The following is a 142,793-nucleotide window of genomic DNA, read 5'->3' as shown; positions in this document are numbered from 1 at the left end:
TGCTCAGCTTTGGCCTACGGTGGTGCTGGGTGGGAACTGAACCTGGGACCTAAGAGCTTCAGACATGAAAGTCTTTTGCAGAACCATTATGCTATCTCCTCACCCCTTTTTATTTCCAAATTCTATTTATTATTTATTTTTAATAAAGACAGAGAAATTAAGAGGGGGGGTTAGAGGGGGAGAGAGAAAGAGCGACACCTGAAACCCTGTTTCTCCCTTCATAAAGCTCCCTCTTCCCCTGCAGAGAACTGGAGACTTGAACCTGTGCCCTTGTGCACTATAAAGTATTTTTGCTACTAGGTGCAGCACTTCCTGCTTCCCCCCCACATGCACTTCATCTCTGAACCTGTCCCGTGTGCCAGCTGCCTCCTAACTTGGGTGGAGAAGCAAAAGCAGGGAAGGACCCAGACCCTAACCTGCAAGGGGCTTGCAGCCAAGTGGGGGTGGACTCATGCAGCGCTAACAAGGGAGTCTGGGGGTGATCACATCTGACCTGTGGGTCAGGACGTGTTGCCTCAGGGCTCTACCTGTTGTAGCTTACATAGCCTCTCTGCTCTGTGTTGCAAGTGTCCCTGTTGACAATGGGGAAACTGAGGCACAGGGCATGCAGGGGCTTCCTGAGATCACACTGCAGGTGCACAGTGGGAGCAGGGTTCCAGCCCAGGAAGCTGGGTCTAGAATGTGAGCTTCTCAGCTTGTGGCCATGAGAGCACGTGCATAACCATTATGCTATCTCTCTCACCCTATTTCTCTCTCTCTTTTTTTATTTAAGAAAGGAGACATTAACAAAATCATAGGATGGGGGGGGTACAACTCCACACAATTCCTGCCACCCAATCTCTATATCCCATCCCCTCCCCACTATCTTTCCCATTCTCTATCCCTCTGGGAGCATGGACCCAGGGTCGTTGTGGGTTGCAGAAGGTGGAAAGTCTGGCTTCTGTAATTGCTTCCCCACTGAACATGGGCGTTGACTGGTTGGTCCATACTCCCAGCCTGCCTCTCTCTTTCCCTAGTAGGGTGGGTCTCTGGGGAAGCGGAGCTTCAGGACGCACTGGTGGGGTCTTCAGTCCAGGGAAGCTGGCTGGCATCCTGATGGCATCTGGAACCTGGTGGCTGAAAAGAAAGTTAACATACAAAGCCAAACAAATTGTTGAAGAATCATGGACCTATTTCTCTTTTCTTATTGATCTTTGGGAAAGAGGGAGAGCAAGGATTGTGAGTCTCTAATTCAGGGGTGGGTCCTGGCTCTGCCATGAGCACAGACAAGTAGTGTCTGAGGGACAGAAGGGAACAGAGTCGCTTGACTAGATAGATCCAGGAGAAGCAGAGCTCATCTGCTGAGACCCCAGTCAAGTTCCCAAGTAGGACAGGGCTCTGACGATGACGAGTAACAGGAGACAGGACAGGCCCCCACCTTGGAGATGAAGGCCAGCCTTTCAGTCTTGGCTGAGCTGAGTCCTGGCATCAGGAGGAGAGGGGGAGGTGGTGGCCTGTGTGGCAAATGGGGAGTCTGTCTTGGTGGGAGAAAACAGCCCCTGGAAGGTAAGGACTCAAGTACAGATCCTCTGGAGAAGCGGGGTGCTTCAGGCTTTTCTGGATCAGCCAGCGAAGTTCTGCTGTGCTTTCTCCTTCCTGCAGTTAGAAGACGTTGGGGAAATCATTGAAAAAATTCGGATTGGCCATGACAACACGGGCATCAACCCAGGGTGGCACTGCTCCCATGTGGACATCCGAAGGCTCCTCCCTGACAAAGATGTGAGTTTCTTTTATTATTACTTTTTCCTCCAGGATTCTTCCTGGAGCTCAGTGCTGGCACTGTTGTATGCTTTACATTGGTTTGGTCTAGTTCTCCCTGCCGCCAGAAAAATTGGTTTGGCCCCTGCTAGTTTTGCGGGCCGCTTGTCCCCGCCCCAAGGGAACCCCTACAGAGTTCCAGAGTTCTTGTCACCACTGTGTGAGGAGAAGGATGCAGGAGAGTTCTGTGTGGTGGTTAGTTTAAGGGTCTCTCTCTGCCGCCAGAGGAGAAAGACAGGAGAGCACATGTTTGCCTGCTCGTGAATAAAGATATACAGCTTCCCAGCCCAGCCGTGTGTCCCCGAGTCTGTCTCTGTCTACCACCACGATGCTAGCCTGGCCTGCTGGAGCCTCCGAAAAATTAACAACACTGGCACCATGAATCCACTGCTCCTGGTGGCTTCTTCTTCTTCTTCTTCTTCTTCTTCTTCTTCTTCTTCTTCTTCTTCTCCTTCTCCTTCTCCTTCTCCTTCTCCTTCTCCTTCTCCTTCTCCTTCTCCTTCTCCTTCTCCTTCTCCTTCTCCTTCTCCTTCTCCTTCTTCCCCTTCCCCTTCCCCTTCCCCTTCTCCTTCTCCTTCTCCTTCTCTTTCCCCTTCTCCTCCTCCTCCTCCTCCTTCTCCTTCTTCTTCTTCTTCTTTTTTTCATTTTATTGTATAAGACAAGAGAAAAATTGAGAGAGGAGGGGGAAATAGAAAGGAAGAGAGAATGGCACCTGCTTCTCCGATTGTGAAGAGTCCCTTGTGCAGGTGGGAGCAGGGGCTTGAACCCGGGTCCTTGTACTTTGTACTATGTACATTTAACAAGGTGTTCTACCACCCAGCCCAAGATGTGTTTCTTATTTGTTTCTTACCAGAGCACTACTCAGTTTATAGTGCTGCTAGGGGTTGAATCTGAGGCCTTTGGTGCCTCGGGCATGGAAGTCTTTTTTGCATAATCATGATGCTGTCTCCCTAGCCCTAAGGATGTGGCTTCTGACTGGTCTGTATGGCTGACTCCTTTGTTCCCTTCCAGAAGAGATTCAAGTCAGAATTCTTTTTGCTGCTGTTATATTGTTAGTAATTCAGTGTGTTTCACCCAGTTCTGGGATTGTAGGGGCATAGTTCACACTCACAAGGTTGTGTAAGCACTGCATTCCCAACAAAGTCCCATGTTCCACCACTTCATCCCTGCAGCTCCCAGAGAGTCTGAGAGACATTTCAATCCATTTGCTTTGGTTCCCTAACACCACATGTGAGCAAAAGCATCTGTAGCTATCCATCTCATCACTGATCGCTTCACCAAGTCCAATCACTTCTAGTTTCATCCATTTTCACTCAAACAATACAATCTCATCTTTTTCACTGCAGAATACTATTCCATTGACTGTGTTCCTATAATTTCATTATCTAGTCACCCAAGGCAGAGTTTTGTTGTTGTTGTTGTTGTTATCACAGTGCCTTCACTGCCCCAGGCTGACTTATTTTTCAGAAAGAAAGAGACAAAAAGACAAAGAGAGAGGAGAAAAGATAGCACAGCACTGACACTTCCTTGGATGCAGTAGGGTCAGGCTTGAACCTGGGTTGTGCATTTGACAAGCAAGCACACTATCCAGGTAGGCTATTTTTCAGGCCCAAAGGGAAAAGAATCTTATAAGCCTGTAGCCCCATTAGACTGAGATACAATCTCCTGAGGAAACCTACCCAGGTCACTCACAGTGCAGTGTGCTACTCAGGCTCAAGGCAGAATCTACTGGAGCCTGGTTTGGCTGTCAGGGAGGGTATCTGGCCAGATGCATTTCTGCCCCCACCACCTAGGTCACACTATCAGTGGGTGATGAAGTCACACTCTTAGTGAGTGGTAAGGTCACATTGCCAGTGGATGGTGAGGTCACACTACCCGTGGGTGGTAAGGTCACACTGCCAGAGAGGGTGGGGAGGTCATACTCCCACTGGGTGATGAGGTCACACTGCCAGTGGGCAGTGAGGTCAAACTCCCAGTGGGTGGTGAGGCCACACTGCCAGTGGGTGATGAGGTCACACTCCCACTGAGTGGTGAATAGTGTTCTTGCTACTAGAAGTCAGATCACTGCAAGAACTGCACCACCAGTAGCTTGGAAGATGTTCTGAAGCCACAGACCCCCCCCATACCTGTGAGCACCAGTGCACCTTAAGCTTACTCAGTATTGTATGTCAATTAAATACAGCCTGCACAGAAGCCAGATGGAGGCATACTGGGTAGCTGTGGAATATACATTTTCCCATGTGCAAAGACCCAGGTTCAAGCCGCTGTTCCCATCTGCAGAGGGGAAGCTTCATGAGTAGTAGAGTAGTGCTGCAGGAGTGTCTCTCCCCCCCATATTTTCTCTTTCTCTGTAAGAAAATAAAGGAGACTGTGGCAACTGGGAGCAGTGGAGTGGTCAGACAGGCTCTGAGTCCCAGGATAACCCTGGCAGCAAGAAAGAAATCTTGCATAAACAAACAAACTTACAAAAAAAAACTAAGTGTTGGACTTTAATCATGGCAGTGGCATGGGGGCAGTTAAAAGACAGAAAGCCAGGATGGGATGATCTCACTCATGGACAGAAGTGGAGAAATAAGAACAGAAGGGGAAAGACAAAGCAGAACTTGGACTGGGTTTGGTGTATTGCACAAAGTAAAGGACTCTAGGGTGGGGGGGCATGTTCGAGTCCTGGAACAAGATGGCAGAGGAGGACCTAGGTTGGGGGTTAGAGTGTTATATGGAAAACTGGGAAACATTACATATGCACCAATGACTGTATTTACTGTCACCTGTAAACCACTAACCCCCCTCCAAATAAAAAATAAAATAAACAAAGCCAGGGCCCGGGGGGGTGTGCCACTGGTAACGTGCACAAGGACCTGGGTTCAAGCTCCTGGTCCCAACCTGCAGGAGAAGCAGGGCTGCAGATGTCTCTCTGTCTTTTTCCCCCTCTCTTGCCCTATTTCTCTCTGTCTCTGTAAGATAATATGTATGTTTGTCTGTATATCCATATATCTACATGTCCACACATCTGCATGTCCACATGTGCACATGTCCACAAGCCCACGTGTCCACATATTCATATGTCCACATATCCATATGTCTACATGTCCACATATGCACAAGTCCATATGTCCATGAAGCAACTCCATGGTAGAGCAGATGCCTCCTGTGTGAGTCCTCAGGTTCAATCCTCAGCGCCACATACACAATAATTTTCAAGAACACACGTACTTCTTCCAAGGGTACAGATTACTAATTCAAGGGTACATAATTCAGGAGAATGATGTTAATGTTCTCTTTTAAAAGGAAGACGTGGGGGTCGGGCAGTGGCGCAGCGGGTTAAGCGCACGTGGCGCAAAGCGCAAGGACTAGCATAAGGATCCTGGTTTGAGCCCCCGGCTCCCCAACTGCAGGGGAGTCGCTTCACAGGTGGCGAAGCAGGTCTGCAGGTGTCTGTCTTTATCTCCCCCTCTCTGTCTTCCCCTCCTCTCTCCATTTCTCTCTGTCCTATCCAACAATGAACAACATCAACAATGGCAATAATAATAACCACAACGAGGCTACAACAACAGGGGCAACAAAAGGGGGAAAAAATGGCTTCCAGGAGCGGTGGATTCATGGTGCAGGCACTGAGCCCAGCAATAACCCTGGGGGGGGGGGGGAAGGAAGACGTGCCTTAGTATGTGACCAGGAAACTGGCTCAGTGGATAGAGCACAGGACTTGCATGCCTGTCACGCCCACATTTGTGTAAAGTAAATCTTTACTGACAGAACTCTTCCCCTCACCCCCTGGATAGGAACTGGTGGGGAGGAATCCTGGTACATTTGGTTCATGGCCTACAGTACAGTTGTTGGCATGTGGGTACAGTTTCCCATCTCGCCATGACGGGCATCTGCAAGACACTCTCCCCCCACCTAGGTCCTTTTCCACCATCCTGCACCAGGACCTGAGAGTACCCTCACCCCCAGCCCTCAGCTTGTCCTCCTTTCCCAGAGTCCTTTGCTTTGGGGAAGACCCATATTTCTAAGCTCCCTAGGGAATCTTTAGGATTAAGTCTGGGGGCTCCAAACCTGTCAACTCTTTTCTGATGAACTGTCACTCTGCCCTGACTTTGGGAGTCTGATTCAGCCCTGGCTGTGGTTGTGGAAGTTGGTAAGGCTGGGCCAGCTGGCCTTGGTGCAGGACTGGACTGGGGCTCTCTGTGGCTTTCACCTTAGCCATGGGATCCTGACCTTTGTCTCTGTCCCAGGACTGTTGAATGCCAATGACAGTGACAGATCCCACAGGAGGCACTAACTGTTCTCTCTCCTCTTCACCTCAGGGCACAGAGACGTTGACGTTCCCCTGTGATCGATGGCTTGCCACCTCGGAGGATGACAAAAAGACCATCCGGGAGCTGGTGCCCTATGACATCTTCACTGAGAAATATATGAAAGATGGGTCCTTGAGGCAGGTCTATAAGGAAGTGGAGGAGCCCCTGGACAGTGAGTCTGGCACCTGCCCTGTGCCCCTCAGAGCCTCCACACCCAGGAGGCAGGTCTGTCACCTCTGTGCTGGAGGGAGGGCAACTGACTCTCCCATGGCTCCAGATCCCTTTGACTTACTCAGAGGAAGGGACTGAGGGGTGGGGGGTGGGCAGACAGCGGTGGCGCCTCCTCCCTTGCATAGTACCTCCCGTGTGATGTTGGGGCTCGAACTTGTGTTGCAAGTATGGCAGCACAGATGCCCCACCGGGTGAGCTCACTCTCTCTGGCCTTCTTCAAGAACTGCCACATCTGACCACACATGTGCCACTCTCTGCCTTTGCTCTGAAGGCACAAGTTCCTGGTTCTTGTCCTACTTCTCCCTCCCCAGCCCACTGAATGCCAGTTGACATTTACAGCTCAGGACTCAGGACTCCACCTTGTCTCTGTATTGAGTGTCTGAATATTTGAGCACATGTGTGCACATGCTTACACACGAACTCATACTCACACACTTTCACACACACTCACACAGGCACATTCTTCCTGAGCTGATGAACAGACTCACAGCTAATTTTGTTTTTACCATTTTATTAGGAGGCTCATGGTTTACAGCACAATTGTCTACATGTAGGCTCCATTTCCCAGCTCTGTATCACAGGTGTCTGCAGCATACTCTCATCCCCAACCTAGGGCCCAGAGCCCTGCAACTCCTCCTTTCCCATCCCTTCCCCCTCCTCACTTTCATGGTGTAATGTCCCACTCCCACTCCAAGCTTCACTCCATTTCTCCCTTTCTGAGTCTGTCTCCAGGGTTCTACCTGCAAGCAGTCACCCTGCATTCCTCCTTCCTGACTCTTCCCACCAACTCCTTTCCTTCAGCTTCCAACCACGACAAGGTAAAAATGGGGTCTTAGAGTTTCTGGAGCTCTGTTTTAACCAGTGGTGCCATGGACCATAGTGATCCCATGTTGCTCACCGCTTGGGCAGTTCCAAATATGCTTGAGTTACAACACAAACCAAACACGTGGAAAAAAAACAGACTCCCCACTCCCACCCCCACCCCCAGTGACATACTAAGGACAGCCACTGGCCTCTCTCTGGGGGGAACATGAACACGTCAGGGGTCCACCCAGAGCTGGAGAACCTCACTAGTTTGGTACACTGCTTCCTTGGAAGTAAACCTGAGTGAACCTCAAGATTTCACACCCCACAAGGAATGGGGAGAAGTAGACCAGCTGTAGGCTCTAACACCCCCATCAACCTGTCAGTCTTGGTTTTGTGCCTTAAAGAACATTCATGAAACTGATCTTTCTCCAAAGTGGCCCTCCACACAGCTATTTTTATACAAGGAATGTGAGAACTGCTACCCTTTTCAAACCATCTTCTGAAGTGAGACAAGTTCTCAGTTAATGGGGGTTTTTTGCTCTTCCTGCCTCCTTCTGCATAGTCAGAACCAGCTGTGAGTCATCACCTTGTGGTCAGGAAGAGAAGGAAATCAGAGTTTGCCAGCAGATTCTAGACATTTACATCCATGAAAAACTAAAACACATTTTCTAACAAAGCAGGGCTGAAGACTGGAAAAGGTGGCTCCCTTGAGGGACATCTGCATAGCTGAGAGTGCTCTGCCCATCCAGTTGCCCTACGTACAGCCCATGAGAAGCTCCAGTCCTGTCTCTCTGTGTTTCTCTCCTCCTGCATGCACAGCCAACACAGAGGAATGGAACCACAGTGATGAAAAATAAATCAAAATTTTAAAAGTACAAAGCCAGTTTTTGGCCTAACATTCCTTCCATCTGCGCTGCTGCCTCTTTGGAGACAGAGCCATGTTGCCTCATAACGTGTCTTTTCCTATGACTCTTTCTCTGGGTTTTTGTTGCTATTAAATCAGGAGGGGGGGGTGTCTTCCCTGCTCTCCTGCATCCCAGGGGGCCATGGAAGCTTCCCCAGGGGTGCCCTTGGGCTGGGTTGTGGTAATAACACCCCACAAACCCTCTCTGTGCCTGGAAGTGTTTCTAGGGAAACATCTTTGCTGGGTGGGGTGGGGAGAGGGAGGAGGCTCCAGAAATAGCTGGGTTGACGGCACAGCCACATTGCTCAGCACCCAGAGGCCCACTCTCTTCCCAAAGGGCCAAGGGGAGCAGTGGGGTGGCCTGGGGGTGGGGTGGCTCTTGGTGACGAAGCACCCAGTTCTCAGACAGGGGCTCCTGGAGGAGGTGCTACCCAGGCGGCTGGGAGCACAACTGGGAGGGTGTGGGGTGGGAGGGAAGTAGATAGACAAGGCGCTGCATCAGAACTGTGACAAGATTCCTGATGTGACTTGTCAGCTCTAGCCACAGACCTGGGCAGTACTGGCCTTTCAAGCAGGAAGAGAAAACTATATTTATTAAGGCAAAGCATGAGCATGTAGGGTGGTGGTGTGGGGACATGCATGAGGAGTCATGGTCCCTCCAGGCCAGGGCTCACTGCACCCCAAGACCCTCGCAGAGCAGAGCAGAGCTGGTAGGGCTGCAACACTGGGCGGAGGTTTAAGGACGGGAGCTGGGATGTGTGGGGTCTGGAAAGATGTGGTGTAGCCAAGGTGGGCATGGCCTGTAGGTCAGTGGGGTACAGATCTGAAGCAGGAGGGTGGGGTAGAGGGTAGGTGCTGGGAACTCTGGGTGACAAGCACAAGAGCCTCAGGGTGAGCTGAGGAAATGGATGGGAGTGGGAAATGCTGATGTTTGCAGGGTGGGCAATGGATAAAGGATGCTGGGAACAACTCAGGAGTGTCCAGGGCTGAGAGAGAGAGAGAGAGAGAGAGAAAGAGAGAGAGAGAGAGAGAGAGAGAGCTTAGCAGGTTTGGAATCAGGCACTTGGTGCCATATGGGAGGTGCAGGGGCATGGGGGAAGCCTTGGTGCTGATCTCTCTCTCTCTCTCTCTCTCTCTCTCTCTCTCTCTCTCTCTCTCTCCTTTCTCTCTCCCTCTCTCTCCCTCTCCCTCTCTCTCCTCTTTCTCCTTTCTCTCTTTCTCTCTCTTTTTCTCTCTCTTTCTATCCCTCTCTCTCCCTCTCTTCCTCTCTCCCTCTCACTCTTAGTAAAACAGTGGAGTGAATTGCAAGTACTACCAAAAATCAAATAGTAATAATTATAAATAAAATCACACACACACACATATATATAATTTAAAAAAACAACAGAGCACAGCTCATCTCTGGCTAATGGTGGTGCTAGGGATTGAACTTGGAACCTTTGGTGCCTCAGGCATAAAAAGCTCTTTGCATCACCATTATGTTATCTCACCATCCGTACAAAAAATTTTTTTGAGAGAGCTCCCAGAAAGGCAGAGAGCAAGACGATGACACAGAAGAATCTAAGAGGAACATCTTGGGAGCCCTGCTGTGGGTAGAAAGTGTTCCCAGGCTCTGGGTGTGAGCAGCTCACCCCACCTTACTTTTCTAAATTTAATCAGCTAGATTAAACAAATCCTGTTCTTTCTGAGCCAAAGAAGGGAGGAGACACCACTTGGTCCCATACTTTTTTTTTAAGATGTGTTTATCTAGGGGGCTAGGAGTGGTGCACCTGGTTGAGTGCATGCATTACAGTGAGCAAGAACACAGGTTCAAGCCCCTATTCCCCATCTGCAGGGGGGAAGCTTCATGAGTGGTGGAGCAGGGCTGCAGGTATCTCTCTGTCTCTCTCCATCTCTATCACCCCTCCTCTCTCAATTTCTATGTCTCTATACAAAATAAATAAATGGATAAACAAGTAACTAAATGTTTTTTAAAAGATGTATATTCCATGAGAAAAAGAGAGATAATTGTATGATGCACTGGGGATTGAACCCAGGGCCTCACACACTGAAGGCATAACACTCTGCACCTCCATGCCACAGGGGACAGAGATTCTTTTCCTTTCATGAAAGTAAAAGACTCCACATTCCCTAGAGCATAGAGGTTGAAAAGAAGAACTGTTTTCTGGGAAGAACTCACAGTCACAACACCAGAGCGAGATAGCATCCATGTTTATTTCCCTAATAATCCCTAATGGCTGTGAGCCCAGCTCTGCTGAGCCCTTCTCATACCATGGGCAATGAGAGGGAGGGTGGCAGGCTCTGTGGCTTTGGTGACTGGTCCCCCCCCCCCCGAGTGCTGGGCACAGATGAGAATAAACACAAATAGCGAGGGGGACGCAGAGGGGAAGTGAGTCTTCCCAAAGTCCTCGATTATTTTCCGGGAAAGTCACCTGTTCCCCTTGGGGGCGTGTGTGCTTATGCCAGCATGCATGGAGGGTACTGGGGACACTGTGCCCCTGTGGCAGGCCATATCTGTAGGGTGCCTGCTGGACTCCATAGGAGACAAGATGAGCAAGTGGTCTGTGGGTGCTGGGAGAACCACCCACCACTTGGCTCTTGCAGAACCTGCTGCGGCCAGACCGGATGTGTTGCTTCCTGATGCTGAACTCCAGTACACTGGCAGTGAGAGGGGTGGGGGAGCTCATGCAAGGAAGCACTGGTCCCCCAAGCCCCAGCCTAGTGTGACACCCTCCAAACCAGCTCCCTCTGCCTAACACGATCCCCTCTGCTCTTCCGTCCTTCTGTCTGTCTGTGTCTGTTTACTGTCATGCCCAGTTGTGCTGTACTCGGTGCAGATCTTCACCGGAAACGTTCCCGGGGCTGGCACGGATGCCAAGGTCTACATCACCATCTACGGAGACCTGGGGGACACCGGGGAGCGGTACCTCGGCAAGTCAGAGAACCGCACCAACAAGTTTGAGAAGGGAACGGTATGAGCGACACAGGCCTGGGTACCTAGGGGCCAGCTCTCAGGTACCCAGGGCTCTCTGGGGCCTCAGGGTGCCACTCACCCTCGTGGGGGTGCATTTCTCTGTGCTTTCCTCTGAGGAGTTCCAACACCCCACCCCATTGCCACCTGCTCAGCCAGGGCAGGGGTCATGAGTCCTGAAACAGGTTCAAGGTGGAGCAGAGGGGAGGGCCGTGTAGGAGACCTGCTTGAGCTACTGCTGTAGAGCAGGTTGTCTTCAGAAAAGATCTCTCCTGAGGCCAGGTGGTAGTGCACTAGGCTGAATGCATGTTACCATGTCTAAGGACCCGGGTTCAAGCCCCCAGTTCCTACCTCTGGGGGGAAGTTTCATGAGTGGTGAAGCAGGTCTGCAGGTATCTCTCTGTCTCTCTTGCTCTCCCTTTATACCTCCCTTCCCCCCCTTAATTTCTTCTGTCCTGTCTAATAAAAAAATAAACAATAAATTAAAGAAGAAAAAATATTTTTAAAAAGATAACAACAAACACCACTTTGTCATGAATCATTCCACACATTCTTGAAGGTGTCCCCCCAGGACAGGTGCAGAGAATTAATGCTGGTCAGAGTGTGCCCACTTGTGCTTTAGGGGTGCATTGCCCTGTCTGTGCCCCAAGGTGAGCAGGGCCACACCAGCCATCAGCCAGGCATCTGCAGTGTTATTGTGAAGATCGGCCTTGGTTATCTAGAAAGCCCAGCTTCCCATCTTCAGCTCAGCTCTGCCTCCTGGACAGTGTAGCTAGCCCTGGCCTCATCCAGGCACAGGGGACTGTCCCCTCCTGGGCTTTCAGGACCCTTTTCATCCTCCCCTCCTGCTCTGGCTGTGAGCATCCAGGGAGAGGTGAGGGGCAGGGGGCAGCCAGTTCTGGTCACAGCTCAGGTCCCAGAACTCAGCAGTGACTCTGCACATGTTCTAGCAGGAATGTGGGTGTCATTACACACACACACACACACACACACACACACACACACACACTTCTGCTCAGTGCATCCTCCCCAAGCTTCCAAACTAAACATGTCACTCAGCAATTCCAAACATCAAAGTGCTCAAGTGCCTCATGTCACCTCTCTGAGGGCATAGCAGTGACACAGCGGAGGACATCAGGTCACACCCCGCACATTCCTGCTAAACCCACACCAGTTGGTGCCCCTCTGCCTCACCTCTACAGGGCCTCCCTCACTGGGCTCAGATAGCTTTTCAGCTTCCTCCAGGAACTGGAGATTTTTCCACAATTGACAACACCTGCTTTTTCCCATCCACCATCCACCCGCCCAGCCTCTGCAAGGGCTCACGCCAACACTCGGCTTACCTAGACGGCCAGTTAGCAGCCCTGGGCTGAACACCCTCTGGTGTCCCACGCCAACTCACAGGACTCCATCAGCACCCTCACACACACACGCAGGGCTCACCCAAGAGGAGCTAGGCTGTGACACGGGGCCATGTACAGTAAGGCTTCGGGATGCCAAAGGCTCCCTGTTAGGTACTGGTGTCCCCAGGGCCTGTGCACCCCAGCAGGTGAAGGGGCTGGAAGGTAGATTGAAGTGGAAGTGTAGAGGGTCAAAATGAGGCTCACCTTGCTCCCCAAGGCCCCACATCTTCAGGTGTCAGGAAAAGCAAACAGAAATGGAGCCAGCTCACTCGGTGTGACAGCTGCTCACATTCTGCTCCACATGGAGTGTCGTCATAGTGCTCAGGATGTTGCCAAGTGTAGGAGAACCAGGCAGCTCCCAGTTCTCCAGGTGAAAATTACCCTGTAATGGGTAGCTTCATGCACGTGCCAAGGTGCCTCTCCAGCACAGGTGTGTAGACTCCGACCTACCAAGTCACGTTGTGTGCCCTTGTGTCCCAGGCTGAGTCACACTGTGTCTTGCTGAGTCTCTGTGCCCATTTCACCCCAGGCCGACACTTTCATCATTGAGGCGGCCGACCTGGGCGTCATCTACAAGATCAAACTCCGCCATGACAACTCCAAGTGGTGTGCAGACTGGTACGTGGAGAAGGTGGAGATCTGGAATGACACCAACGAGGACGAGTTCCTCTTCCTGTGTGGTCGCTGGCTGTCCCTCAAGAAGGAGGACGGGAGGCTGGAGAGACTCTTCTATGAGAAGGTGTGTGCAAGGTGGGGGTGCAGATCCCTGCCCAGCCTGCCACCACCCCATGGAGGCCCCTGGGGAGGAAGATTCCAGAGTCACGATGTGCCGGGGGTCCTCTTACCAACAGGAGTACTCTGGGGACCGGAGCAGCAACTGCAGCAGCCCCGCCGACTTCTGGGAGATCACCCTGAGCTCCAAGATGGCTGACATTGACATCGCCACGGTGACAGGGCCCATGGTTGACTATGTCCAGGAGGGCCCGGGTATGCCAAACTGAGGGCTCCTCAGAGGAGGCATGGGCAGTGGAGATGACCTTGTGGTTGGCTACACGTCAGCTCCACTGTCTCCTGACTTAGAGCTGACATCCTGTGGGTTACACAGGGCTTCACCTCTGACATTAAATTCATCCCACAACACATCCCCGGGAGGCAGCGAGAGCACAGTGGTTAGTGCCCCGTGCAGTGAGACAAGGACCAAGAGAGCTCAGAGGCACTGAGAGTACAGTGGTTAGCTCCCATGCAGTGAGACAAGGACCAAGAGAGCTCAGGGGCAGTGAGAGTACAGTGGTTAGTGCCCCATGCAGTGAGACAAGGACCAGGAGAGCTCAGGGTAATGATGTCCTCAAGCCCCTGCTCTACACGGAGGGTCTTGTCTGTTCCACTTTCATCCAGATTCCTGCAATGCAGGCTTAGCCCAGAGGACATAGCACACTTTTTGCTGGATGGAGACCCCAGCAGCAGTCACAGTACCCTGTGCATCATAGAGAAGACAAGGGCACACTTGACGCCTGATATGTTCAGTGTGAGCTGAAGAGAGGGGAGTCCTGAGTTATTATTATTATTATTATTATTTACCAGAGTACTGCTCAGCTTTGGTTTATGGTGGTGCAGGGGATTGAACCTGGGCCTCTGGAATCTCAGGCATGAGAGTCTCTTTGCATAACCATTATGCCATCTGCCCCCACCCCCTTTTTAAATATAGTTTTATTTCTGGTTCTCACAATAAAACATAGTGCCTGGGGCCAGTTATTCTTGGCTTTGATACTTTTCTCCCTACAATGATATTGTAACCTCCTAGCAAATACATTTTCTAACCAAATTTTTGAGAAAAGGAAGTTGGACATCATTAAAATGCATTTCCTTTCCATTCAGTTCTCTTACAGGGGACAACCACTGTATTCCTCTCTGGGAGACCCTGGGTAGTCCTGTGGGTCTGGGCAGAGAGAGCCAGTCATTTTAATCTCTGCGTTTTTGTTGAGTGAATGAATGATGGGACCCATGGGGACACATTCTCCTAGAGCACCACTGTGACCCATGGAAGGCTTTCTTGCAGAGAAATTATCATATAATTCCAGGTCAGAAAGCAACACAGGTAGCTTCATCCAGGAAAATTCAGTTTGGAAAATTTTCAGAGATACAGATTGCATAACCTAAGACCCATTAGCCCAGGACAGTTTCCTCCCAAGCTATTAAGAAAGATGCAGGGCAGGGTAGTGATACACTTGGTAGAGAGTGCATACTACCATGCACGAGGACCCAGGTTCAAGCCCCAGATGCCCACCCGCAGGGGGAAGCTTCACAAATGGTAGAGCAGGTTTGCAGGTGTCTCTTTGTCTTTCTCCCTCTCTATTCCCCCTTCCCTCTAAATTTCTCTTTCCTATCAAACAAAATAAAGTTTAAAAGAAAAATTTTAAAAAAACAAATCTTTTTCTTTCACGTTGGTGAGTAGTTGAGACAGATAGGACCCCTCAAGAAGTCAGAGCCTTAGGGATCCCTGAGGGTGACCTCCATCCTAACTGTATCCTGTGATTCAGGGTGACTGTGGCAGCCTCACAGTCGCCCACACTTCTCCACAGGATGAACTGAAGGGCGAAGGGGAGGAGGATTGTCCTCCCAGCTGAATCAGATGCTTCAGAGGAAACTTCCCCAGAAACTTCCCAATGTCTGTTTCCATGTGATGATATAGAAATGTCATATTGGTGGTTACATCAATATATGTCTGTAACCATAGCTACTGAAAGGATGGATGGTGGATGCAGTCAGAACTCCATGCCCCACTACCTGAGCAAGATTTTATGGTGACAATCTAGTTTTAGAAATGAATACTTTCTAGAGCTTTTCTATCTGTCTGTCTGTCTATTGTGTATTTATCTATCATGTATCTATCTGTCCATCTACCATCTACCTATCTGTCATGTATCTATCTATCTGTCCATCTATCATCTATCATCTGTCTATCTAATCACTCTACCGTCTACTTATCTATATCCATCTCACACTGTCTCATGGTTTTTCCCCAAATTCATGCTTGTTGTGAGACTTTGCTTTTGCAGAGTCATGATAAGCCTTCTGTACACCTGGTCTCTGTACTTGGTGAGAAGCTATTGTTCATTTACTTCTCATGGGACAGCAGTACAAACTGGTCCAGGACATGGTACAGTGGATAAAGTGTTGGACTTCATGAGCATGAGGTCGTGAGTTTGATCCTGAGTAGAGGATGTTCCAAAGTGAAGTCTGGTTCTCTTTCTTTCTCTTTCCTCCTATCTCATTAGTAAATAAGTAAAACCTTAAAATAAAATTTTACAAAGACAGCTGGTGTGTAGCTCTTGTGGGAATGGTAACGGCTGCTCTCCTCAGTTTGCACTGGAGTCACTATCTCTCTGCTCCTGGCAGAGCAGACCTGGTCACAGACAACTCTCCACTCTGGACAGTCCTGCCTCTCTGGGGGTGAGGGGGCTGAGACCAGTGGCTGTGGAGGTCTTCTCCAGGCCCACCAGATGTCCTGGTCTGCCTAGCCCATTATGCAGCTGAGCCTGAACCCTGTCACCTCTCACAGTCATCCCCTACTATGTGTCAGTCACCACCGGGAAGCACAGGGACGCGGCCACTGACAGCCGGGCCTTCGTGGTGCTCATCGGAGAGGACGAGGAGTGCAGCAACCGCATCTGGCTGGACTACCCCGGGGGGAAGAGGGGCTTTGCCTGTGGCTCCGTGGAGGAGTTCTATGTGGCAGGCCTGGACGTGGGCATCGTCAAGAAGATAGAGGTGCTGCTCTGGGCTCGGGAACTTGCGGGGTGGGGCAGGGGAACTGACAGCACAGGAGTGGGAGGGGCAGTGGAGGCACAGACACCACCTTAGAACGGGCAGCAGGGGCCACTTCCTGGACACTGCCATCTACTATCTGGCTGACCCTGAAGAAGCCCAGTGTCACACATGCCCATGGGAAGCCTGGTTTGTCAGTAACAATGAGCACAAAGTCCCTTCAAACCACCTCACTGTATTATCCTGCAGTGTCTTGGTCAAAAGCCAGACACAAGTCAGCTGGGTTCTTCCAGGGCCTCCTGGCATCAAGCTGGTTTTGGGGCGCAGTACTATTAGGCCTTCTAGCTGCAGACTGATTTGGGGGTGCAGTCCATCAGGCCTCCCTCTTGGCTGGCAGCAAATTTTTTGGGGGGTACAGCCCCATCAGGCCTCCTGGCAGCAGATAGATTTGGGGGTGCAGTCCCATCTGAGGCTCCTCAGCTGAGTTCCCTGTCAGGTTCCTCGGTCACTTCTGGGATCTGCTTCTTGTGGCTGCAGAGTCAAGTTCTCTTACATCCAGGGGCTGCTGTCTGCCACCCTCCCCACCACAGCTTCTTCAGGGTCAGCAAGATAAACTTTTCTCTGCTTCAGATCTTCTGGACCTTTTCTCTCTCTGATATCAGACCACTTTCAAAGAGCTCATCTGATTACACCAGAACAATCTTTATTTTTATTTTTTCCTGTTAATAATCCACTGTTCCCAGAGGCCATTTCCAACCCCCACCCCACCCCCTGCTTCATTTATTTATTTATTAATAAAAAAAAAGGTAAGAGGAGAGAAAGAGAAAGAACCAGACATCACTCTGGTACATATGCTACTGGAGATTGAACTCAGGGCTTCATGACTGATAGACCACTTCCTCTTTTTTTTTTTTAATTAAGACAAAGAGAAATTGAGAAAGGGGAGATAGAGGTAGACAGAGAAACACTGTAGAATCGCTCTACTTATTATGAAGCTTTCCCCCCTGCAGGGGAGGACTAGGGGCTTGAACCCAGGTCCTCACACATAGTGATGTGTGTGTTCTACTGTGTGTGCCACCAACTGGCTCCCACCAGAACAGTCTTCAGCCTAATTTAAAGTCACCTGGTCAGAGATCTTTATTTTACCTGCAAAATCTCTCTACCTTCATAGGAGGGACTGGGGTTACATGAAAGAGAAGGACACAGGGGCCAAGTGGTGGTGCATCCTATTTAGCACACACGTCACCACACATAAGCATCTGGGTTCAAGCCCTTGGCCCCCACCTGCAGGGGAGGAAGCTTCATGAGCAGTGAAGCAGGGCTGTAGGCATCTCTCTCCCCCTCTTCATCTCCCTCTCTTCTTTCAGTTTTTTCTTTTCTGATAAAATAAAAACTAAAAGCCACTAGGAAAAAAAGAGAGAAAGAGAGAGATGGGGCCAAGTGGTGGCACACCTGGTTGAGCACACATGTTACAGGGCTCAAGGACCTGGGTTCAAGCCCCTGGTCCCCACCTGCAGGGGGAAAGAAAGCTTTATAAGTGGTGAAGCAGGTCTGCAGGTGTCTCTCTTTCTCTCTCCATCTCTATCTCCCACTTCCCTCTCAATTTCTCATTGTCTCTATCCAATAATTAATTAATTAATTAGTTAATTAATTTAAAAAAGAGGAGGACATAGAGTCTATACTGGGGGGAGGAAGGTGCAGGACAGAGAGAGGGAGATGGTGAGCAGATTCCCATGAGACCATGTGTCCCCTGCCAGCTGGGCCATGACGGGGCCTCCCCTGAGAGCTGCTGGCTTGTGGAGGAGCTGTGCCTGGCTGTGCCCACCCAGGGCACCAAGTACACCCTGCGCTGCAACTGCTGGCTGGCCAAGGACCGGGGCGACGGTGTGACCTCCCGAGTCTTCGACCTCCTGGATGCCATGGTGGTGAACATTGGGGTGAAGGTATGGGTTGGGGGGAGCCTGCACATGGGGCGAGTGCAGTACAGTTGGGCTGGGAGTGGCAGGGGAGAGGGGAGGCAGGAAGCAGGAGACTGGTCCCTGGACCTTGCAGGGGCTGCAAGCAGACCTGCTTTGCTGGGAGCCAGAGGGCACAGGCTTGTCCGGTCTGCTGCTGCTGTGTGACAGGGAACAGGCCCCTGGATGCCCTGGGCCTCTGTGTTTCCCCACAGCCCTGCTCCCTGTAAGAACCGGTGAGAGGGGCCCTCCAGAAACTGCTTCAGCACCAGCAGCAGGACAGTGGTGGGGACAGATGGCCTTTGGGACACTGTGCAGTGTCTGCATGAGGCACCATAGCTGGTAAAGCCTGGAAGGTGGGTGACCTCCACGGCCCCCAGTGGATGGCCACTGGCCTGGGATGAGCTGCACAGACTCACATGGCAGAGCTGGGCAGGACTCTCGGGTGTCAGAACCCAGAAGTGCATGGTGGTCAGTGGCCTGGGTGTCTCTGGTTCCTATGTTGTCTCAGGCTTCTTCCTCTCAGGAGAATTGGGAGGATTCACAGAAGTTTCCAGGTCTCATCTCTTCCTGAATCTAATTCACTTGGCTATTCACTTGGCTTGACTCAGGTCAGGATCAGTCAAGAAGAAATCAGCGTGGGGGGGCAGGGGAGGCAGCCAGTGACACACCTGCTTGAGCACACACATACCATGTGCAAGGAATTGAGTTCGGGCCTCTGCTCCCACCTGCAGGAGGAAAGCTTCATGAGTAGTGGAGCTGGTCTGCAGGTGTCTCTGTCTCTCTCAGTCTCTATCTTCTCCTCTCTCTCAACTTCTGTCTCTATACTAAATAAATCAATAAAAAGATTAAGAAAAAAAAAGATTTCCAAAGCCCAGACAACCTCTCACTACTAGAATGCATGAATACAACTGGGATTTGTTTGATTTAATTTTTATTTTAAATTATTTTTATTGATCAATATTTATTTGACAGGAACAGAGAGAAGTCCAAAGGGAAAGGAAAGATAGAGGCGAGAGAGAGACATCTACAGTTCTGCTTCACCACTTGTGAAGGTGAAGGTGGGGACTGGAGTTTGAATCCAAGTCCTTGGACATTGTAGCATGTGTGCTCAATCAGGTGGACCACCTAGCCCCCAATGAAAAATTTTTTATTTAATTTTTTGTTATTATTTATACCAAATCCCTGCTTAGCTCTGGCTTATAATGGTGCTGCGATTGAACCTGGGGTCTTTGGAGCCTCAAGCAAGAGAATCTACTTTTGCAGAACCATTATGCTGTCTCCCCAGGCCTAGGGACTCAATTTTCTTCCTTTCTTTCTTTCTTTTGAAAAGCTGACATATTTATTTTATATTAGGGGAGATTAATGATTTACAGTAAATACAGCTGTTGGTACATGTGTAAAATTTCTCAGTTTTCTTCAAAACACTCTCATCTTCAGCCCAAATGGACCGGAAAGATCCCCCCCCAAGTGTCGTTTACTGTGATGCAATACACCAAGCCCAAACACAAGTTCTGCTTCATATTTCCCTTTCCATTCTTATTTCCCAACTTCTTTTTTTCAGGACTAAAATATTTATTTATTATTTACTTATTTTAATTTTTGAAGTCAATTTATTTTTTAATTTTTATTTATAAAATGGAAACGCTGACAAGACCATAGGATAAGAGGGGTACAACTCCACACAGTTCCCACCACCAGAACTCCATATTCCATCCCCTCCCCTGATAGCTTTTATATTCTTTAACCTATGATGGACCCAGGGTCATCATGGGGTGCAGAACATGGAAGGTCTGGCTTCTGTAATTGTTTCCCTGATAAACATGGGCATTGACAGGTCGATCCATACTCCCAGCCTGTCTCTCTCTCCCTTGTGGGGTGGGGCTCTGGGGAAGCGGGGCTCCAGGACACATTGGTGGTGTTGTCTGCCCAGGAGGATCTCAATTTTCTAAAAGATGCGTTTCTATATGTTTTTGTTTGTTATGAGAGATAGTGACATTGCAGGTGAACCGAGTGCATCAAACCTCAGGGCCCTGTATTCTACTTCCTAGCTGAGCCTCTTGTCAACCTGGGGTTTTTATTTTTATTTTTTAATGTCTTGAAGAGACCAGACCAGAATACTACTCCATTATTTATATTATTTTATGTGTTTTTGTTTACTTCTTACACTTTAAGCACCTCACTGCTCAACTCTGATTTATGGCAGTGCTGGGACTTTGGAGCCTCAGGCATGAAAGCCTTTTTGCAGAACCACTATACTGTCTCCCCAGCCCCTCCTCTTTCTCTCCTTTAATCTGGTTTCAGGGACTGGACAAGAGGAAGTGTGTTTCCTACTGCTGAATCATCTTCCCAGTCCTTTCCTAATTTCAGTGTACCAAGAAATCTGTGAATGCTGGGTCTTTCAGCACATTTCTGTTTTTCCATCACTATCAGAGTTACTACTGGGGCTGTGCCTGCATGATAAATCCACTGATCCTGGTGGCCAGTTTTTTCTCCCTCTCCCTCTACTTTTCCCTCTTCTTCCTCCTCCCCTTCCTCCTCCTCATCCATCTTCTGATAGGACAGAGAGAAATTGAGAGGGGAAGGGGAGATAGAGAAGGAGAGAGACAGAGAGACATCTGCAGCCCTGCTTCACCCCCCTGCAGGTTGGGAGAAAGGGGGTTGAACCTGGGTCCTTGCATGTATTACCAGGTGCATCTAAATAGGTGCAGCACGGCCCAGCCCCTCTGCCATATTTCTGTTGCACATGTGTCCTCTGTCAGAAATGGAACTTTCTTCCAATAATGAGCCAGACGGGGACAAAGAGAGGGACAGGCCTGACTCTTGCTGGTGGTGGGGGGAGGGATATTCATGTCTGTTAGGGGGGAGGCCTCTTTTCAAGGAGCATGAAGAATGTGTCTTCTCGCCCCAGTGAGGGAGGGGCAGACTGGGGCTCAACACCCCCCTCCTCTCTCGGCAGGTCCTGTACGAGATGACGGTGTGGACCGGCGATGTGGTTGGGGGCGGCACTGACTCTGGCATCTTCATGACACTCTATGGCATCAATGGCAGCACAGAGGAAATGCAGCTGGACAAAAAGAAGGCCAGGTACCCACAGGGGCCTCTGCCCACTCCTGATCACCCAGCCTTGCACCCTCTCTTTTTTTTAAAAAAAATATATATTATCTTTATTTATTTATTGGGTAGAGAGAGAACCAGAAATCTAGAGGCAAGAGAAGGCAGAGAGACAGAGAGACAGAGAGACACCTGCAGCCCTGCTTCACCACTCACAAAACTTTCCCTCTTCAGGTGGGAACTGAGGGCTTGAACCCAGGTCCTTGGGTTCAACCAGGTTCGCCACCACCCAGACCCATCTCTCACCCTCTCTCTCTTTTGCAACCTCTGCCATACTGCTCCAGCCCCTCATTCAACCCGATTGCTCCTCTGACGTTTGCTTGGTCCAGAGTTTGTCTCTTCTATATGACTGCTCTCTCACAGGCTGACCTGCTCCCCTGTGCCCAAGAAAAGCTCTGCTAAGGCTCAGTTTTCCTTGGTCAGTGTAGCCTGTGACCCATCCATCTTCCTCTTTCAGTCCTATCTACCTCTGTGCTGTTGCCTTCTCTCCTCCAGCCATTACTGAGGGCTGCTCACCATGAGTCCGTGGGCTGGCAGCAGCGTTTGTCAACGTGAGGTCCTGGTTCTGTTTACTGCACGGGGCTAGTCTAGGAGTAGAGAAGGTCGGGGAAGCTGAGTAGAAGGTGTACAGGACTGTCATGCTACTTTTGGGATTCTGTGAAAGTCTAGAAATAGTTTCACATTAAAAGAAGAAGGAGAAGCTGGGAGGATTTCTTGAATGTCAAAGATGATTAGGAGTTTAGCATAGGTTGGATGCCAGCTCAGACGTAGGAAAGAGAGAGCAGCCAGGAAAGAAAAAAGCCATTCTCAGGCACCTAGTGCCCATGGGAGCCAGGACTCCATGATGAGGTGCATTTTGTGCCAGGCTTTCCCATAAACCCTTGCATTATGGGCCCTCATGTCCTCCCTACAGCTCTGTGAGGACCAGTATCTTCCATACTCATTTTCAGGTGACTAGACAAAGGCACAGAAGGCAAAGTCAATGTACTCATATCCCAGAGCTTCTAAGTGATGGTACTAAGAACTGTACCATGGCTCAGCTCCTGCTGCCTCCTAAGGTAGTTAGTAGGAAGGAAGGCGCAGGACTTGCATGCCTGAGGCCCCAGTTTTGATCCTCAGCACTGCATAGGTCAGAGCTGAAGGGTGTAGTGGTCTTCCTCTCTCTCAATTTTGCTGTATCACAGTTTTTGTTGTGTGTGTTTTTTATACCAGAGCATGTCTCAGCTCTGGCTTATGGTGGTGTAGGGGATTTGGGACCCTCAGGCACGAGAGTTAGATTGCATAACCATTATGCTCTCTACCCATGTGCCCCTTCAATCATAAAGTTTATATATATATATATATATATATATATATATATATATATATATATATATCCACCACCAGGTATTGCTGAGACTCAGTGTCCACATGCCTCCACAAATCTCAACTGCCTTTTCTCTTTTTTTCCCTTCCTCTCCTCTAGATAAAGGTTGAAAAACAGTGAGAGATAGAGAGGGAGAGAGTGGCAGAGAGAAAAGAAGATGCACAGAAACAATGATCCACCATTTGTGAAGCCCTAGGGCTCAACATGATGTCTTCGTGAATGATATGTGCTCTCTGATGGGTAAGGCACCTGCCAGTCCCATTAAGTTTTTTTTTTAAGAGAGGCATTAGCAGTGGCAGTAGAGACAGACTACCTGTGTTGATTTTCTGTGTCCAGCCATTGTTTCCAGACCATCTCCTAGCTCCCAGTCTCTTAAGGTTGAGGGGGGATACCCAGAGTCCAAGCCTAGGATTTCTAAAACTTACCTCCAGACACCTGCTCCTGAACCCACACTGCCACCTCCCCAGGCTGGAAGGCAGGATTCAGGAGCTTCAGTTTTGAACAACTATAAATACTGTGAGAACAATAATTTCCTCTCCTGTCATCCCCCCCCCCAAAAAAAAAACACCCTCCCCTATTCAGGCACTGTGAATGCTACTCTATAACATACTAGCTCCGTGCAAGACACAGAAGTGTAGTAAGTAGACTGTTCAAAGTCCCACAGCAATAAGTAGGGGAGCTGAGAATTGAACTCAGGCAGTTGCAGATATAACCATAAACAAAAGGAGAACAAAGGCTGTTTGTTTAGAACTTTCAGTAGCAAGGATATTAACCACACCATTCCTTGGCTGGGCAGAGGCCACCATTAGGGGTGTGGGAAATCTTGCACCGGAGCATGATTTAGGGTCTTCTACACCCCACTGGAATCAGGATGCTTTAGATCATTGGCATCAGAGTTCTATGATAGATAAATGTATTAATGTATTAGAATGTAAAATGTATTAGAGTTCTCTGATTGGTTGGAGAATTATTAGAATTCTCTGATTGGTGGGAGAATGTATCAGATTTCTGATTGGCCTGGATAGTGTATTAGAGTTCTCTGAGTGGTCTGGATTCTCTGATTGGTCTGGAGAATGTTTTATATATATAGGGTTGGTCTTGCGTTGGGAGCTGAGGCAGAACAGGGAAACTTGTTGTCACCAACCAAGTCCCTACCCTTGAGGAGCCACTGCTGGTGTGGCTGTGGCTTGGCTTCCTAGGACACTTGCTGCACAAGTAGTTGACCAGAACTCTGTTATCACATATCTTGCTGTTTGCATTTTCTTTCTCTTCCCCAATCAAAAACTCCCTGGCTTTCCACAGATTAATTACCCGTTGTCTACATTCCACCTCATTTCACAGATGCGCAGGCATAATTGCTGGTGGGAGAGATAGTCAGTTCCTTTCTAGGAGTATCTGAATTCCAGCACTGACTTGAAAGTCACATTATAAACACAACCATATTGTAAATGACTGAGGCATCTTGTTAGTTAAAAGGATGTTTCTTTTTTGGAGAAGAACTATCATTTTCTAGCCACTCTGGTTTACAAACTCTTAATCCAGGACCATTTTGTTTTATATCCTTTTTAAGGGCCCCCATGTCTAACCTGTGCCTTGGGTCCTTCTCATAAATATCGGAATCTTGACTCAGGATTTGGACGGTCAGATCTGTGGTGTGTGCTGTGTGCACAGCTTGGCATTGCTCAAGTATGTGTGAACTGACTAAAGGTAGAAATGTCTGCCCACAGAAAGCGCTGCGTGGCCTTGCATGCCATCAGCGGCATTACTCAGAGGCCAGATCTGAGCAAGGTAGATGGTAACTCACTCTACTCTGCTTCCTGGATGCAGTTCCCAACTTCTCATCTTGCCACTTGGGGCAAAATTGTTTTGGTGCGCTAGATCACACTATATGAATGCATAGAGCGTTCACAAAAGATGATGCCTCCAAAGGCTCTGTTAAAACCCAAGAGACGAATCTTTGTGGAATTTGAGGCTCTAGAAGGCCAGCGAGTGTACCAGCTATTTTATGTTTTTTATTTATTTTTGCCGTTGATATCAAAAGATATTTTTATTGGGGCATTAATGGTCTACAGTCAACAGTAGAATACAGAGTTTACACATGTATCACATTTCTCAGTTTTCCACATAACACTCTGACCCCTCCCCACCTCTGCTGCCATCAGGTTCCAGGACCTGATCTCTCCCCCACCCCAGAGTCTTTTACTTTGGTGCAATACACATGCCGGCTATTTTAGACAAAGGGATATGGTCTCACTTTAGAGGAGTAAATGTCTTTATAAGAGATCTTTCTTGTGATCTGAGAGGTTAGGCAGTAGCTACAGCTTGGACTTGGATCCATGAGGAACTGAGTTTGATTCCATCATGGGATGTGTCAGTGTGGTATTCTAGTTTTCACCCCCTTTCGCTGTCTCTCTGCCTCTATCTCTTTATCTCTCTCCCTCTCATAAATAAATAAATAAATAAATCTTTCTCTAAAAAGAAATCTTGGGTGAGGAGACATGGTTAAAAAGACTTTTCATGCCTGAGGCACCAAAAGTCCCAGGTTCAGTCCCCAGCACCACCAGACCTGAGCAGTGCTTTAGCAATAAATAAATAAATAATAACTTTTACACGTGAACTTGAAAAAACATATAATATATAGCTAACCCATAACTATGATCTTGGGAGAACTATGGTGGTTACCACTGAGAGGAAAGGAGTACAGCACAGAACTCTGATGGTGGGAGTGGTGTGGACTATGCCCCTCTTATCTAATAATTTTATAAATCACTAATAAAAATAAAAACAAACCAACTAGGAAAAAGATACCTTTCTTCAGTCCAGTGGAGACCATGAGCTAGAAGAGTCCTTGGTCTGGAAGCAAAGATTTTTAGAGTTCTGTTGGTTTGCCGATCAAGATGGGACTGTGGTTTTTGCTCACCCTCAGTGCAGAAATGAGAGAAGGTGTGAAGCAGGCAGAGGGCCAAGGCACACGGCTGCCAGATGCCAGGGTCATGATGAGCACGGGAATTTTGAAAACTTTTTATTTATGAAATGTAAATATTCACAAGATCATAGGATCAGAGGGGGACAATTTCATACAATTACCACCAACAGAACTCTGTATCTCATCCCCTCCCTTGAAAGATTTCCTATTCTTTTTTATTTAAAATATTTATTTATTCCCTTTTGTTGTCCTTGTTTATTGTTGTAGTTATTGATGTCATTGTTTTTGGATAGGACAGAGACAAATGGAGGAGGGGAAGACAGGGGGTGCGGAGAAAGATAGACACCTGCAGACCTGCTTCACCGCTTGTGATGCGACCCCCTGCAGGTGGGGAGCCGGGGGTTCAAACTGGGATCCTTACACCGGTCTTTGTGCTTTGTGGCTACCTGCATTTAACCTGCTGCGCTACCGCCCGACTCCCAGCTTTCCTATTCTTTATCCCTCTGGGAGTATGGACCCAGGATCATTATGAGGTGCAGAAAGCAGAAGGTCTGGCTTCTATAATTGCTTCCCCGCTGAACATGGGCATTGACAGGTCGATCCATATGCCTAGCCTGTCTCTCTCTTTCCCTAGTGGGGCTGGGTTCTGGAGAGGTGGAGCTCCAGGACACATTGGTAGGGTCGTCTGCCCAGGGAAGTCAAGTTAGCATCATGAGAGCATCTGGAACCTGGTGGCTGAAAAAGAATTAAGATATAAAGCAGAACCTAAGATATAATCATGAACCTAAAGGCAATAATATTGCAGATGAAGATTTGGGGTCTCCATTTTGGAAAAAGCCAGTGGGTCTATTTTACGCGTATTCCAAGGGGCCCATGACCCTACTAGTTTCTGCCTGAGCCTGACATTTAATATGCAGGTGGGCCCAAGTTGTTGTCTGGGGAGATGGTGTTATAATTGGAAAAAAACTAGAAAGCTGGATCAGGGAAGAAAGCAGCTCCCACATATGGGAAAAGTATATAAATATTGTTACCTGTAAACCCCATCAATTTGATCTGGGGTCCATATTTAGCCCAAGAGCCTGTGTAAGTTCTGCATCCCTGTAGGTCTGAGCTCACGTTCTGTGGTCACGGCTAGGAACATTCCAGGCTGCACTAATTTCAGGACCCATCTTCCTTAAGTAGTAGGTAGAGTATGTTATCCAACCTCCTTTCAGAGAATGGAACAGTCCCTACCATTATTATTCCATGTTGAGGGCAAGGTCCTATAGGGACCCACAGAGGGGTCCATTATGTTGTTCCTGATAGAGATGACCAGTTACCATGGAGAGAGATATCTGTTAGAGGTGTAGGCCCATCATGTCTGTGTGGGAATCCCAGGACTCCCTGACTAGGGCCCCAGGTGATGGGGTGGCCTGATAGTGACTAAGGGTTATCATTAAAATAAACCAGTCCCTTGCCCTTATTCAGCTTTTGTAGTCCTTAGTCTGACAAGGTCAGCTTTGGAGTGGTTGAGGGATGTGTAGTAGGAGGTAGGTAAGGAGGGAATCTAGATCTAAATAGAAAATATTTAACTAGGTACATTATGATGTATTTTTAGGTCTTTCTACTTGCTTGCTGCATTTATTGACTCACTTCAAACTATTACTTTTACTTTAAAGTATATATTTTCCCCTAGCTTGTGAATACATATACAAATGCCCTATCTCATGGGCCCTGGTCTATATCTAGGTTTTGAAGTTTGCTAAGAAGTATACCACCAAAAATGGAATTAAGGAGTCCTATGAATTAAGGAGGTCTCACCAGAGCAATGAAGCTGAAGGGTTGACATTCCATGCCTGATGTCTCTGGACACAGTCTGAAGTGAAACATGCCAAGGTGGTACTGGTTGCACTGATTGAGTTGTGATCAGCAGATACTGTATCAGTTGGTATGAACTGAGAGAACATGTAGGAAAGTGAGCCCCACCCTAGAGGTTCCAGGCCTGGGAGAAATATGGGCCTTATAGAGAAAGGGGAAGTTTCCTGCTATCTTAGGATTTAAGAAGGCAATAGATAGTTATTGCTATAACCAAATTATTTGGTAATTGGGTTAAGTTTGAAAATCCCATTGTTAGGATTTGCTGTAGCACACAAGACCTCACCATAATTTAAGTTCTTTTATGCTATTTACATATAGCTGCATCTTATAAAGTGATACCACCAGTGAGCATGGGAATTTTGACTCTTCCTCCTTCCCCTCCTCCTCCTTTTCCTCCTTCTACTCTTCCTCCTCCTGCCTGTCCTCCTCCTCTTTCCCCTTCTCTTCCTCCTCTCCTTCCCCCCTCTCCCTCTGCCTCCTCTTCTTGCCCCTCTCCCTCCTCTCCTCTCCATCCCTTTTCTCCCCTTCTCCTCCTCTTCCCCTTTCTCCTCTTCCTCCCCTTTTTCTTCCCCCTTCTCCTCCCCTTTTCCTTTTCTTCTTTTTTCCCTGGGAAAAAACATTCAGCTCTGATTTATAGTGATGTGAGGGACTGAACTCAGATCCTTGGAACCTCAAGCAGAGAAGTCCTTTGCATAGCCATCATGTTATCTCCCCTGCCCAATTTTTCACTTTTTATTATCACAAAAGGCAAAAAGCCACAAGGCTTCTGTCTCATTACCATTGTGATGACTGAGCACAATCTGTTCTCAGCTTATAGCACTGGGACCCCAGCTCCTACTGTCTGTGGCCTGTTTGTAACACAAGTCTTGTCTCAGGGAAGTCTGACAATAGCCCTAGGGGCTTAGCCGCTGCAGCATCAGAACCCAGCCAGCCCTCTGCTACCATAATGTTGGGATTATAGCATCTCTGTGAGCAGCGCAGTGAGGGCTGAGACCAAGCCACCTGAGATCATGAGGTCACTCCTCAGAGACAAAGCAGTGGCAACAAAAGCAGGCTGGTCTCTCATTGATATGCCAGTGTGCCATGAATGGCGGTGTGGACCAGGCTGGCATCACCGTGCACTGGGAGTAGGGATTGTGCAGCACACATCCTGCCCCACCATTTGTGGTGGCTCCATTCATTATCAAATCCCCTGTAAGTTTGCATCCAGGGAAGTCTCTCTACCTTTTTTTTTTTTTCTTTTTGCTACCAGGGTTACTTCTGAGGCTCAATATGCATAGTAAGCCAACTGCTTCCAGCAGTCCTTTTTCTTTCTTTTATTTGATAGAAAGAGCGAGAGAGAGAGAGAGAGAGAGAGAGAGAGAGAGAGACCCGCAGCACTGCTACACCACTCATGAAGTTTCTTTCCTGGTGGGGACCTAGGGCTTGAACCCGCATTCTCACACATGGTAGTGTGTACTCTACTGGGTATGCCACCACCCAGCACCTCTTTTTTAAAATTTTCATGAGAATGAAATTTTATTTCTATTTTGAAAAGGATGCAATATTAATAAGAAAGAGAGAGAGGGAGAAAAAGACAGAGAGAGAGAATCACTGACATATGCCAGGGAACGAACTCAGGGCCTCATGCCTGAAGGTCTAATGTCCTTTTACATTGTAAGCTGATTTCACGTTCAGGTGGTCCTGATACCATCTGGAGAGTCTGCAGGTGTCACTCCTCTAGTCTGGGAAGGAAACCGCTTCCTGGATTGGAGCTGGGAGTGATCCAGGTTATGAGGAAACTAGAATGCAGAGCCTGAGGTTCAGGGCCACCTGGACTAGCCAAGCTCACACACCTGGTCTTGGAGAACTCATCCAGGGTGCAAGAGTCAGACTACTGGGGGGACCAAGTGAGACTGCTCTCAGCACTTTGAAGCCTGTGACTGGTAGCACCTGGACCTTTCGAGACGTCAGCCACCTTCCTCATGCCTCTTCTCCCTCCCACACCCCAGGTTCGAGCGAGAGCAGAGTGACACCTTCATCATGGAGATCCTGGACATCGCCCCATTCACCAAGATGCGCATCCGCATTGACGGCCTGGGCTGCAGGCCTGAGTGGTTCCTGGAGAGGGTAAAGCATGTGCTCACCCCTGCTCCCTGCCCTCCTTCTCTGGGGGGTCAGTGGCCATATCCAAGGGCAGATGTGGCCTGAGAGAGCTATTACAAGAACCCAGGTCATATAAGATCAATCGACCCTTTGACTTGAATTCACCAGACAATAGCCTCATTTCTTCTTGTCTTGTCCAAATCAAATCACCCACCAGAAGACATAGTGTGAGTTGTCATTGTTACACGGGCAGGCAAGGTGTGGCTTCCTGGAGGACATGTACCGGGGAGGACTGAGAGAGGAGTAGCAAGAAGTGGGAGCATAGAGATCATGGTGGTGGGACCTCCAGGCAAGAGGGCAAAGAAGCCCTTGGTGCCTTGTGCCCACATCTTTGGGTGGCGGCCCCTCTCTCTCTCTCAGGCCCTTGCTCTCCTGAGTGAGGACACACACTCCACTCAGCCAAAGCCACGCTTTGAGCCTGCTCGCATTCTAGCTACCTAGCACCACCAGCAGGTTTTCTTTGGCTCGGCAATATGGTACCCAAGCCAGGGACATGGTGTCCATGCCAGGACAACCTGACCAACCTCAGTTCTGTCCCCGGGGGCTTGCGCTGGCTGGTCCCTTCTGTCATCCACCCAGTAGACATTTCTTGTGTGCAGTGGGAAGCATCTTCCAAAACAGGATTCCATCAATGATCCCTTCCAAACACCCACCCCTGGGTTATCACCATGGGGACTTCAGAGCCTGTGTGAGGGACACAGGGCAGAACCCCTGTCCTGGGGAGGGCCCTGCCCACACTCCTTCAGTCTGAGTCAGAAGACCTCTCTGATCTGAGATCATAATGTCTTGGGTTCAGACAAGGAGGCAGGATTAGCAAGTGGGGGAGCAAGAGTTTCTTCACACTGGTTCCCCCATCTAGATCCTCCTGAAAAACATGAACACAGGAGACTTGACCATGTTCTACTACAGTGACTGGCTGTCCCAGAGGAAGGGTAAGAAGACGCTGGTGTGTGAGATGTGCGCTGTCATTGATGGAGAGGAGATGATGGAGTGGACTTCCTATACTGTCTCTGTGAAGACCAGTGACATCCTGGGTGAGTCAGGCCTCCCACCCCACCACTCACTGGCCACTCCCCCTCGCCCACCTTCAGTGAGGGCCTAGGCCCTGGACACTGTTTTCTGAAGGGCATGAGCACTTCTCTATCCCCTGACATCTCACCCCTCTCAGGCAAATGACATTAGCTTCTCCCCCACTTTTTTAAATTAGTGATTTAATATTGATTAACAAAATTGTGAGATAACAGGGGTCTAATTCCACACTGTTCCCACCACCAGAGTTCCCATTCCCATCACGGCAAACTGCAGTGGTTCTCCTAAGGCCACAGATATGGGTTGACTATGATAACTATCTATATATTGTCGGGCTGGCTTCGCGAGAGGAGACAGACGACCCGGGACTCATGGCTGGGTTGTACGCAGTATCTCTTTATTCATGCAGGGCGCAGTGCAATCTATACCAAGCTAAGCTAAACTAAAAACTACAAACAATTTTGTCCTTATAAATATACTAGCCCAGTAGGGTGGGAACAGGATGCGACGCAGAGAGGGTGGAGAGAAAAGTGACTGGTGAAAATCAGGGTATGACAAGGAGACGGGGCAAGAATTCTACCACTGAACCACCAATGCCCTGGAGGGAGGGTGGTGCTTGTTAACAGAGTTTATGTAAATAGAATACAGTGTTATGTAAATAGAATGCATGGGGGATTAAACCAAATGAAACAGAAGGGGTTTTTAAAAGCAGAATTAGAAGCATACCAACAATATATATTTGCTCTTTTTTCCCTATGGTTCTGCCTTCTCTTCCTTTTTTAGTTATGCCTACACCTGTTACTACTTCTGAATGTCCTTCCTTCTTCCCTCTCCTCTCTCTGGGACCTGATGGACTTAGAGTTCAGAGCCCTCTGGTCATCTTCCCCTAACATTTCTCCCCCTCTGGGAATATGGACCAAAATTCTTCATAGGGTGCAGAAGGTGGGAGTTCTGGCTTCTGTAATTGCTTCTCCACTGGATATGGGCATTGGCAGGTGGATCCATCTCCCCAGCTTGTTTCTATCTTTCCCTGGTGGGTTAGGGCTGACTTCCCACTTTTAAATACTTTATTTATTTAATGAGATAGATAAAGGGAGAGAGAGATAAGGAGAGAGAGAGGGAGGGGGAGAGAGAGAGAAGATCCCTGCTCTGCTTTAGCTGATGGTGATGCTGGAATTGAACCTGAGACCTCAGAGCCTCAGATACAAGTCTTTTTGCAGAGCCATTATGCTGTCTCCTCACCCCCACAGACTTCTCAAAGGATTCAGACTTGTTCCTCAATCCTACTGACATTCTCCTGTAGTCACTGCCCTCTGCTTTCTCATTGTGATCTCCACCTTCCAGCTTTGGGGTGAATAGAGCAGATTTGCCCCCGAGGCTTGGATCAAGGAGGAGCTCTTTCAACATGCACAATAATGGGCAGTGCTGTATTAAAACCTGTCTGGGGCCAAACAGTGGTATACCTGGAAGAGAGCACAGGTTACCATGTACTGAAACCAGAGTTCAAGCCCCAGTCCCTACCTGGGGAAAGGATACCTCATGAGCAGGGAAGCAAGACTGCAGGCCTCTCTCTTTCACTCTCCATCTCCCTCTCCCTCTCAACTTCTCTATCTCTGTCCAAAATAAATAAAATAAATACAATTAAAAAGAAAGATGATGCTCTTGTGGTAGAATCTCAGACATCAGTGATGGGCTGGGAAGCTGCAGATGCTGGTTCTGAGCTTCTGTTTCCCCTGTCTCCTCAAACACTGCTCCTTTCACTTAAAGTCCCAGTGTCCTTGTGTTTTCAGTTCCATCCAGCTTCTCATGGTGGTATTTTAGAATCTAACCTACAAGTTCATTGGTAACTACTGTGGGTCAGAAAAGCTTCATGTGGGAGTCGGGCGGTAGCGCAGCAGGTTAAGCGCACATGGTGCAAAGCACAAGGACCGACATAAGGATCCCGGTTTGAGCCCCCGGCTCCCTGCCTGCAAGGGAGTTGCTTCACAGGCGGTGAAGCAGGTCTGCAGGTGTCTATCTTTCTCTCCCCCCTCTATCTTCCCCTCCTCTCTCCATTTCTCTCTGTCCTATCAAACAACGATGACATCAATAACAACAACAACTACAATAATAAAACAATAAGGGAAACAAAAGGGAATAAATAAAATAATAAAAAAGAAATAAAATTTAAAAAAAGAAAAGCTTCATGAGCTCTCCTTATCTAGAAACATTTTATTTTATTTTATTTTATTTTATTTTATTTTATCTCCATCAGAGTTATCGCTGGGGTTCAATGCCTACAGAACTCTGACACAAGTGGGGGGGGGATTTTTCTCTTTTTTGATGGAGAGAAGGAGGTGGGGAGAGAAGCAGAAAGAAGAAAAGACACCTACAGCACAATTCTGCCAGTCCTAAAACTTCCCCCTACAGGTGGGGGCCAGGGACCTGCCCCTCGGTTCCCGCTCATGATGACATGCTGATAAAGTGTGCTTCACCAAGAGCACCACCACCAGCCCCAGGACATTATAACCTGAGGTCAACACCTCAGCTGGGCCAAGTAAATGACTTGAAGTTCTACTGTCAAGTGTCCAGCAGAGACAGATTTCAAGAATAAATCTTTCTTCTGTCTGTGTAGGAAAGTCTATATTTCTATTTTTTAATGTCTTTATTGGTTTATTGGGTAGAATCAGCCAGAAATCGAGAGAGGAGGAGATAGATAGATAGATAAATAGATAGATAGATAGATAGATAGATAGATAGATAGATAGATACCTGTAGCCCTTCTTCACCACTCATAAAGCATTCCCCTGCTGTTGGGGACCAGGGGCTTGAACCTGGGTCCTCGTGCATTTTAGCATGTGCATTTAACCAGATGTACCACCTGGCCCCTGACAGTCTTTATTTCTAAACTGTAAGGCCAGTCTACACAGCAGGTCTTTTAAGTGCAGGTAGGTTTCTCCAAAGTAGAGGAGCTCTCCACTGAATCATCCATCCTGCCAAGCAAGACTCCTTTTAGACCACCAACAGTTATAAGACATGGAGCCAACAGTCAGAGGCCCAGGAACCTCTTTCTGACCCTGCCCCTGGGTGTAGCCACTCTGAACTCACCCTCTGCCCCCCTGGCTCCTCTGAGGAACCTAGAATCAAGGCAAGAATAAGAGTGTGTAGGGGCCAGGCAGCGGGATACCTGATTAAGGGCACACATTATCACGTACAAAGACCCATGTTCGAGCTCCTACTTCCCACCTGTAGGCAGAAGCTGCACAAGCAGTGAAGCAGGTCTGCAGGTGTCTTTCTCTCTCCCTCTGTATCTCTTCTCCCCTCTCAATTTCTCTCTGTGCGGTGAAATAAAAATGGAGAGAAAAAATGGAGGGGAAAAGAAAGAGAGAGAGAAAGAAAGAAAGAGAAAGAAGAAAGAAAGAAAGAAAGAAAGAAAGAAAGAAAGGAAGGAAGAAAATGGTTTTCAGGAGCAGTGGATTCGTAGAGCTGGCACTGACCCTGAAGGAAATAAACAAACAAACAAACATGAGAGTGTGTGTCAGAGAGCCCAGTACCCCAGAGGCTTATTGTGCACCTGCAGGGGCTGGCACCGATGCCAACGTGTTCATCATCATCTTCGGGGAAAATGGAGACAGTGGGACGCTGGCCCTGAAGCAGTCAGCCAACTGGAACAAGTTTGAGAGAAACAACACAGACACCTTCAACTTCCCTGACATGCTGAGCCTGGGCCACCTCTGCAAGCTGAGGGTCTGGCACGACAATAAAGGTGGCGCTGGCTCGAGGGCAAGGGTGACCAGGGGGGCAGGGGGCAGGGGGACAGGGGTGAGGGGCAAGAGGGCAAGGGGTAGGGGGGCAGGGCAGGTCTCAGCTCTCCCCACACCTATCCCAAGCTCCTCATAGAATGTAGAACATTGGCTTTTTAGTGCTAGGGAGGCACCTGTTAGAAAAACGAAATCTTGACACATTTTAAAAGGGATACAATCTGCAAGGTGGTGTTGCAGTCTTTCTCTCTCTCTCTCCCCTATCTGTATTTGGAAAAAATGATAAAGAAATAAGATATTTCTCAGGAGTAGTAGAACGTTGAAGGCAAGAAGCCCCTGCAGAAAAAGAAGGAAAGAGGGAAGGAAGGGAGGGAGGACAGAAGAAAGGAAGGGAAGGAAGGAAGAGGAGGAAAGAAAGAAGAAAAGCAAGAAAGGAAGGAAAGAAGGTAGAAGAAAGGGAGGGAAAGAGGGAGGGAAAAGGGTGAAGAAGGAGTGTCTTGATCCTGTGATGTTGAAGTCAAGGCTCTGGGAGGCGTCAAGGGTGTCCTTCAGTAACAGATGGGCCTAGAGCTCAAGAGGAAGCTAATGGGGACCCTGAGCCAGGCACTGAGCTGACAGCTGTTGGTGCCAAGGTGCTGTTGAAACCATGAGGGTGACGGAGAGTTTGTGGAGGAAATGGCAGTTTGAGGAAAGAAGAATGGAGACAGTTCTTGTTGTTTTCGACGGGTTAGCTTCACGGGCGGGTAACAGACGACCAGGGACTCATGGTTGAGCTGTAGGCAGTATCTCTTTATTCATGCAGGACGCAGCACAATCTAAGACGAGCTAAGCTAAACTCAAGGTAAAGTAAAACTCACAATGCTGTCTTTATATATACTTGCCAAGCAGGGTGGAAACAGGATGTGACATAGAGAGGGTGGAGAGAAAAGTGACTGGTGAAAATCAGGGTGTGATAAAGAAGGGATCAGGGTGTGACAAGGAGGGGGGGTGGAGCAAAAACATATCATGAAACAGTGGGGATTGAACCAATGCCCTGGAGGGAGGTGCTTGTTAACAGCGGTTATGTAAATAGAATGAAGTGGTTATGTAAATAAAATAGTGTTAAGCAGGGGGGATTTAAACCAAATGAAACAGAAGGGGTCTCATGCATACCAACAAGTTCTGATTGCTAGAAGGTGCAGTGTTTACAGTTACATGCAGAAAGGGACACACAAAGGGAGGAGGTAGGTACTCCTCTTCTGTGTACCCACAGTTCTCCTTGCAAACTGGACTGTGGACTGTGTTTAGGAAATGGCTCTTGACCTGCAGCTATAACACAGGCATTGTTCACTGGCCATGAGTCCCATGACAATGTGCACTACTTCCTGGCTTCATAGTTTCTGGACATAAATTCAATCAAGTACACTTGAGGCCACATTTCTTTTCAAATAACAAAGCAATTAGAATAGTAAAAATGTTTATTCCTCCCTGGACAATTCTCACACTCCCTTGAGGAGAGATTTTGTTATTCAGCCAAACATCTAAATCACTGTAACAGAGAGAATAGGGAGGTGGAAGCAGCCTTCTGTCCCCGTAGATTGATGTCTGTCAGCCAGTGTCCAGAGTTTCTTCCTATGTAGCCCACACACAGAGTTAGGGGGTGTTTTTCTTGCCTTAGACTTTCTCTCTGCTCACTGGTACACTTTTTAATAATGCTTTCAACTGCTGGCACTAGGTACTGGCACTATGAATCCACATTTGTCTTATTTTTAAAATTTTTATTTGATAGGACAGAGAGAAATTGAGAGGGTAAGGGGATATAGAGAAGGGGAGAGACACTTTCCAGCCCCCATCACTAGTATATTTTGTAGTGGGAAACTGATTTTTTCCTTCCCAGAGCCCTGCTCAGCTCTTGCTTATGGTGGTGCTGGGAATTTAACCTGAGACCTCAGAGCCTCAGGTATGAAAATGTTTTTGCAGAACGATTGTGGTGTCTCCCAGAATTGCTGTTATTTGATTTTATTTTTATTCCAGGCTGCTTTAGTTCTTCCCAGTGATGCTGTGGGACATCTGTGTTTGCAGCAATGGGAAATGTCTAAGCTGAGCTTTGGAAAGGGTTTTCTCTTCTTTTCATTCTCTTTCCTGCCTCCCTGAACTTTGAGGCCAGTCCTTGTTTACATTCTTCATGGTAAGGAACAACATTCACCTCTGGATCAAGGTAACCACCACTGATAAAGGGATATGCAGGAGAAATATGTACCTCTTATTCTTTTCTCTTGTTGAATTATCATGCATTCTTGAAAATCTAGACTGGATGTTATGTTCTGTATGAAGACCTCAGATTACATCACATTAATCTAACTACCCCTCCTCTGTCCTCCTGACCTCTCTGCTCACACCACTCTTGTGGGAATTACTAAGCTAAACTGTAATCATCTTGTCAAGCCTGAGCTTCTCAAGGTTAGAGGCTCTGATTCATGCTTGCAGTTTCAGTTCCTCACACTTGATATTTTATTTTATTCTTTATTTGCAATTAATAGTGAGTTACAAGAGTGTAAGATTACAGGGTAGAGTTCCACACCTCAGCCACCAATAAAGTTCTGTGTCCCTACCCTCCCACCTCCCAGAGATAACCACCAGAGTCTTAGAGACAACTTGTTCACTTCTGTTTGTTTTTTTTTTAAGCTCATGTGTATCTGTTCTCTAGATTCCACACATGAGTGGAACCATCTGGTAGTTGTGTTTCGCCTCCTTAGTTATTACTCTAAGAATCATTGCCCTCAGTTCCATCCATTTTGTCCCAAAGGACACAAGACCATCCTTTTTTCCATTGTAAGATACTATCCCATGGAGTATATATCCCATAACTTTTTACAATTTTATTTATTTATTATTAATAGTATGTTACAAGATTATAAGATGACAGTGTAGAGTTGCACACCTCACTCACCACCAAAGTTCCGTATTCCCACCCTCCCACCTCCCAGAGAGAACCACCAGAGTTCTCACAAGTCTTAGAAACAGTTTTATTGCTTCTTTTTTGTTTGGATTTTTTTTTTAATTTCGTTTGTATCAGATCTTTAGCTGCCACATATGAGTGAAACCATCTGGTTGTTGTCTTTCTTCTCTTTACTTATTCTACTAAACATAACCACCTCCAGTTCCATCCATTTTGTCTCAAAGGACACACTATCATATTTTGTGATCACAAAGTAATATTCTATGGAATATACATCCCATAACTCCTTTAGTCAGTCATCTGATGATGGGCATCTAGGCTTTTTCCACTCTTTGGCTGTTGTGAATAATGCAGCTATGAACACAGGGTGCGTGTGTCCTTTTGAATTTGTATTTAAGTGTCTTTTAGATAAGTGCCTAAGAGTGGTATTGCTGGGTCATATGGTAATTCCGCTTTTATTTGTTTAAGGACTCTCCATACAATCTTCCAAAGGAGCTGTCCCATTCACACTTAGTATCTTAGTGGTTAATAAATTAATTACAAACATGAATTTGGAGCATCTTTTGGGTGCTGAACAGATGATTCCAGTAGCCATCTTTCCAGACTCTTACCAAAAAACTTTCTCCCCTCTAGATGTTTGAGAAATCTCCAAATAGTATTACTGCAGCACTTGTAATTTTCCAAGCATACATTTGTTGAGTTGAATAGTGTTGCCTCCAATTCATGTTTAAAATACTTAAGGTGAATTATGCTTTTTTTTTAAATTTTATCTATTTATTCCCTTTTGTTGCCCTTGTTGTTTTTATTGTTGTAGTTATTATTGATGTCGTTGTTATTGGATAGGACAGAGAGAAATGGAGAGAGGAGGGGAAGACAGAGAGGGGGAGAGAAAGACAGACACCTGCAGACCTGCTTCACCGCCTGTGAAGTGACTCCCCTGCAGGTGGGGAGCCGGGGTTCGAACCAGGATCCTGACACCGGTCCTTGAGCTTAGCGCCAACTGCGCTTAACCCGCTGCGCTACAGCCCGACTCCCCGAATTATGCTTTATTGAATAGAAATCTATGAGGACAAATACACTTTGTTTGAATGTCTTCTACGAAATAAAATTCATGAACCCTTGAACAAACATCATATAAGTTTGTTCACAAATGTTTAACTTAATAGCATAGCAATATTCCCTCTTCCTGAATCTACCTTTCTATTTTTTTGTTTACCATATGGTCTTTTATGAAAAAATTTAAGCATGCTCAGAAGTAAAGAGAATCATACAATGAACTTCGATGTATTTATCATGTGGACTCAACAATTACATTTGTCATGCTTACCACACATTTTATATTTTTCTTTCCATTTCCCAAATTTTTTTCACTGTTGAAAAATATAAACTCAACTCTGAAAAGTCATGCCACATCATTTCAAACAGTAGGTTTTAGATGTCCATTTCAAATATCCGTAAGTAGTGTGTTTCTCTTATCTAGGTGAACATTTCCTTTTTTATTTTTTTATTTAGTTTATTATTGGAAAAATCAAAAGAGGAGAGAGAGAGACAGAGAGACACCTGCATCCCTGTTTCACCACTCTGAAGCTTCCCTCCTACGGATGGGGACCAGGGGCTTGAACCTGTGTCCTTGTGCACAGTAATGTGTGTGCTTAACTAGGTGCACTCCCGCCTGGCTCCCAATGAATATTTTCTTATGAAATCACATTTGCATCATCATATTTCACAGTTATTTTTGTGTCATTCAATTTCTATATCATGTCAAAATTCCTTCAACAATACAAAAATGTCCTTGCTCTTTTGAGTGTCTCTAAATGAAGATGTCAGCAAGGTTCCCACAGCTGTAGGCTCCTTTAACTCAGAAGAGAGCCTTCTCCTATTATTATTATTGTTGTTGTTGTTGTTATTGTTATTGGTAGTAGTAGTATTTCATGCTGTTGACCTGCTGATGAAACTTGGTTCAATCATCTGTGAAATTTCCACATTTGATGACTTTTTCTTGGGTTACCTCCTCTTTATTTCTATATTTTCTCCAATATGAAAGTCATCTCTAAAGGCTTGATTCAATTCACATTCAACTTTTTAAAATTACTTACTTATTTATTTACTTATTTTTTATTTTGACCAGAGCACTGCTCAGATGGTGGTGCAGGGAGTTGACCCTGGTACTTCAGAGCCTCAGGCATGAGAATCTCTTTACAGAATCAGGATGCAACTATCTTTGTCAAGAACACTTCAAGAACACTTTTACGTGGTATCAGGAGTACTGTAAAGTTACAGGGCTTGTGCACCTCATACTAAATGAGGCTGGTTTCTTTGTTACACTCATACTGATTAGTGTGTCCAGGGACAGTCAGCAACTAGCTCCCTACACGCCTCATCTATTGGCTTCATCCAGTAACAACCAGCGAGGTTTACAAATGGGGTTATTCTAATTCAGTCATTTCCTAGCCACTGATTAACTGGAATATCTTCTGTCCAAAATTTATCCCCTAGGCTATTTGATTACTATGAAATATAGTTTATAGAAGGAAATTAAGATAAATGGCTAATTCTTCCCCTTGATTTCAATTACTCAGATCACTTTACAGCATTGAACAAGTTATCACAGTGCTTAGTTTTCAATTTGTCTTCCCCTTATTTTTCTTCTTCCTCTGAAATGAATACACTGATGAAATGAAGACTTTGTAACCACAAGATGAGTTTATGCTTTCTTTTGCATCATGTAAATTCATAGACGTTAAAAGACCTCATAAATCATTCCTTCTAGCCCTCATCCATTGTTCAAGGGAAGACACTAACATGTGGAGATTATTTGTTCAGTCTGGTGGGTCTGCTAAGAGTAGAATAAAGATCCAGGTGCCAGAATGTTGTCCTAAGCATCTTGGACTGCAGGATCTTCATATGAAAGTGTTTGTGAAAACACAGTAGCTGGGCTTGTGAATGTTTTGTAGCTAGAGATCTATGGTGAATCCTTATCCTACTTCAAACCATTCACTGGTCTTGTTTGAGAAGTTTAGCTGGAGCCAGGGCAGTAGTACACCAGGTTGGACATATATTACCATGCTCAAGGGCCCAGGTTCAAGCCCTAGCACCCCTACCCACAGCAGGTACACTTAACAAGTGATGCAGCAGGGCAGCAGCTGTCTCTCTGTCTCTCCCTCTCTATTTCCCCTTCACCTCTCAAATTCTTTCTGTCCTATCAAATAAAATAAAACAAGCAAGTTAAAAAAAACAATGGCTTCTTTCCTCTGGGCTGAAGGAGCCCCTGGCATCCGTGTGACCCAACCTGCGTCTCGACAGGGACCCCCACTCAGTCCAGAGGGGCACTGAGCTTGTCCAGGTTTCTGAGGGGTATGACGGCAGGATTCCTAGGATACCTGTCCCCACGGGCTGGTCTTCCTCACAGGCATATTCCCTGGCTGGCACCTGAGCTATGTGGACGTGAAGGACAACTCGCGCGACGAGACCTTCCACTTCCAGTGCGACTGCTGGCTCTCCAAGAGCGAGGGCGACAGGCAGACGGTGCGAGACTTCCCCTGTGCCAACAATGAGATCCGGGAGGAGCTGCAGGAGGCCAGTATGTGGGGGAATGGGGGAGCATGGCCTTGGTGCCCGGGCAGAGCCTTGGCATCCAGTGAGAGGACTTAGCTCTGGAGGGACAGGGGGAGCACAGTGGGAGCCTCTGAAGAGGAGAGTGTGACAACCAGAGGGGAATCAAGTCCCCAACTCTGGGGTGTCACACACTGACCTAGCACAGACAGGACAGCAGTTGGGGTCAGCCGGGGTCATGGACATGAGTCTCAGCAGAGACCCAGGTAACAGTCCACACAGAACTGGCTGGTCCTGTCCAGATACCAGGCTAGACAGTTAGATGGGAAACTCTCACTTGTCTGTTTTTATGTCATGAATTCCATCTAGTTTGAAGCCTGTAGCAACAGCTGCCAGAGCAAATCTTCCTGGAAGCAGAATGGACAAAGAGAATCAGCAGCCCGTCAGCCACTTCCTCTTGGGTCCTTTCCTTGGGGCATTTCAGGGGGAAGAGGAATTTATCTCTAAGGTGATGGCCATTGCAGCCAAGGGGCCGGGTGACAGTGGACCTGGTAGAGTGCACCTGTTACCATCTTCAGGGACCCAAGTTCAAGCCCCAGTCCCCACCTGCAGGAGACTTCATGAGCAGTGAAGCAGTGCTGCATGCCTCTTTGTCTCTCTCTGGTCGGACTGTCTCTCTAGTTCTCTGATGACAAAGAATCCATCTCCCTGAGCCTTGTGTCTGCCCAGGCCTCTGTCTCATTTCTGTGCCTGCAATCCACTCCCCTCTTCTCTGGGCACAAGATCTCGCTGGTCCTAGCAGGGACTCATCTGTCCCTGAGATCCAGGATCCAGTCTTTCCCAGAACTCACCTCTGTGTCCTGCTTCCTGGAGGGGGTAGCTGTTCTGACAGAAAAAGTTGATGTGTGAATAACACAGGGGACTGTCATTCAGTTCCCAAAGTGATCCAGTTCTATCTTAGTTGTGGTGACTTAAACCTATTTTCCCAGCTCCAGGCCATGGTTCTAGATGGAGAGCAAGGTCCTTGCTCTGTCAGGAGTGGGAAAGACAGGGGGGCTGCTTCCTCTTTGCTGACACTCCCACCCTCCCCACTGCAGCCTACGAGATCATCATAGAAACGGGCAATGGAGGTGAAACCAGGGAGAATGTCTGGCTCATCCTGGAGGGCAGGAAGAACCGCTCCAAAGAGTTTCTGGTGGAAAATTCTTCCCGGCAGCGGGCCTTCCGGAAGTAGGAATGGGGGTGATGGGAAGGGAGGGGGTGGAGGAATCACGAGGCCCAATCCTGTGCGAGGAGAGACATGAGCACATAATTGCACTGAACCAGCAGACGCTTGTCAGTTACCCACTGTGTGTCCATGTGTGCTCCTAGCAACAAAACAGGTTTAAGGAGGACAGGGCGTGGTCTGCTATAAGAGGCCAGAGCTTGAGACTCTAGCCCCTGAAAAGAAAGGATAGAGGGCTGGGCAGTAACACACCTGACTAGGGGCATGTGTTCCCATGTCCAGGGACCCAAGTTCAAACCCCCAGTCCCCATCTGCAGGATGAAGCTTCGTAAGCAATGAAGTAGGGCAGTAGGTGTTTCTGTTTCTATCTTTCTCATTCTCTAGCCCCTTTCCTTTCAATTTCTCTCTGTCATGTTAAAAAATAAATAAATAATATTATTTAAAAATAAAGAGATGAAACAGGATAAAAGGGATAGTTTTGCTTTTTTTTTTATTTTATTGCTGGGGCTCAGTGTTGGCACTACAAATCCTCCATTCCTAGCAGCCGTTTTTCCATTTGTTCTGACAGGACCAAGAGAAATTGAGAGGGAGGGGAAATAGAGAGGGAGAGAAAGACACCTGCAGACCTGCCTCACTGCTTGTCAAGCATCCTCTCTGAGTGGGGAATGAGGTCTTGAGCCCAGGTCCTGGTGTTTGGTGATATGTGTGTTTAATTGGGTACTCCACCACCCGGCCCCTAATTATTACTGTAATGACAACCATATTGCAATATCCAAGTGGAGCACACCAGCACTGATACAAATGCTGCTTAAGTTTGCACAGCACTTATATCTAACAGGTTTATTTTTACTTTCTTTTTTTTTTTTTTTTTTGGTGAGAGCAGGTAATGAGCCTAAGGCCAAACACACATGTGAACCATCCAGTTGTTTTTTGGCCTAATTCTGTGCCATCTGGATCTGCTAGTCACTCTGTCCTGTTCTTCACCTGACATACACAGGTGTTTGCTAAGTGCTTACCTTCTACAGGGGTCTGGGCAGCCTACTGGTCACTTTTTTATTCCAATGAGAGACAGATACAGAGAGAGACCAGAGCCCTGCCCAGCTCTAGTTTTCAGGCATGAGAGTCCTTTGCAAAACCATTATGCTGCCCCCCCCACCCCCAGCCCTATAACCTTTGTCTCCTGCAGGGGGACTACAGACACATTTGAGTTTGACAGTGTCTACCTGGGGGACATCGCCTCCATCTGCGTGGGCCACCTGGCCAGGGAGGACCGGTTCATCCCCAAGCGGGAGCTGGCGTGGCATGTGAAGACCATCACTATCACGGAGATGGAGTATGGAAATGTGTACGTACTGAGCCACCCTCCCTGCGTGCCCCAAGCTGGAGGGATGGGATCAGATCATACACATGCCTGGGATGGCCAGGCTTGGGGGAAGGGTTGTCCCCTTTGGAGTACAGGTCACCTCACTGAGGAGCCTGACGAGGCTGGGAAGAAAAATGGCTGCTCTGATTGGGACTCCCAGAAGCAGTGGACTAGATCCACGGGTGTGGAGCTCCAGGCTGTTATTCCAGGCATGCGTCCTTGGAAGAACAGCCAGCCAGTCAGTGCCAGACGGTGGGGATGCTCCACCCCCCTTGGCGCTGTGCAATGACAACAGGAGACGGGGCTCAAGCTGGGGAAGCCCCCTCTCCGTGGAGGCCATGGTGGGGACCTGTGACCAGACAGGGTAATCCCGCAGCCCAGCTGCCTCCCGGACCCCTAGATAAGAAGCTTTACTGTCCCCCCACCAGGATCCTTCTGGAGTCTCAGCGGTTCTGGAGGATTAAGAGTCTTAGTTTCCTGGGTAACAGTCCACCACCACCCATTTTGCTAATTAAAGCCACTTGGTAACCACAGCATTGGCCAGGAAGTACCTGGAGTCTGAAAAGCCTGAAGGACACAGGGAGGGAATCAGGGGCAGTGAAGGGATACAAGAGGGTGACCTGAGCTGGCAGTGAGCCCTGGGCTCCCCCACAGAACCACTGTCCAGCTCCTGTGGTGCCCCTGGCCTCCCTGCTAGGCTGACTCTGTTCATAGCAACCCCCTCACCATGAGCACCCAGACAGAAGGAGAGGCCTGGCACAGGCCTACCAGAGGGACTCAGTGGCAAGTCCCAGGCCTGGAGACCTCAAGCTGCCCACAGTGACAAGCAGTGTCTGGCCCTTGGGAATGGGGAAACCAATCTGACCTCTGAACTTTTGTCCCAGTCAGCTCGGGCTGCCACAACAAAGACCACAGACCAGGTGTCTCCAACAAGAGACACTGATTTCTCATAATTCTAGAAGCTCAAGCTTTGTAAGTAGGGGCCAGCATGGCTGGGTTCTGATGAGAACACTCTTCCTGTGTCCGTGAATCCTCATGGGGCAGAGAAAGGGCTCTGGTGTCTCTTCTCTCCCTACAAGGGCACTAACTGTACCCAGGGGGAAGGTGGCTAGCCTCCTGGCTTCATTGAACCCTAACCCCTATTCCAGAGGCCTCCATTACAAGTAGCCTCACACTGGGGGCAAGGGTTTTAGCATATGGAGGAAGAGCCCACAGCAGCTTCCCTCTCTGGTGGCCTTGTGTTCACTGTTCCTCTTGAGGAAAAGTCAGCCATGCTGGGAGTTCAGCATGAGCTTGAGAGCTTTGGCCCAGAGGAGTCCCTGACTCAGCCAACAGGTGGGGACCAGGGCCTTGAACCAGGGTCCTTGCACGTGTGTTACATGTGTGCTCAACCAGTTGCACCACCATATATATATTTCTCTCTGTGTGTGTGTGAGAGAGAGAGAGAGAGAGAGAGAGAGAAAGAGATCTTTGTAGGCATAAAACCCCTTCCCCAGGACAATTTGCTTCATTGTTTTAGAAAGCAATAGTGAGATGAAAGAAAGGGAAGGACAGTGAGAGACACCCCACCACCACTCCCTTTCCTGATGACACACTTGGTGCTGGGTCTCAATCCAAGGCCTTGTGCATGGTCAGGGGCATGCTGTATAGAGCAGGCTTCCCTCCCACCTTATGTTCTCCTTCCTTCCTTCCTTCCTTCCTTCCTTCCTTCCTTCCTTCCTCCCTCCCTCTCCTCTTTCTTCCTTCTTTCCTTCCCTACCTCCCTACCTCCTCCCTTTCTTCCTCCCCTACTCCCTTCCTTCCTCATTGGACTCATGTCAAAGATTTTATTTGTCATTAAATTCATCTTTAAAACCCAGTTAACTTATTTCAGTCAGTTCAAAGAAGAATAAAACATGAAGGTGTGTTACAGGTGACCAGTTAGAAAGGCTAAAACAAGTTTGCTCCAAGCTGCAGTGCTATCCTCCTCGAGTGTGGGGGGGGGGTGTCACTTTCACCTCCACTGGACAAAGTGTTTGGGTCCTGAGCTGTTCATGAGAACAGTGATGGGGGGGGGTGCCTGTAGAGTCTGGTGGCCCATATGGTGTCTTGTATTCTGCTGATGCCATGCCAAAGCATCTGAAGTGCCCATGTTGACAGAGAAGTGATCAGACTATACTGTAATCAGGGAAGGAATTTATTGGAGAAAAGGGATTAAGACCAGAATAGTCATGTTGCATGAGACAAGCCAGAGAAAGACCAGCACCAAGTGATCTCACTTACAGGTAGAGCTTAAGGAACAAGGACAGTACGGAGTTCTGGTGGTCTTGTCAGTGTTTCCATTTTATAAATAAATTAATTTTTTAAAAAAGGACAGTGAGGGAGTACACAAGGTAAAATGTGGATTGGGTGTGGCATGTTGCACCAAAACAAAGGGCTCCGGAGAAGGTGGGAGAAGGACAAGATGAAGGGACATTGGTGTCCTGGTGTGCCTCCCAGTCAAGGGGAGGTGAGAGGTTGTGCTTGTGTGTTAAAGGCTATACTGGGGAGTCGGGCTGTAGTGCAGCGGGTTAAGCGCAGGTGGCGCAAAGCACAAGGACCGGCATAAGGATCCCAGTTCGAACCCTGGTTCCCACCTGCAGGGGAGTCGCTTCACAAGCAGTGAAGCAGGTCTGCAGGTGTCTATCTTTCTCTCCCCCTCTGTCTTCCCCTCCTCTCTCCGTTTCTCTCTGTCCTATCCAACAATGACAACAACAATAATAACTACAACAATAAAACAAGGGCAACAAAAGGGAATAAATAAAATAAAATAAAGTAAAAAAAAAAAGGCTATACTGTAATCCATCAGCCCCTCAAAGAGTGAATACAAGTGGCCACTTGTGTTAAAAGGGTAGATGGGTAGCTGAGGAGGTGGCTTAGATCCCAAGTGTTCATGCCAAGAGTGCCCAAGACCCTCGGTTTGACCCACCACACCCAGGTACACTGGAGGGGCATTTGTTGAAACTTTAACTTAAAAGGCGGGGGGGGTTGAGGAGCTGTGGCATGTAAAAGGATTCACAGCAGGGAGCTGAGAACAGGTTTAAAGAATAAAAGGTTTTATGAAGGTGAATCGGGTAAAAGGCAAAATACTCAATTATCATCAGGGGTTAAGAGTACACTAAATCCATAAAGTCTGAGTATATTTATCAAAAATTTAGTTCCATAAGATAAACAATTATCAGCTGAGGTACAGGTTGCTCATGGCTGTAGAGGGGTCTTAAAAGTTTGCGGCCTAGCAGAGTCACACGTGTTCAGGTTCCAGGAGCAGTAGCCTGGTGGATACTGGGAGCACCCCCGCCGAGATGCTTCTGACCAGGAGAAGCAGCAGCAGCCAAAGAGCATCAGCTGCTCCAAGTCAGTGATTTTTATACACCCCCTTCTCTGTGTGTCCTGCCTGCCGCTGACGTCATTCATATGCTAATAGTCCCAAACTCCTCTTGGGGTCATGAAACTCAAGTCTGAGCCACCCCAGAGGGCTTTCTTGAACTTTCAGAGACCCTCCTCTCTCTGGCATCTTCCCAAATTGCCTCTGTGCTTCCCAGACATGTGGTCTTTTTTCACACATACTGAGCATCTACCTTTTCTGGCTGTCTGTTACCCCCTGCTTTTGCCTTTGTTCACCCCACTTCCAGTGAGGACAAACGGATGTCTGTCCTTCTGAAACTGAAGTCTTGACTCCGCTAAGCCCCCAGGCACTCAATGTTCTCACAATTCTATTAGGAAGCATTTTATCTACACCATCAGCTTTAAAAATAATGAATTAGATGTGTCCCCTGTGAGGACTGCTGAGTGAGAAAAGCAAGACAGGAGGGAAGTCACGCCAGCTTCTGGGATGCCATGTGTGCCGGGAACAGGGACACCCCCAGATGCCTGAGCTGCATGTCTGTGTGTGGGACTGGGGGAAATGGAGGGGAACTCGACAAGATGCTCCCAAAACTGCTCTCTGGGTTATCTGAGGAGAAGGTGATCTGGATGGAGAGGAGGAGGAGGAAGGCATGGCCATTGTAGGGAACAGAAAATGAGCACGTTTAGAAAACCACTCACACAGGGCCCAGGCAGAGGTGTACCAGCTGAGTGCACGTATCACCATGCACAAGAACCCAGGCTCAAGCCCCAGGTCCCCACCTGCAGAAGGAAAGTTTCACAAGCAGTGAAGCAGGGCTATAGGTGTCTCTCTGTATCTCTGTCTCTCCCTACCCTCAATTTCTCTGTCTTATCCAATAAAATAGGGGAAAGAGAGAGAGAGAATGGCCCTTAAAAACCAAGGATTTGTAGCACTAAGCTCCTGAGATAACTCTGGTGGCAATAAAATGTTTTTATAAAGAAAGAGGGAGTCTCACATGTAGTCACATCATTTGTGGGCTTATTTAGAAGTGAGTGTGTGTTATGGTATTTGCATAAAGAACTATGCATAGAAGAATTTTAAACAATGAATACAGTTATGCCTGCTCCGTGAGAAAATACAGGATGAACTAACAGCGCACATTTATCCAGGGATGGGTTGAAAGAGGACAGACCTCAAAGAGTGATGAGATTTCCTGTCAAGTATCTCAATTTTTATAGTTTTTGGGGTTTTTTTTGACACCAGAGTTATTGCTGGGGCTTGGTGCCAGCACTATGAATTCATTGCTCCTAGTGACCATTTTCCCCTTTTTAAATAATTTTTCTAATTTTTTATGAGATAGGACAGAAAGAAATTGAGAGAGAATGAGAAGATAGAGAGGGAGAGAAAGACACCTGAAAATCTGCTTTGTCACTTGTGAAGTGTCCCCCCTGCAGGGACTTGAACCCGGGTCCTTGCTTGGATCCTTGCACTTAGTACTATGTGTGTTTAACCAGGTGCACCAGTGCCTGGCCCCCTCTCTTTCCCTCTCTATATCCCTTCCTTTTTCATTACTCGGTCCTATCAAATATAAGATCAATAAATAAATAACAGAAAAAAATAAATTGAAAAGAGAGAGAGAAAGTAGCAAGGAGCACCCAGAAGACTGCCAGTCTGATTTTAAGAAGGAAACTCTTTCCTGATAGGGCAGCGCAGACCTTCCTGCCACCTGGGAAGGAGTCACTGAGGGGGGCCAGGGGCCTGGGGTGGTGGTGCTGAGCTCTACCCTCTGTCCCGTCCCTCCCAGGTATTTCTTCAACTGTGACACCCTCATCCCCCTCAAGAGGAAACGGAAGTACTTTCGGGTCTTCGAAGTCACCAAGACCACGGAGAGCTTTGCCAGCAGGATCCAGAGCCTGGTGCCGGTCAGGTACGAGGTGATTGTGACCACGGGCTACGAGCCGGGGGCAGGCACTGATGCCAACGTCTTCCTGACCATCTTCGGGGCCAATGGGGACACGGGCAGGCGGGAGCTGAGGCAGAAGATGCGCAACCTGTTTGAGCGCGGCCACACCAACCGCTTCTTCCTGGGCACGCTGGAGCTGGGAGAGCTGCGCAAGGTGCGGCTGGAACACGACAGCAGTGGCCACAGTGCAGGCTGGCTGGTGGACAGGGTGGAGGTCACCAACACCAGCACTGGTGTGGCCACCATCTTCAGCTGCGGCCGCTGGCTGGACAGGAAGCGGGGCGATGGGCTCACCTGGAGAGACCTCTTCCCTTCTGTCTGACCCTCACCTGGACACCTGGTGCACCTGCCTGCCCTCCCTTGCCACCTCCTGCTACCTCTTCCTGGGACCCAGATGATGGAGGATCAGAAGAGTTTTACATAGTGTTGGAACCAGAACCCTGTGATCCTTTTTATTTTTTTAATCTATTTTATTTATTTCTAATGAGAGAGATACAGAGAGAAAGATATAGAGACCAGGGCCCTGCTCAGCTCTAGCTTAAGGTGGTGCTAGAGATTGAACTTGGGACCAAAGGAGCCTGAGGCATGAAAGTCATTCGCAGAACCATTATGCTATCTCCCCATGAGCCTTTTGATGACCACTGTGGGCACCCAGTTGTGTGATTCTGCCTCCCAGCCCCTGTCTCTCAAACCTGCAGGAACCAGTCAGCTCATGTCCACATCCGTGATGGCACAGCAACTGTCTCCCGTTTTCTTTCCCAGTAGCAGCAGTGACCAGGCTGAGACTTGCTTCTGAGTGAGGACAGGAAATTGGAGCTACCCCCAAGGGACAGATGTGGGGGGAAAGAGGAGGAAGAGATCTGAAATGCTGTATTTTAAGCAAAAACTAATTTACACTTTTTCCCTCTGAGAAGAGGGGCTGATTAAATGACTATCAGCCACACCCCTCAAAGAATGTGTCTCGGCCTCTGCTCAGCAGAAAGTGTCTCCTCTGTGTTTGTTGGGTCCAGCAGCCATGGGGAGAAACATTGGGAGGAGGGGCAGCTGGCAGGACTGGGGGCCTGTGGATGGCACTCATGTCTCTCCGGCACTGCCCAGGGAGCTGATGCCAAGTGTTCCTTGGGTGCCTCGGCCAATGGCCACACTACTGAGACCCAAAGGCCCCAGGGGGTGAGGCAGGCAGAGCTGGTGACAGCTGATCACAGATGCATTCAGCAGGGGATGGGTCACCATGACTCATCTTGTACTGTCCCTAAGTCCCTCAGTTCTCAGTGTGCATCCCGAGAGGCCCCCAGGCAACGTGCTCTAAATGACAAGATGTCCCTGTTGCCCCATCTACTGAATGCTGGCACCAAGCCCTAGCAATAACCCTGGTGGCAATTTAAAAAAATCAGTTCTCTGAGGCAGAGAGATAGCTCAGCATGCTAGGGCACAGGACTTGCAAGTTTAAGGCCCAGGGCTGCACCTTCACCTGGCACTGAACCGTGCTCCCATCCATGCTCTTCTCTCCCTCTCTTATAACAAATACAGTTGATTAATTAAAAAAGCTGCTCTACCTTTGGCCCTTCAGCTCACTTTATTACCCACAGGGCATATCCCACCCCTCTACCTAGTCCCCAAGTTCCTTGAGCCTCAGTCATGTCCAAGGCGGGAATGATGCCCACAGCTCCATGCCCGTCATCTGACCTTTCAACAACACCACACAGTGTCCTCCCTACAGTGCCTTCACAGGGACCCTCCTGGCTACTTGAAGTATCCATCCCTCCATTCCTCTATGCCTCCACCCTACCATCTAGTCATCTCTCCATCCCTCCATCCATCCTTCTATCTCTCCATCTTTCTATGCCCCATCCCTTTATGTCTCCATCCTTCCATCCCACCATCTCTCCATCTCTCCATCCCTCCATGTTAAAATTCAGACTTACTGCTGGGTAGGAGGACCAGAGCTGACTTCTGACTCTGTGAGGGTCCTTTGAATGCAGAGAGGGCTCTGCACTGGGCTGTCTGATGCCCATCGGGTCCTGTAGAGGCAGCTAAGGTGAGCTGTGTGAGGCAGGTGAGCATAGTGTGCAGAAACAACAGGGAGAGGAGCCAGCATCTTGCAGGATCTAATGACTGTGAAGTCTCACCTTTTTTTAATATTTATTTATTCCCTTTTGTTGCCCTTGTTATTTTATTGTTGTAGTTATGATTGATGTCGTTGTTGTTAGATAGGACAGAGAGAAATGGAGAGAGGAGAGGAAGACAGAGAGGGGGAGAGAAAGACACCTGCAGACCTGCTTCACCGCTTGTGAAGCGACTCCCCTGCAGGTGGGGAGCCGGGGGCTCGACCCAGATCCTTATGCCAGTCCTTGCACTTTGTGGAAGTCTCACTTTTGTGGCTTGGCTCTTTACTTTCTTCAGGCCCTTATAGTCTTCCTCCCCCTTACCTGGGCTGGGCTGAGGCTGTGGGCACAGGTAGAGCCACTTCCTCAGTGGTTGGGGAAGAGAAACCTGACCCCCCCCCCCATGCTCTCTGCTCCCACTGGTTCCTGGGCCCGGGTCTCTTCTGCTGGGGGGGCGGGGGGCACAAGGGACATCCATGGGAGGCCCCGGGGAGTCTCGCTGTAGGTCTCAGCCACTTCCATCCAGCCTCACACCAGATCTCACCCGCACTTCCTGCCTCTGGCAGCTGCCTCACTTTCCAGAGCTCACATGTAAGTGATACTGTTTAGGACGTCTCTTCACAGTCTCACTCCAGGTAGCGCTTGACCTATGCTGTCACAAAAGGTGTGGCTTCATTCTGTTTATGGTCAACTAATCTTCCACTGGGTCACACACATGTATATACTACATACCACATCCGTGCAAGGACACTCAGTTAAGTCTATGTCCTGGCTGTGGACAATACTTCAGCAAACATGTTGATGCGGGCATCTTCTTTTGTTGTTAGTGTGTTTATTTTCTTCAGATAGAAACCCACAAATGAGATTTTTTTTTTTTAAATAAATTTTATTTATTTATTTTAGCAGAGCCCTGATCAGCTCTGGCTTATGGTGGGGGGGGGGGGGGTTTGAACCTGGGACTTTGGAGCTTCAGGCTTGAAAGTCTCTTTGCATACCCATTATGCTATCTGCACCCACCCAAGTGAGACTGTTGAGTCATGACTCTTTTTCATTTTTAGGAGCTTCTGTATCCGTGTCTGTAGTGATGAAACTAATTTACATTCCCACCACCAGTGCACAAACGTTCCTTCTTCCCACATTTTCCCCAGTACTTGTTGTTTCTTATCTTTTCAATTCTAAATTTGCACCCAGGGCTACATGGGAGCTTCTCCCTGACCCTGTTCAGTGGAGGTTGAATTGTTATGTGGAAAACTTAGAAATGTTACACCTGTACATACTACTGTATTTTTCTGTCAACTGTAAACCATTAATCCCCCAGTAAAGAAATTAAAAAATTATTTATGGGGTGCAGAACATGGGAGTTCTGGCTTCTGTAATTGCTTCTCCACTAGACATGAGCATTGGTAGTTGGATCCATACCTCCAGCCTGTTTCTATCTTTCTCTGGTGGGGTACATAGCACTAAATTTAAAGGGAGCTTGTAGGGGCTGGGCGGTGGCACACTCAGTTGAGTGCACATATTACCATGCACAAGGACCCGGGTTCAAATCATCAGTCCCTACCTATAGGCGTGAAGTTTCATGAGCAGTGAAGCAGGTCAGCTGGTATCTCTCTCTATATATGTATATTTATTTATTTGTTATTGGATAGAGACAGAAGTTGAAAAGGGAGGGGCAGATAATGAGGGAGAGAGACAGAGAGACACCTGCAGCCCTGCTTCACCACTCACAAAGCTTTCCCCCTGCAGGTGGGGACCAGGGGCTTGAACCAGGTCCGTATGCACTTTAATGTATGCGCTCAACCAGTTGTGTCCCCACCCGCCACCTCTTTTCCTCTCCCTGTGTATCTCGCCCTCCTTCCCAATATCTCTCTGTCCTATCAAAAGAGAATGAAAAAAATGGCCACCAGGAGTGGTGGATTCCTCATGCAGACACTGAGGTCCAGAGATAACCCTGGTGGCCACGAAAATAAATAAAATAAAAGGGGGTGTAAAGAGGCCCCTGATTGGTGGCAGAGACAGCTGCTCATGAGTGGAGGGCAAAGGGCCTCCATACTTTGAACCTCAAGCTCTCGATGTGTCCTTTCCTCTAGAACAACCTGTCACTAAGTGGTGAACTCAGGAGACTTGGCTGTGTTCTCAGCCTCCAGCCAGACAATATAGTAGGCAATCAAGATAACTAATCTCTGTGCTGTCTGACCTTTTCCTATAAACCTAAGACTACCCTAAAAAAGAAAGCTTATTATCCTCTTTTAACTTCATTCACATGGGTTCTGTTTGATTTTTTAAAATATGTTACTTATTTATTTTACTTTAATAAGAGAGATACAGAGAGGAAAACACAGAGATCCCAGATCCCTGCTGAACTCTAGCTGATGGTGGTGCTGGGGATTGAACCTATGGCCTCAGAGCCTCAGGCAGAACAGTCTTGATGCTGTCTCCCCAGCCTACTGTTTGAAATTTATGAATGAAAGTCACTTTTCAGTTCGCTGACCCACATATCATAAACAAACTTGGGAGATTCACACCAGTGTTGGCAAAATAGCTCACCTGGGTACTGAATGCATTTTAGCTCACCTGGGTACTGAATGCAAAATATAACAAAGTAAAATAAATCCTCACCAGTTGTGGAAACTCAAATTCCTTCTTTGCTACAGAGAAACTGAAGGACCCTCCCATTCAGAACACAAGAGGTTGCATGGAAGAGCCCTTCCGAGCAGGGAAGTTCTCCCTTAGACTCTCATAAACTAAAGTTAAGGGAGTAAGTGATTTACATGGTTGACCCACAGCACTGAACATTCTTTAAGGTATAAAGAGGTGGAAACAAAGACTGGATAAGAGAAGACAATAACAGATACTAAAAGCAGTAACAGTGATGCAGGAAAAGAGAAGGAGGAAGACAGTGATGAGAGAGAAGCAGCTGAAAGACAGGAGAGGATGTGGAGGAGACAGATGGATGGGGAGAAGACAGACGGCTTGCTGAAGCCACACACGGAAGTGAGCACCCTGCACACAGGAACTGTAGTTAGCAATGCAGTTCATTTTTATTAGTTATAAATAAAGTACAAAAAATCCACCAAAAGTGAATCTAAGCATTCACACAATTCCTAACATCTCCGCCTTTTCAGTGATGCACTATTGCTTTAATATTCATAATAAATACTCTTCTAGCTTTCTGCTATAAAATAGTCTATGTAGCAAAATGTTGCACAGCACAACAAAACAAAACAGCAGGGCTACAAAAAGGGACAATCAGCCTGAGGGTAATCCTTTCACTTGCCTCCCAGAAGGCCTGGAGCAGCTAACTCAGAGCCCAGCCCAGGGGTGGGGCTGGGGGGAGGCCAGGTCAGAAGAGAGGCCAGGTAAGGGGGAGAGGCCAGGTGGGGGGGAGGAGGCCGGGTCAGGGGGGAGACTGGGTCAAGGGAGTGGCCAGGTCAAAGGAGAGGCAGGGGGCAGGGAGGAGAGGTAAAGTGGGGGGGGGGGGGCAGAGGCCTGCAGTGTAAAGGCCCCTTTCCACTGTGAAAAGCGTGCAGAGCAGCGTCAGACATCACGTCCGGGAGCCCAGGTATAGGCCATGTCTGCCAGGCCTGGTAGTGTGGCAGTCCCAGGACTCGGGGGACTCCACAGCCCATCTCAAGGATGACAGGAGAGTGAGGCCCTGGGTCCAAGGCAGGAATGGCACCGGGCAGGTGGTAGGCAGGAGGCCGAGGCAATGGCATGCCTCCTCCAGCAGGCAAAGCTGAGGCTCAGGTGCCAATGCCTGGCCCAGTCTCTCCCACAGACCCAGCATACACGGTCTCCACGCCACCATCAGCACCATAGGGGCCTCTGGTGGAGGGTGGGCTTCTCTACCAGGCAAGGCAGTGATGCTGAGGGGAGCAGGAGGCTGAGGGGAGAAAAAGGCTGAGGGGGAGGACTGGCTGTGAGGGGGATAGGATGAGGGGGGATGGGATAAGGGGGGACAGGATGAGGGGGGTTGGTTGAGGGGGACAGGCTGTCAGGGACACCAGCTAAATCACCTTCTTCAGGGCTCATGTGCTGCCTGCTCTGGTCCCACTGTCTTAACAAAAAGTGGATTCCAATTCCCTTTAACGGCCAGAAACCCTTGTTGAGGTGCACGTTCCTTGTCCAGGTGGGGGGGTCCCCCTAGCTTCCCTCCCTGTCACTTGCAGGTCACTGTAGAGAAAAGGAAGAAAAAAAAAACTTCTAGATGTTTCCTTCCAGAAAATTCACTAAATTTTCAACCCCCTCATTGCCCCCGTCTCTTTCTCCTTCTTTCTTTCCATCCTTTCTCCTCTCCTTTCTTTTCTTCTGGGGGAGGGGGTAACACAGTGGGTGATTCCTCCACCTCATGTGTCAGCTTGGGTCTGAATCTGAAAGTCCCCAAGATCCTCTGGCTCACCTTCCTCAGAAAACAGAGACTCGGAAAATCACTGATGTGCTCAGCATCCTGGGCAAGTTTGCCATAGACAATGTCTGAAAACCCTGCTCCTCCCCAGCCTGGGCTCACGCTTGTCCACCAGACCTCTGGTCTCCCTGATGCTGATCCTGCGGGAAGGGCCCAGTTTTGGAACTAGAGAGATTTGGGGTGGGGGTGGGAGAGAGAGAGAGAGAGAGAGAGAGAGAGAGAGAGAAAGAGAAAGAGGGAGAGAGACAGAGAAGTCTGTTATGTCCCCCTGCTTCCTGGAAGAGAGTGGACTGAGCTCATGGGGGGGCGGGGTGACCAGGCAGGAAGGGAAAACAGGGATGGGGGTATTCACAAGGTAGCAAGTGAAAGGGGTACCCAGTCAGTTGATGAGTGCAAATTATATTTCTCTATGTGCTAGGTACAGTCACTATGTTGGAGTTTTTCACTAGATCACAGCATACAGAATCAAAGTTTGCATTTCATATGGGATAGACCCAGGGGCCAGCACCACAGCAGGGCAGCTTCGCAACCATACACCCTGACAGTCAGGACCAAAGAAAGTTCTTGGAATTTCATTAAATGTTTTTGTTTGTTTTGTCATCGTACCAAATGCATGCAAAAGCATTCCACTCCCAAACAACGCCAAAATGAGGTAATAGGAGTAATAAAAAAAAATTAGCATCCTTTCTAAATAAATAAATTATAATTTAAAATGCAAAACAACTATAAAAATAATTAAATAAGAACCCACGATATCTACAAGTTAGTCATAAATTATGATTGTTAAATATAAGGCATTTAAACTCACAAAACCCTGTAAACTAGCAACGTGCCATGTTTTTGTGGTTTTTTTTTTTTTTTCTATCAGCTGAAATCACTCTAGCATTTGCTCTACGCGCAGGAGATGAGACATGAGGGGGAACCTGACAGACGTTGCTATGGCCCCATGTGGGGAGTGTCCCCCCGCCGGCAGGCGGGGCTGGGGGGTTTCTTCAGGAAAAGGAAGGAAAAAGAAAATTCTGGTGCTTTTTCTTCACCGTTGAAAAAACTGTGCTTGTTCTTTAGGCATAGAGTTCAGAGGACTTACACGGAGGCTGGGACCATGTTGAAGAAGAGGAGCTTGAGTCCGGCCTTGGGGATAGGGGCCAGGGCCGCAGGGTGTGGGCGAGCGCAGGAGCCCACGATGGTCCCACTGATGTTGTCCTCGGTGGACCCACTGCAGCCAGGGCTGCAGGGTTGCTAGGAGGCCTGGCTTGAACCCTGGGGCAGCTTGTGCCCCAGAAGGCACTCAGTCAAGAGTGGGTCTGAGTCCCTTGGGTTGAGCAGGAGGATGGGGGTCTCCTCTCCTGGAAGTGGTGGGTGTGAGATGCTGAGGCCCTGCCTCTCCTCTGCTCACCCCAAGTCCCAATAGGGGTCCCCACAGGAGGGGCCTATGGGGAGCAGAAGCACAGACATCCCTCCTTGCTCTCACCCAGGCGCCTGCCTAGCTGAGGAAGCTGGGAGCTGGGAGCAGCCTGTCCCAGGTCACGCCTCCCATTGCATGCCTCGCTGTAGTGTCCTGAGACCCTAGGGAGATGGGGAAGGAAGGGGGACTTCAGGATCTACCCCCAAAGTGGTCAGCCTCTGCTGGCTGGGTGGTGCCCCATCCCAGCAGTAACCCTGGGGCACTTGGGATCCTGCAGACAACTGGGGCAGGCGGAGGCAGGGGGGTCACGTGCCCCCAACCTCTGAAATGGTGTTTGTGACCCCTCCCCCTAAGGAAAGTCAATTTCAACAGCTAAGTGGGCACAGAGCTCTGCTGACTTGAAGATGTTTGATGTTTGGGCATTCAGAGCCTGTGAGCAGCAAAGGGATTAGGTGCAAGAATCCAACAGTCTCCACGTGTCCAGCAGAAAGGGGGTCCTGACATACCCAGTCACACCTCCCATCCATATCTCCATCAGAAGACTTGGGGGTGTTGCTAATATCACCACAAGGTCAGTGAGGACTTGGGCTGGAGCCCCTCAAGACACCTGCTTTTCTAGTATGTGGTCTCCCCACCTGACACTCAGCTAAGGGTCAGGCTGCTAAGCCTCAGAGAGGAGCAGCGCTGGAGACTAAGGAGAGGGTCTCCCTCAAAAGGAAGCCTTTCACCTTGGCTACCTCCAGCTTCTGCAGGGAGCTGTTCCTGAATTCCTGACCCGGCTGTACTTTTCTTATAGGTGGGTCCCTGGCCTTTGGACCTGAACCACACTCACACACTAGAATCACTAAACCGGACCACGTAAGCTCATTGTTTTTAGCCCTGAGCCACTTTGTTGGCTTCTGGTCTAGATGTTCAGCTCCCTGGGGCTTCTGGTCTAGATGCCCTGCTCCTCCAGGCTCTCTTTTAATGGAGTCCAGAGCCACCTCTTAATAGCTCCCACTCAAGACCCAACATGCCACCTCACCATTTGCACCCTTGGTCCTAGTCTCGCCCTTTGTAGCAGCCATGCAGACTCAGCTCCCTCAACTACTGGGTTTCTCGGGCTCTGTGGTTAAGAATCCACCTTCTCTCATCAATGGAAGGGTCTTGGGACTGGAGTGGGGGTAGGGATCACATGCAGAGGCAGGCAGAGGGTGTGAGCACAGTCGAGCTGACCTGGTGCAAACCTGTAACAGGTGTGGGAATCGAGCTGGGTCTAGGGAATTTGACAGACTCCCTGTCTCCACTCTGCCCTCCCCCTGCTCCTACTGTGACCCAGATAAATTGGGGGGGGTGAGACACATTGGAGATGTGACTGAGAGCTCCTGACTCTGAGTCCCCCACCAGAAGTGGGGCCAGTCCTCACTGCACAGGGGGAGGTTGGGGAGGTGGGAATGGGGAGGGGGCACTGGTGTTCCTCCCACCTGAAGGAAACTGAGGCACAGAGGGAAAAAGGAGTTTGCCATGGTGATCAAAGAGTCAGGAGCTAGGACTCAGTACCTTGCAGACCCAGTCAGGCTGGTCCCAAGAGCAGGATGCCACAGGGCTCTGAGGCATTGGGGTCCATCACTTGTGCTGTCCTATCACCATCATCCAATTTGGGTTTTACACAGGGAGGCAGTGGTGTGGCCACTGCTTGGTGAGGGCTTGAGAGCAGCCTGAAGGCAGAAGCTGGTCTGAGCACGGGCATTGGCTCTGGGGCTCCATGAGTTTTAGGGGCAGCTGACAACTGACTCTGATGGGAGGCTGCTCCCCTTCCTGCTTCTGGCTGGAGCTACAGAGGAGAGCTCTAAACTGGGGAGCCCCTTCCCTGTGAATAAGACACCCCCTCTCCTCAAGTTCTACTTCTAAGCTCAGCAGAGCCCCCCAAGACCCCTCTAAGACCCTCATCTGCTCGTGCCCACCCCTCCCCCGCCCTGTTCCGTGCACTGTAAACATGAGAAAAACAACAGCAAAGGGAAAAAACTAGACTGGAAAAAAAAAAATGAGAAAACCCCCTCCCGTCTCCCAACCTAGGTGAAATTTTTTTTTCTTTTTCACCGTAAACAAGATTTGGCTTTTCTCTTTTTCTTTTCTTTTCTTTTCTTTTCTTTTCTTTTCTTTTCTTTTCTTTTCTTTTCTTTTTTCCTCTCCTCTCATAGACGGGAAGATCTGGGCTGCTGTTGGTTGGCTGGGTTCAGTCAGGCACCAGGACAAGAGACTCAATGAGAAATATTTGGTGCGGGTTCGGTACTAGCGACATGCCCACCACAAGATGACTAGAGCACCACACACGACATTTCTTAAGCTAACATGCTCTGGCCGCCACCACAAAGTGGCTCAAGGCCCCTACACGGTTTCTACATGGTCAAGAGGTATATATATACAATCCTTGGGAGGACGGGATCGGGGGCGGGCTGAGCTGGGACAGGGCTACGTCTAGACTCTCAGCAGCGAGGGCCCCCCACAACCCCTGCAACGGCCAGCTCCCTCCCTCATGGCAGCGAGGTGATAGGGGCGCTCAGCCCCACCCCTCCTGTCCCTCAGACCCGAAACCACCAACTCTCTTTCCACAAAATGTGCCTGCAGGCGTTTCCTCTCAATCAAATGGCTCAGAAGGCAAAGTTTGGCTGCAAGGGCTATGGCCGTGGGGGGACCTGCTAAAGGAAAACGGGGTGTCTACAGCTCACTCCTCCCTCAGCTGTCAGCTCCCAGCTGTGTCTCAATGTCCACGCGGCAGATGGGGCATTTCTTGCTCATGGCGAGCCACTGGTCCACGCACAGCTGGTGGAAGAGATGCATGCAGGGGAGACGCCTGGAAGAGAGATGGGGGTTGTAAGGCTGGGTCACAGGCAGGCCCCAGGACTACTGCAGGAGACCAGTTTCCATGGGGCCAAGGAGAGAGAGGGAGAGAGAGAGAGAGAGGGAGACTAGGTCACAGGCAGGCCCCAGAACTGCATGGGGCTAACTTCCATGGGGCCAGGAAGAGAGAGATAATGAGACTGTGAGACTGGGACATGGGGAGGCCTCGGGACTGCAAAGGGCCAACGAAAGGGAGAGAAAGGAGAGGAAGAGAAAGGGGAGGGAGAGAAAGGAGAGGGAGAGAAAGGAGAGAGAGAGAGAAAGAGGGGGGGCTGTGAAGCTGTGTCACGGGGAGACCCCAGGGACTGCACAAAGTCAGCTTTCACAGGGCCAGGAAGCTCAAATCCAGACCACTAGGGGCACTGGTCAAAGGGGTCTTGGAAACCCTCCTGGGGAGTGAGACAGGGCCAGGATGGGGAGGCGTGGCCAGAAGAACCCCAAGCCCTGCTCCAATCTCCAGGAAGCTCTTTCGAATCAGCCTGAAGCCAGGCTGTGACTTTGTCTTAGACTCATCCAGACTTAAGTATCACTCTGTCCCCTACCTTTTGCTATTGTCAGAGCCTCATGCATGTGTGATTTCGCCACTACAGCAAGAGACAGAGATACGCAAGAGGGTGTCTCTCTCTCTCTCTTCCCCTTTCTCTCCAGCTTTTTCTCTCCCTCTCCTTTCTCTCTCTCTTCCTCCTCTCTCCTCACTTTCCCTCTCAAATCTCTGTCTCTATCCAAAATAAATGAATAAAATTTAGAGAGAGAGGGAGACACCACAGCACACAGAAGCCTTCCCTATGCTGTAGGAGTTGAGGTGATTACCCAGGGTGCCAAGCTGGCACACACACAGCAGGGCAGGTGCCCTCCCAGATAAGCCATCTCACCAGTCACTCTGCCCCTGCACATTTCCCACCAACAGCTTCACAGCCCTGATCACCACACAGCCACAGCGTTCTCCACCCCCACCCTCCAAGTGTAGCCATGGAGTGTGCAAAGGCACACAGACACACACAACAAACAAGCACTCCCACTCCCACCACCTCCCCAGGCATACAGGGTATGACTCAGCCCCAGCACCCAGGGGTTTGGGGGAAAGACAGGAGAGACCAGTCCCCTACCTGACATCTTCCCCGTCTTCCAGCATGCACAGGCAGATGGTACACTTCTCATCTGTGTCTGACTCCTCTCCGTCCTCCTTCTTGCCCTTGCCATCTGTGGGTCTTCGCTGGGAGAAGCAGAGGAGGAGGACTGAGCACCTGGAGCAGACTCACCTGGAGGCCACAGCCCTCCCCACGGCAGCCTCCCCTTCCACCAGCTCTGCAACCAGTCTCTGTGTAAGTCCCTAAGTCACACTCAGAACTGGCACATAGTAGACACACATCAAATGCTTAAGTCACTGTGGATGGACTCGGTGCTTCCCTAAGGAACTGCAGAGACCAGGCAGTTCTTGGCACTGGTACCATGAGTACCTGGGCAAGTCTACGAGTGGCCTTGTGTCACAGTGAGGGCAGCTCATCTGCAGGGGGCTGTACTGAGCCATGTCCACTGCCCTGACACTCTGAATCCCCAGAGTACCATAGGACCACAGAGATGTGACGTTCCTATTGAATGCTAATGGGCACTAAGTGGTGAGGACGGTCAGATAAGCTGTTGAGAGCACACAGCTGTCTGTGACAATATTGGACTGGATGTTTGTATCTGCCCACTCCCAACTCATAGGTTAGAACCCTAACCCCCTGGTGTAAGAGTAACAAAAGGTGGGGCCTTTGAGACATAAGCTGGATTCCAGAAGGCCATAAACAGAGCTATGGTGGGGTCAATGCCTTGTGAGAAGAGGAAAAGATACCAGAGTCTCCTTTCTCCACCAGGTGAATTTTGAATGAGAAGCCAAACCAGAGCCCTCACCAAGCACCCAGCCTGCCTTCGTCTGAACCATGAGATGTGCATCTTGCTTGAGCACCTAGGTTGATGCTGTTTTTGCCGTCGCAATCTGAACTGACCAAGACAGCAGTGAAACTGAGATTCAGAGATGGCCCTGACTTGGGCATCTAGCCTGTCAGTTGTGCACTCTGGGTCCTCATAGGAAGGTGGAATGACCTCTGGTCCTGAGAAGCTCTTGCTTCTCAGTGCCAAACTCTGTTACCTCAGAAGGGAGGACAGTCCTGATTATCATTTATTAGTTTTTATGCTAAGATTTATTTTGTGGAGAGGAAGACCAAAGGAGATTACCTGGGGCCGCAACAAGACAGGACTAGAACAACTTTGGGAACCCACCAAATCACCAGTGAGTACAAACACAAGTGGCTCATGGACAGAGGGGAGATTCCTGGAGTTAAAGCCTGTTTTTACTCCCTAGCGCCTGGTAACAATCCAGCAGTTTACCAGCTGAGGCGCCACCTCCAGTCTGCTTTACCAAAAAACAACAGATGGTTGAAGGGAGGAGAGGACTCCCCTAAAACTCACCAAATGCAACTGTGAGTTTCCATTGCTACTGTCCTCAGAGGCTGGAGCAGCAGGGGGAGGCCCTGTGCTGGCATCAGGGAACAGAGAACTGACCAGGAAACTCAGGAGAATACCCTGGCGGTCTAGTAGTGGGGCTGTATAGTGGAAGCCTTTCCACATTGTTCTCCTGATGAGAACGTGGTGAATAATTGCCTCAGAACCTACAGACTATAAACGGGACTTGTTTAGAAACTCACAGGGCCCAGCAGTGCTGCCCAGCTTGGCAGAGAAACTGAATTGAGCCTGGAGCTTTGGATCCTTGAGGTGTGAGAATCTCTTTTCATAACCACTGTATTATCTCCCCCCCACACACACCCTGATTTATCTCTTGGTCAGGAGTGAGTGATTAAGCTAAGAAGGCTACATTAATTCCCCAATAAAGAAATTTAAAAAAATTATTTTGCAGAGTAATTTCAGTTTACATAAAACTGAATAGAAGTCATAGCCTAATACTTCTTTCATTTTAAAAAAATTTTCTATTTGTGATTAATAGTGTGCTACAAGATTGTAAGATTACGGAGGATGGGTGGTCATGCACCTAGTTAAGTGCACACATTACAATGTGAAAGAACCTGGGTTCAAGTCCCTGGCCCCCACCTGCAGGGGGAAAGCTTCACGAGTGGTAAAGCAGGGCTGCAGGTGTCTCTCTGTCTCTGCCTCTCTCTATCTCCCCCTCCCTTCTCAATTTCATTCTGTCTCTACCCAGTAATAAATAAATAAAATCTTAAAATTTTTATAAAGATTGTAAGATTATAGTATGCAGTTCTATACCACACCCACCACTAAAGTTCTGCATCCCCATTTATTTTTATCAAAAAATAAGATTCCACTGGACAGATGTATCAGTCTACTGATCCATTAATTCACTGAAGAACATCTTGATTGCTCCCCCAACTAGCAATTTTTAGGTTTATTTTTTTATTTATTTATATGAGAGAGATATCAGCACACTACTCATTTCTGGTATATGTGATGCCTAGGATTAAACCGTAGCCTTAGAAATGCAATTCTGTGGAGTCGAGCAGTAGCACATCGGGTTAAGCGCACGTGGCACAAAGCGCAAAGACCAGCAGAAGGATCCTTGTTCGAGCCCTCGGCTCCCCACCTGCAAGGGGGTTGCTTCATGAGCGGTGAAGCAGGTCTGCAGATATCTATCTTTCTCTCCCCCCTCTCGATTTCTCTCTGTCCTATCCAACAACAATGACATCAATAACAACAATAATAACTGCAACAATGATAAAACAACCAAGGCAACAAATGGGAAAAAATAGTCTCCAGGAGCAGTGGATTTGTGGTGTAGGCAGAGAGCCCCAGCAATAACCCTAGAGGCAAAAGAAAAAGAAAAAATGCAATTCTGTGATCTACCACCAAGCTATCTGCCCCAAACCCCAAACCCCAAACCCCAAACTGCTTTTAATAACACTTTGAGTAAAAAAAAAAATTAGCTAGCCATCCTAGATAGTAAACCCAAAGATTCTATGTCTCCATCGTTACTGTCAGAGGTTTCACAGGTTGTGGGATTGTGGCCTTATGAGCTCCCCACTTGAAATCAGGATGTAGCTCAGCACCTATGTCATGTACACAGCCCAGGTTGGAGTCCCAGGATCTGCAAGTGTCACATCCCTAGAGCAGAGCTACAGTGCTGTGCTGTCTCTCTTGCTCTGTTCTCTCTCATTGTCATTCATCTGAATGAACAAAATTAACTTGCAAATGATGAACTTGTGCATGCACAAGCCCTTGGCTCCAAAAAAAAAGAAATACAGGAACCGAGTAGTGGCACACCCAGTAGAGTGCACACATTGTCATGCACAAAGACCCAGATTCAAGCCTCCAGTCCCCACCTGCAGGGGGAGCATTGTTACAAGTGGTGAAGCAGGGCTGCAGGTGTCTCTCTGTCTCTCTCCCTCTCTATCTCTCTCTCCCTCTCCCCTCTCAATTTCTTTCTGTCTCTATCAAAATAAAAAAGAAATAGAAATGAAGGAGGAGGAGAGGCAGAAAACGGCCACTGGGAGTGATGGATTCATCACTGAGGCAACAGTTATAACTCTAGCGGCAGTACAACATAAATGAAATATATATATCTATTCCCCATAAGGAGTGAAATTTCTACTGAGTGTGAGTTGCTCATTTTTCCATAAATGAAGTTGCACTTGGAATTCTTTTTTTATGACAAATGTTACCTTCAGTGCAGGTGCTGTCTTTGCTCTCCTCATTTAGACACAGATATTTATGTGTGTGCACATGCCCAGTATGAAAACTCACAACTCCACCTGCGCGCACACACACACACACACACACACAAACATCAACACACAACTCTCCCCCTTGAGTCCCATGTCCCTTCTGGATTATACCCACAGGAATCAAAGAGAAGACCCTGGGAAGGAATCAGAGTTTCTAACGATAACAAGTGATTGTAGATTTTGGACAGCCAGATCATGACCAAACAGATAGTCTCTAATCCTGCCCTCCCCCCCCCTCAAACACACACACCCCACTCCAACACACACTGGATGACCTGGAGGTCACACTGGAGGGCTCACCTTCTTGTACTTGTGGGGGAAGGTGAACCTCTCAATGGTGTTCTGCACAGCTCCCCGAGTCACATTCCCCAGCCGATCCTCAAGTTGCAGTAGCTCCTGCAAAAAGAAACACGATGCTACGTGTACAGGATGCATGAGGAGTGCACGTGAGGGGCCCTGACATGCTCCCAGAAAGCACTCACAGAGCCATCAGGAAGGACTGGCCTGATGCTGGAAACCTGAAATGTGGGTGCTCAGGTCTGCCCCTCAGCCTCAGTCTAGATGTTCCTCTCCTCTCCCCCGCACCCTGCCCACCTCCTAGAGGCAGGAAGGAGACAGGAAGATAAAGAACGCCACTTCTCCAGAGGCCAGCTGGAGCCAGACTGGCAGGAGGATTCCCAGACTGGAGTACATACCTCATAGCTCTCCCGTACCGCGGAAGTGTGTCTGCTGGGGTTCAGGCCCTGGAGAGCAAGGAAGTGGAGCTGGGGGTAAGGATAGTTTCGTATTTCATGGACAACCTGTTGGGGAGAAGTGTCCGGGAGTGAACGGCAGGCTCTGAAGCTCTTCCTCCTCCCATGACTGCCAGATGCCATGCCCTTGAGACTTGGAGACAGAGTGCTTGCTTTCCGGGTCCTCTGTCCTGTTCTCCCCACCATATACCAAGTCTATGTCCAGCCAGCTCCAGAAAAATATGACGAAGCAAAATAAAGTAACAATCAATCCAATCGGGTGTTTATTTTGCAGAGGGCGGGTACCGTTCTAAGTCTTCACACAATGAAGACACACCTTCAAATCTTGGTTTCTTTCTGGCTTACCATGTGGGGACAGTTACTGTCCCCACTTTACTGACGAGGGCAGATGAGACACTAACAGAGCCAGGGGAATGCTAGCAGGAAAAGTTGCCCAAGTTGTGGCAGGGAACAAACTCAAACCCAGGTCTGGAGGAGAAAGGTCTGCTCTCCTCCCTCTATTCTGAGCTGGGGTCTTGGGGTGTTGGAGGGGGTTGGGCACCAGGAAGCCTAAATACAGAGGAGTTAGGGCACACAGCGAGGAAGGACACAAGGAAGTTAGGGTAGAGCTGGATGCAGGGGAGGCCGGGAGACAAGGGTACTGACCATGGAGGGGCTGAAGCACAGGGAACCTGGGGCACAGGAGAGCCGGGGACCGAGTGAGCCTGCAGAGGGAAGGTGGAGTATGGGGGCCTGGACACAAAGGGGCCAGGGCACAGCTCTCAGCCCACCACTGGCTCCCAACAGGTGTGTGTGTGTGGGGGGGATGCTCAGGAGAGTCCTTTCACTCACCATCTGCGTGGAGGAGGAGTTTCTAGGGAAGTGGTGCATTCGAGGAGTCGCTAGGTAATGCTGATAGTGCTGGGGCAGGGGCCGCACCTGGAACTGAGCAGGACTCAAGCCAGCGTCCACACTGAGGTCCCTGCAGGTGAAAGGCCAGGTGAGTCAGCCATTGGTTGGTTTGCAGAAGTGCCTCAGGCTCCCAGGCACCTGGAGGCTCAGTCACCAGCTCCCAGAGCTGCGGAGCTCAAGCCCCTGCTCCTCCCTTCTCTTCAGAGCAGAGGAACCAAGACCTGAGACTCAGGAGAGGAGGGCAACCTGCAAGGTGCAGGCCCCACAGCCCCCAGAAACTAAATCCAGAGAGATAAGACAGTTCAGCATAACAGAGTCCAGGCTTGTACACTGAGCCTGGAGTCTCCCACTTTCACTCCATTTCATTCTGACCTATAAAGTGGGTACAGTTATGTCATTTCCCACTTAGCCAGGCAGCCTGACTTCATCAGCCTCAGGTGCAACTGACTGAGAAGGACAGAGCTGGTTGGCTAAATGCCAAAGACATTCCCAGGGACAGGAAATCGCTGTTTCAATAGATGTTTATTCAGCCTGTGTTTGAGCCCAATGTAGAGGATCCAATGGCGGCCAGCTTCAGCCTAGCCTGCTTCTAATTTGCAGATTCAAATTTGGGGAATTTAACCGCAGTTTGGACTAATTTCTGTCCCTCTGCAGTCATGTCCATCCAATTTAAGTCTATGCAGCCCACTCAGAGCAAAAGACCTGTATATGGTGGGTGGTTTGAACACACAGGCAGGCCCAAGGTGGCTGGTGGGCCTTGTGCAGGTAAGAAGGTGCACTTCCTGCTATCAGCCACCCCCCCAACACACACACACACACACACACACACACACACACACACACACACACACACACACACACACACACTCTGTTGAGCTCTGTCCTCTGGTCCTCCCAGTGCATTGCAGCCACTCTGCATCCTGACACCTACTGCCCTCTGGCCCCCAGAGACTGGTCCACACCTCACCAGGGGTACTGGGAGCCCTCTTCCCTGAGTCCTCTCTGGCCCTCCTTGGGTCCCCTCCATCTACACTGTCCCCAAGTAGGAAGCCCTTTCTGGAGAAAGAGGTAACAATTTCTCTTAGCCCTGCTCCAGCAAGGCCCAGCCTAGTGCTGACCAGATAGAGTGGGGGTGGGGTGTTGCACTGTGGTCATGCTAACTGAACCCCAGAGCACTTTTCCAGAGAGGTTTCTTCAGCCTGCAAATTACATGACAGGTGGTGCACCTGGTTGAGAGTACATGTTACAGTGTGTAAGGACCCAGGTTTGAGTCCCCAGTCCATACCTGCAGGGGGAAAGTTTTGCAAGTGGTGAAGCAGATCTGCAGGTGTCTCTCTGTCTCTCTCCATCTCTATATCCCCTTCCCTCTCAATTTCTAGCTGTCTCTATCCAATAACTAAATAAAGATACATCAGAAACCACTGAGTTCTGCTCTAGGTCACCCCAAGAATCAGGCCAGACCACAAAGCAGTGGGCACTTGGAGGGAAGCATTTTTGGAAGACTGTAAGGCTCTGCACTGCTGAGACTGCACCATGCTCCAAAGCCACTGATGGTGGGAAGTCAGGTTCAGATATGGTAATAAAAACTGTGCACTGACACAGTGTCTGCAAGAACTTCCCAGCGTATCACTCTGCATGACCCTGAGGCTGGGGGGTGGGTGGGTATTTCTTTCTTTTTTTTTTTTCCCCTCCCTCTTCTCCCAGATGGGTATTTCTGTGTGGAACTTCACCCAGGTCCTCAGAGACTGGTGATGATGGGGAGGTGGGAATGTGGGGAAGATGGCTTCTCTCACGGGCCAATGTCTCTATAAGATAGTCTTTTTTTTTTTTTGTCTCCAGGATTATTACTGGGGCTTGGTGCCAGCACTACAAGTCCACTGCTCCTAGAGTCCATCCCCCCCCCATTTTATAGGATAGGACAGAGAGAAATTGAGAGAGATAGGGAAATAGAAAGGTAGAGAGAGACAAAGAGACACCTGCAGACCTGATTCTCCAATTGTGAAGAGTCTTCCCTGAAGGTGGGGAGAAGAGGCTCAAACCCAGATCCTTGTGCAGGTCCTTGTGCTTAGTACTATGTATGCTTAACCCAGTACACCACCACCTGGCTCCTCCTCTGAACTATTTAAAGGCAACTTTGCTTCCCTTGATCTCTAAACACATCAGTGAATTGTGCATCCTTTTCAGCTGAGTGTCCATATCAGAACCAGCTTAGAACAGCCTCTTCCTCCAGAGTCCAAGTCAGGTGGGGCCACGGCCCAACATGGCATCTGGAGCCATGAAGAATTCTGTGGTGCGTGCAGGGAATCATAGGAAGATGCCAGAGGAGTCCACTGTCCACAAGGTACTAAGGTTAGATCCTTAGCCTCCTCCCCAGTTTCTCTTGCAGCCCTTCCCCTTAGTCCCAGCCTAGCCTACCCACCGCATTGGTTCTGCCTTTCAAAGATCATGTGAGCACAGTTTGTATTTCACTCAACTATGTTGCCTTATTTCCATTCCTTGGCACTACTTTGAAGATCCCTGAAAGTCCACCCCATCCAAGAAGACTTCCCTGATTACTTGAGCTCCAGAGATCCTCCTTTCTTCTCTCTTCTGAGGGACCACTTCCCCCGACGTGCACTGAGCCCTGGACATACAAGAGCACCTGGCCACCTCTGAGCCTTCTGCTGGCACCCAGCCTCCCACTCTATTCAGGTGAAAGCAGTCAGAACTCCATGGACCAGAAAAGACCCCCCTCCCTCCCTGGGGGACCCCAGAGACTCACCAGTCAGTGCCCTCAGCCAAGTATCTGGGCTGAGGCGTCTGGAGTTGGTGGCCAAAGTCGAAGCTGGGGTGGAGGCGGTGGGGGTGGACAGACACTCGCTCCTGACTCCGCCTGCACCAGAAGGGAAGGAGGACCATGGCCTCGGGGCTCCTGGGAGCACTGAGCTGCCCCACAGCCAACTTGAGCCCACAGCAGGGCAGCAGCTGGGCCCAGATGTTGAGGCCCCTTCCCAGGTGCACCTGCTGTAGTTCACCCAAACTGCCTACCTCTGCCCTTTCTCTGTGCCTGGTGGGCTGATTCCGTGCAAAGACCTGCTTCTTGCTGGTCCTTTCACTCACCAGCATCTCTCCTCCTTCTCTTCCCTTCTCCATGCTCTGCCCAGATTTGTCCTTTTTTTTTTTTTTTGATAGAGGGCAGGGGAGATAGCATAATGGTTATGCAAAAAGACTCTCATGCCTGAAGCTCCAAAGTCCCAGGATCAATACCCTGCTGATCAATAAACCAAAGCTAAGCAGTGATCTGGTAAAAAAATAAAATAAAAAAAAATTGAATAGAGTCAGAAAGTGAAAGGACAAGGGAAGATAGAGCGGGACAGAGGCAGAGAGACACCTGCAGCCCTGCTTTACCATTCACGAAGCGTTCGCCATGCAGGTGGGGATGAGGGGCTTGAACCAGGGTCCTTGTGCACTGCAATGTGTGCACTCAACCAGGTTTGCCACTGCCTAGCCCTTCTTCCCAGATTTTATGGCTCAACTTACAGCCTTCCTCTTCCAAGTTGTCCTCCCTGAACACTCCCCATGTTCCCCTCTGTCTCCGACCTCTTAATAGCATTCACCTTCTGTCCCAGGTACCCTGATTCCCAATGTACAGATGCATAGGGCTGTACAGATTATGCAGGCTGTGGTTCTCAGAATGTGTTCAAGAGCCTCTGGTAGCCTTGAGAACATGTTATGGCGTCCATGAGGCTAAAACCATTGTCTTAATAAAACTGTGGTGTCCTTGGCTTTTTCACTCCCAATCTCTGAGGAGCCCACATAGACCCAGTTTCTAACATGGATCCACACCTGAATGCAGAAGCAGACATGAGAACACAGATGTGATCTCTTAAGCGAGGCATTCGATTCTTTTAAAGCCACTCATCTCATTACATACAGATTTCAAAAGAAATATACGCATTATTGATCTTGGCCTAGAGTAGCTTATTATTACTATTGTATATGAATTGATCCTTAAGTCTCCCCAGTTTTAATTTCTAGCAAGGTAGTTAAAGCTGCAAAAACAGAAGCACTGTCGCCTTCACCCAATTTTAACAGAAAAGAAGGGAATTCTGGGACTGGCAATGTGGATAAGGCTTTGGACCCACAGGCATGAGGTCCTGGGTCCAGGTCACGTGCTGGAGTTTTCTCTCATAAATAATAAATTAATTAGAATTTTCTTTTTTTTTTAAAAGATCTATTTTTGTTGTTGTTGTTGCCCTTGTTCTTATAGCCTTGTTGTGGTTATTATTGTTGCTGTTGCTGTCATTCATTGTTGGATAGGACAGAGAGAAATGGAGAGAGGAGGGGAAGACAGAGAGGGAGAGACAAAGATAGACACCTGCAGATCTGCTTCACTGCCTGTGAAGTGACTCCCTGCAGGTAGAGAGTCGGGGGCTTGAACCAGGATCCTCACGCCAGTCCTTGTACTTTGCACCACATGCACTTAACCCACTGTGCTACCACCCCACTCCCATAAATTAGAATTTTCAAAAGAAGTAAAAGAGTCTGGGTGCCACTGGCTCCATTCAACTCCCTCTCTTGAGCTGATGGTCAGAGAAGTGAAGCAACTTACCCGGTTCCTACAGGTTAATTCAGAACCATTTACTAGTAGAGACAGCTATGTTCTCCTGTTTCACAGCTGGTCTACCCCACCAGACCAGGACTCTGAGAGCTGGAGTGACCTTCCAGGCCCACTGGTATCTCTTAGAATCCTTGAGAACCAGAAATAAGTGACTGTGAAGCTGGTAGGGCCTGAGGGGTCCCTTACTCAATTCTACATCTTTTTAAAAAATATACATGATTGCTTTATTTTACTTTTCTCAAATTACTTTGCACACATATTTTGATTTGAATACAAAAAAATTTTGCACACATCAGTAAAAAGTGTCACCTACTCTCTCTCTCCCAATCTGTGCACCACTGAAAAATCTGGTTTTAGTTGGTAGTTACTGAAATGGTCATATTAGTACCTGGGGAGGTAGATGAGCAGGTAGAGTGCATTCCTTGGATGTATGAGTTACCCAAGTTCAAATACTGTTACCACGTATAACAAAGTAGTGCTCTAATCTTTCTCATGAAAATAAATCTTTCTTTAGATATAAAAAAGTCTAGTTTTAACACTGAGTGTATAAAAATTGTTGCAGTTCCACAAATATGGTCCTATGTCTAAAAAGAGACGTTTCCTAGTATAGAATCCATTCACCAATGCCAAACCAAGCATTTTAGTTAAATACGGTATAAAGAAATTAATGAGTGTATAAGCATCTTTTCTATAAATTAATTTTTTTTTCCAATTCTACATCTTGCACAAGTCCAGGGAGAGTGTCACAGGCCAGGGGTCACCCAGCCCTGCTCCTGTGCCTGGACGAGGTGACGGGGACACATACTGACTCCCAAAGGCCCCCTTTTCCTCAAGTGAGGGCCTCTGATGAGAGCAAAAGCTGCTTGGTGCAGAAATGCATTCAAGGCCACGAGGGGGTGAGGACACAAGCCTGCAGCCCCACCAGCACCCACCTGGGGTGCGAGACCAGCCTGCGGTGCTGGGCTTCCAGGAGCTGCTGCTGCAGGAGATATTGCTGGTGCAGGGCCTGAGGTAGGAAGGACGGACCGGTGACGTCCTGGAACTGCAGGGTGGACAGCGGCGGCAGCGACTGGTGCAGGGTGCCGCTGTGCTGGTGGGCCGGGGCCATGTGGGCGCTGAGGCCCTGCTGCGATGGCACAGGGTGGGCCAGCGGGAAGTCGGGTGCCAGCTGCTGCGGCTGCGGGGGGCCCAGGTGGAAATGGCGGCAGGAGGTAGCGTGAGGGTGCTGAGACCTTTGAAAGGGGGCACCTGTGGTGGGGGGGAGGAGTCGGTGAGGGCCAGCACTGAGCCCCTCCCACAGGCCGAGTTGAGGATTAGCCCTGCAGACCAAAGACAGGGCCTGCCCTGGGGCACCCAGACATCACAGCAGGCCAAAGCCAGGGCCCACCCTGGGGCACCCACACACTACGGCAGGCCAAAGCCAGGGCCTGCCCTGGGGCACCCACATCCTGGCAGGTCAAAGTTAAGAGTCTTCCCCAGAGCACGCACGCACCATAGCTTTTATATCCTCGTGCTTCAATGCACTATCTGTAATATCATTTAAAAAAAAAAAAAAAGCTCTGAGTTGGGGGCATATTCTGTAAGTACTAGATAAGCTTTCTTAAAAGTAAAATAAGCAGAGGCTGGGCAGTGGCACACCTAGTTGAATACACACATTACAGTGCAAAATGACCTGGATTCAAACCCCCAGTCCCCACCTGCAGGGGGAAAGCTCACAAGTGGTGAAGCAAGGCTATGGGTGTCTCTCTATTTCTCTCCCTCTATCTCCCCTTTCCTCTCAATTTCTCTCTTTCTCTATCCAATAATAAATAAAGAAAATATTAGAGAGCAAGAGAGAGAGAGAGGAAGTAGACCCAATACCCCAGAAGGGTTTGCAGCTTTCACATCTGCTCCTTCCTGAGTCCCCCTGACACGAGGACAGTTGCTAACAGGTTTGAAGAAGATGGGAAGAAGATGAAGGGTGGAGCAGAAACTGGTGGGGCTGCTGACAAGTAGACAGATGTTGTTGCCCACGTGCTGCAAGGTCAGGAGCAAGAGATGGTGACAGCTCTGAACGACAGGAGGGAGGCAGACGTGAGAACATAGGGAAAGTGTGCATGGATTCCTTCCTTTCCCTCAAGGGCCAGTCCTGTCGGCTCCCACTCCCTGCCCTTGCATGTTGCAGGGCACCAGCCAGAGATGGAGCAGCGGTGGAAGCAGAGGTGCATTCAGCCCTGTGCACAGACTAGGGAGCAGCTGAGGGTCCAGGCACCCAGAGCCCCTGCTGCCTTCTGCCACTTGCCTCCCAGATGCTGCACCCAGGTGTCCTGCCCTACCCACCACCGGCCAGGCCTGGAAACTGGAGCCAGAAACAAATGCAAGGCTCTGAGGCTGGGAGCACCTCACGAAAATCCCAGGGTCCCCAGTGGACCACTGCTTAGTGACATCTATAAACTGAAAGACACACAAACCTGCTAGCAGATATTACTGATCTACTTTTCATTATGAACAAATAGCCCAAGGTGATCGATCTTTTTAATATCGCAAGGTAATAAGAGACAGTATTGTGCCCCGAGTTTTTGTTTTTATTTGTTTATTTATTTATTTTCCTTTTTGTTGCCCTTGTTTTTTACTGTTGTTGTTATTACTGTTGTTGTTATTGATGTTGTCATTGTTAGATAGGACAGAGAAAAATGGAGAGAGGAGGGGAAAGACAGAGAGGGGGGAGAGAAAGACAGACACCTGCAGACCTGCTTCACTGCCTGTGAAGCAACTCCCCTGCAGGTGGGGAGCCGGCAGCTCAAACCAGGATCCTTACGCCAGTCCTTGCGCTTTGCGCCACCTGCATTTAACCCGCTGCACTAAGGAGGAAATTATTTTAAAAATCATTTCTCAGAAGTAAAAGCCTGAGTCTGTAGATAGCAAAGGTCCCTAATGAGAGTTCAATAAAGTCAGGGGGTAAGAACTGTACACTGCTCATAGGAAATGCCCCAACAGTGGGACAAAGAGATGGTTCTAGTGGCCTGATGGTGTTACATCTGATAGAGTCAAACTCATCACATGCAGGAAGACCCAGGTTCAAGCCCCCAGCCTTCACCTACAGGGGGAAGTTCCACAAATACTGCAGGACACCTACTGGTGTCTCTCTCTTGTCTTCTCTCCCTCCTAATTTCTCTCTGTCTCTGTCATTTAAAGAAGAAAATGGTCACTGGGAGTGGTGGAGTCAATGCGCAGGCACCGAGCCCTATGTGTGTAATTTTTATTTTTCTAGTAACCACCTCAAAGAAAAAAAGAGGTGAAGGGGTAAGGTGATAGCACTACGGTTCTGCAAAAAGACTCTCATGCCTGCAGGTTTAATCTCCTGTGTCACCATCATGCCAGAGCTGAGCAGGGCTCCAGTCTCTGTGTACCTTCCTCTCTTGAAAATAAAACAAATAAAATGTATTTATTTCTTTTCTTTCTTTCTTTCTCTCTTTCTTTCTTTCTCTCTCTCTCTCTCTCCCTCTATGAGAGCACTGATCAGCTCTGACTTATAGTGGTGTGGGGGATTGAACTAAAAAATGTATTTTTTAAAAAAAGAAGTGAAATTAATTTTAATAGTTTATGTTGATTTACATGAACTTGCCATTTTCAGACTGTAAACAGTTTCATGTTCCAGACCCACTGAGGTCCGAGCATTATTACAAAGCCCAAGTACAGAAACAGCTTGACAAAGTATTACATCCTGGAAAAGAACTTTTTAAAAAAATACATTTATTTATTTTTATTTATTTATTTATTCCCTTTTGTTGCCTTTGTTGCTTTACTGTTGTAGTTATGGATGGCATTGTTGTTGGATAGGACAGAGAGAAATGGAGAGAGGAGGGGAAGACAGAGAGGGAGAAAGATAGACACCTGCAGACCTGCTTCACCACTTCTGAAGCGACTCCCCTGCAGGTGGGGAGCGGGGGCTCTAACCGGGATCTTTATGCCGGTCCTTGAGCTTTGTGCCACATGTGCTTAACCCATTGTGCTACCGCCTGACTTCCAGAAAAGAACTTTTAGATCACCCTTTTCTGTCATTTTCAAACTGGAGCTGAATAAACAGTTTTTATTGAAGTCAACCTCTGGAGGGATGACTGAGTCATCACCTGTGCAATATGCTGTCACCATTTATTGAGACTCAATTGAATCATGCTCTAGTGTTTGGAATGTGTATCTGAATGCTTAGAGAAAAATCTTGTCTTCTCTCCCTGCAACATGCAGAACACCCTTATGAAAGGACTTGATGGGGGCCGGGTGGTGGCACACCTGGTTGAATGCACATCTTTTTTTATTATTATTATCTTTATTTATTAGATAGAGACAGCCAAAAATTGAGAGGGGAGGAGGAGATGGAGAGGGAGAGAGATAGAAAAACACTTGCAGCCCTGCTTCACCACTCACAAAGCTATCCCCCTGCAGGTGGAGGCCGGGGGCTCAAACCTGTGTCCTTGTGCATTGTAACATATGCGCTCAACCAGGTGCGCCACCACTGAGCCCCCTGAATGCACATTTTACAATGCACAAGGACCCAGGTTCAAGCCCTCAGTCCCCACCTGCAGGTGGCAGGGTAGCTTCACTAGTGGTGAAGCAGGACTGCAGGTGTCTTCCTCTATGCCTTTCAATTTCTGTCTCTGTCCAATAAATAAATAATAGTAATGATTTAAAAAAAGAAGAAGAAAGAAAAGGACTTGACTAACCTGAGTGGTCAGTACACCTACAGAATGGACAGGCATATGAGTGAATGGATGGATAGAGAGAGAGAGAGAGGGATGAGTAAGTGGTTGGACAGCTGGAGAGATGAGTGCACAGAGAGCTGGGTAGCTGAGTGGCTGGAGAATGGCTTTCTCATTAGGTCTTTAAGCACAAGCCAGGTCCCTGCATGATGAATCTCAGTTGAATGCCTCCTCTCTGCCTCTCTTCCTCACTCCGGAGTTTGCCGTTGAGCCTTGACTTCCTGAAGCAGCAGGCAGGAGTGGAACCCACAGCCCCGTGTTTCCTAGAGAACTCAGCCCTGGATTATAGCCTCAACCTTGATGCCCTGCACCCTGCCTGTCCCAGATGTGCTGGCAACTGGACAAATTGATTGCTTTAAACTGTTCCTCTCCACACCATGACATGCTAATTAGCAGGGGAAACGCCAACGGCAAAGTCAGATACCAAGGACAACCCACAGGCTTCTAGGCCAGCTCTGTAAGCCATGGCTCTCAGGTCCCAGGCTGGTGGCCTCTCCCAGGAGTATGGACACTGCACTCTGTCACCTGCTGGCCTCTTCCCAGCCCCCGCAGGAACTCCACTCTGATCCCCCTGAACTACATCAGGAGCACTCTTCAAAGCCAGCCCCTCATGCACCTGGAGCCATGAGCTGTGGAGACTCCCTCATGTCAGAAATGAGGGGACTGGGGCTCCAAGGGTCTGAGACACTCTCCCACAGCACTTGGTCCTGGGCACAGAATGTGGAGACAACTTTCCAGGTCCGAGCCTGAGCCTGTCTCTCATGGTCAACACCACCCAGTAAAAGGCCAAATGCACTGGGATGGGGGCTCCTGACAGACTGCTGAGGGGTCTTATGTCTCAGTGAGAAGAATCTTCAGAGGCTCACGATTACAGATTAAACCATGTGGTGTAGACTTACTACAAGTGCAGCAGAGATAAGTGCCCTTTCTCTCCAGGATCCAGGGCCCTAACATCAGCATTCCCTGGAGAACAGAAGCTGAGTGACTGGGGCAGGGAGGAGGGGAGTGTGGTTTTCCTTTTTTTTTACTTTCTTTTTATTTATTTATTTGTTTGTTGGCTAGAGATAGTCAGAAATTAAAACAGTAAGAGAGATAGAGAGGGAAAGAGACAGAGAGACACCTGCAGCACTACTTCACTACTCGCAAAGCTTTCCCCCTGCAGGTGGGGACAAGGCTCAAACCTGGGTCCTTCCACACTGTAACATGTGCACTCTGCCAGGTACGCCATTACCCAGTCCTGATTGTGGTTTTCTATTCTTATTTTCTAGGCCTTAAGAATTTTGCACTGCCTGTGTCAAATATGTGTCTTTGAAACACATGGGGTAGTTTTGAAAAGTAAAACTATGGAAAAGAAGGAGAGCAAATGACAAAATGGCTCATCTTTGGTGCTATTAGCACACCCCCTTTCTCACTCTCCCATTTCCTGAAACCCAGATTCCCAGGGCCACCCACAAGTGTCTCCCTTTCCCTTTGATGAATTCTTTCAGTGCTCCCCTGACAGCAGCAGCTATCACACATCCCCAGTTGCAGGTGGTAAAAGGTGGTTGGAACTGAGCTGTGTAGGCTCAAAGGCTGTCTGTGTCCTCTGATCTCATGCAGACCCGGAGCTTGGAGGCTGGGCAGTGGTGCACCCAGTAGAGCACACATGTTCCCATGTGCAAGGACCCAAGCTTAAGGCCCTGGTCCCCACATGCAGGGGGGGAAAGCTTCATGAGTAGTAAAGGTGTCTCTCTGTCTCTCTTCCTCTCTATCTCCCCTATACAAATAAATCTTTTTTAAAATGAGAAAGATAGGAGAGAGAGAAAGAGAGAGAGGACCAGCTATCACTCCGGTACATATGCTATCAGGATTCAAACTTGGGACTTTCTGCTTGAGGGTACAAAGCTTTATCCACTATATCACCTCCCAAATGACCAAATAAACCTTTTTTAAAAGAAGAACCTGGAACTCTTAACTGCCCCAAGGTGGTGTTGTGAGTCCAGCACAGTGCAGCAGGCTAGAGAGGCTGTGGTTTGGGGTGAGGATATCATCTCAGGGAGTCCCACGTCTTCTTCCAGGCAAGACTATTGCCTTAGAAAGGGTGCTTTGGGCAGGGACTCGAGAGCCAGGCTCTTGGAAAGGGTTGACAGCCTTCCTTATTCTAATTCTACTCTAGAGGGAAGAGGTCTTGGCAAATTTCCTAGCATGCAGTGCTTCAGCCAAACAATTTAGAAAACTGAGTTCAGGACCTGCTGTGGAAGCCAAACACTTGGACAGAGCCCAGCCCCCTCATCTATATGAGATGACACCTGGAGCCCCTCCAGTGTGGAAGTATGTGTGAAGAGAAATCCTTCTGCACCCTGATGCTTCTTCAAGGCTGGACAAGCAAGCCAGCAAGTGGAGGCAAAAGAAGTGAAGAGAAATGTCTGGATGATGTCCTCCTCCAGAACACACAGGAGAAGCCCAGGGATTCTGAGTAACTCAGCCACATGACTGGCTCCCCACATGGAGGACTTGTGGGAGAAGAGAGAGGCAGCTCTGTGAACAAGCCTGGCACAGGTCAGAGGCAGGTGGATCAAAGTTCTGCCCACTCCTGAGCAAGTTGTGGCATATATACACAATGGAATACTATTCAGCTATTAAAAATAGTGACTTTACCATTTTCAGCCCATCTTGGATGGAGCTTGAAAAATCATATTAAATGAAGTAAGTCAGAAACAGAAGGATGAATATGGGATGATCTCACTCTCAGGCAGAAGTTGAAAAAACAAGATCGGAAGAGAAAACACAAGCAGAACCTGAACTGGAGCTGGTGTATTGCACCAAAGTAAAAGATTCTGGGGTGCGTGGAGGAGAGAGTACAGGTCCTGGAAAAGGATGACAGAGGACCTAGTGGGGGTTGTATTGTTATGTGGAAAACTGAGAAATGTTATGCATGTACAAACTATTGTATTTACTATCGACTGTAAAACATTAATCCCCAAATAAAGAAATTTAAAAAAAATTCTGCCCTCTCTGCAGACCAGCTCTTTTAAGGAGAAACCATTATTTATTTGAGAAAAATATGCATTTATTTCACACTTTAATTTAGTTCTCTGCACCTAACTGGAAACTTTCTCTAGAATAAATTTAGATTCTGTTTATTTATTTATTTACTTATTTACTGCCAAGTTTTATGCTGCAATGGTGCCCCAATGACGAGTACACAGTTCATGGGAGCCATTTGTATGTTAAAAGGTGAAAGAGAGAGAAAGGGAAGGACATTGAGAAGGGGGAAAAGATGGAGAGAAGGAGAGACACCTCTGGCATTGCTGTACTGAGGTCTCCCTCACTACCACACACACACACACACACACACACACACACACACACACACACACACACACACACTGTAAGTCAGGACTAGAGCTTGGACCCAGATCCCTGTGTGTGGTCATGTGTGCCACCGCCAGCCCCAAACCTTGGCTCAAAGGGAGTCTGGACTCTGTTGCAGGACTCTCCCCATGAATTTACCCTTCGTCCACCTCATGAGGGAGAGGTGGCAGGTTTTTGCTCCTCTTCAGAAACAGAATCTTCCCTCACTCTTTGCATCTGAGGGTCTCAGATTCTGAGAGAGAAAGGAACAGGGGGAAGCTACCAGCAACCTTGGCCAGGAGCACTTCTCTGGGTCCCTGTGCCCACACTGTGACCTGTATCTATGACACCCAGCTCATGGGTGGCCTATCTGGAGCAGGGATGGGCTCATTTGGTTAACACATGGCCATTTAGCTTACAGCTCCTGCCCAAGATGGCCTCCTGTTTTGACCTTCAAGAGAGGGTGCTCTCAGGACCACCAGCAACTGTCCTGTTTGCCCCATGATCCTGGCAAGAGAACATTTTGCAGTCGACTAAAGACAGCAGTGGCTGACAGGAAGGGAAGGGAGCCAGACAGAAGACAGAGACCGGGCAGCCGCCAGCAGCTGGACATGAAGCCCACCTCCCTGTGTCTCTGTGCCACCTGGGCTGCTCACAGGGTGGGACTCAGCACCCAGAGGAGTCTCTCAAAGGGGCACCTGCTCTCAGCTCTGGTTCCTGCTGCCTTCAGAGCCTGCCAGGCAGCTGTGAGCTGCCACCAAGAGTCAAAGGCAGAGGAACAGCAACAGAAGGGATGAACATGCTTGTGTCCAGGCCTCGTAGTGAGCCCCCGGGGCCAACAACAACCAAGCGCCCAGGGCCAGGGGCCTCCCTCTGGCCAGCTCAGGAGCCAGCCCACACTGGGATGTGTCCCTCTAGCCCCCAGAGTCCACCCGTCCCCCCGACCAGGGTCAGCGTTGGGGCAGGATTCAGATGAGGAGAGTGGCCCATCGAGAGCTATAATTCTGAGATGAGGAGGCAGAGCTTTGATTCTCCTGGCTCTGACAGGAGCCATCCCCTCCCACTGAGCTGCAGTCTGCATTTGGGGTAGAAAGACATTTAAAAATAGCACCAGTCCTTGAATACCTCGCTCCCTGCCTTCTGCAAGTCAGGTCCAATTACTCTGTAGGCAAGAGAATTTCAGTTCAGGGAAGCTGGCACCCTTGGTGCCACTCCATGGGGCTGGGTGCTGGGGCCTTCTAACTCCCTCTCCTCCCAGTGAGCACTCAAGGGTCCAGGAGAGGCCAGAGCTATCACCCACGTCCATGATCCAGCCCCAGACTGAACATCAGGCATATTCTGCTACTTGGTTGAATCTGGTTTGAGCACTTAGATAACACCTTCAAATACATAACCCATGCTTGCAGCAAAGCTGATGGAACCCCATGGATCACTTTGGAATACAAAAACTTTCTCAGGATCCCCCAAGAAGCAAGGGATGCTCCCCTCCCCCTAGAAGGGCATCACCTGCTCACAGTTAAGGACACATATGGAGCCAACTCCATGAAGCAAGACTCCAGTGACCCAACCCACTGCTAGCACACAGTAGGTACTCACCAAATGTGTATTCTTTTTAAAAATTACTTATTTCTTTTTAAAAATTTTTTAATATTTATTTATTTTCTTTTTTGTTGCCCTTTTTATTGTTGTAATTATTATTATTGTTGTTATTAATGCCATCATTATTAGATAGGACAGAGAGAAATGGACAGAGGAAGGGAAAACAGAGGGGGAGAGAAAGATACCTGCAGACCTGCTTCACTGCCTGTGAGGCAACTCCCCTGCAGGTGGGGAGCCAGGGGCTCAAACTGGGATCCTTAAACCAGCCCTTGCACTTCGTACCATGTGTACTTAACCTGCTGCACTACCGCCTGACTCCCTGTGTATTCTTTTTTTTAAGGAGGTCACTAACAGGTGCTGGGTTCTCTGGAGTGAGCTCCCAAATCTGAGCCCCGGTATCCATGTGCCAGAATGATTCTCTCTCATTAATAATGGAATCTGAGGTGGGAAACAGCTGCATCTGAGAGGATGCGTGAGGTTCAAGCCTTCCTAATTTGGGAGTCAATTGGCATTACCGTTATGGCTGGCATTGATGTGGCACCCCATATGACCATGCTCTGTCAGACACATCACATATGTTTGCTCATGGCATCTTTAGGGCCTCTTCCCCCTTGGCCAATAAGATACCCAGGCACAGGAGAGCCATTAGGTGCCTGGAGACAAAGTTGTGTGAAAATCGGTCTCTGTACAGAGAAAGTGTGTGGGATGCATAGCACAGAGGAATGGCATGCAGCAGACAGTCTGAGCCCAGCTCATCCACCCCTCAGGCACCCACACCCCAGAAGGGGAGGCCCCACAGCCCTTGTCACGGGGTCCCAGTCCTTCAAAGAGCTCCACCTCAAACACAGGAATTCAAGGCAGATCAAAGCAGCCCACAGGTACATGACTGGGCAAAAGTCAGCTTTCAGATCACTCTCAAATGAATGCTCCAGAAATAGTCATTTTTGAAGGGAAACCAGGCTGGCTAAGGACAGGATGAGGGTGCTGTCAGAAAAGATAGCCATACTGTTCTTTCATGCTGCCTGGAGTTCCCACTGGGGAGAGGACCTAGGCCAAGGTGTGCCAGTGCCTGGGGACCTGATGCCAGCCTAGCCCTGGGAGGACAGCTGGTGGAACAGGGTGGGCTGGAGGGTCCCGTGGCCCAGCCTCTGGCATTCTTGCTGTTGAGGGACCTAGTTGCCCCCTGGGGAGATCTTTGCGGTCACAGTTCACCAGGGCACACCAAGAGCCCCCAGTCCCAGGTTGGTGTTCTGGTCCCTAACTGGCCCCATAGGCTCAGCCTGGGCTGGTCTGGCTTCGCAGCTCTGCAGCCAGCCAGATGGGAGGCTTTCTGGGAGCTCCTGGAGCCCCACTACTTTGCTGGCCCCAGGACACCTGCAGGCCTGGGACAGAAGACAGAAAGTCTTCAGGTGTCTGAGGCTAGGCTCCAGCCATAACCACAAGCAGCACCCACAGGCGCATGCAGTCTAGGCTCAGGAGCCGCTCTAAGTGCAGGCTGCCAGCCTGTGGAGCCCTTGCTCTGCCCTGAGCATCCCGTCCCCTGGCAGAACCAAAGTCCCAGGAGGCTGACAAGGGGCAAGCTTCATGCAGCAGAAGCTGAGTACACCTGGGAGGGGGCAGTGGGTGCCTTGCTCAGATGACAAGTGTGTGAGTGTGTGCCCCAACTAGGTGAACAGCAAATGGATCAATGCTGACAAAGAGTTCATTGGGAGGGGGACAGGTGGTGGTGCATCTGGTTAAGTGCGCATATACGAAATGCAAGGTACTCAAGGAGCCAGGTTAAAGCTTCGGCACTTCACAAGTGGTGAAACAGGCCTGCAGGTGTCTCTCTGTCTCTCTACCTCTCTACCTCCCCCTCCTCTCTCAATTTCTCTCTATCCTATCCAATAAAATGGAAAAAAGGCCACCAGGAGCAGTGGATTCATAGTACCGGCACCGAGCTCCAGCAATAATCCTGGAAGCAAAAAAAAAAAAAAAGGTTCATTGGGAGTAGATACATTCACAGATAAGAGGCAAGTGTTAGAGCCCATCCACTGATACACTTCAAGTTGCCTGAGTATCAACCTTACCACACTTTTTTTTTTTTTTTTTTTTTTTTTGCTGGAGGAGGGAGGAATGGAGTCTTCCAGTTGTCTCAGCGTGTGAGAGCTCTTCCAGAGACAGCTCAATCCAGGGCCTCTCCCTGACATCAGGAGAGATCTTCTGAGTTTGTGTGGAATGTATAGTTTCTTTTCTGTGTGAACAACCTCGCTGGGAGTCCTCTGCAGAGAACAGGTTAGAGCTGCTGCCCCTGTGATGGTGGAAAGGTAGGTGAGGGTTGGGCTGTCAGCTAGGTCCCTGGGCCCCAAGTGCACTCTCCAGCCCTTTTGGGGGTCCCAAAAGAAGCCCCCTGAAAAGGGGGCCTCCTCAACTCTCAGGCTCAACACCACTAGGAGATGCCACAGATCCAGAAGTGGTCTATGCTCAGCCTGGCCCCAGAGCAGCAAGACCCATCATGGACCTGTCACTTCTCTGGTTCTGAAAAGGATTAAGGACTTACTAAGGTCCTTATGTGTCCTCATACTTTTGAATTCAGTAAATTGAAATTCAAGGAAACTTCATTCTTAATTGAATGGCACTGAGAGATCTGAAAAAAAATTCCCCAATACCAGAAGAAAAAGTCCCTGAAAGACTTCGGGTAATTGAAGCTGCAGGGTGGGGTGGTGCCGTGTGTGTTCGCAGGTTGGCTGGAGCCAGGCCTGTGGGGTCACTGAATCATGGCCCACTAGTGGCTGGTGGCCTCAGGCCATGCCTTGATTGGTGTGGGAGGTAGACTGGAGAGTGGACCATGGCCCCAGGTCCTCATTTTCACATATGGACTGGTGGAGCAGTCTTGCCTCTGAGCAGGACTCAGAAAGCCCCTAAGACCCCTAGTTAGATCCACATATACTGTGCTGTCACCTCCACACAGTCCCCAGCCTGTGTCCCATGACTATGTGGGAGGGTCTCTCCACTATCAGGACCAGAGTAAGGCTCAGCTTTGATGCTGGTGGTCTCTACCTCTAGTGACTTCAGGCCCCTCCCGTGTCTTGTCTTCCTCTGTTCACCTCCTATCCCTGTCAGCCCACAGAGAGGGAGCTCTAAGTTCCTCCCTGAGCCCCAACCCTTGACCCTCTTTTACTAGCGTATTTCATTCAACAGAAGACCGAGGAAGGAAATTCCAAGTGGCAGAGAGGCAGGAATTAGATAGCAGGTGCACAGTGGCTGGCACCTAGCACTGTGCTCAGACCTCGGAAGGTGACAGGGTGTCCCTGACAGAGTGTCCTGCTCAGGCCACCACACTGAGAGTCAGGTGACATACCAAGGGGTGTTCCGAACAGCTGGGGACCTGTGAGAGCAGGAGCCTTCGGGTTGTCAAGCTATTTATGAATGAGATCCAGAGTTCAGCTCATGAACTCTGCTATGGCTATTTCAATATTCAGTGATCACTGTTTTTGTTTGTTTGTTTGTTTGTTTTATTGTTTTGACTCCCCACAGAGGGAAGTTAAATTCTCCCTCATCCCTGCATCTATACACAGGCCTCTGGGACTTTCTAGGTCTCCTCCTCACTCCAGGAAATAGAACCATCTTTGATTTGCCCTAAAGTCACCTTCCAAAGGAGCTGGCTTTTCTTTGGGTCAAGGAGCTGGGGAGCAGGTATGCACCCATATTCCCCTCAAATACAGCACCCACATCCTCCCCCCTGAAAGCCTAAACTGCCAGAGGGAAGAGTTCAGGAGCCACAGAAGCTTGACTGAAGGCACCTTTCTGTGGTGCTGGCCTGTGGCTCCCTGTGCCCTCCATCACAGCTGAGGTAACTGGAGACAGGCCCAGCTGGTCTTGCCCACCCTGCAGGTGCTGGTGTTGTGCCAGGGACCAACTGTTCTGCAGGACGGAGCAACTACCGTTTTAGTGCCGGTTTCCACCCTCAAACCCCCCCACACACACACACCATGGGCTTCCAGGGGTGGGGTCTGGTAGTCAGACCTTTTTACCCGTGCCTGAGAGCACTGGAGTTAAGAAACACAGGCCACCAAGAAACGTGCCTTCTGAGCTGCCCACAATTCTGTGCTTAAAAGTGTGTGGGGGAGGGAAAGGGGAGCTTTGAATGGGTGCATGATGGCAGCCACCACAGGCCGGACAACCTATGAAAACTGACTGTACAGCTTTAAAATAGAGTGTGGACCTAAATACCCAGAAGCAGCCTTTCTTTGTCCAATTTGTAACAGAAATCAATATGCATGGAGTAAAAAGTTCTAATGGAGTGGTGGGCCTAAGGGCCATATCAGTGCTAGCAAGAAGGCAGAATTCATACAGAAGCAAAGTTGTCCTGCAAGAACTTTGATGTGTAATGATGTCTAAAGAAAACATGAGGGAGTCGGGCGGTAGCGCAGCGGGTTAAGTGCACATGGCGCAAAGTGCAAGGACTGGCATAAGGATCCCGGTTCGAGCCCCTGGCTTCCCACCTGCAGGGGAGTCCCTTCACAGACTGTGAAGCAGGTCTGCAGGTGTCTATCTTTCTCTCCCCTTCTCTGTCTTCCCCTCCTCTGGGCTTGGAAGGACACATTAGATCCTCTGGATCATTTACCTCTTTTTGGCCTCCAGTCACTGGGGCTCAGTGTCCGCACTATGAATCCACCACTCCTGATGGCCATTTTTTTTTCTAATTAAAATTTTTTCTGATTTATTTATTTTTTAATTCTACTCTATTTTATTTTATTTATAGAGAGGAGGAAAGAGAGACACCTGCAGACCTGCTCCATGAATCGTAAAGAGGAACACCTGCAGGTAAGGAATGGGGGCTCAAACCCAGGTCCTTGTGCTTGGTGATATGTGTACTTAACCAGGTGCACTACAACCAGGCCTCCTGAACCATTACTTCTTTATTGATTTTTTAGATAGAGACAGAGAGGCACAGAGAGTTAAAGATGCCCCAGCACCAAAGCTCCCTTCAGTGTGGTGGGACCGGGCTTGAACCTGGGTGGCTCACGGCAAACCAGCACACTGATGCCCTGGTGTTATTTATCTCCCATCAAGCAATGCTGTGACATCTGCCCTCTCTCCTGTCATGAGGGGTTGGTGTCTCTAATGGTATGATTCCACAATGGTGCTGATGAGAGGGCAGTGTGGACAACTAACAATAGCCAGAGCACCTTTCTACATTTCTGTGCATGACTGAGAAAGCAGTTCATTCCACATGTGTCAGTGTGAGTGCTGGGCTGCTGAGAGGAAAAGGGTAGCCTGCACAATGGGAAGCCAGCACCATCCCTTATCACTCCTAGGGCATGCCTCCCAAGGGATGATCCAGGACATTAGCTCTCTAGACACTCCCTCCCATGAACATAGAAGGACAAGGTGCTCTCTCCAGGAACATAGGACTTGGTGCTCCCCCTATGAACACAGAAGGACTATGTGCCCCTCCCATCAACACAGCAGGACCTGGTGTTCCCTCCATAAACACAGAAGGACTAGGTGCCTCCTCCCATGAACACAGAAGGACAAGATGTTCCCTCCACGAACACAGAAGGACTAGGTGCTCCCTCCACTGAGCAGAGTTCATGCAGCCTGAGTGTCACAGCCAGCAGGTGCTACCATGAGGTCTCTGGCTGCATCCCTCATTGCATAAAGACCACTCCGTGGTCCCCTGGCAATTCCTTGGATCCCAGACACCTCACTCAGCTCAGCTGAATCACTTATCACTTATAGAGGGAGAAGAATCACCTTGCTGAGAGGAAGGCAGACAATGATTTGTTGGTATGCTTCTAATTCTGCTTCTAAAAACCCCTTCTGTTTCATTTGGTTTAATCCCCCCTGCTTAACACTGTATTCTATTTACATAACCACTGTTAACTAAGCACCACCCTCCCTCCAGGGCATTGGTGGTTCAGTGGTAGAATTCTCACCTGCTCCGCCCCCTCTCCTTGTCACACCCTGATTTTCACCAATCTCTTTTTGCTCCACCCTCTCTATGTCACATCCTGTTTACACCCTACTTGGCAAGTATATATAAGGACAGGATTGTGAGTTTTAGTTTAGTTTAGTTTAGTTTAGTTTAGTTTGGCTTAGATTGTGCTGCGTTCTGCATGAATAAAGAGATACTGTATACAGCTCAGCCATGAGTCTCTGGTCGTCTGTCTCCCGCTCGCGAAGCTAGTCTGGCACTGATTTATTAATTAATTACCTCCAGGGGGTCCTGCCAAGGCTGTAGGTGGGAAGCACTGGCTGTGGGGAGAAGGGTGCAGAGGGATCTGGGGGGTAGCAGGCTCAGCTCACCCTCTCACTGTGCAGCGGGGGGGGGGGGGGACGGTGAGAGCTGACACTCTCACCTCAGGGGATATGGGACCTGCATTTTAAAGCAAGGTGTCCTCCTCACACCTGTCAGCAGAGGAGCAGAATCTGGGAAGGTGACAGGTCCCAGGGCCACTTCTCTATTCACTGAATCAACAGAATCGCCAAGGAAAACAGTGTCTCACACTCACAGCCTTTCCTGTCGCCCTCTATAGAACCCTCTCTGCACAGAGCACCTGTGCCCACACACAGAGTCCTCAGTGTGATGGACAGCTGGAAGCAGTCACATGCCCTCAATCACAAAAATGGGCCACCGTTCGGAATATACATTGGAACTTTCACTCCTGCACAATTTGATTCCAGCCTGGAGAACAGTTCTCTTTGGTGGCAGAGCAAAGGCTTCTGCTGGTCTCCATCATCACACCTGCATGCCATATCCTCAGCCCAGCAGATAGGAGCTGGCACCAGCAAGGTTCATCCTGCATCTCCTGGCTCCTTGTGGCCAAACTGGCACAGCAGGCACATCAAGAGCTTCCCCCACTCCTCATGGGCTCGGGAGATGGCTGAGAGAGCACCTTCCAGTGTGGGATGCACACTCTCCCACCGGGACATGCAAAGGCCTGCCACCAGGGATGGTGATGAGTATCTGGAGACCACTCTGGACGTCTCTGTAGGAGAGTGGATGGGGTCCCTTTGTGCTGGGCATGCCGGATCCCCCAGCAAGCGGTGGGTGGGTACACGCATGCTGGGCTCTGGTTGCCTCTGGCCAGGAGGAAGAGGCACTTCCTGATTTATGCAGAAGCCCTGGATAGGTAACCCTGGGTGCTGCTTCCCAGAACCTCTGAGCGGAGGCTTTACCAGAGGGGTCTGTGTCGGACCAGAACTTTCCATGGGGAGCATTGAAGAAAGCAGCAGCCAGTTTGGCAGAGGTCAGAGAGCAGGGGCAGGCACATTTCAAGAAAAAAGAAGCCACACATCTTAGCTGTAGGTTAAAACTCCCCCCAATAGAAAGGGGGTAGAGTACAGTGTATCTGTACTGAACAACTTACAGGGAACCCCACTGAGGTCGGGGTCTCCCTGGCCTTCTGGGCCTCACACCCCCCATAAAGTTCCTGGTTGGTCCAGAAACCAGGGCAGAGTCCAGGTGGAGCGGGTGAGACAGTGAACTTGGACAACTGAACCTGCAGTGTTGTCTCTGTCTAGGGCATTCTCTGACTGGAACCCCTCGGACTCACCCCTGAACCGCTTCTTCCTGCTGGGAAGAAAATATAACCAGGGGCCAGGAGGTGGCACACCAGTTAAATGCACATAGTACTAAGTGCAAGGATCTGGGTTTGACCCCCCAGCTCCCCCACCTACAGGGGAGGTGTGTCACAAGCAGCAAAGCAGGTCTGCACATGTCTCTCTCCCTCTCTTGCTCTCCCCCTCCTCTCTCAATTTCTCTCTGTCCTATCCAATAAAATGGGGGAAATGGCCTCTAGGAGCAGTGGATTCGTAGTGCCAGCACAAAGCCCCAGAGATAGCCTGGAGGATATATGTATATATCTCCACAACTTGGAAGTAAGGCGCATTTGCACACGCATGCTCATGAGCACACGCACACGCGCACACACACACACACACACACACACACACACACACACACACACACACGATACATCCTTTCCAAGATAATCCCAAGTACTGTCTCACAATCCTGCCTAAGACTCACCTGGCTTCCAGACTAATGACTGCCTGATCAGCTGCTCCCCAGTGGCAGCCCCGTCTCTATAGAGTTTGACCTTGGCCTTGGGAAACCAATAGATGGACAGCACTAGCATCCACTGGACAGTGACACTGACACTGAAGCCAGCGGCTGCCTTGCCCCACTGAGCATGAGTTGGTTTCATTTCTCAGCAAATTGTTCCAGCATATTTCCCCCCCCTCTCTCTCTTTCTCCCCCCCTCTCTGTTCTGTCTTCCCCTTCCCCCATAACACGTGTGGAAGCTTGTTTCTTTTCTTCTTTCGCTCCTCTGCATCCTGCTAGCCCCTGGATAATGACTTAATCTTTGGTTCATGCTTGCTGAGCAATTTTTCAGACTTGTGTCTCCTTCATAGTTCAGCGCTGAGACTGGCTGTCTTGGGTGGCCCTCTGTCTTTGGTTCCCAGCACACAGCACCTCCCATGGCTGGAACCGGAGTGTAAGTGGTCTCTCCTGGACAGCCCTCATTGGGCTGAGTCTAGTGCACCTTACACCCTCAGCTGGCCCTGGCCCCTCAGGATGAGAGGAAGGAGGGCAGCAGGTGGGCTCCAAGTCCCAACCTCCACACCAGGAGGGAAGCTCCCAAAGCCCCTGTCCTTCTGTGCCACCTCCCAGACTGGGGTGGGCATCAACAGAAAGGGATGGAAAATGGAGGAGAGTTGGAAAGCTATAGACTTTAAGGGAGTTTAGTGTTAGCAAGAGCCTAGTGAATTTGAAGGTGGGGCAGGATAGCCAAGAAACCTAAGAGCTTCCTAGGGTGCTGGGAACTCCTATTACCCCAGGGATGATGGATAAAGGGGCCAACCAACCACCAAGTAGCAGATGCTACCATGATTTCATCTGGATTGCATACAACCTCACCAATATGTTCTGGAACCTCACATCTCCAAAGCCCTACCCCACTAGGGAAAGATAGAAACAGGCTGAGGGTAATGGGTCCACCTGCCAACACCCATGTCCAGCAGAGAAGCATTTACAGAAGCCAGACCTCCCACCTTCTGCATTCCATACAGAAATTTGGTCCATACTCCCAGTGGGTGAGAAATGTTAGGGGGAAGATGACCAGAGGACTCTGAACTCCAACTCCATCAAGACCCAGAGAAAGAAGAGGAAGAGAGGAAGGACATTCAGTAGGAACAGGTGTAGGTGTGACTTAAAGAAGATGGGACCTTAAAAAAATGGACAAATATGGGGGGCCATGGCAGTGTCACGCTCAGTTAAGTGCACATAGTACTAAGCGCAAGGACCCACATGAGGATCCAGGCTTGAGCCCCGGCTCCCCACCTGCAGGGGAAAAGCTTCACAAGCAGTAAAGCAGGTCGGCAGGTGTCTCTCTGTCTCTCTCCCTCTCTGTCTCCTCTTCCTCTCTCAATTTCTTTCTGTCCTGGCCAATAAAATGAAAAAAAAAGTTGCTGCCAGGAGCAGTGGATTCCTAGTACCAGCACTGAACCCCAGCAATAACTATGGAGACAAAAAAAGTCCAAAAATTGACAAATATACATATATAAATATAGAGAGATAGTTGCAGAAATAATAGTTAACCCATATCTGAAACCTTTGGAGAACTGTAGTAGCTTCCAGTGGAGGGACTGGGGACTCAGAACTCTGGTGTTGGGAATGGTGTGGAGTTGTTCCTGTTATCTTGTAATTTTGTAAATAAATATTAAATCACTAATAAAATTTTTAAATAAAAAACTCTGTAAAGATAGAGACCATATACCAGTTCAAAAAATAAATTAATTAATTAAACTACAGGGGGGAAAATGCTCACTCAAGTCTTTCTCCATACCACTCACACACAGAGTGCTCACCAGACCAGCCTGGCAGAGGCAGTGCCCTGGCGTCTGGCATGAGCCCTGGTGCTGACTCGGTGCCCAGTGGTCCCAGCAGGCACCTCATCCCAGTTGGCTCCTCTGTGCTTCAGGCAGAGGGGGCACCGTGTGTATTATGAGCAGACCAGGGAGTGCATGGCCCCTCACTTTCCACCCCACACCTCTCAGCTTGTTTCCTCAATACAGATGATTGAGTGATCGGGGTCCCTGGGGGCTCTCATGCAGCCTGTGTCACTGGGCCTGCCAGAGTATAGAACTCAGAGGTCTTCTGCCCAGTGGCCTCCTCTCTCAACTACTGCAACTCACCAGTTACTGGAAATCCCCCAGCCCTCACCCCAGATACCACTGTCTCCCCATTCCTGGAGCACCCCCGCCATGCAGCCCACCACAACCACCCAGAAGCCCCAGAGTCCTGCTGCCCTCTGCCCTAAACAAACTGTGCTGAACATCACACTGTAAATCTACCATTGATTAGCTCAGACCACTCCTACCCAGACTCAGATTTCTATGCATCCCACAATATCTTTAGTCAAACAGCCCTTCCCAGAAACCTTTGTGCCCCCACACCAAGCATCCCTGTGTCCTCGGACAAAATGAAGGACAGCCACCTCAGACTGGCTGTGTCCTGTGCTTCTGGCTTTCTGACACCTTCTTTCTTGGCTTGTGACTTGAGCATCAACCCCGACGCATCCACTCTGGTTGTCCTTGTCATTGCTTCTTCTCAGAAAAACTTCTCAGAGGCTCCCAGCGCTGGACCTGCATGAAGTCCCAGCCATGCATGCTGGCAAGGCCCTTGTGTGGCCAGAGGGTCAATGTTGATACTACTTTTCCCTTTTCTTAATATTCTTTTTTAGAGCAGTTTTAGGTGTAATGCTGCCTTCAATTTGCCTGCCCAGTTCTCCTCCCTGACAGTTCCTCACTTACTGTGTGTCTAGCACAGAACAGGTCCCAGGAAATAGCCTGTTAGCATTTGGGCAGAGGAGAGAGAGAAGGAGGAATGAGTGGAAGCATGATGTCCAAGTCTCAGGTTTCCAGAGTCGGTGTGGTGAGACACGATTCTCCTCATTAAAAACTGCTTACTACAGTGCAATGAAATGTGATTCATTTTAGCCCCTCGTGAGGTGACAAAAGAACATATATTCACAAATGAAAGCAGTTTCCCAGGGCAGGGCGGGGTGGTGATGCACCCAGTTGAATGCACAGACCACAAGCAAGGACCAAGCTTCAAGCCCATGGTCCCCACTTCATGAGCAGTGAGACATACTGCAAGTGTCTTTCTTTCTCTATCTACCTTCACCCCCTTGATTTCTGTCTCTGTCCAGTAAATAAATAATATATATATATATATATTTAAAAAAAAATAAATAGGGGCTGGGTGGTGGTGCAGCTGGTTGAGTGCACATGTTACAATGCTCAAGGACCCAGGTTCAAGCCCCTGGTCCCCACCTGCAGAGGGAAAGCTTTGCAAGTGGCGAAGCAGTGATGCAGGTGTCTCTCTCTCTCTCTTTCTATTCCTACCCTCTTGATTTCTGCCTGTCTCTATCCAATAAATAAAGATAATAATTTAAAAAAAAAAAATAAACAGATGGCTGGGTGGTGGTGCACCTGGTTAAGCACACATATCACCATGTTCAAGAACCAGGGTTCAAGCTCCCACTCCCCACTGGCAGGGGGGAAGCTTCATGAGTAGTGAAGCAGGCCTGCCAGTAACTCTCTTTCTCTTTCCCTCTCTGTCTCCCCCTTCCCTCTCAATTTCTCTCTGTCCTGTCAAGTAAAAATAGAAAGAAAAACCTGAGGGCCGGGTGGTGATGCACATGTTCCAAAGCACAAGGACCCAGGGTTCAAGCACCTGGCCTCCACCTATAGGAGGAAAAGCTTCACAAGTGGTGAAGCAGGTCTGCAGGTGTCTCTATTCCTCTCTATCTCCCCCTTCCTCTCTCAATTTATGGCTGTCTCTGTCCAATAAATAAAAATAATAATAATAAAAAAGATTTTTAAAAGAAAGAAAGGTGAAAAAATGGCCACAGGGAGCAGCAGAATTGTAGTACTGGCACAATAACCCTCATGACAATAAATAAGTAAAATTCAAAAATGAGAAAAGAAAAAATAAATAGAGCTCTCTCCTGTCATACTGTGTGCTGACCAGGACAGCAGGGTAGTCGCTGTTTGAACTTCCCTTCGTGCTTCCCCCATGTAGTGCCGCCTCGAAACTTTACATCAGGCTCAACCTGACGCTGTTGACTGGCTACGGAAGAAGGGCAAACGCTAGAAGAAGAAGTGCCACCTCCTCCCTGGTGTGCCCTGATGCCGGGGATTTTCCCTTGAGGGCCCGCCTCTCTCTCCTTGCAGCTCCACCCTTGTCACCTACATGACCTTCCATGGACTGATGTGCCATCCAGAGGAAATACACTTCTACATCCCAGGAACCTGCCTGCAGCCGCCCCCATGTCTGGGCTATTCCAGAGCCCAGAAAGGAATCTGGGGCCACCAAGGAGGGTGTGCTAGACCCTGAGGAAAGGTCTCCCCTCAGGGTCGATTTGCCCTTGGTGCCTTTGTCCCTGTGCTTCACCTTCCAGGGACCAGGTTCAGCTGGTGATGGGACTAGCCTCTGCTGCTGTGTGGCTCTGGCCACAAGCTCCTTAACCATCCAGAGCCTCAGTTTCCTGATACTTTCCTCACAGTGGCTGGAGGCCAGGGGCAGGGGCTGATGGCAGAGTCTGCTGGGAATCTGAGCTGAGCAGATGAGAAGCTAGAGAAGCTGCTGGCACTACAATGTGAATGTTAATACCACAGATCTGTGTGCTAAAGAAGTGTGCTCAAAATGGTCACCATGCTAGATCTTATGTTTTTCTACCCCAATAAAAACACTAACTTCAGGAGCCAGGGGGTGGCACACCTGGTTGAAGCCCATGTTACAGCACACATATTACAGTGTATAAGGAAGGACCCAGGTTGAGGTCCCTGGTCCCCACTGGCAGAGGCAAAGCTTTGTGAGTGGTGAAGCAGGTCTGCAGGTGTCTCTCTGTCTCTCTTACCTTTTCCATATCAATTTCTGGCTGTCTCAATCCAATAAATAAGGATAATGAAAAAACATTTTAAATCAATCAATCATAATAATAATAAGAGCTATTTTTTAAAAGTCCTAACTCAATAGAGTTGTCTTATTAGGGTGGAGGTGGGGCACTGGCTAGTCCGAGCATTTTGTGGCTGCACACACTGCGTGGACCTCATGCTCCCTGCACAGATTGGGGGAGGGGGCCTCAGGGACAAGTGATGCCCCAGCCTGACTGCACTCACCCCCGGGGAAGAAAAGAAGAAAAGCATGCCAAGAGTAATTGAAACACGAGGGGCCTGTTTGCCATGGGAACAGCCACTGGGCCACTACACGGCCCTTTTGTGGAAGCAACTGCCCATCTGCTTCTGGGAAGCAGGCAGCTGCAGGCCGTAGGCTGGGGGGCGGGGGCTGGGGCCGTGGGCCAGGGCGAGTCCCCAGCAGAGCTGGACATCGAACCAGAGGTCAGCCTCTCCACCTGCCAGGTCCTGCAAGGATGCGACCTTCCCTGCACTGGAGTCTGCTATGAACTCAGTGACAAGTTTTCCCGGGGACCCAGGCAAACTTTGATGGGAACCTGGCAATATCGGGAGTTAGAGGAGCCTCAGTACCCCTCTTTTATTGGGGGATAGAGCCTAGGGCCATGTTCGTGAACATGGTCACCTCTCCTGGGAGCTTTTTACTCTGCTGAAGAGAAGGAGACAGAGCCGGGAGGCACCTTAGCATAAGAGCTTCCACCAGTGCCCAGAGGCCTCCTGTGAGGTGTTGGGGCTCTGCACCTGTGTGGCGAGGCACATGCCCTACCCACTGAGCTGTCTCTCCAGCCCTGTTCCCAGCATGTCTTTTTTTCTTTTTTTATATATTTTATTTATTTATTATTGGATAGAGAGAAACTGAGGAGGGGAGGGGTAGAGAGAGAGAGAGAAAGACAGTGACACCTGCTGCCCTGCATCACCACTTGTGAAGCTTTCCCTCTGCAATTGGGGACTGAGGGCTTAAACTTGTGTCCTTGTACACTGTAATGTGTGCACATAACCAGGTGCACCACCACCTGGCCCCCAAGTATTTATTTTTTAACAGAGCCCTGCTCAGCTCTGGCTGATGGTAGTGCTAGGGTTGAACCTGAGACCTTTGGTAGCTCAGGTAGGAGAGTCTTTCTGCAGAACCATGATGCTGTCTCCCCCATACACAAACTTTTAAATGTGAGTGATCAGCTGCGAGACACCTTGGCCAGGACATCACCCCCCAAGATACATTCAGCTCAGCCCATCCCCACACCTGGGAGTCAGTGAGCTACACAGTTCAGGACAAACCACCCCCCCACGGCTCAATCCCAGGCCTCACTTCCCTCATCTGCCTGGCAGCCCAGCACTCACTCAAGGCTTCTCAGTACAAAGCCAGGAGCCTCAGGAAGCCTGCTGGTGGTTCAGCAGAGCTGTCACTGTGACAGCTAGGTCCCCGGAGGCTGAGTACCAGCCCCCCCTGGACCAGAAGCCAAGCTCTCCTTGCAGGGGCTGGGGTGGGCAAGGAGGCTGGGTGGGTGTGGTAAGGGGTTGAGGGGCTCTGTTCGCTGTTACCTCAGGAGAGTTGCAAGCCCACCTGTAGCACGTGTGTGTAGACACACATACACACTCACACTCACACATACATACACACTCATGTGTGCACAGACACATACACTCACACACTTCCTGCAGGATGAGGTGACATTTCGAGGCCATGGGGGAAGAAAGATGTGGTGAGACTTACTGTCAATTATAAACCATTAAGCTCGCTAATAAAAAAAATTAAAAATATAAATACAACTGTATAAATGGTAAGAAAAAGAAATTAGGGATATTAGAAGCAAACCTAAAGACATCCTTGCTTAAATTCAACTTCAGATATAAATTAAATATGGCATTCAGTTTTGTGTTAAATGCACGGATTTGAATGAATAAATCTTACTCTTAAAAAAAAAGGGAAAAAAAAGTGGTGAGATGTCTCCTCTCCCTCTGCCTCAGGAGACCTCCAGCCACAAATCAGGCCTGACGTGACAGATCTGCAGTGTGGCTAGAATTGAGGGAGCAGATGCAGCTTGTCCCTCTGTGTGGTCAGAGGCCTGGGGAGCCTGTGTCTGTCTCCAGAGTCTCCCCTCCCCTCCACGCATTCCTGACTCCTCCAGCCTGCCCCTCCCCATGCCCACTTGCCTGTTGCCATAGTAATGTGGACTCAACCTACAGATGTTGTAGGGCCCTCTCCTTCCCAGGACAGTGTAAGCTGGAATGTGGGGTGAGCTGGGAATAAGCCCCACCCTGGAGTGGGGGCAGAGCTGACAATGGTGCCCTTGATGTCGTGGAGCGCTGTGACCAGCCTGTCCTGGGCATTATCTTACAGGGGTCAGAACAAGACTTCTGGGAGGGAAGAGGCCTGTTCACAGCTCCCAGCACTGAGGGAGAAAAAGAAGCAGCTTTCCTGAGGGCACATGGCTTCTCCCAGCAGGTCCTCAAAAAAGCTGTGACACTCTGGAACACCCATATGAGCACAGTGGGTTCTAGAGCACTGCTGATCCTGGCACAGCAGACAGACAAACACACAGACAGACAGGCTTCCAAGACCCGCCAGCCAACTCCCAACCCACTAGCAGTGCCATCAAGGTGTCTTTCCAGAGAGACACCAAAAGAACCCTCAGTGTTGCTTCCCTGAGCCAATCCAGGACTCCAGCCCTCAGAAGTGACACTTGGCCAAGTCCAGGTCACCAAGAGTCCTTTTCTATTTTACTTTTGCCCCCAGAGTTGTCACTGGGGCTCAGTGCCAGCACTACAAACCCACTGCTCCTGGCAGCCATTTTTCCATTTTATTGGATAGGATAGAGAGAAATTGAGAGAGACGGGGAAGATAAAGAGAGAGAGAAAGATAGACACCTGCAGACCTGCTTCACCACTCATGAAGCAACCCCCCTACAGGCGGGGAGGGGCGTTTGAGCCTGGATCCTTGCACAGGTCCCTGCACTTAGCACTCTGTACACAGGTGTGCCACTGTCTGGACCCCCATCTTTAGTGGACAACCACTGACCAATACATGTGAGGGTCAAAGACGTTACTTGACTTGTTCAGGATCATACCATGAGTGAATAACAGAGTGAGGGTGACCCAAGGTTCTTCCTGTTGACTAGAACCCCAACCACTGAGCTAGACTTGTGGGGCCACTGCCCCAATTCTTTAGCCGCAGTCCAGACTTCGGACACAAGTGCTTCAAGTCTCTCTCCCCTCCTCCCCATTCCCACCCCACACTGTACAACTGGAAAAACTCGCAAAGTCTGAAGAGACCGGAACTACAGCGCACTCTCCTCAATGAACAGGGTAGGGCTCATGCCACACTAAGACCCAGGTTACCTCACTCCCTTGACTCACAGGCAGTCAGGGGCACTCACAGGTTTCCTTCTGTTACTGTTCTTGAGGTGGGAGAGAGAATGTCAAGGCAAAGAAAGAGATAACTGACCAAACTGCAGGAAGGAGAGAAGCCCCAGATAACAGGAGACCTTGAGAAAGGACCCCCATCCTGCCCCTGAGTGGCATATCCTGTCCTGCCAGGTCATGGAGCTTCTAGGTCCTGAACCTTCCCTCAGACACAGCTCTGCAGGAAAAGAACAGTAACTAAGGCAGCCAGACCCTGAGCAATGGGCCCAAGTCCCACCTTGCAACCTCTGCTCTGTGAGGAGCTTTCTGCTCTCAGCCTGCAGTCCCCTAGAGAAGCTGGACAATCCCTTTGTTCAGGGCCCAGAATTCTCTAAGAGCATGAGCTCTTTCTGTGGCCTGTTCAGGTTAATAAAGTTCCTCCTTGTTGATTCCATTGGCTGGCTCTGAGTGTCGAACCCACAACTTTCTCATGGCCAGGCTCTTTGCTGAGACTCTGTGTCCCTGCACAAATACAGGGCTCATGTGGGGGTGCAGAGAAGCAGACAAGGCCTGATGCAGCAGTTCCCCACAGTCTGAGTGCTTCAGGGTCACTCACTGTGACTTTGCTTTCAGCAGCTCTGGAGGGGGCCTGGGAATCTGCATGCTGCTAAGTGGACAGTATTTGAGATTCACTAGTCTGCTCTCAAGTCTGGCTGGGCAGCCACACCAGGTGGGAGGTGGAGAGAGAGAGAGGTGCCTGCTCTCACTCCAGGACAGCTGCCATGAACAGCAAGGGGCAGAGCCCAGCAGCATGAATGGGTGGAAGCCCTAGAGAGAGCCAGTTTCCAGAACCACACTGCTCATCTGGTCCTGACCTAAGGAAGCACAGGATGCTAGCAGGGAAACCAAGGTCCACTTGGTTAAGAGTATTGCCAAGGATTCTGTAAATACAACTTGTACACCTGAAGCTTGATGTAGTGCAAGTTGTAAGGGTCCCATGAGAAGGGGTCACATTTTTATGAAACTGATTACATGGACCCAGTAATGAGTCCGGTAGACCCCTCTGTCATTCACAACTCTACCCCCCCACCCCACCCCAAAGGGTGTCAGCACAAGATATGGACACAGAGAGCCATGTTTCCTCCTGGCAGGGGCCCACTTCCTTTCCAGATCACCACTGTGGACAAGTGGATCCCCCATCATCTCCAGTGTGAGGTCAGATCCTAGAAGGCCCTCAAACTTTTGGGTTTTTAAGCAGATGGAGCCCTCAGATCATCTGGTTTATCCAACATCTGGAACGGACTGTGTTCGGTTTACTTTACATTGAATCGGAAACTAACCCCCAGAAGACCTTGGACAGGCTCCCAGCTCAGTATCTTTAAGAGATGTCATGCCCCTAGCAGAGGGGCAGCTGGAAGGAGGCTTTCTTTTACCTATCACCAGTGCCTTCCTATTGTGTTTGCTTTATAGGGGCCTCGGTGTTGTTTGCTTGGGTAATGTATTTCCTTTTTCTTGGAAGTTAAGTATATGATGGATTTCCTCCTGGTGTGGATCCCAGAAGCCCAGCAGGAGCACTGGGCCCTCAGCCAGTGTCATAAAGTTCACTTTCCAGCAGGACACAAAAGGTCTTTTGCTGGACCTGCATTTGCACTCTCCAAGATGGTTTTGTCTCTCTTATTTCCCTAGCTCTAAGCACAGCCTCTGGTCCACTGTGCACAGTCCTTGTGTGTATGTGCAGTGAATGAATGAATGATTGAATGAGTGAATCCACCTAATCCCAGAACAAGGGTATGTACTAAACGGTCTCAAGGAAAAGCTACAGCTGAGTCACTCCAGAAACACCTTCCTCTGGGTGTTTTCCTACTGTCCTACTGTTCCTCTGGGTCATTTAATGACACTGTGTAGCCTAGAAGCTTAGCCAGGAGGCCAGCAGGTGATCTGGAGTAAAGGTCAGGCCTTAGCATGTGGCCAGGATCTGTCTCCGTCACCACATGGCACACCGAGGACAGAAGCAAGGGAACCCTGTGGATGGTGGAGCAGTGTTCTGTTATCTTTCTCTGTCTCACTGTCTCTCTCTCCTCTCAAAAGTATATAATAAGATTTGGACTGGGGATACTGCTATATCATTCATATTTAGGGTCCTGGGTTCAGTCCCCACCACCGGCTCCACCTCCCTCTAGACTGTTAGGAATACTCACTGAAAGCAGAAGCTGGACCCCTCACCAAGGTCTCTGGGGGCTTACCACTAAATAAACTGGGGTATCTCAGAGGGATGTGGGGGACAAGCAGGTTGCCCTCTCCTGGGCTCCAGCAAGGCCAGGGGAGGAGTGTGGGGCAACACTGATGGTTGTTCCTAGCTCAGCCCCCTAAACTCTCCAATAGTCTACACTGCGCAAGAGTTAGCTCTCATTCAGCTTTCACTCCACTGAGTCCTCACTGTCACCACAGGTGCACTTGCTCTTTGCTGTTTTGTTTTTGTTTTTTTCCCTCCAGGTTTATCGCCGGGGCTTAGTGTCAGCACTACGAATCCACCGCTCCTGGTGATCACTTTTTACATTTTATTGCACAGGACAGAGAGAAACTGAGAGAGGGGGAGGTAGAGAAGGGGAAAGATAGACACCTGCAAACCTGCTTTGCCAGTTGTGAAGTTTCCTTCCTACAGGTGGGGGTGGGGGTGGGGGGTTTGAACCCCGATGCTTGCTCAGTTCTTGCACTTTGTTCTATGTGCGCTTAACCAGGTGTGGGTAAGCCAGGCTCTTTGTCACTAGAAGTCCAATGTGATATCCACTGCACAACAGAGTCATCTCCACCTGCTCTTTGTAACTGAGTGAGTCTCCCCTCCTGCAGTTCGACGCTGCCCTTGCCCACACCCTATATCTCAGGCAAATCTAGTGGCAGCAGTCAAGCTCCCCAGGACTGACAAGGGTCTGGAAGCCCAGGAGTGAAGTGAGACATCAGAGACCACACAATGAGGTAGCCCCGCCAGAAGCCAGATTCAGAGCCCTGTGTACCTGGAGCCTGTGTCCTTGGTAAGAAGTAGCCACCAGGGTTTGCTTACCACAGAAAAGGCTCCTCTGGAGACTTTTGGAGACAGACTTGGGTCATCCAGAAATAGAACCCCTGGACACTCTCTTTTATTTTTCTTACCAGAACCCTGCTTGGCTCTGGCTTTTGATGGTGCAGGGGATTGAATCTGGGACCTTGGAGACTCAGGCATAAAAGATTCTGCATAACCATTATGCTATCTCCCCTGCCCAAATATTTATTTTATTTTATTTTATTTTATTTTATTTTATTTTATTTTATTTTATTTTATTTTATTTTATTTTATTCTAATGAGGGAAATACAGGGAGAAATACCAGAACCCTGCTCAGCTCTGGCTTATGGTAGTGCAAGGGATTGAACCTGGAACCTTGGAGCCTCAGGCATAAAAGACTCTTTGCATAACCACTGTGCTATCTAGCCTGCCTAAATGCTTTTTATTTTATTTTAGTGAGAGACATACAGAGTGGTCCGTAAAGTGGTAGATAAAGCACTGGACTCTCAGTCACGAGGTCCTGAGTTCACTCTCTGGCTACACACGTACCAGAGTGATATCTGGTTCTTTCTTTCCTCCTATCTTTATCATTAATAAATAAAATCTGGGGGGGGGGTATAAAGAGAAATACCGGAGCCCTGCTTAGCTCCAATTCTTGATAGTGCTGTGGATTGAACCTGGAATCTTGGAACCTCAGCATGAAAGTCTTTTTTACAGAACCATTATGCTATTTCCCCAGACCCTGGTAAGGGGTGTGGATGGGTGACACATAGGACTTGGGTTTCTAAGAAGCTCATGTGGGAGCCTCAAGGTCTGGCTATAGCCCCCTCCTCACTAGGCCTGGCCACTCCCCCTCCTGCAGAAGGTGTCTGCCTGGTGGGGGAAAGCTGGGTTCCAGGGCAACCACTGGCCCCTGGTCTCCCAGCCCGGACCTGCTCCTGCCTAGTGCCTGGGGCCTCCCCGTGTTGTGGGGGGGTGGCACTACAGCTGAATTGGAGCTCCATTTTGCTCGCAATCTGTAAATGCCTTTGAGATCCTTTGGGGATATAAACAAGCCATTATCTTTATGCTGCCCTATTTCTTAAATTCTTAAGTGGGGAACCAGGGCATGAAGTAGATAATAGGATCATGGAAATTTGAGCTGAGAGGGATCTTCAAAAGCATAATGCCCAACCCCCTCATTTGCCAGCGCAGCCAAGAGCTGGGGAGGGACAGAGATTCAACCCCATGGGTGCTGTCAGATGGCAGAGATGGAAACCTCCTGAGCCCCAGAGGTCATGCTGGAGAAAGAAGAGGCCTTTCCACATGTAAAGAGTGTAATGAACGGGCCTGACTTTCCCACCTGGGCCCCCATGGTCATGGACACTCAGCAACACTGAGAACACCAAGGGCGGGGCCACAGAACCTAATGGGACAAGAGTGACAATCCTGGCTAGGGTCTAGAGGACATATTGTTGGAAAGCGCTGAGCACACCTTCACTGTGTGCTCTGCCTGCCTTGTGGGTGTTGTGTCATGTGATTTTAGAGCCTGGTCAAATGTCCATATACTATTGTAGAATGTACATATCTGCCACATGTCTACACATGTATGTAAAATGATTGCTAGAGATACATAATTACTACTTTCCTTCTGTTTCAGCAAAGTTAAAAGACTGAGGTGGGGGGCCAGGGAGTGGCGCACCTGGTTGAGCGCACATATTACAGTGTGCAGGGACCCAGGTTTGAGCCCTTGGTCCCCACCTGCAGGGAGAAAGCTTTGCAAATGGTGAAGCAGGGTTGTGGGGATCTCTCTGTCTCCCCTTTCTCTCTCGATTTCTGACTGTCTCTATCCAATAAATAAATAAAGATAATGAAAAAAAACTTTTAAAAAAAGACTGAGGTGGAATAGAATACTACTCAGCTATTAAAAATTATATGTTGTGATCCGGGAGGTGGCGCAGTGATAAAGCTTTGGACTCTCAAGCATGAGGTTCTGAGTTCAATCCCCGGCAGCACATGTCTCAGAGTGATGTCTGGTTCTTTCTCTTTCTCCTCCTATCTTTCTCATAAATGAATAAAATCTTTTTTAAGGAAATGATACGTTCACTTTCTTCATCTCATGGACAGAAGCTGAGAAATAGGAACAGAAGTGGAAACACAAAGTACAGCTTGGACTGGGTTTGCTGCATTGTACCAAAGGACTCAGAGAAGTGGGAGGGACTTTCAGGTCCTGGTGCATAATGGCGGAGGAGAGCCTATGCTGGGAGGGACTATGTTTTGCAGAAACCAAGAAATGTTACATGTGTACCAACTACTGTATTTACTGTGAGCCATTCACCACCCCCCCCCAATAACAGTAACAATAAAGAGGTTGAGGAGCAAATCCTATGGAGAGCAAAGGTGGGCACGTCTCTCCCCTTTGCATTCCCAGATGGGGCCAGGTGCTCCCACTTCAGAGCAGCCAAGTGCTCCACGAGAGACGAGGAGTTGGGATTCTTCCAAGCCGACCACAGGCACATGGCATGAAGTAGAAAAATCCCTTGACACTGGGCAGGAGAAGACGTGCTGACACCCCAGCTTCACCCCTGGCTAGCAATGTGGATCTGGGGCAGGTTGGCATCCCAGCCCCTTGCCCTCACACATACTCAGGGGTCAAGTGGCACCTTGAGCTCTGCTCATTGCTGTGACCTTTCTTCAGATGCCGGATCCTGAGAAGACCCATTTGGGACAATGGGGAGCTGAACCCTCACCTGGGTTCCTCTGTCCTCCACAACTTTGCAGTCCCAGGGATCCCCCCAGAGCAATTAGAGCACCCCAAGGTTGGACAGCATTTAGCTCTCTCCCCTGTGTTAGCATCCAGGAGCCTGCCTGGCTGTTCCAGAGCTCCAGAGTCTGTGAGGTGGTCTTGAGGGTCAGGGGCTGCTGCCTAGGCAAACCCACCTTCAGGGTCTGTGAGAAGGTTTTAAGAACTATGGGGGACCCCCCTAGGAATATCCACTTCCAGGCCCCAGCTCCAGGGTCTGCAAGGGGGTTCTGAGGCCAAGGGGGTTCCCCAGGCACCCCCACCTCCAGGGCCCCAGGTGAGCCCAGACTGCCTCCCAGAGGCAGAGGTGCTTGACTTGGTGCTGATGGTTGGCAAACTCTTTGCACAAACTCTCTGCAAACAGATGCCCGGGAGGAGGAGGGGGAAGCAGGCCAGGCCTGTCTTGTCCACTTAGCCCCTGGTCTGCCAGAGTTGAAACTACAACTCTGACTGTCCACTCTGAATTGACACATGATGCCACAGCTTCTGGGGAGCTGCCCATGTCTCCTGTATAGGAGCCCTGGAGAGTGACTGCAAGTCACCATGTTCACTTTACAGGCAGGGCAACTAGGCCAGGGAAAGGAAGGGCCTCCCAGGCTTCATAACAGCCCAGTGTCAGCGAGCTGGGGACACCATGGTAGTCATGAAGGGCAAGGGACAGGAGGTCTCTGCAGGAGATAGGATCTTAGGCTATTCCTGCAGGAGCCTCTCCGCCCACCTCCTGGTCTCCCGGGGTCAGAGGGGTGTTTCCTGCACTCACACTCTAAGAAGACCCTCTCTCTGTACTAAGACCATGATGAGCAAGGTGGGTACTAGCCCCCTAGCAGGCTCCTCCCTGAATGTGTGAGAAGTGACATAAAGATGTTGGATGGACCCTCCAGTCCCCTCCTGGGATCTGTCACCAGCCCTGGAGCTAAAGAGGGTTGGGAAGCCCTGAACCCATCTGGTCTTTGTGTAGCATACAGCCTTGAGCTGGTGGGTCAGTCACACTCTGGACCTCAGTTTCTCCTATTCAAGGGGCCCAGTGAGAAGCAAGCTGGGGAACATCTGTGGCCATGCAGGTGTTACACCAGTCAGTCAGCTCCCCCTCCCCAAGGGACGAGAGCCCCCTCACCCAGCCAGGAAGGTGACACTCGGCACTGTGGAGAAGAGTGGGGGCAGCTCAGATACTGGGGCCCTGCCTCAGCCCCCAGCTACTATGTCGCCTTAGGTGCTATCCCTGTACCTCAACTTCTCCATCTGTCAAACATAACTAAATATGGTCTCTGCCTTCGAGGGGTGGTAGGAGGGCTGAGTAGGGGACACCCTCTGGAGGTTGCTCTAAAAATATGGGTGGCTGCCCTGACCCAGAAGCAGCCCACAGAACCTGGCCTCTGTCCCACTGGGTTCTTGAGAGCTGTGTTTGCAGCTCCAGCCACCAGACAGCCCAGAGTCTCTGAAGAAGAGGCCTAGCATCTCCCAGAAGCACTTCATTGCCAGTGAGGTGTGAAAGGGGCCCTGTTCTCTGCCTAGATGAAAGATGGCACCCAGGTTCTGTGTGGTCACCCAAAGATGCTTGTACAACTCGTAGTTGGTGACACAAGGTCCTGGCCCCTCCCTACCCTCCACCAAAACTTGGTAAGAAGGTGTGAGGGGTGAGGTCCTGGGAACTGCCCTGCAGCCTGGCTAGCCCATGTGCCCCAAGCTGGGAGCTCCGCCTCCCTCCTGTGGCACCCTGTCAAATCTTTGCTCCAGTTGGGGTACCTGTGGAAGGCAGGCGGGCCTCACCCCATCCAGTGAGCACAGGCAGAGCGGCACAAGGGTGGCTCTGCCCAGGTGATGAGAGTGGGCTGGGAAACGCAAAGCCTTAACTTTATCCTCGACTCTGACCTCCTGCTCTGACCTCTTCCCCCACCCCTGCAGTAGGAGAGCTTCACCCAGGCTCCTCTGCCAGGCAGCCAGGCTTCACCCCACGTAACCTTTCCTCTCCCTTGCACCCCACCCCTCCAGGCCATGAGAGGGCTAGACTCCTCTGGCCCAGTGGGGCTGAGTCTCCCACGGCCTCTCACTGCCCTTCCCATTAACTCTGGCTAGCGGTGGCTCCAGGGCACCCCTGCCTGGTGGGAACCCCCATAGCTCTTCAACCAAAGCAAGTCGGGCCTCACAGGTCAGCCCCCCTCCAGACCCAGCTGACAAAGCCCCTTCTCAGGCTGGGCTGTCACCTCTGCTTGGGAGACTCTGCCCAAGGAAAGGAAAGGCAGGGCCTACCCACCCTGCTGTCCAAAAAGAGGGGTTCAGGTGAACACCCAAGCCAGGGCCAAGGCTTAGTCCAACCGCCCTGTGTCCCCCCAAGAGTGACCAGAAGTGCAAGGAGCCTCGAAAGAGGGGCTAGCCTGTAACGCCCAGGTCTACACCCATCCTCTCTCACACACACACTCACACACATACTCACAGACACTCACATTCTCCCCACACCCTTACCTTCCCCCAGAGTCACAGTACCCAGTTCTGTTCAGCAAGACCGTCTGCCATAGTGGACAGGTAGGGTTGGCCCACCCCTACATCCATTCCAGCTTCCCTTCTGGTGAGTGTCACTGAGTCTGAGGGGGCTCCCATCCCCAGGGAAGAACCTCTGTATAACTGGCAGGCAGTTTATGCCCCAGCCTCAGGGTTAGGGACTAGACACTTAAAGACCATCATCACCCACAGAGTTTGGGAGCAGAGCCCATGGGGCAAGGTCCTGCCCCCCATACACACAATACAAGGCAGGGTGCCCTCCTCACACACACACACACACACACACACACACACAGCACAGGGCGGGGTGCCCCATACACACAGCACAGGGCAGAGTGCCCCCAAAACACAAACAGCACAAGATAGGGTGCACCCCCAGAGCAGGGTACCCCCAACACACACAGCAAAGGGCAGGTGGGGATCAGCAGGGTGGGTGGGAGGCTGATGTGGCCTGGAGGCTCTCGCAGCTGGGGAGGGCGGTGCAGAGCTGAAGCCCAGCCAGCTCTCTGGGGGCAGGGGAGGACTTGCATCCTGCCCGACACCCAACTCAGCCCGAAGGGAGCAACAGTTGTACCCAGTTTCCTGCCCCTCCCTGACACAGGTGTCTCCATTCTCACTTCCTCCCAGCCTGGCAATTCTCCCGCCCCCTCTCCATGCAGCACCACTTCCTGGGCTGGGAGGACTGGGACACCCCGGCAGTAGGGACAGTAGCCACAGGCTGCCTTCCTGGGAGGCTGCCCCCAGCCCCTCCCTGTCTCCAGCAGCACAAGTCAGAGGGATCTTTGTGGGAAGGGGCTTCTTAGAGCCCCAGATCTGTCCCCACTGTCTTAGCAGGAGCCCCCAGAGTCCCAGATGCCCCCCCAACACAGTACACAGTAGCCTAACCATGGACATGTCCCTGATGCTGCCCATGAAGACAGAGGTAAGGCCAGCTGCCCTCAGGAGAAAAATCACAGCTCTGGGGGGTGGGAGAGGGGCAATTAGGCCAGTCATCTCCCTTGGCTGATAGCAAGTGGAGGGCCAGAGTCGCCATTCCACCCATCAGCACAGGGAGGATGGCAGCACACTGTTCCCACTGGGCCGTGTGGCAGGAGTGTCCCCATGAAGCCCAGTGGTTAGTATCACTGCCATCTTGGCAGGTGTCTGGCTTTGTGTGCATGACTCCCCGTGACCAGTCTGCCAAGACATCAGCCAAGAGCCTGTCACCCTCTTCTGATGGAAACTGAGACCTGAGAGGAAGTGTGCTTGCTCACAACCAGTGGAAGGACAAAGGCTAGGGCTCCGGAACACTTCACCCAGACCTTCCTCCTTCCCAAGTCTCTCACCTGCTCTCTCCTCCTGTTGTCTGGGAAGGAATGATGGCAGGCAGAGAAATCCAGGAGCTGTCACACCCACTCCACTAAGCCCCCCCCACACACACACACTAAATAGCAGCAAGAGGCAAGGAAGGGGCAGTTGCACCAGCAAGGGGGCGTCTGCAGCTCAGGGCTCTCTGAGAGCACTAGAAGCCATGGAGCCTGAGGCAGAATCATAAGCAAGTGGAATATTATGCAGCCACCAAAAGTCAATCTTGAGAGAGTTTGAAACAAGAAAGTCAAAAACAAAAAAAAAAAAGCGATGCCTGAGAAAGCAGTATAGTGAGATAAAAGCTGCCTGCGAGACCGTTCAGTGAATGGAGAATACAAACGGCACCTGCCTGTGTTTACAGTCTATTTATCTTATACCTACCTGTTCATACGCACACAGAGAAGGTCTTTCATTACCCTTCATTAGCTCTTACTGAGAACTAGCTGCCTGAGAGATATTTTTTCACCCTTTTGTTTTCTAAACTTTCCAAAATATGATTCTATTTATTCCATAAAACAAGAGGCATAATTTCTGAGAACTTTGCAATTATATAAGAAAAAGTGGGGCTGGGCGGCAGCACACCTAGCTGAGCGCATGTGTTAACAATGCGCAAAGACCCAGGTTAGAGCACCCAGTCCCCCACCTGCAGGGGGGAACATTTTGTAAGTGGTGAAGCAGTGTTGCAGGTGTCTGTCTCTCTCCCTCTTATCACCCCTCTCCTTGTCGATCTCTGGCTGTCTCTATTCAATAAATAAATGAAAATAATTAAAAATCTTTAAAAAAAAAAAGGGGCCTAAGATGTGCTTACCACTTGCCAGCCAAAGTCCCAAGAAGGTGACACATGATTATTAATGTGGTGATCAGATCGTATGCACAAGCACAAGCACTCACATGCATACACACTCATGCACACATACACTCACTCACACACACACTCTCAGTCACACACGTACACACATGCAGACACTCTCACACATGCATGCACACATACACATGCACTCCATACATTCACACGGATACTCACATACATGTGCACACATGTACACACACGCCATCCCAGGAAATCACCAGGCCTGTTCCTCATCAGTATGTGGGCTGAAGGACCCCCGCTTCCAGTCTCTGCTCTTTTCCCAGCAGGCCCTGCAGGCATGGAGGCAGGGCAGAAGCTGGGACCCCCTGTCTTCACCTGGCCCCTACTTCTCACTCAGCTGTTTACCAGCTGGTTGGGGGAGTGGAGGGCAGTGGCCTCAGTTCCCGCCCACCCAGCCCCCAGTTACCTCAATTGATCTGCTTTACCCCCCCCACCAACTCTGCTCTGGGGAGCCCCCCAACTCTGCCTTCTGTGGGTGAGGACAAGCTTTCTGCACAGTCATGGCAGCAGACACCTTGGCACCTGCTCTGGGCACCTCTTCTCCACAAGGCCATGGCCCTAGCACCTGGACTGGGCACCTTCTCTCCACAAGGCCATGACCCTGGCATCCACGTTGGGCACCTCCTCTTCACAAGGCCGTGATTCCACAGACACAGGGATACAGCTAGCACAAAGGGTCCCTGTGGTCGTGAGGTTGCTAGAGGCTGAGCTGCAAGTCAAAGCTATGTGTGCAGGACCTGTGATAGGGACTTGAGGTTCCATGAGCTCTCTGATGGCAGCGTATTGTAGAGATGAGAAGTTTCCAAGCCTGCAGCAAATTTCCTGTACCAGCCAGGGGCAAGAAGTCTCAAATCCCAGGCCACCACCACCATGCCCCCACCCCCACTGGGAGCATCTCATCCTTGGCCTATCTTCACTGGGGTCACCTCCTCCCAACCCTCTGCTGGTCCTCCTGGCCTCACTCTCCAGACCTCTGTCACCTCTGCTCATCCTCTCAACCTCATTCTCCAGACCTCCTCAGGCCCCCATCACCTTCTTTCATCCTCCCAGCCTCACTCTCCAGACCTCTTCAGTCCTCCCTGTCACCTCTTCTCATCCTCCCAACCTCATTCTCCAGACCTCCTCTCATCCTCCTAGACTCACTCTCCAGGCCTCCTCAGACCTCCCTGAAACATGACATACAGGCCGAGCCCAGCCATCTTCCCAGCAGAGAATCTTCCTTTTCCCAACTCTGGGTTCCCATCATTCCTGGAAGCCTGCCCTGGCCTCCTCCTGAGCCTCAACCCCCAATGGTCACCCCTCTCCATCAGCTGTAGGAATACTGAACCTCCATTTTTCCCAGCGCTCTGAGGGGTTAAAGGAGCCTGGACTCTACTGGAGCCTCCAGACGCCTCAGAAACTCCTCCCCCATCTCGTCTCTACACCTCACAATGCTCAACACCTCCAATGGTCTCTCACAAGGATGCTTCCACAACAGGACCTCACAGGGCTTTCGCTAACTGTGTGAGGCAACACACATGAATGTGCAACCCCCACAAACTCAGACTCGCACACACACAATCACACACACTTACATACATAGACACGCATGCACACTCACACAGTCATGAACATATTATCACACACACTCAAGACACAAACGCACATTCACAGACACACACATTTACATACATACTGACACACACAGTCATACACACATGCACTCACACACACTCAGACTTACACATACACACACTCACTCACTGAGCCTCCCTCCTCAAGCACTTTCCATCTTACCAAGTCAGCAGAGCCACCTGGAAGCCCCCTCCCCCTCTCCCTCTGTCCTCACCTCACCCTTTGAGGTACATCCTGTGACAACCCCTCTCCTCAGCCCAATTCTGAGGAGGTCCCCCAATTTTGAGGAGGTCCCCCAATTCTGCTTGGCCCTTTGGGCCAGTCAACTCCTGCAGTTGTGGGAAGTGAAAGGAAGGTGGCCACCTAGCAAGCCCTGGGAACCTGCGTGTCGGGCACCTGGTGACAGTCACCTGAGTTGTGGGAAGTGAAGGGGACAGGAAGGCAGCCACCTAGCAAGCTCTGGGAAACTACTGTATATTGGGCACTGGCTGACAGTCACCTGAGTTGAAGCTCAGAGCCATAGTGTAAATCACCACCCAGGTTGAACTAGATGGGGACCCCAGCCCTGGAGTCCTTCAGGCCCTTTCCACCTCACCTCAAGACACCCTGCCAGACTGTCTGAGGCATCTGACTCCCTGGGCACTTCCCTCCCAGCTGCAGGGTGCACCCCCAAGTGTACCCCATGTGCACCCCTCCTGGCTTGATACCAAGCAGAGAGTCAGTGAACACTTACTGACTAGATGAACAAGGGTGTGAGTGATGGAAGGCAGGACTGGATATAGGAAGGCACAGACTGTGTTTATCATGGCTGACTTTTCCTTCCTAAACCACCATCAAATCAGAGCCTCTGCAGGCCAGTTCTCTCCCTGCCCCTGGATTCTCTCAGAAATAAATTGGCAGGACCGTGGCTAACACATGCTGGAAGTTAGCAAGTGTGTTTCACATCCACACCTTGTTAGGAAGCTCAGGGTCCCTGGAGAAACCAAGGCACATGTGTATCTGGCACACAGGTGTGACAGAGGTTATGCAGGACCGAGAGGACCAGGGTCACCCTCTGGAGTCAAGGTTTCCTGTCGCCTGACCTGCTTGGATTCAGCAGAGCTGGTCCCTCCCCACCCCCAAGAGCCAGTAACTCCCTCACTGTACCGATGCTAAACAGGAGCCTGGGAAGAGTGGAACAGGAGAGGAACAGGCTGTCACAGGAAGAGACAGCCAGTCTGCCATCTGCATGTTAGGGTGCTGACACTCCTGTTGACCTCTCCCCTCCACACACACCTTGAATGATCAGCGTTTTATTTGCTGCTTTGGGGGGCTGCATGGAACTTAGCCTGATGCTACCAGAAGAACTCTTGTGTTCAAGAAGAGCCATGAACCAGATAGAGCAGTCCATCGTGTCCCGGTCTGTGCTACAGGGTCTGCAGGACATGTGGCTTTTCCAAAATTCTGGAGTCAGAAGTTATTAAAGCAGATAGGTGTCAGCTGGCTGTGAGAGTGGTTTTCAGGAGGATGGAAATGTCCGCTCAGGAAATTCTGCCTTTACATGGATGTGTTTATGTTTATTCTGACAGTCTGGGTGAAAAATGTAATAGGCACTTAATAAATTGCTAAGACACAAATTTCTGTGAACCCTCTAGATTTCTCTCTTATGGTCAGGTGACCAAGTCATCTTCAAAATGAGTTGGTCAAATAACTCACTCATGCCTGATATCAATTTAGGAAAATTAAACCTTGGAGTTAGTAATGTCAGTCTAACTACTGCTCTAGGATGAAGTGGGATGGGGGGGCAGCTGCATTGGGGGTGGTTTGATTGCTCTGTATGAACTGGGGAGTGACTGCTTTCTCAAACAGGGAGCACAATCCAAACGCAAAGAGGAGGAGGGGGAGGAAGCAGAAGCCCCAGAGGCCTGTCTGTCTCTTCTGGCACAACTATGGCACGCGCCTACCCAGGGAACTGGCATGTGTGTCCCTGTGTCATGGTCCAGCAGCTCGGCTTCCCCACCCAGGCCGGGCCTGAGAACAAAGGACCCGGAGAAGCAGGGACCATCTTGGGGAGAGAGGAGATTCGCACCGAGACACAAAGAAGGCACAGAAGCACTGTGGGCAGACGGGCACACTTGTCTGGGGGAGGAAGCGGGCAGAGGGGTCGAGCCAAGAGACGACCCCAAGACAGAGAGGAGGAGGCACGGTGGTTAGGGAGCAGCAACTCCATGATGATGAGCCCCGAATTCCCTTGGATCAACAACTCCCTTGGGTCTCCAACACCCCTTACTTGGCGAGGCCTGTTCCAGGCTGAAAGGGGACAGGAGAACTGACAAAGGCTGGAGCTGGGGTTCTCTGGGGTGGCGGGGGGTTAGCTCTCAAATGTGAATGTGGGGAAACACGTTTTTGGAGTTCTTCTTTAGTTCAGTGTGGTTGGGGTTGGCCCCTCCAGATCCCCAGCCCCCCCCCCACACACACACACACACACACACTCAGACAATGGCAGAGATCCGGCTACCAGCAGCACCGAGAGGCAGCTGTCAGGGAGCTAGGCTCTAATCAGCTTTTGTTGGCTCCCAGCCGGCAGTGGGAGGGCACAGACCCTCTTGTTCCTGCGGCAGCAGGTCAGACGGCCGCCTCTCTGGTGAAGTGGGAGGGGGGGTCCACAGACTTCTGTTTCAACCCTGTTCTTGAAATGCAGGGTTTCAGTGTGCAGCTTCCACTGCAGGTCCCAAGCATGTGAGCAGGCACCCAGCAGCACTAAGTCTAAAACCCAAGGTCGTGTTTTCATGCCGTCCCCAGTGTGACTGATCAGGACAGCCAATCAACAGGAAAAGGGAGAACATAAAAGGTAAAGACACAAGTGGAAATGGTTTTGGTTTTGGGTTTTTTTTCCAAGCAAGTCAAAAATGCTCAAAGATCGCTAGTTAGGAGTAGTCTCCCTGTTCTCCACCTACGTGTCCAACCGAGCCCCTCGGCTCACCCACGTCTAAAACCGAGTGACCCTCTGGGAACCTAAGATGAAATGTGGAGGTTTCGGGTGGCCAGAGAGGGGTTCTCTCTGTGTGACTGAGCTGTGTGGGTGTGACGGGGCCACTGAGCACTGCCATCACCCCAGCCCCTGCCACCTGCGGTAAAGCTAGACAGGGACCCGACGAGATTGCAGTCACTGTATCTATGCACGATAAAAGGGGGAGTGGACGCGGAGAGGAGAGTCAAAAGGCAGGCAATCACTCAGACCTGACAATGGGAGTGGGGGGGGGCGAGGGTGGGAGAGGAAAGCAGGGGTCTAACAGCAGGGAGCGACAATAAATGGGGAACAGCAAGAAGCACACTGGGTTAATAGAGGAAACTAGTTCTTTATTGAGATCGTATATTAGTATTAGTGGATTCTGTGTGTAACAATGTCATCATGCACACGATACAAAAAGGAAAAAAAGAAAAAAGAAAGAAAAAAAGAAAAAAAGGCTGGGCCCACCATGCTTTGGAGGTAACAGAACAAAAGCAGCGAACAGTGAGCAGATGGCCCCAGCACACGACCACAGGACGGTTCAGCAGGGAACGCCTCTACAGCGCAGTACATTGTCCACTGGGGGTGTAAAAAATACAGATCATGCTTCAGTTTTAGTACAAGAAAAGGTGGAAAAGATACACAACCAAAAAGATATTCCATACAGAAAAAATTACCCACAAAATAACAGGAAGTCTCGGCACAGCAGAACACGCCCTATCCCTGTTCAATGGAAAACCATTTTGCTGGGAACCCGCTTTGCTTTGCTTTCATTTTTAATTTTGTTGCCCTCTTCCCCCACCCCAGTCTTCATTTATTCATTCATTTATTTATTTATTTATTTTCCCAGATCACCAAACGGCTGTCTGGGGAGGCCTCTTGGGAGACCTGATTCCAGAGGGGCCCTCTGAGAAGGGCTTTATTCTGTTTGCTTTATTGCCACTGTTTTGTTCGCCTTTCAAGCGGGTCTGAGCAGCGAGGCAGAAGGGAGCCGGCCGGCTGTCACAGGGGCAGCTCCGAGGGGAGCGCCAGGGCGGCTGTCCAGAGATACTCTTGACAATCAAGTCAGCGTGGCTGTGGCTCCTCCTTAACCCCAGGACACTGTGGCACTGAATTTTCAGAGGCTCAGAAACAGCAGCATCCATCATCTCCTCAGAGACTTTCACATAGTGATATATAAATATATATATATATATATATTTTTTTTTTGCCTCAAACAAAATGCAGCCTCTTCAGTTCTGCCTGGAGCTGCCAAGAAACTGGCCACCCAGATAATTTGGAAATGGGGTGCTACCACCCCCCAAGCCAAAGCAAAAGGAATCCACTTAACAGGGATTTACAGTGCAATGTAATTGGCTAAACAAGATGAAGATACAAAATGGTTATTTCTCTACATCTATTCTGAAATGGCCTACTTTCTAGCTACTACAATGGAAACTAAAAAGAACAGATTCAGGCTGGCAAACTAGCTAACAGTTTTACAAGAAGATTGTGGTTTAGGACCTTGTTGGGTTAAGCATTAGTATCCTCTATCGGAAGGTCATGAATTCTTATCACATTGTGTGAAATTTCCCCCACAGCCTGACTCACCCAGCACGTTTTGTTTGGTTGAGATCTTTGTTTATTTTTTTGTTGTGTTTTTGGGTGGCTTTTTCTTTTGTGATGGTAGGGGTGGTAGTGGTGATGGTTTTTAGAATAAAATTTAAAGGCAGATGAGCAATCTGAATTTCAAAGCAAGGACCCTGCATGCTGCAATGGCATTTAGAGATGGGTGGATTGAGCACGGTTTAATCAGGATAACTGTACTTTCAGGCTCAACATCCTCCTTCATCATTTTTGAGTTTCTGCCTCATATAACACTGCATGCCCATTTTAAGAGGAAACACCAAGTACTGAGACATGATTGATTGTGTACTGGGGGGGGGGTTGTTTCCAAGGAGCTGGGGTGCAACCCCCTTGACTTCTGTTCCTTATACCCCACCCCACCCCAACCCGGGGCTAGGCTGGCCCGAGATAGAGGATACTGCAGCTTAAACAGCAATGGCTTCCTCAGATGGACACAGGAAATGGTTAAGAGGGTGTCACAGTGCAGCTAAATGCGGAGCAGAAGGGTCACAGCGCACAGCAGCGAGTTGACCATTCACTGAGCTACACGATGAAGAAAAAAAAAAAAAGATTTGATAAATGCAGAATGTCATCGTTCCATCATCACACACAAAAAACCCTGCAGTCCAAACAGGCCTAAGGGGCTCTCCTGGCCTTTGGGGTGCTGGGGAGAGGGGGCTGGGACAGCTGGGCTGGAAGAAGGGGGAGGTCAGACCCCACCCTGACCCCACCCTACCCCCACCCCCCCACCCCCCGGGCTGAGTGAAGCAGCCAGGTTGCCCTGGGCACAAAGCAGACGACATCACTGTCACTTGTCACTGTGTGCAGGGGTGGAAGTGCTGGGGAGGGGGGAGTAGAAACATGTCCAAGGAGAGAAGGTAAGAGGTAGAATACAGAAAGGACAAAAAGGGAGACCCTAAATGCATCTCGGATCTGCCTGGGGAGGTGGGAGCTTCTGAGTAAAAGAAAATGGAAGAAAATGTGAAGGGGGAGGGGAGGGCTCAGCTATTGTTGTAACCAAATGTAAAGGGTTGTGGGGGGAAGGGGTGCAGGGAAGGGGCCGTGCAAATACCCACCCAACCCTGCAGATCACAGAAACCCAGCCCTGCAGCCCGGTCACCGCCTGGCCTGGGAGTAGCCTCCCTCCTCCACGCACAAAGCGACACCCCGGGGGGCCTCCACTGGACCTGGGTGCTTGGTGCCCATCACTGGGGCCCTGTGTACTTGATGCCTCCGGCCTGGTGCCCTTGGACCGAGCTCCCTGGGGCCTGACACCCCTCCCTGGGGTCTGACACCCCTCGCCTGACCTTGGGATCTCAGAGTCCCAGGGCCTGACAGCCCTCAGTGGGGCTCTGGGTGCAGAGTTCTGGGGTCTGACACCCCTCAGGGAGGCCCTGGGTGCAGAGCTGCCTCTGCAGGGCGCACATGCACAAGCGCTAGGCCATCTCCAACCAGTAAATGCAACTGTCACACAAAGGCTATTTGGGGGGGGGGGAAGCACGAGACATGAAAAGGGTTAAAAGGAGCAAAGATGGGTGGGGGTGGGGGCTGGGGCATGGGACCCAGGTGGGGGGTCCAGCCCACCTGGGGATGGGGGGGTGCGGAGTTGTGCCTGTGCTCACCAGAGGGAGGGGGCTGGGACATAGGCCGGGGATCCTATGAACCCAACAGAAGGTGGGGGGTGGGGTTCGGGTATGGGACCAGGGTGGCGGTCCTGCCCATGCCCACCAGGGGTGGGGTACCTGCTCACCAGGGACTGGGGCTGGGGTCCTGCCCACCAGATGTGGGGGGTCCAGCCCACCAGGGCATGGGGGGCTGGGGGATCCTGCCCTGGGGGGGGGGGTGGCAAGGACCTGCCAGCGGTCTCAACGACCGAGAAAGAAAAAAGGAGAAATGCAAACACAGCTGACAGAACACACAGCTCCGAAAGCATCAGCTCGACCCGAATGCGCGTACCGGGCTCCAGGCAGCCGCCCTCCGGAGACGGGGTCTGCGGCCGCGGCGAGGATGACAATGGGGCGGGGTCCCCAAATCCGATAAGCCCTAACCTCACCGCGAGACCTTCCGCTCCTACAGGGAAGCCCCCCAAGCTTGGGGTCCCCGCCCCAAAGGGAAAAGCCCCGGCTCGGCCCCTGCTGCCCCCGCGTCCCCGCAGGTGACCCCAGCCCCGCGGGTGACCCTCCCACCCCCGCAGGCGACCCCGCCCGCAGGTGCCCCCGCCCAGGAGAGCGCGCGATACCTCGGTTGCGCACGGAGCCGAACACCGGGAGCACAAGGTAGCCGACGTGCACCAGGACCATCCTGGCTCCTCGCGCGGCGGCAGCGGCGGCGAGGCGGCTCCGGGGCGCAGGCGGCGGGACTGCGGGTGCCGCCGGGGCGGGCGGCGGAGTGCAGGGCGGCGGGGCTGGCGCGGAGGCCGATGGCCCATGGAAAGGCTCCCTGCGCGGCCCCGCTCGACATTCAGAGGCGCTGCGGCCGCAGCTGCCGCCACACAAAGGCGCGCGCAGCCAATGGGAGCGCTGCGCGGCCGCCGGAACCCGGACAGCTGGGACCCGGCGGGGTGGGCGGGGCGGCGGTGGGGGCGGGCGGGGGGTGGTGGCCAATAGGGGCGGAGGGGTGGGCCTTAGTGGGAGTACAACCAATAGTTGCGGGGTTGGGCAGGTCTTGGAGGGGGTGACCAATAGGCGCTGGGCCGGGCGGGCGGGGGGAGAATGGCCAATGGGAGCTGTGATGGGCGGGGCATGGATGGAGGAAAACCGATGGTAGTTTAGTGGGGCGGGGCTGAGTGGAGGGGAGACCAATAGGCGCCGGGAGGAGCGGGGAGGGGCGGGGTTTCAGTAGCTGGGCTCAGCCCGTGGGGCGCAGTGAAGACTGCTAGCCAGCTCCCAGTTGGGCGCAGTTAGGGGCGCGGAGGCCGCCCACCGAGAGGTACGAGCACTCATGCCTGCGCTGATGCTCTCGAGGAGGGGGCGGAGTGGAAAGCTAGCGAGCTGCAGAGCACTGGACCTGAGAACTGCCACCCCACGTGCTCACACCCAGGACAACGCACACCCTTCCCCGCCCCCGTCCCCCCTCCCGTCGAGCACCAGAGGGACTCGCGATGCTGATGCACACTCGTAGGGGGAGACAGCATAATGGTCATGCAAACAGACTCTCCTGCCTGAGGCTCCGAGGTCCCAGATTCAATCCCCAGCACCACCATCAGCCAGAGCTCAGCAGGACTCTGGGTAAATAAAGAAAATTAAGAAATCTACAGATCCGCCGGCGATCAGCCTGGCCGCTCTTGCAGAGCGCAGAACTCGCAGTGATTGTTAGGTCAAAGCCCATCATGCAGAAGGTGCAGGATCTGTGACAGGCGTTGAGAGACAGCAGCCGCCCTCCCCAGCCCACCACATCCCGGAGCCACCGTATCTCCGGGCTCGGCTCCGCGAGCCACGTGTGCGACACGCCCCCTCCACCCGCCTGCAGAGCCGCCACCCCAGGGCCCAGAACTTCTGCAGGCCTCACAGCTGGGTACCCAGCCTGGTGGTCGCTGAGCCCTAGCCTGTAGGCTCCACCCTGCAACTCCTGTTGTCATCTGGGCCTCTGAGCCCACCCCATAAGAGAATGCCCAGCACCCCCCTCAGGCCCGACTCCCAATCTGCTGGGTGACCCCACCCGCGAGGGAAGAGACCAAGGAAACTTCCCACAGTGGGGCCTGTCTTCAAACCTCATGTGGTTCCTTTATTTAGATTATTCTGTTAAAAGAAGAAACAAACAAACAAAAAACTAGGGAGTAAAATCACAGAACAGGGAACTGGATGGTTCTTTTATTTTATTAGGGGATTAATGTTTATTGGAGGATTAATGTAAATTCGACAGTAAATACAATAGTTTGTACATGCATAACATTTATCAGTTTTCCACATAAAAATACAATCCCCACTAGTCCTCTGTCATCCTATTTGGACCTATACTCCCCACCCCTACCCCAGAGTCTTTTACTTTGGTGCAATAAAACAACTCCAGGAACTGGATGATTCTAATCCAAGCCACCCTGCTTACAGCTGGAGTTGGGGGTGAGCACCCAGTTGGGCACCCAGGACGTGGGGAGATGAGGTAAGTGCTCTGGAGACCCCAGCCCTTGAAGAAGGGAGGGAGATCCAAAATACAAAATCAATCACCAGAACGCTTGTTGGATGCAATCAATCTTCAGCACAAGGTGCCAGGCAAGAGATAGCCCAGGAAAGGGTGTTTAGCCCAGAGCTGGGCAGGAGGGAGGGCAGTTAGCATTTACTCCAGAAAAGTGACTTCTCAGCTGCCGCTTAAAGAAGGAAGAATGGTGGGGGCCGGGTGGGCATGCACCCCATTAAACACATATAGTACTAAGCACAAGGAACCCGCAGAAGAACCAGCCCCTAGTTCCCCACCTGCAGGGGGTATGCTTCGTGACCCTGAAGCAGGGTTGCAGGTGTCTCTCTCTCTCTCTCCTCTATTGCCCCTTCTCTCCCAATTTCTCTCTGTCCTATCCAATAAAATGGAAAAAAATCGCCTCCAGGAGCAGTGGATTCGTCATGCCAGCACAAAGCCCCATTGATAATCCTGGAAGATTAAAAAAGAAGAGGAAGAGGACAAGGAAGAAGGGCAGTGAAGTGAGGCAGAGGAGTAAACAAGAGAAGTCTAGCTGGATTTTGCCAAGACAGGCAGCAGGCTCCCAGAGTCACTGGCAAGGTAGGGCCCCAGAGCACTTTTTCCTCACAGACACAATCACAGGGACTCCTCACCCCTTTCCCACTGTCCTTAAAGAACTCAGGGGTGAAGGCAACCAGGGGACCCTCCTAACAGTTCCAAGGCCCACTGTTTCTTATTTAGAGAGAGAACAGGGCACTCACCGCCATCCAGGGAGTTCAGTTCACTCTCTTGTTGCTGCTGCTCTCCTGTTAATCTTGGGTTGGGACCCAGAGCTTCTATATACCTTGCCGGGTAGACGCTGCACCATGGAACTCTCTTTCTGGACCCCAAGTCCTACTCTTAATGATCATTTCAACCCCTTTTCGCCTCCAGTGCTATCCCTTTTGTCCTTATCTGTCAAAGAAGCATAGTCCACTGGGGATTGGGTGGGGGCACACCTGGTTGAGCGCACATATTACAATGCTCAAAGACCCTGGTCCCCACCTGCAAGGGGAAAGTTTTGCAAGTGGTGAAGCCATGCTGCAGGTGTCTTTCTGTCTCTCCCTCTTATCACCCACTTCCCTCTCAATTTCTGGCTGTCTCTATCCAATAAATAGATAATTTAAAAATCACATTAAAAAAGAGAAAAAAGTCCCCCGTTCATTCTAAAGAGCAGGGGCTGGGGCCAAGCAGTGGCACACCAGTTTAAGTGCACGTAGTATGAAGTGCAAGGACCTGCTTAAGGATCCCAGTTCAAGCCCACATCTCCCCACCTGCAAGGAAGTCACTTCACAGGCAGTGAAGTAGATCTGCAGGTATCTCTCTGTCTATTTCCCTTTCTTCCCCTCCTCTCTCTATTTCTCTGTCCTATAAATAATAATAATAATAGTCTCAGGAGTAGTGGATTTGTAATGCAGGCACCAAGCCCCAGCAATAACCCTGGAGGCAAATAAATAAATAATAAAGAGCAGGAGCCAAGTTGTGGCACACCATAGAGTCCATGTGTTTACAATGCACAGGGACCTGGGTTCAAGCCCCTAGCCCCCATCTGCAGAGGAGAAGCTCCACAAGCAGTGAGGCAGTGTTGCAGGTCTCTCTTTCTCCCTCCCCCACCTTTCTCTTTTTCCTCCAGGGTTACCACTGGGGCTCCATTCCTGCACTATGAATCCACAGCTCCAGGCAGCAATTTTTACCATTTTTTTTCTTTCTAATTTATACTTGATAGGACAGAGAGAAATTGAGATGGGTGAGGAGATAAAAGAAGAGAAGGAGACACACCTTAAGACCTGCTTTGCCACTTATGAAGTTCTCCCATCCCACATTTGGGGAGTCGGGGGCTCGAACCTGGGTCCTTGCACATGGTAATATGTACACTTAACCAGGTATTTCACTGCCCACTCCCCTTTCCCTCTCTATATCCCCCTTCCCTCTCATTATTTTTTTCTCTGTCTCTATCCTAATAAATAAAATAGAATATGTATTTTAAAGATCTTAAAAGATTAAAGTGACCTTAACAAACACATCACTACTAGACCACCCTGTTCCACTTCACCCTTTGCCAATAGGTGGGATTATCTACTACTTTTTATTTATTTATTTTCTTTTTTGTTGCCCTTGTTTTTTTATTGTTGTAGTTATTATTGTTGTTGTTGTTGATGTCGTCATTGTTAGATAGGAGAGAGAGAAATGGAGAGAGATGGGGAAGACAGAGAGGGGGAGAGAAAGATAGACACCTGCAGACCTGCTTCACTACCTGTGAAGCGACTTCACTGCAGGTGGGGAGCTGGGGGCTTGAACCAGGATCTTTACACCGGTCCTTGTGCTTTGCACCATGTGCATTTAACCCGCTGCACTACCACCCAACTCCCTATCTATTATCTTTTTTTAAGCCAGTGCACTGCTCAGCTCTGGCTCATGGTGGTGCCAAAGACTGAATCTGACTCCTCATGCATGAAAGTCCATTGTGTAAACCACTGTGCTATTTCCCAGGCCTGTCTACTGGTTTTTAAACATAACATTTTTATCAGAAAGATTTTCCCTTCTTGTTACATGATTATCTTCATGATTTTCATCTTAAATATTTTCCTAGTACTCTAGCAAGTGCATGCACTGTGAGGTAACTTAGCAAGACTCTATTCTTGGCCCTTAATTTGCACCCAGCTCCATAACTGCAGTGCACATAATGACTCCTTCGTGCCGTTGTGTGTTGTTTGTGTTGAACTATGAACTGAAAATAAACTTCTAGGCTTAGCACTCCTATGGCCACAAGAAAGGAAAATTTGAGGGTTCTCGCCCCATATTTCTCTAGAAAAAGACAGCACTGCTGTCAGTACTACCAGCAGCATATGCTGTGTCATGCACTGTGCTTCACTCACTTGGGGTAGGCTTTCCTTTTTTTTTTTTTTTTTGATAGAGACGAAATTGAGAGGGAAGAGGAAGATACCTTCAACACTACTTCACCTCTGCAAGTGGGGACTGGGGGCTTGAACCAAGTTCTTTGTGCATGGTGATGCATGCACTCACCAGCTATGCCACAGTGGTTACACAATGGACTTTCATGCCTGAGGAGCCAGGTTCAGGCCTTGACACCACTGCGAACCAAAGCTGAGCACTGCCTGGGCTTAAAAAAGAGATAAAAGCAGGGAGCCGGGCGGTAGTGCAGTGGGTTAAGCGCATGTGGTACAAAGCGCAAGGACTGGAGTAAGGATCCCAGTTCGAGCCCCCAGCTCCCCATCTGCAGGGGAGTCACTTCACAGGTGGTGAAGCAGGTCTGCAGGTGTCTGTCTTTCTCTCCCCCTCTCTGTCTTCCCCTCCTCTCTCCATTTCTCTCTGTCCTATCCAACAACAACAACATCAATATTAACTACAACAATAAAACAACAAGGGCAACAAAAAAGAATAAATAAATAAATATTTTTTAAAAAAGATAAAAGCAGACAAAATGTGTGGATTATAATGGATAGTCCCACCTACTGGCAATTTATTGCCAATCTTCCATTATACTGTAACAACTCTATACTGTAACAACATTATACTGTAACAAAGGCTTATGTCTCCAAACCAGTCACGATCTGACGTCTAGGAGCTTCGTTGGAAAGGCCCTCAAGGGCTGATCCGCTTTGAAAAGACAGAGACCTGGGAAAGCGTTGAGTCAAAGAAGCAAAAGCGTGAAAAATGTTAGGAAGGAAATGGTGAAAGAGAAGGAGCTGGAGAGGGCTCAGGGTTGGAAACAAAGGAGAGAAGAAGGGAAGGAGGAGAACCGAATGGGAAGGAAAAGAATGAGAAGGAGGGTATAGGAAAGAGGAAATGAGGAAGGAGGAGGGAGTATTGAAGCTTCAGCAAGTGAGGCTGCAGCAGGGAGCTCAGGACCCTGTGCTGACCTGGAGACTGGGGATATGTCATGAGTAGAACCGGCAGGACCTTGGCTGTCCACCTGTGTTCTGCACACACACTCACCAGACAGATGACCCTGTGAGGTCTGTGTCATTCTCTATAGAGTCATGGACCCACAAAAGATGAAACAGGCACTGGAGCCTCTGACCCCCATTTCACAATGTCTCAGGGAGATTCTCTGGTCAATCACTGCAGCTCTCTGGGAGTGAGGTGGGACCCTGGGATTATTCTGGGGAAAGAGATGGAAACAGGAGGGGTCAGACAGCAGCACACTTGATAGAGTACATGTTATAGTGCATAAGGACCCAGGTTCAAGCCCCCAGTCCCTACCTGCAGGGGAAAAGCTTCATGAGCAGTGAAACAGGGCTACAAGTGCCTCTCTGTGTCTCTGTCTCCCCCACTCCCTCTCAATTTCTCTGTCTCTACCCAATAAATAAATAAAAGTATTTAAAAAACAGAAACAAATAAGATGGAAGCAGAAGTGATGTGCGATGGCTTGCTTAGGAAATAGAGCTCGTCGCTAAGAAATTACTTTTCTTAAGTTGGTAAGTAGAAAAACTCAAGTACGGACCCCACTTTTTCTCCGCAGACTATCTCAGAACCATGAAATGTTGATGTGGGAACATTTCTCTTTATAAGAGTATTGACTAGTAAGTGAAGAAACTAAGAACTAGCAAGGGGTGGAGTGAGAAGACACTCTTAATGATGAGTTCTCTTTTTTTTTTTTAGTATTTATTTATTTATTTACTTTCCCACCGCCCAATCTCCATATCCCACCCCCTCCCCCGACAGCTTTCCCATTCTCTATCCCTCTGGGAGCATGGACCCAGGGTCATTGAGGGTTGCAGAAGGTAGAAGGTCTGGCTTCTGTAATTGCTTCCTCGCTGAACATGGGCGTTGACTGGTCAGTCCATACTCCCAGTCTGCCTCTCTCTTTCCCTAGTAGGATGGGTCTCTGGGGAAGCTGAGCTCCAGGACACATTGGTGGTGTCTTCAATCCAGGGAAGTCTGGCCAGCATCCTGATGACACCTGGAACCTGGTGACTGAAAAGAGAGTTAACATACAAAGCCAAACAAATTGTTGAGCAATCATGGACCCAAAGCTTGGAAAAGTGGAGAGGAAGTATTAGGGAGGTACTCACTGCAAACTCTAGTATACTTCTGCTTTCTTACTTTGGTGCCATACTCCAAATTCAGTCAATTTCTGCTTTGCGTTTCTACTTCTTTTTTTTTTTTTTACATGCATAACATTCCCCAGATTCCCATTTAGCAATACAACCCCCACTATTTCATTCATCATTTTTCATGGACCTGTATTCTCCCCACCCACCCACCCACCCCAGAGTCTTTTACTTTGGTGTAATACTCCAATTCCATTTCAGGTTCGACTTGTGTTTTCTTTTCTAATCTTGTTTTTCAACTTCGGCCTGAGAGTGAGATCATCCCATATTCATCCTTCTGTTTCTGACTTATTTCACTCAACATGATTTTTTCAAGGTCCATCCAAGATCGGCTGAAAACGGTGAAGTCACCATTTTTTACAGCTGAGTAGTATTCCATTGTGTATATATACCACAACTTGGTCAGCCACTCATCTGTTGTTGGACACCTGGGTTGCTTCCAGGTTTTGGCTATTACAAATTGTGCTGCCAAGAACATATGTGTACACAGATCTTTTTGGATGGATGTGTTGGGTTCCTTAGGATATATCCCCAGGAGAGGAATTGCAGGGTCATAGGGTAGGTCCATTTCTAGCCTTCTGAGAGTTCTCCAGACTGTTCTCCACAGAGGTTGGACCAATTGACATTCCCACCAGCAGTGCAGGAGGGTTCCTTTGACCCCACATCCTCTCCAGCATTTGCTGCTGTTACCTTTTCTGATGTGTGACATTCTCACAGGAGTGAAGTGATATCTCATTGTTGTCTTGATTTGCATTTCTCTGACAATCAGAGACTTGGAGCATTTTTTCATGTGTTTCTCGGCCTTTTGGATCTCTTCTGTGGTGAATATTCTGTAGTGACTGGTACCAGCTGCTCCTATCACCGAGAGTCCATGGAACAGAGTGTGCATCCTGCTAGAAGAGCACACTCTTATCTCTGAAGTGGGCAGCACCTAATGGGAGGTCTGGATCTTATTCTGAGAAGCACAGAAACCAGAAGACATATTAAGAGGTATCATTGGGTCTAATTAGCAAAATCCATAGCATGCAAGTCCAAGGAACCAGCCCCACTATCTTCTTCAAAACGTCAACTATAAAGAAAACGGAAGGGAGGGTTGGCACACCTGGTTAAGCGCACACATTAAAGTGCACAAGGACCTAGGTTCAAGCCCCTAGTCCTCACCTGCAAGGGGAAAGCTTCACTAGTGGTGAAGCAGGGCTGCAGTTATCTTTCTGTCTCTCTCCCTCTTCATCACCCCCTTCCCTTTTTATTTCTGGCTATCTCTATCCAGTAAATAAATTGATAATTTGAAAAAAGATTATATATGTGTGTGTGTGTGTGTGTGTGTGTGTGTGTGTGTGAGTGAGTGTGTTACAAGAAAAGGGGGGGAGACCAGGCTAGGAAGACAGCATAAAAGTTCTGCAAAAAAACTTTCATGCCTGAGGCTCTGAAGTCCCAGGTTCAATCCCTAACACCACCATAAGCCAGAACTAATCAGGGCTCTGGTCTCAAGATCTCTTGTTTCTTTCTCTCCATATTCCTCTCTAAATAAATAAGTACATAAATTGATATTATTTTCTAATCCATCTTTCTAGTCCTATTCTTAACTCTGACACCATCTTCCCAGACAATACCTTTAGCCCACCTGCATGGTAGCTATTAGGCTCAGGCAAAAATTACTAAAGTTATGGGCCCTTAGAACATACCTAAAACAGACTTCCTAGCTTCTTCCCACATGAAGACCCCTGTTTTTATCTGCTATGTTCCTGTTTTTGGTTCCTGTTTATTAATCACTTTGTCTGATTTATACCTTACTGCCTTTCAGCCACCAAATTGAAGATGCTGCTATGATTCCATCCTGACCTCCCTGGGCAGAAAACCTTATCAATGTATCCTGGAACCTCACCTCTTTTGAGCCCTCCCCCACTAGGAAAAGATAGAAACAGGCTGAGGGTATGGATCCACCTGCCAATGCGTATGTCCAGCAAAGAAGCAATTACAGAATCTAGAACTCCCACCTTCTGCATCCCATAAAGAATTTTGGTCCATACTCCCAGAGGGAGAGAAATGTTAGGGGAAGATGACCAGAGGGCACTGAACCCCAATTCCATCAGAACCCAGAAAAAGAAGAGGAAAAAAGGAAGGACACTCAAAAATGTGAAGCCAGGGGAACCCTGGATGCTGTTGATGGGAATCTAAATTAGCTCAGACCCTCTGGAAAACAGTACAGAAGCTTCTCAGAAAATTAAAAATAGAACAAAGATTTTTTTTCACTCCTAGATTCTACCAGGAGAATACAAAAACATTATAAATATAGATATGTGCATACCTACATTCACTGTAACATTATTTATGATGGCAAAAATGTAGAACCAAGCAGGAGAGAAAGTTCAGCGTGTTAGAACACAAGCATTGTATGCCTGAGACTCCAGAGGTCTTGAGTTTAATACCTGGTACCACCATAAGGCAGAACTGAGAAGTGCTCTGGCTTCTCTCCCTCTCTATACAGAAAATAATACCTTGGGATAAGTATAACAAAAGAGACAAAAGCTTTCTGCCATGAAAACTGGAATATTGTTAGAAGAGACAGAGAAAGGTACAAAGAAATAGCAGGATGCCCCGTTCATAGATTGGAAGGATAAACATTGTTAAACATTGATAAACATTGATAAACATTCTGTACCATTCTACAGAAAGTAATTTCTATATACAAGGCAATCCCATCAAAATCCCAATCAAATTATTCAGTAAAATAGAAAAAATAGGGAGTCGGACAGTAGTGCTGCGGGTTAAGCACATGTGGTTCAAAGCGCAAGGACCGGAGTAAGGATGCCGGTTCGAGCCCCCTGCTCCCCACCTGCAGGGGAGTCGCTTCACAGGCGGTGAAGCAGGTCTATAGGTGTCTATCTTTCTCTCTCCCTCTCTGTCTTCCCCTCCTCTCTCCATTTCTCTCTGTCCTATCCAACAACAAGACATCAGTAATAACTACAACAATAAATCAACCAGAGCAACAAATAAATAAATATTTTTTTAAAAAAATAAATAATGCTAAAATTTGTGTGGAACCATAAAAGACTGCAAATTGTCACAGCAATTCTGAGAGGAAAGGAAAATAAAGAGACATAATGCTCCCTGACTCCAAGTTTACTACAAACCCAAAAGTCATTAAAGTATAAAAGTACTGGGACAAAAACACAACAGAGGCCCCAGAAGTCAACTCAGATGCACACAGAACTCTACATGCAACAAAAGAATTCAGGTAATTCCGTGGAAAAAAAAAGAAAGAAAGAAAACCTCTTCAACAAATGGTGAGAAATTAATATTTAAAAGTAAAACAAAAATAGTTAAAAGAAATCATGTAGATTAAAGGAGCTGGCCAGTGGTACAGCGGGTTAAGTGCACATAATATGAAGCGCAAGGATCCTGGTTCCAGTCCCAGGCTCCCCACCTGCAGGGAAGACACTTCACAAGTGGTGAAGCAGGGCTTCAGGTGGCTATTTTTCTCTCTTCCTCTCTATCTCCCCCTCCTATCTAAATTTCTCTCTGTCCTGTCCTATAAAGTGAAAAAAAAAAAAAAGGCCACCAGGAGCAGTGGATTTATATTACCAGCACTGAGCCCCAGTGATAACTTTGGTGGCAAAAAAAAAAAAGTCATATAGCTTAACAACAAAAATCCTAAGACAAAGTGGTAAAAGAAGGGGTCAGATGGTGGCACATCTGGTTAAGTGGTCACATTATAGTGTGCAGGTACCCAGGTTCAAGCCTTCAGCCCCCCAACTGCAGGGGGAAGCTTCATGAGTCATGAAGCAGGGCTGCAGGTGTCTCTCTGTCTCTCTCCCTCTCTCTCTCCACTCCCATCCCAGTTTCTTTCCACCTCCATCCAATAATAAATAAAAATATATATATTTTTTTAAAAAACAAAGTGGTGGTCCAGGAGGTGGCCCAGTGGATAAAGCATCGGACTCTCAAGCATGAGGTCCTGAGTTCAATCCCCGGCTGCATATGTACCAGAGTGACGTCTGATTCTTTCTCTCTTTCCTCCTATCTTTATCATTAATAAATAAATAAAATATTTATAAAAAAAACCAAAGTGGTAAAATATCTGAAGAGACAGCTCTCTAAACAAAACATTCAAGTTGTCTGTACACATAAAAGATGAGAATGTCCTACATCCCTTGACACTAGGAAAATGCCATGTAAGACTACATTGTGCTACCACCTCACACCTGTGCTAAGCACATTCACTCAGAAAGTGAATGGCCTCACTCATATGTGGGGTGTGAAGGGCTGAGGAGAGGGAACAGGTAAAGTCAAATGCGAACAAGGTCTTTGATGGAAAAACTGAAGTCAGAGTGGGGAGGAGCAGGAGACTGAACAAGTGTAAGGACCCAACAGACATTGTTGGAGAGATATTGATACTTTGGTGACACATCAGGCAGAATTGTGAATTTACACCTATAAAGCATACAACTTGTAAACCAATGTTACCTCTCAACTAAAAAATAACAAACAATAACTGAAAACATTAAAAAGAATACTCTCAAGTTATTTTATAAAACATGTATAGGGAGTCAGGCGGTGGTGCAGTGGGATAAGCGCAAGTGGCGCAAAGCGCAAGGACCGGCATAAGGATCCCGGTTCGAGCCCCAGGCTCCCCACCTGCAGGGGAGTCCCTTCACAGGCAGTGAAGCAGGTCTGCAGGTGTCTATCTTTCTCTCCCCCTCTCTGTCTTCCCCTCCTCTCTCTATTTCTCTCTGTCCTATCCAACAACAACAACATCAATAACAACAACAACAATAAAACAACAAGGGCAACAAAAGGGAGTAAATAAATAAATATTAAAAAATTAAAAATAATAAAACATGTATAAAGGATGACAGAGGACCTAGTGGGGAAAACTGAGAAATGTTATGCATGTGTAAACTATTGTATTTACTGTGGAATATAAGACATTAATCCTCCAATAAAGAAATAAAAAATAAATAAAACATGTATTACATGAATGACAAAATCAGAGGCATTACAAGACAAGGAAATTATTATCCAATGATCTCATCAACATGGATGCAAACATCCTTAACAACCTACTGGCAGAAACTTAGCAGTGCATAAAGCACATAAAAGTAGAATTTTATCTCAGCGCTGTGTGAGGTTTATCCCAGGGGAGCTTGGCTCAACATCTGAAAATCAATCCATATTATTCACCATATTGACAGGCTCATAAATAAAACAGACCAGTTTACTAAATACAAAAATACATTTGACAAGATCTTATATTTGTTCACAATAAACATTCTCAGCAAACTAGGGACAAAGAGTTCCTTTAACCTGAAAGAGGACTGTTCTCAAGTTGCTTTTTTTTTTTTTTTCCACCTGGTTCAGGTCTCATCATACAACTTTAGACCATCATCACCTGGTCAAAGATTCAGTTGTACTTGTCAGTGACACTTGTCAAGCGGTGACAACACTGGCATGGCAACGGCCACTCCTCCGGGGTTGGCGCCCTCTCTGTCCCACACACACAAAAAGGCTTCCTTGTTCTATTTCTTATTACTCGTTAATAAGACTTGCGTCTGTCTTTTGTCCTTCGTTCTGCAAGTCTTGAACTAGAAATAAAAACTACATCCTTAAAAATTATCAGTGGTCGAGCGGTGGCGCAGCGGGTTAAGTGCACGTGGCGCAAAGCGCAAGGACCGGCTTAAGGATCCTGGTTTGAGCCCCCACTCCCTACCTGCAGAGGGGTTGCTTCACAGGCGGTGAAGCAGGTGTGCAGCTGTCTATCTTTCTCTCCCCTCTTTGTCTTCCCCTCCTCTCTCCATTTCTCTCTGTTCTATCCAACAATAACAACATCAATAACAACAATAATAATAACCACAACAATGATAAAACAACAAAGGCAACAAAAGGGAAAAAATAGCCTCCAGAAACAGTGGACTTGTGGTGCAGGCACCAAGCCCCAGCAATAACCCTGGAGGCAAAAAAAAAAAAAAAAACATTAGTTAATCCATGTTCCCTAGTAACTGGATAGGGTAGGTTCATGAAGAAGATGCACATGCTAAGTACATCCAAGCTGTGTTCAAACCAAATGCCCAGAGGAGGCTTCTTTCCTTGGCCCGCTCCCTCTCTCCCTCCCTGTGCTGTTTCTGTCTCTCATCTCTCTGTTCTCTCATCTACTTATGGCCCCACCTTCACTCGTTCTCTCCCCAACAATGGCACCTGGCTAACACTCATGTTTTCACACGAGCACTTTCTGGTTTGGGCCACAAGTCACCTTAATCCATGTAACTGGGTCATGTGTGGGTCTCGCTGCCTTTTCTTTTTTTCCTCTGGCTGCTTTAAGCTTCTCCATTTGGCCATCTGCACATCAGATCTGTTCCTTCTGATGTGGTGTGTGGGAAGGTACCAGGCAGACCAGGGGTAGAATGGGGGGTCCAGCCAGTACAGCACTCAGGACCACAACGGTGTCAAATCATCCAAAGAGAACAGCCTGGAGGCCCTGCAACACCACCTCCAGTCGTGCCCTCAGCTGTACCCCACAGCACCCAGCTGTCCCCTCAGCTGTACCCCACAGCACCCAGCTATCCCCTCAGCTGTACCCCACAGCACCCAGCTGTCCCCTCAGCTGTACCCCACAGCACCCAGCTGTCCCCTCAGCTGTACCCCACAGCACCCAGCTGTCCCCTCAGCTGTACCCCACAGCACCCAGCTGTCCCCTCAGCTGTACCCCACAGCACCCAGCTGTCCCCTCAGCTGTACCCCACAGCACCCAGCTGTCCCCTCAGCTGTACCCCACAGCACCCAGCTGTCCCCTCAGCTGTACCCCACAGCACCCAGCTGTCCCCTCAGCTGTACCCCACAGCACCCAACTGTCCCCTCATCTGTACCCCACAGCACCCAGCTGTCCCCTCAGCTGTACCCCACAGCACCCAGCTGTCCCCTCAGCTGTACCCCACAGCACCCAGCTGTACCCCACAGCACCCAGCTGTCCCCTCAGCTGTACTCCACAGCACCCAGCTGTCCCCTCAAGGCTCCCACAAAGCCCTTTAGCGCCCCCATCCCCAGACGGGCCAAGGAATGGGAGCAGCCTAGTGCCCACTGGCAGGCACTATGGGATATACACCCAGTGGAATGCTACTCTGCAGGTAAAAATCAGTAATAACATTGTGTGAGAGAAGACTTCCTGCCGACCCCACCCCCAGTTTATTGTTTCAGTAAAGATAGTTCAGCACAAGGGACTGTCTCCTTCCCTGGCAGGATATGCATTTGCCTTAATAGGACATTCATAGAATCTTAAAATAAGTCACACCTAGAAAAAGTCACACCTGAAAAAATAAACACCTAGAAAATGTGAAAAGCAGTCCAAGCATTCAAATTTATGTTCTAAACAGCAGGGGAAGTCTCTGAACAAGAAAAGCTGCATGAGCCAATAGTCCACTCCTGCGTTGATGCCTAGAGGACATGAGGACGCTAATTCAGGGGAACTCGTGCACCCTGTGCTCACACGGGCCAAGGAATGGGAGCAGCCTAGTGCCCACTGGCAGGCACTATGGGATATACACCCAGTGGAATGCTACTCTGCAGGTAAAAATCAGTAATAACATTGTGTCCTTCAGGACAAAATGGATGGAACTGAAAGTGAGTATGCTTAGAGCAGTAAGTAAGGAGGCCGAGAGACAGCTACCAGATGGTTTCATTCATGTGGAATACAAATAATTGAAACACATGAACTAGGAAAAAATTTAAGTAATCAAACTATCTCTAAAAACTATGGTAGTTACACTGGGTATTGGGGTAAACAACTCTGGTGGTGGAGATATAAGAACTACACCCTTGTAATTTTATAACCCCTTTAGCCATTATCAAATAACCCATAAAAATTTTAAAGTCACTTTCTAATGTCCTGAAAGGTGGGAAAGTGACTAGAGTAATAGATTTTTTTTTCTACCAGTTACCACACTATAACCCACCATTAGAGGCCTTTCTTCCTTTTATTATTATTACTTTTTAAAACTTTTTTTAAACTTATTTTCCCTTTTGTTGCCTTTGTTGTTTTTTATTGTTGTTGTAGTTATTATTGTTGCTGTAATTGATGTTGTCGTTGTTGGATAGGACAGACAGAAATGGAGAGAGGAGGGGAAGACAGAGAGGGGGAGAGAAAGACACCTGCAGACCTGCTTCACCACCTGTGAAGCAACACCCCTGCAGGTAAAAGCCGGTGGCTCGAACCAGGATCCTTATGCTGATCCTTGTGCTTTGCACCACGTGCGCTTTAACCTGCTGGCTACCGCCCGACTCCCTTATTATTTTTAATTTTCTATTTGAAATAAATAGAAAATTTATCTACAGAGATAAATTGAGAGGGGAGGAGGAAATAGGGAGAGAGAAAAATAGACACCTGCAGAACTGCTTCACTTCTCATGAAGTGCTGCCCCCCTCCACCATGAGTGGGTAGTTGAGGCTCGAACCCAGAGCTTTGCACATGGTGTTCAACCAGGTACACCACTGCCTGGACCTCTAGAGCAATAGATTCACAAGCACGAATTCCCGTGCTCAGTTCCCCAGCATCATCTACACCAAAGGCAATCTCTAATCTCTTGCCCTTTTCCCTGTGCCCTGCTCACTAAGAGACACATCTCTAATTTGCCCCTTTTCTTTTAAAAAATATTATTTATTTATTTATTTATTTATTATTAGATAAAGACAGAGACATTGACAGGAAGGAGGTAGAGAGACAGAGATAAGTATAGCCCTGCTTCACCACTTGTGAAGCTTCCCTGCTGCAGGTGGGGACTAAAGGCTTGAACCCAGGTCCTTGTACATTGTAACATATGCACTCAACCAGGTGTGCCACCACCTGGCCCCAGTTTTTCCCTTTTCTTGCCATCTCTTTTCAATGACTGTAGACTTACCTGTGCTACCTGTGCACTTAGACAGCATCCTACTTAGTGCTGACTGAGTGCCTTCCCGCCTTGTGTCTTCTATCCATAATCAGGTCTACACTGTTGAGGGCATCAGGGTGGGCAGAGAACCTCTAATCACACTCAGAGATACAGCTTCTGCCTGAACACTCCCATTCAGGGCAGCCCTCCCTCCTCAGGCAGCCTGTCCCATCATCTATTAAGGGGCAGGATGACTTCCCAAAAGTTTCCTTTCCTCTTAGAGCCTGTCCTGCCTCCTGAACAGTCAGTCCTTCCCTGGAACCTGCCAGCTCTCCCGACTCGCAGAGTGCCATGTGCTTTCTGCCTCCCAGCATCCTCGCCTCACAACCCCCTGACTGCTGCCCTGCTCACCACCCTCCCTATGTTATTCAAGAACAGCTTCCCTTTTGTTACTACTTTTTTTAAGACTTCTTAATTACCTTTATTCATTTATTGGATAGAGACTGTCAGAAATCGGGAGGGAAAGAGGAGATAAAAAGAGGGGGGGAGGCAGAGAGACACCTGCACCCTGCTTTACCACTCTTGAAGCTTTCCCCCTGCAGGCTGGAACAAGAGGCTTGAACACAAGTCCTTGAACACTGTAATGTGAGTGTTCAGCCAGCTGCACCACCGCCCAGCCCACCTTTTGGTTACTTCTTTATGATCTTCTATGACTTCTAAATTTCCTACCATGAGTTTATATCACTCCCAGTTATTAGGGGGGAAAATCAGATTCTGGTGTTCTTTTATAAAACTACGCAGCAACAGGAAGTGAAGTGGGTCTCACGCCTGCACAGGACACCCAGCCACCTGCTCAAGCTGATGCTTTTATTCTGCACATCTGTGGGAAAGGAGGAGATGCCACAACTCTGCTCTGTTGTCTGTAGTTTCTGCTGGTGCTGTTCCGTGTCCCCTGTGGCACTGGGGTTCAAACTCTGCATCTGTGGACACTCTGCCTACTGAGCTATCTCCCAGGTACCTGCTTTTCTGGGCAATCAACCGTCCCCACCATGTGCTGCCTGGGCTAAACCCGAGTCCCCTGGCAGCTTTGTGGATGCCACCAACCCACTGTGTTGATGTTGCTTGTGTTGGTTGGGGCCTTGCCCAGCCTTGCATCCCCTGACCTACACCAGCCACTGGGGAAACTGCTGCCAGTGCTTTGCTGACAGCCTTTGCTTCTCAGAACATGCTGACAGCAACTCTGAAGAAGCCTCCTCCAGCAGTGACAGTCCCCATAGCTTGGCTTGACATGGCTTAATGATTCCATTCTGGAAAAGTTTCTGGTTCCTGGGAAAGTGCTCCCAGACTGTTGGTCTGCTTCTAATTCTGCTTCTAAGACCCCTTCTGTTTTGATCATCACGTTAGTTTCACTTGCATTGCTTAATGCTGTGGTCTATTTACATAATCATTGTTTTGTTTGAGACCCACACTGGTTTAATCCCCACTGGTTTGCACTCTTTTTCCACTCTGCCCCCTCTCCTAGTCACATCCTGTTTTCCACCATTTAATTCCCACTGGTTCGCATGCTTTTTCCTTCTCCCCACCCCCTATCTTACGTACTTCCTCTTCCGACCTGACACTCCCACCTCAGGAGACATAAAGGACAGGATTTTCTAATGAATAGATAGATTGCACTGCATTCTCGCTCATCAATAAAGATTGAACTGCATTCCCTGCTCAGCCATGAGTCCCTGGTCGTCTCTCTCCCACCTGCAAAGCTAGCCCAGCATCTGGCGCCCAAACAGGGACCGGCACCAGACCATCTGTGAACTAGTTCGAGACTCTCGAGTGACACTGAGAATCATCTTCTGTCTCTGAGAATCAGATCATGCTGCTCCCTCTGGCTGCTGAGTCCTCCTCTCTCCTCTGACCCGCCCTCAGCCCCATTTCCACAGGCCATTTGGACGGCTGCAGAGTTGCCCATCCTGAGCTGTGAGTAGCCCTCACAATCAGTGAGGAAGAACTGACCATGCTGTTAACACCCTCCACGCAGCATGGGGAGACCATACCACAGTGAGGAAGCAGCAGCAGGAGCTGCCCCTTATGGAGCCTGCTCTGCACAGACAGCCAGCTGAAGCCCTCCACAGGCCCAGTCACGGGTGTCTTCACACACCCATATACACGAGTCTTTACTTTCCCAGTCACACATGCCTCCACACGCCCAGCCACACATATCTTCACACGCTTAGTCATGTGTCTTCACATGCTGAATCAAGTGTGCCTTCACATGTCCAGTCACACGTGTCACTCAGTCAATCCAATCACTGTACCCACATTTACCTGTCCATCTTTAGAGCTTAACTCACTAGAATAAACCAGGCTGTGAGCTCCTCGTTCATCAGGTGAGCAGACAGGCTCTGTGACGTTCCCTTCCTTCACTGGGTGATGTGCACTGAGTAGAGGGTCCAGTTCGGAGCTCTCCTTGATCTTTAGCTGCGTGCGTCACAGTCACACACTTCACACTGTCATTTCTGCCCAGATGGACGGGGTTGCTGGCAGTTTCCTGAGCATCCTAGGAAGCATCTGGCATGGCCAGAGGCTCACAGTGGGGCCTTTGTGGTATTTCCAGTGTCCTCGACACGGCCCCGGCCAACTCTGACAACATGTCCCGTCAACTCCCAGGGTACAGGTTCTGCACAGAGGAACTGACCTGCTGTTACCACTCCTTCACACAGGACGGAGAGAACACACCCTAGAGACCAGGGTGGGTGCTCACCCCTGAGATACTGGCTTTGTTCTCTCACGTTGAGCCCAGGTCCAAGGTACAGCTGGCTGTTCTAATCCGAGTTCTCAAGACTTTGCTCCCAGCCAGTCAGGACCAGGGGCCTCACTCCCAGCTCTACTTGGGTCCAAAGGGACGCAGGGAAGAGCAGTGGCACACCTATCCCTCTCAGCCTCCAGCTTACACTGCTGCCCTTTTTTAAAATTATTTGCTTTATTTATTGTATAGAAACAGCCAGAAATTGAGAGGGAGGGGGAGATAGAGAGGGAGAGAGATAGAGAGACACCTGCATCCATGCTTCACCACTCACAAAGTTTTCCTTCTGCAAGTGGGAACCAGGGGCTTGAACCCGGGTCCTTGCACATTGTAACATGTGCGCTCAACCAGGTGTGCCACCACCTGTCCCCCAACACCCCTTTTAATTGTATTTATTTTATTAATAGCTATTACAAGAGTGTAAGATTACATTGTATAGTTCCACACCACAGCCATGACCAAAGTTCTGTGTCCCCACCTTCCCGCCTCCTAAAGAGAACCACCAGAGCTCTCATAAGTCTTAAAGTTTGCTTGCTTCTGTTGTTTCGATTTTTTTTTTTGCAGGTTCATGTGAATCAGTTCCCTAGATTGCACATATGAGTGAAACCATCTGGTAATTGTTTTTCTTCTCTTACTTTGTTAAGCATGATCACCTCCAGTTCCATCCATTTTGTCTCAAAAGACACAATATCATCTTTTTGATTAGAGAGTAGTATTCCATGGAATATATATCCCATAACTTCTTTATCCATTCATCTGTCGATGGGCATCTAGGCTGCTTCCACTCTGGCTATTGTGAATAATGCAGCTATGAACACACGGTGAATGTTCCTATTGAATTAGTGCTTGAGGGTCCAAGAGTGGTATTGTTGGATCATAAGGTAATTCCATATTTATTTGTTTATAGACTCTCCATACGGTCTTCCAAAGGGGTTGCACCAGTCTGCATTCCTACCAGCAGTGAAGCATAGTCCCTTATTTCCACAATCTCTCTAACACCTGTCACTTCTGGATTGTTGATGGAAACCATTCTCTCGGCTGTGAGATGATATCTCAGTGTAGCTTTAATTTGCATTTCTCTAATGATAAGTGAAGTGAAGCATTTCTCCATGTGTCCATGGACCATTTTACACCTCTTTTTATTTTTGTTAATTGCCACCTAAGTTATCGCTGGAGTTCAGTATGATGAACCCATCTCCCTCCCCCCCCTTTAATATAAGACAGAGAAAAAAAATGAGAGGGAGAGAGGGGTAAAGGAAACAGAGAGGGAGAAAGGAGAGACACCTGCCACACTTCCTCACTGCTCTTGAAGTTTCCACCCTGAAAATAGGGACTAGGGACTTGAACCCAGGTCCTTGAACATAGTAATATGTGTGCTCGATCAAGTGAGCCACTGCCCAGCCCCAAACAAATTTTTTAAAACATAATTAGGCTTGGGTAGTGGGCATTAGCTCACTGGGTAGAGCACAGAGGTTACCATGCTAGAGGATCCAGGTTCGAGCCCCTAGTCCCCACCTATGGTCAGGAAACTTCATGAGCAGTGGGGCAGTGCTATAGATGTCTCTCCTTCCTCTGTCTCTTTCTCCCTTTCTGTGTCTCTCTCCTCTATCCAAAAAAGGACAAGCAATGGGAGCCAAGAGTTGTGGAGTTGTCATGCAGACATCCAGCCCCAGCAATAACCCTGGTGGTAATAACTAAATATTTAAAATAATAGAGCACCAGGTGGTGATGCATATGTTACTATGCACAAGGATCCAGGTTCAAGTCCTTGACTCCCACCTGCAGGGGGGACACTTCATGAGTAATGAAGCAGGGCTACAGGTGTTTCTCTGTCTCTCTCCCTTTCCATTTCCCCTTCCACTTAGTTTCTGTCTTCACCCAATAAATGAATAAATCAAAAATCAAAAAGTAATACTATTGAGGCTCATTTAGGAGACTTGCTGAAGCACATGAACCTGAATGAACTTTGTGTTGGCCTTTCTGATGACTCCCCAGGCTCTGTTGCCGCTGATTCACAGGTGACACTGGGAACCACTGGCTAAGAGTCCTGTGGGCGCCCACAAGTCCCCAGAGCCAAGCCCCCCCACCCAGTGTCTGTGCCCTTCTCAGCCTCATCAGCCCCTGAACATATGCCCACTGTCTTGGCTGGAGGACCCTGCATGTGTCAGGTCCCTGAGATATGGGCAGGCTCTGCCTGGCAGTCCACACTGTGCTGCAGTGATGTCAGGGTGGAGAAGCAGTTGTCATTATAGTCAGTGCTGTGTCTGCTGAGCACAGAGGAGCACAATCCCTCTTGCAGGTCTCTGTGTTCCAGACTGTAGATGCAGGAAGAGCGAAGTGGCATTCAGTACCCACATTTTGAGCCTCTGCACTGAGTGGTCCCTTGCTGGACTCCCCCACTTCCAGCTTACCCTTCCTCTGGTTTCACTGCAGTCTCCATCTGTTGGTGGTTGTGGGCAGCAGTTGGTAAAGGTTAAGTGCAGGACAGAGCAAACTAGAAACAGGTCAGTGTGTGGACTGAGGGCTGTGCAGCTCAGGAAGACACAGCGGTGTAAACCCACACTTGGTCATGATGGAAAATGCATGTCCTGCTGTGGGTCACAGTAAAAAAGAACAAGGAACAGTCTGCAAAACGCTATCTAGACAAAGAATCTTCCATCAAATCTCCAAGCAAATGGGAGACGGAGAAGAGCCAGGCCGCCCCCTGCCGGCCACTGCCAGCACTGCACCAAGAGTCTGGAATGGTTCCTAAATTGCAAATGAAAATGGCTCACCTTCTTCTCTTCCTCCCTCTTTCTCCCTTCTTCTCTTTCTCCCTTCTTCCCGTTCTCTCTTCCTTCCTCTCTTCATCCCTCCCTCCTTCCTTCCTCTTTCCCTCCCTTCTTCCCTTGTTTTTTTTTCCTTTTCTTCTATTTTTGAAGTTTATGTGTTACAATGCTCTATATTCTACAGGAGAGTAACCATCCAGAAGTTGTCATTAACCTAACTTATTTCACTAATTATAATCACCTCCAGTTCTATCCATTTTGTCCCAAAGGGCACAACGTGTCTGTGTGTGTGTGTGTGTGTGTGTGTGTGTGTGTGTAGAGGGAGAGAGCGAGATTAAGAGCAGGTTACAAGATTGTAAGATTACAGTGTACAGCTCCACAACACACCCACTAACACAGTTCTGTGTCCCCCTTCTCACCTCCCAGAGAGAACCAACAGCTCTCAGAGTCTTCAGCAACAGGTTGCTTGATTATGGCATTTTGCTTGTTTTTACCAGAGCCCTGCTCAGATCAGGCTTGTGGTGGGACTAAATGTAGGGCTGGGCTTCAGGAATGAGAGTCTCTTTGTATAACCTTCACCCAGGACACAGTATTCTTTCTGCAGAATAGTACTCCATCAAGCAATTACCTGTAACCTTGTAGTTGTATAAGCCATTACTAAATTAGTAATAACAAGGTTTTTACACAAATAAATAAATGAGTAGCAACAGCAAGCTGAGTTCACAGTAGTCATGGGAGGTTGCAGTGTGATGTCCAGATTTACCAGAAAAGAGGGAAGATAAAGTGAGCAGGGCCAGGTGGTGGCATACCTGGTTAAGCGCACACATTACAGTGTGCAAGGACCCAGGTTCAAGCCCCCAGTCTCCACCTGCAGGGGGGAAGCTTCACAAGTGAAGCAGGGCTACAGGTGTCTCTGTCTCCCTATCTCCCCTCTGCTCTCAATTTCTCTGTCACTATCTAATAATAAATTAAAAAATAATTTTAAAGCACTTAAAAAAAGAAATTTAAAAAGAAAAGGAGCTTCTACTGACAAGAAAAAATAAAATACATAAAAATAAAAAAGCTGCATGAGATGTTAGTTCATCTGAATTTCAACAGTCAGCAGTCTCTCAGAGGATGGACCAAGGTGGGGGGTTAAGTGTTATGTGGAATACTGAGAAATGTTGCACATGTAACCAATTACTGTATTTTACTGTTGACTGCAAACCACTAATTCCCCAATAAAGAAAAAGAGAAAACAGGCAGCAGTTTCACACTCAACCTACAGTGTGGTCTGATGACTGCTCGCTGCCTTCTCTCCCTTCAGGGCCCTTGGGCTCTTCTGTCTCCAACACACCCTATCTGGCCCTCACAGCTGACTGCTGACCAGCACTGAATAAAGGAGTGGTGAGGCTACTACGCTCACTCAGCACCCGGGCTGGCTACCCCCATACACTGTGTGTGTATAGTGTGTACACTGTGTGTCTGTAGTGTGTACACTATGTGTCTGTGTCTATGGTGTGTGTACACTGTGACTGTGTGTATACTGTGTGACTGTATAGTGTGTGCACTGTGTGTCTATAGTGTGTGTACACCTGTGACTGTGTGTATAGTGTATGTACACTATGTGTCTGTGTCTATAATAGAAGTGAGGCTGGGGAGACAGCATAATGGTTATGCAAAAAGACTTTCCTGCCTGGCCTGAGGCTCCAAGGTCCAGGGTTCAGTCCCCAGCAGCACCATAAACCAGAGTTGAACAGTGCTCTGGTCTCTCTCACTGTATCTTTATCTCTGTATCTCGCTCTTGAATTAAAAAGGAAGAAAAAGAGTAAAGTTTAACAGCGTGTCCTCAGTTCACAAAGGTGCGATTGCAAGTGGGGTGTCCAGAAGCCTGCCAGTCTGCTAACTGTGACTCAGTTCTCCAGAACGACCCTGCACCTCCTGCTTTGGGCACAGTAACAGACACCATGCTCCCCAGCTCTCCTTCCTCCAGCTGCTCTGTGCCCCATGCCTCCATCCCAAGGTCTCAAAGCTTCAGCCTGGGCTCTGTTTATTCCACCACCTGCACCCAGCATTTTGGGGGTTATTTTATTTATTTGATAGGACAGAAAGAAATTGAGAGGGAAGGAGATGGAGAGACCTGCAGTCCTGCTTCACCTCACATAAAGTTTCCCCCCTGCAGGTGGGGGGGGGGGTTGAAGGTGATTATGCTGAGTGAGATAAGAGGGGAAGAAAACTACCAGGTATTTTCACTCCTGCTAAATATCAATGACTAAAACAAAGGAACTTGCCCCACGGGTGGGGCAGAATGTCTTGTAGTGTGAAAACTTGCAAGGGGCTGGGGGCGGGCCACAGAACCCTGGTGGACATGTGGTGACCTGCACGTTTCATGTTTGGGCATGAAAATACTCCTGAGATCTGGAAACCTTGCGAAAGGATGTTAAATCACTAAAAAAAAATTTTAAAAGAACACTCTTAACAGCAACCATTCCCTATCTCTACCTCCCTCCAGGCCCTTGCATGCCTAATCAGCTTGGTTTGTTTATTTTTCCTTTTTTTAAAATTTTCCCTTTTGTTGTTGTTGTAGTAGTTATTATTGTTTTTGTTATTGATGCATCATTGTTAGAACAGAGAGAAATAGAGAGAGGGGAAGACGAAGAGGGGAGAGAAAGAGACACCTGCAGACCTGCTTCACCGGTTGTGAAGTGACTCCCCTGCAGGTTGGGAGCTGGGGCTCAAACTGGGATCCTTACTCCTGTCCTTGCGCTTGGTGTATTTTTCCTTTTTTAACCAGAGCACTGCCAGCTCTGGCTTATGATGGTGCAGGGCTTCAACTCTGTTACTTTGTTTCTATATGGAAATGCCTGTTGGCCACTGCCTACAACTGGAGAAAACAGTCTTTCATAGCACATAGCAGCATGTATTAGTACTTCACTCAACAGTATGGTTTTCACAGTTTGCCCATTCATGAGGGGCTAGACACTTGGACTGTTGCCACACTTGGCTCTTATCATGAAAACTGCTTAGACATCTGTGTACAGACTTTTGCATACTGATGTTTTTCTTTTCTTGTAATGTGGATTAATAAGTCAAACCACTTTCCAAAGTGGCTGCACCATTTTACGTTCCCACCAATATCGTATAAAGGTTCAGATTTCTCCCCCCCACTAACATGTTACAATTTGACTTGACATCCAGTCGATATGAAGCAGTAAATCACTGTGATTGATTTAAGTTTCCCTGATTAATGAAGTTAAGCACCTTTCAGATGTCTACTGCCAACTCCATCTTCCTTGATGACATGTCTACAGTCTACGTCCATCTAACTGAACTGTTGTCTGCTTACTGCAGAGCTATTGAGAGTTCATTATATTCTAGATACAGAGTATATGGAGATCATTTCCTCCTGGTCTCTGGGCTGTCTTGACATTTTCTTGAGTTTTTACTCTTGAAAACAGTGTTGTTTTTTGAGATATACAAGAGTACCAAAAGCAGCCCATGTCTGTGTCCCCTCTTCCAGTAAAGCTGATGTCTGCCTCTCCCCCCCAGCCTCTGAAATCAGCATCACCCTGTCTTTAGCGTTCACCGTCCCCAGGTGTATTTCCTGTACCAACATAACTATGTGGAGCTTTACCAACACATACTATTGCTTTTTCTTTTTAAAATTTTTTAAAAAATATTTATTTATTCCCTTTTGTTGCCCTTGTTTTGTCGTAGTTATTATTATTGTTATTGATGGTGTCGTTGTTGGGTAGGACAGAGAGAAATGGAGAGCGGAGGGGAAGACAGAGAGGGAGAGAGAAAGACAGACACCTGCAGACCTGCTCCACTGTCTGTGAAGCGACTCCCCTGCAGGTAGGGAGCCAAGGGTTCGAACTGGGATCCTTACCAGTCCTTGCACTTTGTGCCACCTGCACTTAACCCGCTACACTACTGCCCGACTCCCTCTTTTTCTTTATCATTGGATAGAGACTGCCAGAAATTGAGAGGCACGGGAAGATAGAGACACCTGCAGCCCTGCTTCACCGATCTCGAAGCTATTAATTTCTTATCACCTTCATATGAATGGCATTACATAGTAGATTCTTTAACTTGCTCTTTCCCACTCCGTGTGGCTGAAACTTACCCCCAGCTTTAACTGACATGTACAACCACAGCTCCAGTCCACTAATTTCCACAGGTACGGAACACTGTATAAAGACATTATTGACGCATACTATTGGCGGATTATCTACGTTGAAAAAGTGCAAAACTAGGAAATAAGACAGCAGATCTTTTTAATAGCCGTGTGTGTTATCACCTGGATATTGTGCTGCATTGATGTGTGTAACCCTGGTTTGAGTCTGGCCCCCACTGAAGGAAGCCTCAGTGCTGCGATCTCTTTCATTTCCTCTGTATCTAGAAATAAATGAAGTGCATGATGACAACCCTTTTTTGTGATATGAGCTGTTATTTCCTGTGCTGTCTTAGTTCTTTCAGTAAGAGAAGGCTTGTAAAAACTGAATTGACTTCAACTTTCCTCTGTGTAGGGGACCAACATAGTTTAAAGGCTCCTCAGGGACTATGCACTGTAGAGAAGACATGCTGACTCGAGTTTGCCTAGCCTGTGGTCATAATTTCATAGGCGGAGAGACTTGCACTTTTTGTTCTTCATAACTCAGGAGGCAGCAAGTCTGAAATCCAGTTACCAGCCTAGTCAGATTCTTGTAGAAGCTCTCTTCCTGCTCTGACCATAGTTGTCTTTCTACTATGTTAAAATGCTGGTCTCCTCTTCCTGTACAAGCACCAACTGTCATGGGAGTTCTGCCCTATCACCTCCTGTCCACTTGACGAGCCTTCCCAGATCTCCATCTCCAAATAGTAAACATCGGGGAATAGTTCCAACAGCCAGGTTTGTGGAGAGCAGGCCTCAGCCTGTGGCTTGCAGTTTATTCACAGTTCTGCCAGGTGACTCCACTGTTGTCCTAAATCCTTGTAGCACCTGAGTTCTGCCTACTTTCTGGGGTTCGATGAATTCCTGCCTGGTTCTTCCTGTGTGAAATAATATACTTACATACATGTGCATCTTCCTACACCACTGACCACAAGGAGAGTGGTGTATCTCTGAGAAAGTTCCCATGGTCCTTGAAGAGCTGGAGCCAGATTCATCATCAGGGTTTTGTCCTGATGTTCACATCTATGACCACCGTTCATAAGGAAAGGACACCAACCAAATGCTGCCTTCCTGGGAAGGAGTGCAGTTATCAGGCCATGGCAGCATCAGCAGCAAAAAATAGGAAAGACAACCAGATGAAGTTGGGTTTTTTCCCCCTTTAACTAAAAAGTCCTAATTTGGGGTGGTGAGGGCCTGCTTTTGCAAAGTTTAGTTGTGTAAAGCTGCTATTCTTCCATTCTGTCTTCTAATCTGCAAAGTTCAGATAGTAATCTGCACCACTTCTAACCCCAATGTGGAAATTTAGAAATTAACATACTTTTAAAGTGTTTTACAATAGTTTGTAGCAATCCAAGGTTCTGCTGGCATTAACCTGTCCATCCTTCTCAAAGCTTAAGTGAAATAGCAGAACTAGAATCCTGCACAGTTTTCTGGAGTGGCTAGTTTACATGAGTTCTCTCCAGAAAAGCTTGGTGGCTCTGTAGATCCAAAGTACTCCCTAAAATGATAGCTCTGACCTTCTCAGCCTGAGACAAAAAAAAAAAAAATCTAGGTCTTTATTTTACACAGATAAAAACCAAGTATCCCTTAGTACTACAATGGATCGAAGGCCTCATTTTTGGGTTTAGATGTTTTGTACCTCAGTTGTACACCCTCTGCTTTGAGGCCCCTCATGTTGCAGGGTGAAGATTCATCCTGACGTGAGACTTGCTGGCTTGAGACTTAACCCCAGGAGTAAGGACTCAAATGCCTATAACACTTCACCTTTCCACTCTCGGGCTGGAGTTGTCATAGTAAGTGGACAGAAGTCACTCCTGTGATGTGTCACTTAGCAAA

The 142,793-nt window shown here is 49.1% G+C and overlaps 2 protein-coding genes across 5 annotated transcripts in view; one reads left to right on the top strand and one right to left on the bottom strand.

Annotated features, from left to right (window-relative positions):
* The window catches only part of LOXHD1 (lipoxygenase homology PLAT domains 1), a 118,120-nt gene extending 69,109 nt beyond the window's left edge, over window positions 1-49,011 (top strand). Inside the window, exons 24-38 of the mRNA XM_060172330.1 lie at window positions 1,642-1,758; window positions 6,102-6,264; window positions 10,852-11,006; window positions 12,938-13,147; window positions 13,260-13,395; window positions 15,968-16,176; window positions 17,931-18,116; window positions 21,088-21,215; window positions 29,383-29,500; window positions 30,396-30,570; window positions 34,125-34,310; window positions 40,653-40,823; window positions 41,893-42,025; window positions 43,207-43,365; window positions 48,531-49,011. Of these exons, the coding sequence (XP_060028313.1) occupies window positions 1,642-1,758; window positions 6,102-6,264; window positions 10,852-11,006; window positions 12,938-13,147; window positions 13,260-13,395; window positions 15,968-16,176; window positions 17,931-18,116; window positions 21,088-21,215; window positions 29,383-29,500; window positions 30,396-30,570; window positions 34,125-34,310; window positions 40,653-40,823; window positions 41,893-42,025; window positions 43,207-43,365; window positions 48,531-49,011 (2,727 nt within the window). The remainder of the gene's footprint in view (window positions 1-1,641; window positions 1,759-6,101; window positions 6,265-10,851; window positions 11,007-12,937; window positions 13,148-13,259; window positions 13,396-15,967; window positions 16,177-17,930; window positions 18,117-21,087; window positions 21,216-29,382; window positions 29,501-30,395; window positions 30,571-34,124; window positions 34,311-40,652; window positions 40,824-41,892; window positions 42,026-43,206; window positions 43,366-48,530) is intronic.
* Window positions 49,012-53,811: 4,800 nt separating this feature from the next.
* On the bottom strand, window positions 53,812-115,618 carry ARK2C (arkadia (RNF111) C-terminal like ring finger ubiquitin ligase 2C). 4 transcript variants are annotated; one of them, XM_007515946.3, is made up of 8 exons: window positions 115,418-115,618; window positions 71,393-71,708; window positions 68,622-68,732; window positions 65,801-65,930; window positions 64,913-65,017; window positions 64,518-64,613; window positions 60,591-60,697; window positions 53,812-59,437 (listed from the first exon to the last, which is right to left on the bottom strand). In XM_007515946.3, the coding sequence occupies exons 1-8, from the start codon at window positions 115,476-115,478 to the stop codon at window positions 59,320-59,322; spliced, it is 1,044 nt and encodes a 347-aa protein (XP_007516008.1). In that variant the 5' UTR covers window positions 115,479-115,618; the 3' UTR covers window positions 53,812-59,319. The 4 variants fall into 4 exon arrangements, with proteins under 4 accessions (XP_007516008.1, XP_016040601.1, XP_060029805.1 ...); XM_016185115.2 differs by having other exon boundaries at window positions 64,913-64,960; XM_060173822.1 differs by lacking the exon at window positions 68,622-68,732.
* Window positions 115,619-142,793: the final 27,175 nt, after the last annotated feature.

Source organism: Erinaceus europaeus, chromosome 15 (assembly GCF_950295315.1).
Source record: "Erinaceus europaeus chromosome 15, mEriEur2.1, whole genome shotgun sequence".
Lineage (NCBI taxonomy): Eukaryota > Metazoa > Chordata > Mammalia > Eulipotyphla > Erinaceidae > Erinaceus > Erinaceus europaeus.
This window is presented reverse-complemented; position numbering and strand designations above follow the sequence as displayed.

Excerpts from the sequence above, each read along its gene's own strand:
- ARK2C (XM_007515946.3), bottom strand. The coding sequence starts at position 115,478 with ATGGTCCTGGTGCACGTCGGCTACCTTGTGCTCCCGGTGTTCGGCTCC. Across the intron at positions 71,709-115,417 it reads CGGCTCCGTGCGCAACCGAG|GTGCCCCCTTTCAAAGGTCT; the intron begins GTATCGCGCGCT and ends CCCCCACCACAG. Across the intron at positions 60,698-64,517 it reads TCCCCCACAAGTACAAGAAG|CGAAGACCCACAGATGGCAA; the intron begins GTGAGCCCTCCA and ends TGCTTCTCCCAG.